At 47.3% G+C, this 140387-nt stretch overlaps 7 protein-coding genes across 12 annotated transcripts in view; 1 reads left to right on the top strand and 6 right to left on the bottom strand.

The window, feature by feature from the left end:
• The window catches only part of ENO2 (enolase 2), a 36183-nt gene extending 12426 nt beyond the window's left edge, over positions 1–23757 (bottom strand). Inside the window, exons 1-7 of one of the 2 annotated variants that reach the window (XM_035097063.2) lie at positions 23520–23757; positions 13944–14045; positions 9629–9724; positions 9346–9404; positions 5446–5515; positions 3872–4005; positions 2258–2480 (exon numbers count right to left, since the gene is read on the bottom strand). In XM_035097063.2, the coding sequence (XP_034952954.1) occupies positions 2258–2480; positions 3872–4005; positions 5446–5515; positions 9346–9404; positions 9629–9724; positions 13944–14028 (667 nt within the window). In that variant the 5' untranslated portion in view covers positions 14029–14045; positions 23520–23757. Of the gene's footprint in view, positions 1–2257; positions 2481–3871; positions 4006–5445; positions 5516–9345; positions 9405–9628; positions 9725–13943; positions 14046–23519 lie in introns of those variants that run through there. The other variant, XM_035097064.2, reaches the window with a different exon arrangement.
• A 99-nt stretch (positions 23758–23856) lies between these two features.
• Positions 23857–35416, bottom strand: LRRC23 (leucine rich repeat containing 23). 2 transcript variants are annotated; one of them, XM_035141132.2, is made up of 8 exons: positions 35298–35416; positions 33408–33542; positions 31650–31762; positions 31209–31462; positions 30971–31101; positions 29603–29739; positions 26645–26912; positions 23857–24176 (listed from the first exon to the last, which is right to left on the bottom strand). In XM_035141132.2, exons 2-8 carry the CDS (start codon positions 33531–33533, stop codon positions 24135–24137), a joined length of 1071 nt encoding a protein of 356 aa, XP_034997023.1. In that variant the 5' UTR covers positions 33534–33542; positions 35298–35416; the 3' UTR covers positions 23857–24134. The 2 variants fall into 2 exon arrangements, with proteins under 2 accessions (XP_034997023.1, XP_034997025.1); XM_035141134.2 differs by having other exon boundaries at positions 35309–35384.
• Positions 35417–42247: 6831 nt separating this feature from the next.
• TPI1 (triosephosphate isomerase 1) lies at positions 42248–53232 on the bottom strand. Its single transcript, XM_035097088.2, has 7 exons — positions 53024–53232; positions 47373–47496; positions 47154–47238; positions 46483–46615; positions 44984–45069; positions 44736–44823; positions 42248–42820 (listed from the first exon to the last, which is right to left on the bottom strand). The coding sequence occupies exons 1-7, from the start codon at positions 53130–53132 to the stop codon at positions 42702–42704; spliced, it is 744 nt and encodes a 247-aa protein (XP_034952979.1). The 5' UTR covers positions 53133–53232; the 3' UTR covers positions 42248–42701.
• Positions 53233–57363: 4131 nt separating this feature from the next.
• Positions 57364–88478, bottom strand: USP5 (ubiquitin specific peptidase 5). 2 transcript variants are annotated; one of them, XM_035141136.2, is made up of 20 exons: positions 88351–88478; positions 81826–81951; positions 81578–81644; positions 81214–81347; positions 80879–81024; positions 79207–79391; positions 75966–76060; positions 75374–75567; positions 74076–74147; positions 70842–70923; positions 69965–70090; positions 68951–69104; positions 67126–67300; positions 63079–63167; positions 62226–62417; positions 60238–60381; positions 59956–60101; positions 59664–59817; positions 58867–58951; positions 57364–57952 (listed from the first exon to the last, which is right to left on the bottom strand). In XM_035141136.2, exons 1-20 carry the CDS (start codon positions 88456–88458, stop codon positions 57859–57861), a joined length of 2568 nt encoding a protein of 855 aa, XP_034997027.1. In that variant the 5' UTR covers positions 88459–88478; the 3' UTR covers positions 57364–57858. The 2 variants fall into 2 exon arrangements, with proteins under 2 accessions (XP_034997027.1, XP_034997028.1); XM_035141137.2 differs by having other exon boundaries at positions 62295–62417.
• A 454-nt stretch (positions 88479–88932) lies between these two features.
• Positions 88933–95071, top strand: CDCA3 (cell division cycle associated 3). Of its 2 annotated transcripts, none has more exons than XM_035140864.2 (6): positions 88933–89104; positions 90192–90369; positions 90525–90663; positions 91524–91775; positions 93432–93553; positions 94638–95071. In XM_035140864.2, exons 2-6 carry the CDS (start codon positions 90250–90252, stop codon positions 94776–94778), a joined length of 774 nt encoding a protein of 257 aa, XP_034996755.1. In that variant the 5' UTR covers positions 88933–89104; positions 90192–90249; the 3' UTR covers positions 94779–95071. The 2 variants fall into 2 exon arrangements, with proteins under 2 accessions (XP_034996755.1, XP_034996756.1); XM_035140865.2 differs by lacking the exon at positions 88933–89104 and adding an exon at positions 89111–89370.
• Positions 95072–96035: 964 nt separating this feature from the next.
• Positions 96036–105078, bottom strand: GNB3 (G protein subunit beta 3). 2 transcript variants are annotated; one of them, XM_035140862.1, is made up of 9 exons: positions 105022–105078; positions 104063–104101; positions 103006–103112; positions 101871–101934; positions 100577–100739; positions 99845–99911; positions 98566–98767; positions 98182–98398; positions 96036–96142 (listed from the first exon to the last, which is right to left on the bottom strand). In XM_035140862.1, exons 1-9 carry the CDS (start codon positions 105076–105078, stop codon positions 96036–96038), a joined length of 1023 nt encoding a protein of 340 aa, XP_034996753.1. The 2 variants fall into 2 exon arrangements, with proteins under 2 accessions (XP_034996753.1, XP_034996754.1); XM_035140863.1 differs by lacking the exon at positions 104063–104101.
• A 21353-nt stretch (positions 105079–126431) lies between these two features.
• The window catches only part of P3H3 (prolyl 3-hydroxylase 3), a gene marked incomplete in the record, with an annotated part of 29144 nt that continues 15188 nt past the window's right edge, over positions 126432–140387 (bottom strand). The window contains 7 exon segments of the mRNA XM_060268713.1: positions 126432–127005; positions 128051–128191; positions 128601–128676; positions 131124–131241; positions 133041–133191; positions 136369–136464; positions 136569–136693. Of these exon segments, the coding sequence (XP_060124696.1) occupies positions 126787–127005; positions 128051–128191; positions 128601–128676; positions 131124–131241; positions 133041–133191; positions 136369–136464; positions 136569–136693 (926 nt within the window).

Here is a 140387-nt window from a genome sequence, read left to right as displayed (position 1 = left end):
CTCTCTGTCTTATACACCTCAGGAGCGTTATTGTGACTGTTGAGGTCAATCTGTAACCGCTGGGAGTCACTTTGTTACAGATTGCAATAAGCTTTCCTCCTCTAGGTGTCCTGATGTTGTAATTCACGTCACTTCTGGTTTCTTTGTAGCCTTGTCTGCTTAGTCATGTTTCAATTTAGAAAGCCGTCGCCATTTTATTTAAGATTTTATTCATGAAAAAAAGGATGAATAGGCTTGAATAAGTCTTTAAGAAACCTCCCCCACGTATATAAAAAGAATCGCGGGGGTGATATGTACAGAGAAGAGGGATCAGTTTAAGTCCGTCGCTCCCCTCCTCCACACAGGGCTGTTTAAAAACATACAGATACTTTTTGGTTCAGTTCTAGATGAATGTAGCTTTATTCTTCAAAGCTCGGATCAGCTCCGTTTTGTTTCTTGCGTTAAAAAAAAGTCCCCAGCTTTACGCTCTTTTTGGTCTCCCCCTGACAGCGCTTCTTGCTTCTCTCCCGCTCTCTCTCACACCCCACTTTATATTGTTAATTCTTCCGATTTTCCCTTCCGTCTCAGTGGGGGTGGGTGGGTATTTAAACATTAAATGTTCTCAGTGTTGTGCACAATTCTCTCTCGCCCGGGGGGGTTATTTAGAAGGGTTTGTAAAAAGGAATTTTACCGTGCACGATCGCGTCGGGTTTCGGCTTTGCTGGTCTCCGTGCTCTTTCTCCGTCGCAGTGCCTGGTTTCTCCCCCTCCTTCCGATGTTTCTGAAGGTCTCCGGGAGAACCTTTAGGGCACCGCCGACTCCTCAGGCAAGAATCACCTTCTTGTCCCTTCGTGGGGGGTCGCTAGCCTTGCAAACCCCCCGCTTTTGCCAGCTTTAAGTTCGGGGGCTACAGAGCTCCCGTTTTTAGCCTGATCGCGACCCGCAGTCAAAACCGGAAGTCTTATTATTATTATTATTATTATTAGCGTCCCTATTTTCATTGCCAACCTAGCAGTTCGAAAGCATGCCAAAGTGCAAGTAGATAAATAGGTACTGCTCCAGCGGGAAGGTAAACGGCGTTTCCGTGCGCTGCTCTGGTTCGCCAGAAGCGGCTTTGTCATGCTGGCCACATGACCCGGAAAAACTGTCTGTGGACAAACGCCGGCTCCCTCGGCCAGTAAAGCAAGATGAGTGCCGCAACCCCAAAGTCATTCGCAACTGGACTTAACTGTCAGGGGTCCTTTACCTTTATTTTCATTGGAGAAATGTTGGAGGCTATGCAGTGCCTATGCCAAACCTCTGTTGTCAATAAAATTGTGGTCTTTTGATCCTCAAGGACCACCTCTCCATATCAACCTACCCAAAACCTGAGATCATCTTCTGAGGCCCTCCTTTGTGTGCCTCCTCCTCGAGAGGTCCGGAGGGTGGCAACATGAGAACGGGCCTTCTCTGCAGTGGCTCCCCGTCTGTGGAATGCTCTCCCCAGGGAAGTTCGCTGGGCGCCTTCATTATACACCTTTAGGCACCAGGCGAAAACGTTCCTTTATAACCAGGCCTTTGGTTGATCCGATTTACATCCTATGCCCTTTTAAAAATTGGGTTGCTGTTTTTATTTTTATTATATATTTTGTGATTTTATATCTTGATTTTATTCTGCGAACTGTCCTGAGACCCCCCTGGGTATAGGGCAGTATATAAATTCTAATCATCATCACCACCATCCCATTCAAGCTGTGTTGTGTCATTCATTACTACTCAATGGGAGAGGTGCAGGGAGTGCAGAGCCCATAGCTGCCAAGTACCCCGTTTTCCCCGGGAAACCCCCGTTTTTACTTACCTTTTCCCGATGGTCCCCCGTATCACTTCGTCTCCTGTTTTTCTCCGTTATTTTCTCCTGCCGGCGGCCATTTTTTTCTTTCCAATTTGCCTTTCTATGGGCACCAAAAATGGCCGCCGCCGGCTTCAAAAGTTGCATCTACGCATGTCCAGTGCATAGATGCGACTTCCGGTGCCGGCGGCGGCCATTTTTGGTGCCCACAGGTGGGCGGAACGACACCGGAAGTTGCGTGACGCACTTCCCGACATGCGTACAAGCGACTTTCGAAGCCGGCGGCGGCCATTTTTGGTGCCCATAGAAGGGCGAAGCGACACCGGAAGTTACGTCGACGCAACTTCCGGTGTCACACGGCTGCCGGTCCCGGATTCTGCAGTCCAGGACTTGGAAGGTAAGGCAGAGCCTGGGCATGCAAGTAATTCTACACCGTGTTCTTGTTCTCACCTTCACTGTTCTCCAGGATGTTAGGGGCAAAGCCTCCTTCATCACCCACATTGGTGGCATCTTTGCCATACTTGTCCTTGATCACACCCTTGAGATTGTGATAGACCTCGGCACCGATGCGCATGGCATCCCGGAAGCTCTCAGCCCCGACAGGCAAGATCATGAACTCCTGCATGGCCAGCTTGTTCCCAGCGTGGGAGCCCCCGTTGATCACGTTGAAGGCCTGGGAGAGTTTGGGAAGAAGAAAGACGTGGAAACTCACTTAGAGGACACCTACATGGTCAATTTACGTGGTTCGTGTGGGCCTTAACACTCATGGCTTCCCACAAAATGCCCTGGAAGCTGAGGTTCCGTGAGGATCCTGAGAAGGTCTTGTTAGCAACCCAAAGATTTAACATGGAACCAATCCCAAGGCTGCATTCCCGTGTGAGGTTTATTGCATTCGTTTTACTGGCTATTATGCTAGCACTTCTAACTTGATTTCCAACATTCCTTTTACCCTGCACTACCTGTTGTGTTATGGGACTGTGGCTTTTTGAGGGATATTACATCATGTTGTGCTATTTCAAAAGGCGGAAAAGAACCGCATGCTGGGATAGCGCCCCAAGTTTCATCCTATAAGTGGCAGCGGTACGATCAAGAAAAGTCCAAGCAAAATTTGCACAGTTTCCAAGTTAGTGGGGTTGCAGATTTATCTCCCCCCCCCCTTCGGAAACAACTGAAATGGAAATTAGTACTAAGCTTTCGCCCGATTTCCAGAAGTAGATAGAGAAAATGAAATTTTTCTTGTTTTTTTTATTATATACTCTGAGCTACTTAATGGGTTAACGATTATCTAACTGATTGTTGTTCTCTGTTAGCTAACATGTGAATGTTGTAACCTTAGATCATGTGAGAGGTATTGGGTTGCAAATCTCCCTTTTTGAAAGGGAGTTGCCTTTAGACTTTGCCTCCCAAATGCCATGGAGTGAGTATGTATATTTAGCTCTCCTGAAGGGAGAGTACACAGCCAACGACCAATGGAGACAGGAATGCAGGCTGTGGAAAGAGAGAAAGAGACCTTTGCTTAAAGGTCTGTTTGGATTATTTCATATTTTGCAAGATGCTGAGCCCGTGCAAGACATTGTATGGATATTTTGCTCGTATCTTTGATGCTTATGTTTTGTTCTAAAGATTTCTGCCAGTAAAAATTTTAATTTTTTATGGGCCTGGACAATGATTCATTTCCAAAAGGGGTTAGTTCTTATGCTTCCAGTCACTTCAAACTGCACAAAAATAATATATACAACAATGCAGGGCTGAAGCAAGGTTACACTTGCAGTGTGGCGATAAAGGGTATGCAGAGAACTGAAGTAGGTGTGACCTCTCTTCTCCTAGTAAGGGATTTCCATTTCCTTGCGTATATGGTTACTCTACAGCAGGCATCCCCCAACTGCGACCCTCCAGATGTTTTGGCCTACAACTCCCATGATCCCTAGCCAACAGGACCAGTGGTTAGGGATGGGAATTGTAGTCCAAAACATCTGGAGGGCCGAAGTTTGGGGATGCCTGCTCTACAGCCTCCGACATCCCCTTGGGTTCTCCTTGTGTAATCGGGAGTGATTAAATGCTTACCGGTACTGGCAGAATGAGATCTGAATTTCCAGCCAGGTCAGCGATGTGTCGGTACAGGGGGATGTCCTTCTCCGCAGCCGCCGCTTTGCACACAGCCAGGGAGACACCCAGGATGGCATTCGCTCCAAACTTGGCTGCAAACATCGACAAAATTACAAATCAATGGCCCTTTGCTCGACTTACGGATTTTTAGATGGGGTTGCTTCGACTTACGAATTTTTCGACCTACGAAGGTGCCTTCGGAACGGATTAAATTCATAAGTCGAGGCACCACTGTACAATCAACTTTCCAGCCCCACAGCACCTGCTACTAGTCTAGCCCTGGATTCCTTGTGTTATAGATTTGGGGCTGTTTGTGGCTAAACCCTATAAAATAGTAAAGGGAAAGGGAACCCTGACCGTTAGGTCGAGTCGCGGATGACTCTGGGGTTGCGGCGCTCATCTCGTTCTATTGGCGGAGGGAGCCAGCGTACAGCTTCTGGGTCATGTGGCTAGCATGACTAAGCGGCTTCTGGTGAACCAGAGCAGCACATGGAAACGCCGTTTACCTTCCTGCCAGAGCGGTACCTATTTATCTACCTGCACTTTGACGTACTTTCGAACTGCTAGGTGGGCAGGAGCAGGAACTGAGCAATGGGAGTTCACCCCTGTTGCGGGGATTCGAACCGCCGACCTTCTGATCGGCAAGCCCTAGGCTCTGTGGTTTAGACCAGTGGTCCTCAACCTTGGGCCTCCAGATGTTTTGAGACTACAATTCCCATCATCCCTGACCACTGGTCCTGCTAGCTAGGGATCATGGGAGTTGTAGGCCAAAAACATCTGGAGGCCCAAGGTTGAGGACCACTGGTTTAGACCACAGCGCCACCAGTGTCCCATACAGCATCCCATAAAATAGTAGTCCCATAAAATAGTAGGATTTCGATTAATTGAGATATGGATGAAAGTAGAAGCTGCAGAATTGTGGCAGACAAGGAATCCCTGGGCTGGCTTATGCAATTGGCAAATCTGTTAACATGACAAAAGGGGTTGGATGGGCCATCCGAGAGGAATCCTTTGGCCTGGGGAGACAGATGGTGCCAAGGTGATGGTGGGGTGTGTGTGTTTGCAGTGACAGAAAAGAGAGTTTTTGAGCAAGGGGGGGGGGGCTGGGAAGAAGAAGGAAGAAGAAAGACTGGGATCCATCTTGGGCAGGCTGGCTGAAGGCTGGCTGGGAACGATGTCTTGGACTCCATTGGCTGCACTGCTGTGGGGGAGAACTCTCTCTCTAAATAAACATGCTGTAAGATTTGGACCCCACCCCCATGCACACTAACATTGTAAATAGGTGAATAAACTACATTTCTTAAAACTATAACAGTATCTGCCATGTCTCCATTCTCTAAAAGGAACACAGGTGAGTGCCTGGAACCTCATGGGATGTTGCAGAGAGTGGGGGTGGCACATGACTTTTTTTTAACACTTCCATACCTCAGCTAGTGCCTTTTAATCTTGCTGTAAAGCTCCTGGCTGCTCTCCCAACTTGCCCCTCTGAGCCCCTCCCACAAGACTTTTTGTTATGAATAGAGAGGCATTACATTTATTCTCTGTCCCGTCCATCTCCAGCATGAGGCTGTCAATCTTCTCTTGCTCCACAACTGAAAGGCCCTGCAGAAAGAAAACATCTCTCAAATTGGAAGTCTGGATAAAAGGCTGCCTGGGGGTCTTCCAGACAGAGGACACTTAGGGCAGGTCCACACAATACATTTAAAGCACATCCGACACACATTTAAAGCACATGACTTCCTCCCAAAGCGTACTGGGAATTGTAGTTTGTTAAGACTGCTGGGAATCGCCTGCTCTGTGAGGGGGAACTACAGCACCAAGGATTCTTTGCATACCCTCCAACTCTCGGATTGAAAAATCTGGGATCAGTGGCGGCGCGGCACCAGAAGTCGCTTCTATGTGGCGGCGCGGCACCAGAAGTCACTTCTACGCATGTCCAGACATGCGTAGAAGCGACTTCCGGTGCCGGCGGCGCCTGATTTCCGGTGCCCAGGCATGGACAGAGCGGCACCGGAAGTCGCTTCTACGCATGTCCAGACATGCATAGAAGTGACTTCCGGTGCAGGGCTGCCCGTGTCTGCATGTCTGGGCACCAGAAATCGCTTCTGCGCATGTCCAGACATGCGCATACAGCTGGGAGCCGAGACATGGCCGCCGGCAGGAGCTTTACGGGATATTTATGGGATATAATCAATTCGGGATAACAGCGGGAAATGGTAACAAAATACGGGGGTTTCCCCGCGTTAAAACGGGAGACTTGGCAGCTATGATTCTTTGGGGGAAGAGATGTGCTTTAAATGTATGGTGAAGGTGTGATCCTAGCGCTACAAATCATTGCTCTTCGGCTGCAAGCTATAGACAGAATTGTAGCTGATCATCTACCCTTCAGTTCTGTCCAGTTCTCACTGGTGAACTCTTCTCCTGTCATTTAGAAGTGAGGGCGTCTCAACACCATTTTGGCACCCATTTTTTATTTATGCTTGTGTTGTTGGTTGGGTTTTAAAAAATAATTCATGAAGTAGCACATTTACAAAAATGAAAAAGGGGTCTTAAAGCACAGGGCAAGAGGATTGCAGCTAATCTGACTTCTGAGTAAACGTGGTTACCAACTGGGCTGTAAGTCCCATATACCCTCTGACATTTCTCTGATGAAAATAGGAAAATCTGCTTTGATTTGAGTTTTCTAAGATGGCGCTGCTTCGTGTTGAAAGATCGGCGCAACAGGGACGCTCCAGACCAAGAAGATTTATGGGGAGGCTGGACTGATTAACTCACACAGGAGAAAGAACATATGTGATCTTGTTTGATATTTATCTCAGCAGCTGGGAAAAAATCGGATGACAGAGGAAAACATCTATGTGATTGTAAAGGAAAGATCGGGACTATTATAGACTTTGAGTGATGATTTGGACTTTAGAAAAAAGACGGCAGTGAGCAGTTGCGAGGAATCCCCAATTTCTTGAAGCATGGGAACCCCGAAAATTTTAGATGATTTGGCATAACATTCGGTTTGATTGATATGTATTTGCATAATTTGAAATAATGGATGTGATATAAATGTTTTTAATTGGAAAATTAATAAAAATATATTATTTTTAAAAAAAGAAAATAGGAAAATCTGCTTTTCTTTAGGACGTCCCTATTTTCTTCAGAGAAATGTTGGAGGATAGGGAGTTATGTGATTTCCCCAAGCCAAAGAGAACCTTTAGAAGACATCTGAAGTTAGTCCTGTACAGGGGAGTTTTTAAATGCTTTATTATGTTCTCATATATTTTGGAAGCCTCAATGGCTGGGGCAGCCTAGTCAAATAGGCAGGGTATAAATAATAAAATAAAATAAAATAAAAATAATGATAATAATAATAATTTCCCACTTTCCCTTAGGACATCCTCTTTTCAGTGGAGGGTATGGTGTTATGTGACCCCAAAGCCAAGGAGATAAGTAACTAGGCAGCCCTGTACAGGAGAGTTTTTAAAAAATGTTTTATTATGTTTTCATATGTGTTGGAAGCTGCCCAGAGTGGCTGGGGGAACCCAGTAAGACATGTGATGTATAAATGATGATGATGATGATGATGATGATGATAACAACAACAACAACAACAACAACAATTATTATTATTATTATTATTATTATTATTATTATTATTATTATTATTATTACATATTACTACATGTTACTACATGTTACTACATGTTACTACTACTACTGTTATGGAATAGGAAGTCCCTACTTTCACTGGAGAAATGTTGGAGGGTATACTAGTCATATTTGCAACCTGCCTAGAAAACTTGATTTTCCCTGCTTGTTTGTAGCGCTATTCTATAGTACAACTGTGAGGCGGGTTTGGAGGGGAGAGTGTTGGCAACGGAAGGTTGTAGTCCTACAGGATTGCAGCAGGAATCTACACAAATTTGCTCAGATGTAAGCAGTCGAAGGTTGGAGGATGGCAACCGTACAGGATTACAGCCAGAACCTACACTGCTGTTTTCGATGTAATCTACTAATTAAATAGCTAACTGAAGTTTGCGGTTTGAGAGAACCTAATTCCAGGAAGCAAGCAATTAATTAAAGCAGAGAGCCAGTGAATCAGGGGAACGGACTTGCGGTGCCGGGCACAAAATGGCTCTGAAACTGGAAATACACAGCAGGCAACAGGGCATCCTTCTCAGATTTTAGGTAAAGGTAAAGGGGCCCCTGACCATCAGGTCCAGTCGTGTCCGACTCTGGGGTTGCGGCACTCATCTAGCTCTATAGGCTGAGGGAGCCAGCGTTTGTCCGCAAACAGCTCCTGGGTCGTGTGGCCAGCATGACAAAGCTGCTTCTGGTGAACCAGAGCAGTGCACGGAAACGCCATTTACCTTCCCACCGGAGCGGTCCCTATTTATCTACTTGCACTTTGATGTGCTTTCGAACTGCTAGGTGGGCAGGAGCTGGGACCGAGCAACAGGAGCTCACCCCGTTGCAGGGATTCGAACCGCCGACCTTCTGATCAGCAAGCCCTAGACTCTGTGGTTTAACCCACAGCGCCACCTGGGTCCCTCAGATTTTATTGGACTCAATTTCGCATCAGCCTTAGGAAGTCACAACTCCTCCCATTGCACCAAAGAGATTGTACTGCTATTGGGCTTTTCTCTCCCTTAACGGATTTTTCACAGTGAAAAAAAAATGGGGAAAGGGATGGCAAAACACAGGAGGGTTGCAACATTGTCTGGACTGGCCATAAAATGCATGAAGGAGGCACTGCGACTGCAGATTAAAAGCCCCCTCAATGTTCTTGATCCACAATGTTCTTGATCAGCGTTACCCAAACTTAGGTCTCCAGCTGTTTTTGGACTACAGTTCCCATCATCCCTGACCACTGGTCTTGCTAGCCAGGGATGATTAGAGCTGTAGTCCAAAAACAGCTGGAGACCCAAGTTTGGCCATTTCTGGTTATTGCATCTATGCTCTATCAGGACTCAGCTGAAAATAAAACGTTTTAAGTGTGTTTTAAGTGCAATATACAATGTGACACTAAATGACAATGGTGAGTCTTATGGAAAATTCAACGTATTTTTTTTAAAAAAAATGTGTTGTTGTTTTTTAAATAAAGCATTTTCATAATGGTTTTTATATGTGTGTTTTTATACATGCTTCTTTCAGGTTTCAGGAAAGCTGTTGTCCGTACACAAGATTGGTCCTGTCACTGCTCTCTACAGAGGCCTCCGGAGGAAAAGATATTCCTCCATCCTTTGACAATGCACACAAACACACACACACGCACACACATACACACACACATGCACACAGAGAGATAGTATGTTGAGCATCCAGAAAACAAAGCAGGTAGAAATGAAGGGACAGATAGAGATTGAGAGGAGAGAGAGAGAGAGAGAGGATGAAAGACAGTTGAGCCGATGAGAAAATGAAGAGCAAAGGGGGATCCTTACACAGCTCACGAGAGCAGGGGCAATGGTGCTGTTGATGTGATCCACCGCCTGCAGGACCCCTACAGAAGGAAAAAGACACAGAGAGTGTCAGACAGAGGCAGAAGGAAATAGAGACAGAGAAAGGAAGGCACACAAAGGCACACACTCTTCACCGTGGAATTTCACTGGCTGACACCTGCTGTTTTGGTCAGCCCAAAAGCAGAAAACACACACAGAGAAAGAGAGTGAGGACTCTGGAATTACTGCTTGTCATTCTACGGGCAGAAGCTTGGAATACCCTTACCTTTCCCAAGGAATCTGGATTTATCGTTGTCACGCAGCTCTAGAGCTTCGTAGATGCCGGTGGAAGCGCCACTGGGAACAGCTGCCCGAAACATCCCTAGGGAGGAGTAAAAACCAAGGTGGAAAGCATTAAGGGGAGGAGCCATCGACATCACCTAAGCCAGGCATCCCCAAACTGCGGCCCTCCAGATGTTTTGGCCTACAACTCCCATGATCCCTAGCTAACAGGACCAGTGGTCGGGGAAGATGGGAATTGTAGTCCAAAACATCTGGAGGGCCAAAGTTTGGGGATGCTTGACCTAAGCCCACAACTCTTCTCTGATGAAACATCTGCCTTGTCATTTTAAGGAAGTCACCAGCTCTTTTCTTTAAAAATAATGAAAAACCTGCAGCTGGTGCTTTCTAAGCAAACGCTCCGTAAGAAGTCCACTTACTTCCACTTTCAATTGTTTATGACCAATGAATCCAAAGACTAATTAACTTTAATTAACACTGTTAGGTTTGTTGTTGTTGTTGTTGTTGTTTAATCATGTCTGACTCTTCGTGACCCCATGGATCAGAGCATGCCAGGCACTCCTGTCTTTAAATCACTTTAAACCTATCAAAGTATCTGTTTTCAATTTTTTGCTTAAAACCCTAAGTTAAGATTACCCTTCAGAATGCACATATATAGGTAGGGCTGCCAGACATCTGGGATTTCCTGGACATATCCGGGATTCCTCCGTCGAAAACAGCGTCTGGGAGGAATTTTTGGAAACCGGTAAAAATGCCTGGGGAAACCCGGGCTTATTTTTTTCCATTTGGCTGATTGGCGGTTGCCATCTGGTTTTTTGCCTACTGCTTAGCAATAGTCACAACTTGTTAGGTTGGCAGGTTAGGCTTTGGTTGATGAGTTTGGGAGGGGCATCGCATGGAGGTGCATGCCCCTCAGTGTTGCTCTTATAGAAGTATTCCGTTAAAGGAATCCTGGGGCTCCGGGGCTCTAGTCCTTACACCCCCGCAATGGTGCGGGGCTGGGGCCAATACAGAGCACGAGCCTTGGGGAACATTTCTGGTGGGGAGTTGGCCTGGTCTCAGCTATTTCCTCCACCATGGGGTGTTTACTTGACTTTCCTACCGTAGGAAGTCAGAGCTGGTCCTGTTCCACCGTGGGGCAGAAGGTTAACCAAAGCCTAAGGCCAACACTCAAATTAATTTGTAATTTTGAATAAAGTTGTGGCCAAAATTATGCCAAAAAACAAAACCTAAAATAATGTGTCTATCTGAGTTATTGTGGGGAATTTTCTGGGGGTCTTGGCACGCAACCCACATTGGAAGTGTTCAAAAACCTCTCTCTCTCTCTCTCTTGGAGATTTTGCTCAACAAATTTCATGCCCGGATTTTCACTTTCTGTAATATGGAAACCCTAATTTAGGCCCACTAACTAACTAAAAGGTTTCTGGCTTTGGCCTGGCCTAAACCTCTCCGCATAATTGTTGAAATCCTTGTCGGCTGTGTATGTGTGATGAGATCTGTTGCCAGCTGTGAGGCCGTTCCAGCAATGGTCTCTATCCACCTTGTGCGCAGGTAAGTCGAAGATCAGAGCGGGATGATGCAAGATCCTATCAGAATCTGTGTACATGCAATACTTTTGAAGCACTTTCACAGCACATCCTTTCCTGCAAAGGGTTCTGGTCCCTGTAGTTTATCCCTCACAGTTACAGTTCCCAGCAAGCCATAGCAAACCCATAATTATTAGAGAGAAAGTATGTGCTTTGAATGTGCTTTAAAGGAATGGTGCATAACACAGCTTTAGCGAGCCTCTTGATCAGGCATAGGCAAACTCGGCCCTCCAGATATTTTTAGGACTACAACTCCCATCATCATCCTTGACCACCGGTCCTGTTAGCTAGGTATGATGGGAGTTGTAGTCCCAAAACATCTGGAGGGCTGAGTTTGCCTATGCCTGCTCTTGATGCTATAAAGCAGGATATAATATCCACAGAATCATAGAATTTGAAGGGACCACTCTGCAATGCAGGAATATTTTCCCCAATGTGGGGCTCAACCCAACCAACCTGAGATTAAAAATCTCGTGCTGTAGCAGCTGAGCTATATTCCAAATTAAAACAGAGATTTTGCACCTGGAGAAATGCAATTCTCCTCCCTGAGAGCACACACATTGCTATTGCGTCTAGTGATTGCAATAGTGTCTAAGGCATCTAATGGATGCCTTGACTAAGTAACATGAAACACAGGCCCTCCAAGTGTCTCTGTTTTCCAGGGACAGTTCCAGATTTACAGAAGCCATCCCAGTTTCTGATTTGATCCCAGAATGTCCTGCTTTCCCATAGGATGTCCCTATTTTCAGTGGAGGGTATGGAGTTCTTCAACCCCCCAAGCCAAGGAGACTATACAACCTTTAGAAGACATCTGAAGGCAGCCCTGTATAGAGAAACTTTTTTTAATGTTTAATGTTTTATTATGTTTTTATATATGTTGGAAGCTATCCAAAGTGGACGGGGAAAGAAGAAGAAGAAGAAGAAGAAGAAGAAGAAGAAGAAGAAGAAGAAGAAGAAGAAGAAGAAGAAGAAGAAGAAGAAGAAGAAGAAGACGGCGTCCCTATTTTCATCAGAGAAATATTGAAGAGTATGGTACCCACCATTTCATTATTTTCACAGTTAGCTGCAAACAGCTATTTCACTGTAGCAAGGCTATCCCCCTTGCAGGAAACTAGACCCAGCAATAATTATAGGTGAAACTCGGAAAATTAGAATATTGTCAATAAAGGCATTTATTTCAGTAATGCAACTTAAAAGGTGAAACCAATCTATGAGATAGATGTGTGACATGCAAAGCAAGATATGTCAAGCCTTTATTTGTTGTCATTGTAATTATTGGTCGTTAGGCGGGTCAATTATAAATGGAATGTAATTCATGAGATGTCATAGCGATGTTTATTTTTGTATTATTGTAACTATTTGTTTTATTACTGTGGAATTTCAAAAAGAAAGCATTTGTAAAAATTAAAAGGAAAATTAAAAATAATAACTTGCATTACTGAAATCAATGCACTTTTCGGCAATATTCTAATTTTCCGAGTTTCAGCTATATATGAACACCAAGAGTGTGTTAGTTTTTTGTTACGTAAATTGAAAACTTGGGGAAGGCAAAGGGACTGTGTGGGTGGGGTGGCAACATTTAACCATTTCTCTCCGAGGCTGCTGTTTGCATTACAGTGGAAGCCTACACTGGCACCAACGGACGCTTCCCTGAAATGCAAGTAGCAGCTTCAGGGCAGCAATTTCTGCTAGACCTCATGCATGGGCAGGGGAACAGCTTGGCTTCTACCACCTCACCCCTCTGGGTCAAGCCTGATGGATAAGGGTGGTGGAGTGAATAGCAAAAGCTGTCCTCAGACCAATGAGGAAATTGCCTGCCCCCTTGATTCTGCCTTCCCAGGCACAGATTTTACTCCCGAGAATCTGAGCTGACATCTCAGATGGAATTTGCTGCCAAGGAGTGTGGTGGAGTCTCCTTCTTTGGAGGTCTTTAAGCAGAGGCTTGACAGCCATCTGTCAGGAACGCTTTGATGGTGTTTCCTGCTTGGCAGGGGGTTGGACTGGATGGCCCTTGTGGTCTCTTCCAACTCTATGATTCTATGATCTGGTGTGCCTCACTCAGGGCAGTCTCGAGCAGGTCGCGCGCCCTGGTGCTAAGGGGCGGAGATCGCTCCGGCGCCCCTGCCCTCGCAGGGCGCAGCATGGTTTCCGCACCGCGCCACTGGGGGTCTACCTACAGCCGGCCCTGGCCTCACTGTTTGCAGTTAAGTACCGGTACGTATTTATGCCAATTAAAGCGTTTTTATTTGATGGTCTCTCTGACACGGCAAGTGCTGCAGCAATGGAAACAGGGCTGGTAGCTGTTCTTCATGGGCTAAATACTCAACACCTCTACCCTGAGGCCTGTGTGTGCGTGTGAGACTGGGGGACAAAACCCATGCACTGCAGTTCCCTTAAAAGAAAGCCAGAGCAGCGGGAATCTGACTATGTCTCATTTCTCTGCCTTTCCCAACCATCTCCTGCTCTAAAAGTGGGAATGCATCACAGAGCATGGCTAAAATTAGATGCTTTTGCTCGGTGGTGACTTTGCTAGGGAGAGGGACGGAGGGAGAGGCACAACTCCAGCCTCAGGCCATCTCCGCTTGGCGCCTCCTGCCCTTTCCGGCTCACTGCCTTGGGACTGAGCTAATCCGTTAGCAGCACGATGCCCTGGACTGCGGCTGAGATGCCAGCTGCTGCCTCCTGCAGTTTTGCTGCCCCTCCACCAATACATACCTTTAGCTGTGTACAAATCCACCTCCACGGTTGGATTCCCACGAGAGTCCAGGATCTCCCGAGCGTGAATCTTCTCAATAGACATGGTGGAGCTGGTCTTTCCTGGAGGAGAAAAAACAGAGAGAAAAATGGGACCTGGATTTTGGTTCCAATGCCCTTGCTGTTCCATGATCTCTTACACCACCTCCAGTTGCGTCAAAGGGCCACATGGCCTCAGTATGGAATGAACGGCATGATAAGCTTCAAGAGGGTTTAGAGAGAGAACAGCATGCTTAATAATGATAATGATAAATTAATTTTCAAATTTTACAATACATATCAAATCTTCTTTATACATTTAATATTGTTATCAACTTCCTTTCCCCCCTTTCTGCAGTTATTTCAGTTATCTCTTCTTTTTTCTGCCTCTCCAGCATTAAAGCCTAATTATTATTAATCTCTTATACTCAAAAGTTTAACTTTACCATCTGCGCGTGTTTAAGTCAGTCCTTACAATAGTTCTTTAAATATTCAATAAATGATCCCCACTTGTTTAAAAATCCTCTCTTCTTGATTTCTTAATCTTCCAATATGGTTCGGTTCGCCATTTCTGCATACTCCAGTACCTTTTGTTGCCAGTCTTTTTCATTTGGGGCCAATTTCCACTTTTGGGCAAACACCGTTCGAGTTGCCATGGTTGCATACATAAATAACTGTCAGAGGTTCTTGCGGCTGCTCTTGAGTAACGACGCTCCACACCTGCTTGTCTTTAAGGTGTTTTTTATTGTGCATTTTATTTACAGTGCAAAGTCTCTGGAAAACATGTCTGCTTAGTCTGAGTCAGAACCTCGCAACGGCTTCTTTCTGTTTCGCGCCCAACATAACAGCTTGGGAACTCCAAAGCGCCTCCCCCTTGTCCTACGGGGTGCCGTGCGCCTCAATTCAGGCGTCAGGGGGAAGGGCCATCCTTCTGACTGCTCTCCCGTCCTTTCCTCCCCAGCTGCCTCCCTCTCTACTCAGTGTTGAGGCTCTTTGACGCTGCTAGAGCCTTGTCTCATTTCTCTGCTTCCTGACTCCTGTAACTGGACCTACTGCTCTGAGAGGAACTCGACCTGATGGGGGGCTGTTCCCTATAAGCCTCCCCCCTTACAATTACGTTTTCTGATCTTTAGGTATTTCAGGTTAAATTATTCCTAAAAGAAAGGCTTCTGGTTTCTTAACAAAGGTCACTTTAAACATTTAATTATTTGTACCCAGCCCATCAGACTGGGTTGCCCCAGCCACTCTGGGTGGCTTCCTGTATATAAAAATATAATAAAACATTAAATATTAAAAAGCTTCCCTATACAGGACTGCCTTCAGATGTCTTCTAAGGGTTATACAGTGGTACCTCTACTTACGAATTTAATGCGTTCCGAACACACATTTGTAAGTCGAAAAATTTGTAAGTCAAATCCCATAGGAATGCATTGGGAGAAAAAAATCGTAAGTCGAAGCAACCCTATCTAAAAACTCGTAAGTAGAAAAAATCCTATCTAAACCGCATCCAAGATGGCGGACTGAGCTCCATTCGTAAGTAAAAAAATTCGTACGTAGAGTTATTTGTAAGTAGAGGTACCACTGTATAGTTTTGGGACATAGATAGCGCTATGGTCCAAACCACTGAGCCTCTTGGGCTTGCCAACCGGAAGGCTGGTGGTTCGAATCTGCACAACAGGCTGAGCTCCCATTGCTCTGTCGTGGCGCCTGCCAACCTAGCAGTTCAAAAGCATCCTAGTGCAAGTAGGTAAATAGGTACCACTGTGGCGGGAAGGTAAACTGCATTTCCGTGTGCTCTGACTTCAGTTGCTCTGACTTCCTGTTGCGCCAGAAGTGGTTTAGTCCTGCTGGCCACGTGACCCAGAAAGCTGTCTATGTACAAACGCCAACTCCCTCGGCCTGAAAGCGAGCTGAGCACCACAACCCCATAGTCACCCTTGACTTAACCATCCAGGGGTCCTTTTCCTTTTTACCATATAGTTTAGGGTTACTCATCTCCTTGACATCTGATGGAAGGGCGTTCCACAGGGAGGGCGCCACTGCCAAGAAGTCCCTCTTCCTGGTTCCCTGTAGCTTCACTTCTCGCTGTGAGGAAGCTGGTCTGCCCCCTCTTCTCCCTCCGACTGCTTTTCGTTGTCCCACCACCAACCCCCTGGCTGTGAGCCTTCTTCCCCTGAGGGTTCCCTCAGGGGTTTCCCGGCTGGTTCCTCTCACCACTCCTCTGCATCCAACCTATCCATGACAAATAGGAACTCAGCTCACAGCTTGTTTCTTCCAGACAAGCCATGAGAGGTAAACCAAGAACAAATCTTGGATACACTTGATGGTTTATCTCAGGCATGTCCAACTCCCCAGAGACTGTGATCTATTCCCAGTATATATAAAAAAAAACTGGCAGTGATCTACCCATTGTCCTTGGAATGAGGAGGAGCATGCATGGGGTGGGTGGATTGCCAAGAGTTGTTGAACTTTTTTTTAGGAGTGAAGTGCCCAGAGTTGTTGAGCTTTTTTGGAGGGAGGATTGCATAAAGGTTTTTTTTAGCTTTTTGTACACGATAAGGATCACGTGATCTACCAGGATCAGCCAGGGATCTACCAGTAGATTGCGATCTGCTGGTTGGACATCCCTGGTTTATCTGAAGTCTGAACTCAAATGTAACACTAAACCAAACCATGGCTTGGCTCCAGGCAGTGTAGCAACAGGAAGCGCGGAGGAGTGAAGCGATTTATGAATTTTCCTCTGAGTATCCACACACTCATGTACCATCATCATCATCATTATCAATATCACTATCATTATTATTTATTTGATTTATATACCACCCTTCATCGTAAGATCTCAGTGTGGTTCACAGAATAAAACACAGGATAAAAACAATTAAAATGAAGGCAAAGACAATAATCTCCCCTTCCCACAGACACATTTAAAGGGCTGTAGAATATTAATCTGCCAAAGGCCTGGTTTAGCATTTCATGTGAACCGAGCCATTCTGAATGCAGATATTTGCATACAATTCTGCTTCACGCAGCTCTGTCCTGAACAAAAGGATGCTGGAGGTACGGTAGGTGGTGCAATTCTGCACGGTGTCTTTGGTGAGACGTGTTGGTCTTGCAGCCGACATACAAATGAGTCATCCGAGTCAAGCAGATAAACCAGCACCCTCTGTTCTGGAAGACCTGCCTCCAATTTGTGATGTTTGTGGATTCTCTCTATATTGGTTCAGTACTGGGAGGAAATGCATTCTGCGCTTCCTTAGAACCTTGAGTTCGTATGTTCCAGGGCTGAGTCTCGGGCACTAAAAGGAGATGCTAAGTCCCTGCGAACCAGGGCACAAATGAAGGCCTAGCTCCTTCTGACAGAGCACGGCGCACGAGACTCTGCAGCACAGCTAACAGAAAAGGAGCATGTCTTTCTCAAAGAAAAGCCTCTTGATGGAAAAGGAACTCACTGCACCACATGCCCAGGGAAGGCCAAGGAGTCCAAATGGGCTTGTGAACAAAAAGGGGCAACTCAAGAGACACACAACTTGCCCCATACTCTCAGTGTCCCAATTTTACAGGGACAGTCCTGGAATTACAGATTTGATCCAGGAATGTCCTGGTTTTCCTTTTCCCTCCCCTCCGCATCTCAGAGAACAATTAGAAGTGGTGGGTGGGTGGGTGCAAAAACAGAGTCCTGTTTATACTGGCATACGAAGCCCTTCCTATGATTTTGAAGGAAAAGGTTACCAGTCCACCTCAAATTCCTTAATTGCAGTGCTTCAGCAGCACTCCAAATGCAATGGAGTGTTTATTCCTTCATTGTAAATGGAGCCTTACACTTTCTACTCAGAAGTAAGTCCCACTGTATTCAATGGAACCGACTCCCAGGTAACTGGTTAAAGATGGTGCAGCCTTACACTGCAATCCTAAGTGTTTTTACTCAGAAGTAAGTCTCACTGAGTTCAATAGGATTTACTCTTTGGTATGTTCTTGATCATTCTCACACTTTCTATTATTATCATTATTCCCAGACACAAGGACTCAAGGCAGCAAACCACTAACATTTTATTTCATTCAATTTATCTGTCAAAGATGTTGTACATGATCCCTTCCCTCTCTCAGTTTGTTTTTTTTACAACAATCCTGTGAGGTAAGTTCAGCAGAGAGGTTGCAATTGGCTCAAGGTGACAGATGTACATGATGTCTCTGTGTGTGGAAATATCAAAATATGGGAGAAGCTTACTGATGTAGAATAGGATGTCCCTATTTTCATCTGAGAAATTTTTTTTGGGGGGGGGGTGCACAAGCCCTGGCCTATGCTGTAGGGTTCGGCCCCACAGCGGTTAAACCCAGAGGCCTGAGCTCTGAGCTCTGCTCTAGATCCGAGTGCCTTTCATGGAGGCAACGTGCTCCCACAAAAGCAGGCCACATGGACAAACTCAACATTCTCCTTCCTCATCTCTGCTGTCCAGTTTCCTCTGACCAGAAGCTTACAATGGAATTACATTTCCCCCACAGTGAAATATCATTGCCAGAGAGCTGACATAGGTTCTGCAAACATTTATACCTTTTAAAGTACATTCGAAGCACATTCTTTCTCTCAAAGAATTCTGGGCCCTGTAGTTTACCTCTCACAGAGCTCCAGTTCCCAACTACCCAGAAAAAAACTACAGGGCCCAGAATCCTTTGAGGGCTGTGTGTCCTTTGAATGTGCTTTCAATGTATAGCGTGCATACAAAATAGTTGCAAAGTTTTTGAGCTGCGAGGCTGGAAATCTTCAGCTCAGATCTCACCTCAGGTACAAACTGATGCGCAAGTCACTTATCCCCCTCTGGCTGCAACGTGGGGGGAAATAATCCTGACCTTCCCTTTTGGGTTATTGTCTGATTACTGAGGTAACATATGTCAGCCTTTGCTGCAGATGTTTTTGAGGTGAGTCGTCATAAAAACACCACATGACTTTTGAGGAGTGCCAAAAGCGCTTAGGCGAGACTAGAGAAGTTCCCACACATCCTCTCCTGATTGTTGCCTGTTCACATTTTTGCCTTCGTGCCGATTTCCCCGGGGATCTGTGTTTGTCTGAAGTGTATTCTCTCCATGAACAACAGCATAGGATTCAGGTCCTCCCATGCTAGGAGAGGCAAGCTGAGTAATCTGACCTTGAGCCTATGAAATCACTGATACCCAATGGATCTGTGCTATTCCGGAAGGCTTGGGAAGAAGACCGCAGGTTCCATCCACCCAAGATGGAAGGTAAATGAAATTCAAGAAGCTGGTCTTGGGCCTGAAAGCAACAAGATCATAGCGGAAGCAGAGCAGAGCCGGTGAATTTGCCTTTGCTCTGCACTATTAGGGGTGATACAAGGCATCAGGGGGAAAAAACCAAACTTGCAGTTGTGCTTTCAAGGCAGCACATCCTTCAACACTGATTTATGTCGTGCACACCCATTTATTACCTTTATACCCTGCTTTGCAGCAAAGATTGGTTTCCAAAGCGGCTCATAAAAATAATGAATACCCACAGCACAATCCCTTATTACATGGGTAGGCAAACTAAGGCCCGGGGGCCAGATCCGGCCCAATCGCCTTCTAAATCCGGCCCGCGGATGGTCTGGGAATCAAGTGTGTTTTTACATGAGTAGAATGTGTGCTTTTATTTAAAATGCATCTCTGGGTTATTTGTGGGGCATAGGAATTTGTTCATCCCCGCCCCCAAATATAGTCCCCCACAAGGTCTGAGGGACAGTGAACCGGCCCCCTGCTGAGAGAGTTTGCTGACCCCTCTCTTATTATAACCACTCTTTGGAATTAGGATGGCCTCTAGTTGAAGGCATCCTCTGTTTGAAGGGCTGCCTTGTCCAAGCCCAGTTTAAAAATAAAGAACCTATTCCCACATTGCAGCGGGTTGGACTAGATGACCCTTGGCAGTTTCTTCCATCTCTATGATTCTCTGATAACCATAAGAAGGAAGAACAGGGGGCCTGAAGCTGCCCATCAGTAGTTAGTACCTGAATGGACACAGGGCACTTTATCAGTTTCCTCCACAGGGTAGAGGTACATTTTACCGTATTTTTATTTAAATTATAGTAAATTATTTCTAAATTTTCCTTTATACACATTAGCATATGCACATGTTTGTCCTTGGTAATGCATTCCCTCCTTTTGGGGATTTGCAAGTGGTCGCCCTATCTGAAATCGACTGCATGTACAATAGGCTGTGAGTACAGATTTGCTGGAGCAAGTTGCGAGAGATCCTCTTTGGTTGCAAAGGTGTGATACAGATGTCGTCCCGGATTGTGCCTGTGTTGTGAGGAATCCAGCATTCAGACGGCAATGGAGGTTGCTGGTGAAAGACCAGCACCTCCATCACCACTAAGAATTCATCTGAAATGCTTGTGCATCTGCCATGGGAATGACTGAAGAGCATGTATGTATTCTGTGCTAAAATAATCTTAGAATTATGCAGCCAGATAATCCAAATTCAGTGCAAATAAAAAAACTGGATTCTGTGAATTGCATAAATTCTGCAGATGGAGCAAACTGCAGCATTTCTTATTTGGCAAAAATACACTATTCTGCAATGTTTATTATTTGGTACATATTGTCCTGGTTTTGCTAATCACTAGAAAGGGCGAGGAGCTAAGGCACTGAAGCCTTGGCCCCTGACAAATAGACATCTTATTTCGCAACAATCTTGGCTCCTGAAATTCACCAAAGCTTTCCCCACTATACTGTACTTTCAAACAGCCCTTCATAAGGGCTAGAAAGTTGCTATCTTAAAAGCGGTGGAAGCTGGATTCTGTGTCCACTCCCACATCCTGCCTTTTGCTGCATTCATGGAATAAGTAGGATGCGTAACATCACAGGTGACAAAAGACACTCTCTGTCCCGTCCTGGCTTGTGTAATTTTAATAGGAGGAGGGGACATTGGATAGTGTTATTAAGCTACATCCAATTTGTGGACTTCTCCACTATACAGCATAATTCCCCTATGGGTTAGCCACTTAAGGCTGCAATTTTATACACACTTACCTAGGCTTTTGGCCCTGTTTATTAAAAATAAAATAAAAAGATGATGCACATCCCGCAAGCATAATTTAAAACAAAATAAGATTGGGTCATGTGAAGGCATTTTCCTGTGGGAGGTTTATTTGTTATTGTTTACTTACCACTTTTACATCTCACTCTCCCTGCCAGAGAACTCCGGCAGCAAACATTTGCCATGTGTACAGTACAGTGCAGCACTATACAGAGAAGGCCAATTCATTTCAATGTGACTTACTCCCAGGTAAGTCCTCCCATGTACTGAGGTTCTTACCACCTCCATGTCATCTGTTGTGATTGGTGTGCTTAGGTACAGGATTGGTGCTTGAGCAACGGCACAGGTGAACTCAGGGAGGTGCCCTTTTTGCTGCCCAAAATTATTGTGCTTGCTTAATATACCCACTTGGGCTCTTCCTCGAAGGATCTCATCGAGTGCTGTGTAATTCTGAGGCAGACCCCCTTCCAGACTTGCTTAGCATCAGCAATACCACTGTGACGACAGGGGTCTTCAGACCATTTTTGCATCTGTCATCTTCTTTAGGCTATTGGCCCCAAGGGAAGAGACGAAGTCCTCAGGAGAGCAAGCGGTTTGCCCACTGGTTTTGGAATATTTTAGCATTTGAGTTGTGTCTACTTGTTAGCTTGCAGAGATGCCACTGTGCATGGTTTAATGCACAAATGCCTTGAGAACATGTGATAGAGGAGGTGCAGAAGAATCCTGCCACCCTTAACCCCCCCTGCGCACGCACACACACCAAGCAAGGACTCCTTTCTAGGATCAGTTGACTTGTTTCCTTACTCGCTTCCTGCCTTATTCGTTGTTGCTAAGCTCTTTTGCCAGCAACAGCTACAACCTGGAAAGAAGAATCTTTAGAAGAATGGCAACAGCACGTTGACCTGATGTTGTGCCAGGAGGAGGAGATTTATGAACACCCCTCCACCTGCATTGTGTGTGACGCAAAGGGCAAGCTATGAATTGGGGGGGGGGCAGAATGGAGAAGGCCGCAAACACCACAGTAGGTGGCGGGGGAGAGAAGAGATGGAGCCTGATACAGCGCAAGAAAGAGAAGAAGGGAAAAGGTGCAAGGCATAGCACTGCTAAGGGTTTAGTGTCCTCTGCACTGCCCAAAGCTGCAAAAAATGCAGATAACCATGCCAGGAAAAGCCTCTGGTGCCTGGGAATTTAAGCCAACAAGGCAGGGATTCTCCGGCACCTACGCAGGTCTCTATTCCCCTCCCACCATATTCTGCAGCACCTTCTGGGTCGGTATTTCCCGCCGTCAGCTGCTCCAACAGCTGCTCTGCACTCCAAGACGGCTTGCCCAGTCTGTTCAGATGCCACAAGCACTCTCAGTGGGGTGCAAAGACCCAGGACCATGGAAACGTACTTGCCCCCCCCCTGGTGTCAAGAGGAACTTCTCCCCACTCGGGCATGTGTTTGTGTGCACAGATGTACTGAGGACTCTCTGTGCATCAATATTTCTGCAGCAGAGCCCAAACTGTCAGCAATCCAGCCCAAATAAATTCCCGGTGGCTCATCTGTGCTTTTGCTGGCTTTGCCTTTTGATTCATTCCGGTTCGGACAGAGATTAGACAAAGCCATTGGCTGTGTGCCTGATCTGTTTCCCCCCCAGTCCTTTCCGAAGGGTCCTTGGGTTCAGAATAGGAATGACTTTTGCAGGCTGTCCGCCCCCCTCCACTTTCATCCCTACTCATCCTTCCGTGTGTGTGTGTGTGTGTGTGTGTGTGTGTGTGTGTGTCTCTCTCTTTCCTGCCCCCCTCCTTCCATAACTATTTTCCAAGCTAGAAGTGGGGGGGGGGACAGAGAGACAAGAGCACTCTCCTCTAAGGAGGTCAGGGCCAGATAAGCAGGGATAAGGGTTGGGGCGGGAGAGGCAGAACTGGGAACCCAGAGGCAGCAATTGGTACCAAGAATATGCAAGCTGCCGTGAGATGGTGCAGTGAGGGCTTCGCTTCTCTGGTTCCCATCGCTTCCCCTTCCGTATTAACTGGAGCCCAGAAATCCACCTTATGACGACTTTTGGCTCTGGTTGGCATGGCTGCAACCTTGCCACACAACTATAGAATTATTGGGTGATGGTGATGGAGGGAGGGGGGGAGAAAGAAGCACAGCTTGATCCCTGGGGTGGCAAAGTCCTGTGCTTGCCAGACTCCCTTGCCATCCCAGCAGAGGCAGGCTTAATAGTAGCACTCTCCCCCTCCGATGCCTCCAGCACAGCAACCCACCAAGAGGGCACTGGCAGGGGCAAGAAGAGTCTCAAAAGCCCATGAGCGAAGGCTGGAGGATGGGGTGGTGGTGGGATAGAGAGCAGACCCTCCAACATTTTTCTGATGAAAATAGGGACGTCCTAAGGAAAGGCAGGGTCAAATCAGAAAGCGGGACAGCTTCTGTAAATCCAGAACTGTCCCTGAAAAATAGGGACACTTGGAGGGTCTGAGAAAGTATTTTGAGATGTGGAGGGATAGGGGTTTCGCCTTGCAGGAGGAGGAGGAGAGGGAGAAGCCACTTACCTTCCTAAGGCAGAAGCAGGAAGGCTGGCCAAGGCAGCAGCACACGAAGCAGAGATGGGTGGCGAGAGGAAAAGATACAGGATGCGAAGGGGAGCAGCTCTGTCCTCTGAGCCAGTGGCAGGAAGAACAGCAGCAAAAGCAGCAACAGTGGGATGGAGCCGCCCCTGATAGGGCCTGGGCGGGAGCATGTGACCCAGAGCTGGGATGAGTCAGGATTTCAAGGGAGCTTTGCAAACAGCACGTAGGGGATGGAGAGAGGGGGGGAGGGAGGAGGAGGGAGGGGGCGGCGGTGCTGCAGGGATGGGATGCCAAAAACAACACACTCAGCCCGGCTCCATCAGACTTCTTTTCCTGCCCTCCTTTTTTAATCCACAGTCACATGCATCAAATCACATCCCATTCAAAGCACAGAGACGCTCCTCAGTCTAGTCTCGGCACCTTTCTGTTACTACGCGCCAGGGAAGCAGCACTCCTTGGGTCGGCGCTGCACAGCGCACGAAGGAGGCTTTGCAAGGCACGCAGCAGCTCCTGTTCCACTCCGCGAACCAGCCGGCAGCTGAGCTCCGAAAAAGCAGCTCTGGGCAAACGCCCTGTCTGGGGCCTGGCACTCTTGTGTCATTCCGGCACATCCTCCTCCTGAACGAGGTCATCCGTTTCCTGGAAGAAAAAGGGGAGGGGGCGGAGTGGATAGGAAGAAGAGAGGGAAATTAGCTTGTTTCCGGATGGAGGGTCTTTCAGGTGGCAGGCGGGCTGATTTGGCATACAGGACACCCGCAAGACACACAAGGAGAGGGCTAGTCCCACCCGCTTCTTGAGAGCCCAGATACTAAGATCAGAAGAAGTGCATAACCCACAGAGAGGGTCTTCTGTGCTGACTCTGTTGAAATGGATGGGAATGCGCAGCGGCCAGCAATTCTGATGCGGCTCGTGTAAAACTCACTGGATGATTATGCACTACTAGAGCATCAAGTCTAAACTTTAGCGCAAAATTTCTCCTTTCCCTCCAACTGCCTTTTGCTTAAATCTCTTTTGTTAGCAGTCAGCTGTTCATAGAATTGTAGAGTTGGAAAGGACGGGGGGGGGGTTTCATCAAAACCAGCCCCCTGCAATGCAGAAATCTTTTGGCCAGTGTGGGACTCAAACCCACAATCCTGACATTAAGAGTCTTATGCTCTACCAACTGTGCTAGCCTTGTGCTTCTTTCTGTCTGTCTGTCTGTCTTTATAGCATCTAGTGCATATTAGAAGCTTTATAACTAATAAATGGTGGTGATCAGTTTTATACACACACGCACACACACACACACACACACACACACACAACTTCTGCAGGTATGGCTTTATTCGTTTTTGGATTAGCCATAAAATCACACAACTAAAAGCACATGCTGACATTTACAGCTTGCTTCCAGACTAGAGCTCAGTATTGCAAAGAGTAGGGGTGAAAGTAGGCTTTATTTCACCCAGGTCAAAGACACCCCCCTGTGTGCATTTGCCCACACAGACACACACACACACAGGCTGGGAGCCTCAATGGCTCCCCTTTGGGGGTTTCACCTGGGGTGAAAAACCTGGCTGCCCCACCTCCCCCATAGCTACAATACTACAAAGGGGTTGGAAATGGGCAATTGGCAGGAGTTATTTTTAATTTATTGGATTTTCTCCAGAAAGGGCGGATCCAGATCAAATTGGGGGAGGGGGGGAAACGGGCTGGTATTTCAACGCTAATTATGTTGTGTGGATTCTGCAAACACTTGAATGCACGAGGAGTACCAGTCCTACAATAAAGCACCCATCTGGAAGCATTCCTTAGAAAGAAGGAAACCGGCTTCTTGAGTTCCTGCTTCAAGTCTTCCCCACCCATGCCCGCCAACAGACACTGTTGCTCCCAGTCTATGCTGGTTCAGTGTCCTGTTCTGGCAGGCAGCCTGTTATTTTGTCTGCGACAGGCACCATGGTCACATGCTGTGAAATTATTGAAAGCAATGTTTCTCAACCTTAAACACACCCGATAACTGCCTTTTAGCTAACGTAAAAACCCCATGCCCTCCTTTGAACATGGCTTCCCTAATTATTTTATTTGAATTTTCAAATGGATTGAGATTTCATGACTTTGAATGTGTTGCACTTATATTGCACATATTTTTGGGAACCACTCATGCACCCCTAACTGAGATCTTCATAGGTCTTTGGGGGGTGCCCCCCATTGAGAAATACTGATGTGAAAAAAATTGCTTCATTCATTCTCTCATTCACTCGAAATTCTGACAGCTGGAGAGTTAAGAACAGCTGCCCAACGAGGTTAGCATGCTAACGGTGGGCACCCAGGCCTATGAGAGGCTAAACACATAATCACAGCATCTTTACTTTCCATGTTAAGCTTTCATCCTCCTAATAATGTTCACTTGCCACCGGAAACATCTCAAGATATTTTGCCCAGAAGATCGGCTTATGGCATTCTGATTCCAACAGTGGCCAGCTAGATGCCCCTGGGAGCTCAAAAACCAGGGCAGGAAGGCTATGACTTGCGGTTTGCACCAAGCACTTTGAATGGTATGGGTGTCAACGGCTGCCGTTTTGTGCACCTTTCCCAGCTCTGAGATATCCATTTGGAGATGTGAGGACCACAACAGTGTGCAGTAGTCTAACGGTGGCCACAGCCACACCATAGATTTGAAAAATGCCATTAAGACTTCTTGTTTCATTTCCAACCCCTTTCCCCAATATAACGGGTTTTTTTGTTGCGCAAGACCTCCAGGTCAGCTTTTAACAGAGCAACTAGCATGCTTGCGATTGGATCCCACTCAGAGATAGCGACAACGCGGGGAGTGATCAAAGGCTGAAAGGGACCAGATTCCTGATTTCAGGCTTTTCCCTTCTTAAGCGGGAATCCACAATATCCGTACCACTCCTGCCCCCGTGCTCAAATTATGGGGAGAAACAAATAAATGAAATCCACACACTCCTTTCCACCCCCTCCATTATACATAGCTAAATTTTATCGCTTTAAAAAAACAGCAGGGGAGAGGCTGTGTCACAAAAAAGGGAGGAGAGTATGGTTCTCTGTGGCTCCCGACACAATTTGAGCATTAGTTGCCCCTCCTGCCACCCCCCTTTGAGTCTCACTTCCAGCTCCAGCTCCTTCTCTCTCTCTTTCTCTCTCTCTAATTCCAGCTCTTCTTCCCGGCGCCTCTGTCGTAGCTCCTCGGCATCCGTCTTTTCATCCTCATCAAAGAAATCCTTATCGAGGCGCTCAAGGCGTGGAAGCATCACCAACACTTCCACTCGGTAGTCCCCCTCCTCCGAGCAAGGATTGTCTAGCAAGACCAGGGCTCGTAACATGGGCAGCACCAGCAGCTTCGACACTTCTTGGAGCTGCACAATCCCATTCCCCCTGCAGGAGAAGGAAGAGGTTAGCAGGTGTGGGAACTTCCAGGTCCCTCCTGTTTAAAATGCTCCCTCTGCACGCCGGTTTGGCTCTCAGGTGCCAGAGTTTCCCCTTAACAGCCAGTGCCATAGTTAAGTCCCGGTACCTTCTATGCACAAGGCAGTCTTCCTGTGCTGTACATACATAGACATACATAGAAATGGCACCAGAGCGAGCCGAGAATGGCAGGAGCCTTTGAAGCATGGATAGGCAGGCCACTATATGACAACTGGGACCATGTAACACTGCTCCTAAAAGATCTACAGTCCAAAAATGGAAATTACAAGAGACACCGACGATTGAGGAGTGGCAGACGAAAATGATTGACTATGCAGAGTTAGCAAAGTTGACCTGCGGGATCCAAAACCAGGGAGAGACAAAGTTCCAAAAGGATTGGAGTAAATTCATTGACTATATGGAGAAGAACTGTAGAAGTTTAAAGACACTTGCAGGACTGAAATAAATCCTACGAATTGGTTTTAACTAGATGGGCAAAAAGGAATTGCGAGAAAAGTGTGGGGAACAAAACCGAAATATGGGAGGGAGGGAAGTCACAGCTCGGCAGAGCAAAATGAACTGAGATGGGCGAATATAAGATGAAATGTAATTTTTTTTAAAAAATGTGGTTTTTTGGGGGGTTTGTTTATTTGGAAAATTTAATGAAAATGATCTTAAAAATATATATATCTATACTGGCTTCCAGTATGTCTCTGAGCACAATTCAAAGTGTTGGTGTTGATATTTAAAGCCCTAAATGGCCCCAGCCCCCTATACCTGAAGGAGCATCTCCACCCCCATTGTTCAGCCCAGACACTGAGGTCCAGCTCTGAGGGTCTTCTGGCAGTTCCTTCACTGCCAGTGGTGTAGTGGGGGGGGGCATGGGGGCCATGGCCCTGGGCACACAACCTGTGGGGCATGAGCCAAACGCCCCTTCCAGAGACCCCCCCTTGCGCCCTGCTTGTGGCAGGGGCTGGAGAGCATGGAGGGTGAATATCACCTTCTGTGTGTCCTGCGCCTGCCTGGCACGCCCCAGCCACAGCTCCCCCTTCTCAAGGTCAATCTTCTGTTTCCTCGCAGCCAGCTGGTAGCTCTGGTGGAAAGAGGAGTGTGGCCGGCACTGCTGCCCCCCACTCCCCTGAACTGGGGCACACAAGTGCGCCCCTGTGCCGGAGCCACAGCGGGCTCCTTTTGTGCCCTGCCCCTTCAAGGGCGTGCCCTGCGTACCCGACCTGGGCACTATTTAGATACGCTCTGCTCCTGCTCACTGCAAGAAGTGAGGTTACAGGAAACCAGGCAGAGGGCCTTCTCGGTAGTGGCACCCTCCCTGTGGAACGCCCTCCCATCAGAGAAGAAAAACTACACAACTTTTGGAAGACACCTGAAGGCAGACCTGTATCCAGAAGCTTTTAATGTTTGAGGTCTTATCATGTTTTTATATGTGTTGGAAGCTGCCCAGAGTGGCAAAGGGGAATAAATAGAATGATAATGATAATGCCCAGCCTACGGGCCCAATTTGGCACATGAGGCAATTTCCTCCACACCTAACATTATTTGTCCTTGTGCATTGATGCTGCCAGTGCATAGCTGAGAGCCTTGAAGTGCACTCTCAGTTGAGCATTGGAAAGGGAGGCTTGCTGTCACTGTCAGTCAGCTGATTGGCAGCATAGCTGCCAAGTCTCCTGTTTTCCCCGGGAAATCCCCGTTTTTCCAGCTGTTCCTAGCTGAAAAAACAGATTTTTTTGTTTTTCCCCAGTTTATTCTGGCGTGGCGGCCATTTTGGAACTGGGCGGAGCATGCTCAGAAGCGACTTTTGATGCTGCTCTGCCCAGTTTCAAAATGGCTGCAGTGCGACCTCTGGCGCGGCGGCCATTTTGGAACCGGGCAAAGCAGCATCAAAAGTCACTTCTGAGCATGCTCCGCCCAGTTCCAAAATGGCGGCAGCGCTACTTCTGGTCTGCTATTTCCGGCCCGGTCCCTTATTTCTCTGACAGCAACTTGGCAGGTATGATTGGCAGTGAGAGCAAGACAGGTGGTGAGCAGCCAGCCAATCCAGGGGTTTGCAAAAAGCACTGCTCAGCACTTTGAAGTGCTTCCAATCAGCTGATTGGCGCTGCTTCAAAGCACCACACAATGCTCTGCACAAGCCCTACTTCAAAGTCCTGAGATTGTTGGGACTTCAAAGCACCCCATCAGTGGCCCACCAGCAAGATCCAGATTCCTACCTATGCTTTAAGGATGCTGATGTTGAAATTCCAAGTTCTCACTGTTCAGATAGACTGCTCGTGCCCAGGATTGCTAGCTACAGCTATCTACTTTCACAAAATTCTTATTTTCTCATTTCAACCACTCCTGCTCAGATTTGGTGGTCAAATATGGTTCAACACCTCACTAACAACACTGTACAGCAGGGGTGACCCTTCCCAGAAGTTGTTTGGCTCCAATTCCCATCAGTCTCATTGGCATGGCCAATGGTCAGAGATGGTGGCAGTTATAGGCCACAGGTTAACCACCCCTGATTTACAACAAATACTTCAAGGAGCTAAGAACCAGTATAAATCGTAGACTTGGCTCAGGTACTACTCCCTACCTCCTGTGCCATTTCCCCTCTACTTTTAAGAGGCCCTGGTGGAAATTCTGTACTACGGGAAACAACTCACCGTAGGTTGAGATATTGGAGAGACCTCAAGCATGCTGAAAAGCCATCCAGTGTTTCAATCTGATTGTCGCGCAGATGCAAGGTTGTGAGCTGCCCCAGGTCCTCCAGGTCCTCTATTACAGTAATGGCATTCTGGGCCTAGGGGGGAAGATGTTGCAGTGTAAGAGAAATAAGACATAGCAAAAGGTAAAAGTAAGGTAAAGGAGCTCTGGACAGTTAGGTCCAGGCAAAGGCGACTCTGAGGTTGCGGTACTCATCTCGCTTTCAGGCCGAGGGAGCCGGCATTTGGCCACTGACAGCTTTCCAGGTCATGTGTGGCTAGCATGACTAAACTGCTTCTAGTGCAGGCATCCCCAAACTGTGACCCTCCAGGTGTTTTGGCCTACAACTCCCATGATCCCTAGCTAACAGGACCAGTGGTCAGGGAAGATGGGAATTGTAGTCCAAAACATCTGGAGGGCCGAAGTTTGGGGATTCCTGTTCTAGTGCAATGGAACACCATGACGGAAACCAGAGAGCATGGAAACCCTGTTTACTTTCCCGCCACAGCGGTACCTATTTATCTGCTTATCTACTGGCACTGGCGTGCTTTTGAACTGCTAAGTTGGCAGGAGCTGGGACAGAGCAACGGGAGCTCACCCCGTCGTGGGGATTCGAACCACCAACCTTCTGATAGGCAAGCCCAAGAGGCTCAGTGGTTTCCAGGCATAGGCAAACTCGGCCCTCCAGATGTTTTGAGACTACAGTTCCCATCATACCTGACCACTGGTCCTGTTAGCTAGGGATGATGGGAGTTGTAGTCCCAAAACATCTGGAGGGCCGAGTTTGCCTATGCCTGGTTTAGACCACAGTGCCACCCACGTCCTTAGACATAGTATTGATCCAGAATACATCCATATGCCCAGTAAGGGTAAGCGGACCTTATAACTAAGTAACCTGTCAAAATCCAATAGTTTTGAGGGCATATCTATACTACAAAACTCTGTTGCTCTGTTGCAGCGTGAATCACAGCATAACTACGCATGACATTAACTGTATGCATACAATTAACAGGCCACATGAAGCCTGAGTAGCCCTGAGGTTGGTGATACTGAAAACACGTGTGTTGCTCAGGCATTTGGGGTTTGTAGCAGGGCCGTCTTGAGCAGATCGCACGCCCTGGTGCTGAGGGGTGGAGATCGCTCCGTCGCCCGCCCCGCCCTTGCAGGGCGCAATTGGCTTCCGCGCGGCAAAGCCGTGTGGCGCCCTCCTTCCCGGGCCGGTGCCCAGCTTACCAGCCCCGCGCCATGGTGCACTGCGCCACCGGGGGGCTACGACGAGCCGGGCCTGGTTTGTAGTTAATGAAGCCATCACCAGTAAGTTCTCTTACCAGGTACAGAGTTTTGAGCTTGGGTAGGCAGAATCCAGCTGTAGACTTTAGGCCGTTCCCCCGTAATTCGATTGTCTGCAGATTTGACACCTTGTCTGGATCCAGTCCTGTTACTGCCTCGATCTCATTACCTGCGTGATGGAAGAATTAGACTGTGACGAAAGGGATCCAGGAGATTACAGAGTATGAGTTTTGTCGTCTAGGGCTAGAGGGACTCTCTTGAGTGTTGCACACCTACTTTTCAGGTTGAGGCTGACCAGCCGTGGGTGGCCAATACCATTGGTGTCCTTGATGTGATTGCTGGCAAAGCTGGCATGCTGCAGGTAGATCAGCTCATCCAGGCCGGCGCTAGTTAGCCGATTGCCATCCACTTTCAGCCACAGCAGATGCGTGAGTCCTGACAATGGGGACAGGTCTTTGAGCAGGTTTTCGGACAGGTCTACATAACGTAAGTGGATGAAGCCTTGAATGAGGATGATGTCTGTCAGTTCCCTACCAGAGGATGAGGGCAGAAAGCAATGTTATTTACCAGTGCTAGCTTTCCAGTGTGCTTGTCCCAAACTGCTCAATTTTTCCAGGAAGCTTGGATAAGGAAATTATCCCGTTTCCGGGCAGCTGCACCCATTGGAAGGGAGGAGAAATGGAGGGGGGGCAGGTTAGTCATGCCCTGTGCACTCACTTTTCTTTGACCTCTAATTTCACAAATGCATGAGCCAGGCCATTGCCAATTTTACATAACATCGAAAGGCCTTCCTTCATGTGTTCCTCGGTGAGAGGGTTTGAGACTGGGTGCTGGGGGGGAAAGCACAGCAAGAAAAAAAGACATCAGATAAAATTAAAGTTGTCAGGTGGCAAAGTCTTCTGCTGAATCTTTAAATTTGCCTCTGAACCAGGAGATCAGGCAATGGCAACTTATCCCTCAACCCCACAAATTTTACACACACTATTATGCCTTCTCACCTGTGTTACACCTGGAATTCTGTTCACTACGGAAGGCAGGTTAGGGGGCCACACCAAAGACTGGAATGGGGTCAGAGGTGATCAAAGACATTGCTGCTCTGCCCCCCAGTTTAGTGGCAAATTTAAATGGCAGTTGCAATCCAAGTTGCAGTCTGGCAACCTTAGATAAAATCAGGGTCCATGATCCTTTACAGAGATGGCCAGGGGGCATCCAGAAAATATGAAACAATGCAGCTACGCTACATAAGAACATGAACCGTTCCTGAAATATAATAACCAATGAGGCTCTTGCATATGCATTTTAACTATGCATACAAACTCAATGAGAGGTGTGAGCTTGCTTTTGGCGGGTAATCTCATTTATACGAGGTCTAATTTGAGGCAAACAGACTCGCATCTCATCATCAGCATTTGCTCTTGATCTCATTTTGAAAGGGAAGAAACATTCTGCAAACAAAAAAAATTACTATTTTGATGCTATAGTATGCTACACTATGCTGAAATGTTTCTTTGATTGTTCAGTCATACCTCGGTTTAAGTACGTTTCGGTTTGAGTACTTTCGGTTTAAGTACTCCACGGACCCATCTGGAACAGATTAATCCACTTTCCATTACTTTCAATGGGAAAGTTCGCTTCAGGTTAAGTACACTTCAGGTAAAGTACGGACTTCCGGAACCAATTACACCCATGCTTCAGGTTAAGTACACTTCAGGTTGAGTACTCCGCGGACCCGTCTGGAATGGATTAATCCACTTTCCATTACTTTCAATGGGAAAGTTCGCTTCAGGTTAAGTATGCTTCAGGTTAAGTACAGTGGTACCTCTACTTACAAATTACTTACAAATTTTTCTACTTACAAATGGAGCTCCGTCCGCCATCTTGGATGCGGTTTAGATAGGATTTTTTCTACTTACGAATTTTTAGATAGGGTTGCTTCGACTTATGAATTTTTTCTCCCAATGCATTCCTATGGGATTCAACTTACAATTTTTTTCGACTTACAAATGTGTGTTCGGAACACATTAAATTCGTAAGTAGAGGTACCACTGTACAGACTTATGGAACCAATTGTGTACTTAAACCGAGGTACCACTGTACTTGAATCTTCCAGCCACAGCAGCAGACAAGATACAGACCCATCTTGGAGTATTTGCCTTTCTCAACAGGGAAGAAATTTCTTCTGCCAAATCTAGGGCCGGTGGAACGCTGTACCATGTATGGGGGTAAATGTGCTGCTCCTGTCTGCCACTCAGATGTCACCCAGGACTCCATCCCGTTCTGCTGGCAATACCTTATTTTAACACCCACGGACCAAGCAAGGCTCCCTCCAAATCCTATCACTCCTCAGCCATCAGCTCACATACAGGATTTCACCCTTCATCTTTTCCACTGACATGAAAGAGCCTAACTTTGGTTGAATTGTGTCCTGCATTTCTGAACATAAAAACAAAACAAAAGAAACCACCAATCTGTTACCTCTTCCTCTTCCTCCTCCGCCGCTTCCTTATCCTCCTCCCCTTCCCCCTCGTCTCCACCTTTCTCTTCAGCATCGTCCTGCTCATCTTCGACATCATCTTCATCGTCCGGCTCCTCATCAGACATTTTCAAGGGCTGGTAAAATGAAACAGACTAAATGTGGTTTTCCAGCCACTGGCTAGAGAGAGAGAGAGTCCTCTTATTCCCATGGAACACGAGCCTAGCCTGTGTGCTACCAGTGGAAGAAATATCCATTCATCTCAGCCCAGATCCATCCATACCACCAACATCTCGTCACATCCTTCGTAGTGGTAGGAAGCATATTTTAGGAAAAGCAGGGGTTTTCAACGTTTGGGGGGTCCATGGTCCCATTTGCAAACCACTTGTGGGCTTCACACACAAACACCACAGCCAAGCACTATCAGCTATGGCAGAAAGTGTGTTTCAAGTCTCATTTCAGTAGCATAGGTGAGGCCTCAACAGGCACATATTTGTCCATGAGTTTGTTGCTGGCATCCATCTGTCTTGGGAGACAGTGGAGTGAGCTTCTGGGGGTGCAACTAAAGTGACCTCCTTGGGGCACAAGCCTTGGCAGTGGGGATGGAGGTCCTGGGCTGCCCAGACTCCAAGACCCCCTTCTCGACCTCGCTGATGGGGTCCAAAAGAAAGCAGAGCAATACATCTGGCACCGGCTTGGCTCCAGGAGTTGCCAGAAAAAGGCATGCAAGGCGCTATTCAAGTGTCTTAGGGACTCTAGATTTGTGTAGGGTTTACTCCTTAGCCTCCCCCCCCCCCTTTTCTCCTGAAGATGTACCACAAGGCAGTGGAGTTGTAGGAATGGAGTTTCCCTTCTCCTAGATGGGCTACCATCCCTGGTGGACAAGCCCCATCTACCCCTCACTTTCCTCTACAGTACATATCGAGACCACATTCTTGACCGTACTTGAACCCACTATTGGTCTCGTCCACTCAGTTCACCGGATCCTGTCTTCACATGCAGGGGGTGTCCCCAACTCACCGAGGGTTTGAGACCCATCGGCTACCCTCACCTAGTTTAGCTGACCAGTCAATGCCGTTCCCGGGGTGTGACCAATGTCACACGCTGGCAAGCATCTAGCAGCCACAGGTGAGAACTGAGTGCAGGGTGGGGACCAAAGGTGGCCAAAGGACCCCAGAAGGAGCACAACGTGTCCTCCACCAGAGGTACTACCCCCCAAACACCCCAAACACCCCTGGGTACCACACAGGTAACCCCTGCTGTATTTCAATTGGTCCTTGATTTAAGTCCTGTCCACCTGAGGTCTTTTTCTTCTTTTACCCTTGCTGTCTAGCTAATCCCATCCGGCCCGGATCCCCTAACTGGCCTGGTCACAATGACAAGACACCTCAGAAATGTAGCCTATCTATCAGAGTAAGGTTGCCCAACAATTTTGGGGGAAACTAAAAAAATATATATGTGGCAATCTATATATCAGAGGGCAACAGGGATTGCAAAAATGATGGAACCCGTCCCCCTGGTTGCGGAGCCAGGTGCAAAAGTCTAAAATGCAGGGCAAAAAAAGCAGCAATGATACGATCCTGCCATGTTTTAAACAGCGCTAAGGCAAACAGTTGTGGGCTGAGGAGGTCAGCCACCTGCTCACCCTTAAAAGGGGGAGAAATTTCACAGATGTAACTGCTAAACTTCCCCCCTTCGCTATTGCCCTCCTGAGCAAATGATGACCCTCGGACCCTGCGACCCCCCCCCCTCCCCAAACCAGCCAAGCCACAGACCCCTCAGCCCAAAGTAACTCTCCCCATCAATGCAAAGATCCTTCCCTGCTAAGCCTTCTTCTCCCTTTGTGTGAGGAGGACCCAGGATGGAGAAGAAAGAAGAGCAACGACAGCTACCTAGTACCCACGCTCAAGTTCCGAGCTGCTGCTGCTGTTGGAGTTTTGGCCGAGGCGAGAAGGCAGGCGAGCTGTTTCCGTTGCTACGCGCCCTGGACGCCGTTGCCAGAAGCCTCTGCTCCCCGGGCAACCGCCACCTGTTTGACGGGTGGTGGTTGTAGCCCCGTGCGGAGGGGTCGGGGCTGGAACGAGGCAGGCGCGGGCGCTGATTGGCTGAGGGAGCGGCATGATTTGCATGAAGAGGCGCGGGGGAGGGAGGGGCCGGCGGGAAACCTCACCTCTTTGTTGTTGTTGTTTAGTCGATTAGTCATGTCCGACTCTTCGTGACCCCATGGACCAGAGCACGCCAGGCACTCCTGTCTTCCACTGCCTCCCGCAGTTTGGTCAGACTCATGTTGGTGGCTTCGAGGAGAACACTGTCCAACCATCTCGTCCTCTGTCGTCCCCTTCTCCTAGTGCCCTCAATCTTTCCCAACATCAGGGTCTTTTCCAGGGAGTCTTCTCTTCTCATGAGGTGGCCAAAGTATTGGAGCCTCAGCTTCACAATCTGTCCTTCCAGGGAGCACTCAGGGCTGATTTCCTTAAGAATGGATAGGTTTGATCTTCTTGCAGTCCATGGGACTCTCAAGAATCTCCTCCAGCACCATAATTCAAAAGCATCAATTCATCGGTGATCAGCCTCCTTTATGGTCCAGCTCTCACTTCCATACATCACTGCTGGACCTCACCTCTAGGTTGCATTAAAGCAACAGGCGGTGACTTAGGGACCTCTGAGTGATAAACGGATGTGTATGTGTGCAAATGCGGGGCCGCCAGATGCAAAGGAAATTAATAGCCATCGCGTTTCTTGTGCATACCTTTCCAGCTGCAGCAGAATTGTCCCAGTCTGAGTTTTCTGTGTTTCCTTTCCTTCTCTTACAACCTCAAGGGGAACTTTCCCCTCCCTGGCCCATGCACACAACAACATGCATATTTACTGCAGGATATTCCTGTATTCATTTTATGAAGTGGGCACGGAACCTTAAGCTGCAATACATTAAAAAAAACAACAACCCTGCTACAAGACTTCGCTGCAGAAAAATGAAAGGGCTTTTCCTCTTGCAAGCTGTGTGCGTTTCGTAATATAACTCCATCTTCTAGGAACCACACTTTGTAAGTGACCTGCTAGCAGTTCGAAAGCACATCAAAGTGCAAGTAGATAAATAGGTACCGCTCTGGCAGGAAGGTAAAGGGCGTTTCCCTGCGCTGCTCTGGTTCGCCAGAAGCGGCTTTGTCATGCTGGCCACATGACCCGGAAGCTGTCTGTGGGCAATCGCCGGCTCCCTTGGCATATAGAGCAAAATGAGCACGCAATCCCAGAGTCATCTACAACTGGACCATAAGGTCAGGGGTACCTTTACCTTTACCTTTTATAATGATATAGTATACCTTTTCTCTTTTCCCTTTTCCGTTTGTTCAATTAAACTGTTCTTTAAAAATAACAATTACAATAAATATCCCATTGGGATACGCTCAACTCAGACTCTCGTCCTCTGTGAACTCTGCCCTAGCTTCAGCTGAGTGTGTGTGCTGGCTGCCAACATGGTGCTAGCTGGACTTAAGTCCAAGGCCTCATGTCCCTTATCTGTGTAGCAATGTAATCTGTCAATCTGTGGCTGTCAATATATTTTATTTTTTTAAAGCATAGCTTTAGCTTTCTGGGAGGAATTCAACGTTGCGTCATTCTGACTATGCTGGTCAATGCAAGCATTTCTGCTTCCCCTTGTGTGCTGTTCTGGGGGTTATATTGACTCCCCCCTCCAAGAGCCAATTGGGGGGGGGGTTGCACAGGGGGGGAGGGGAGGAAGCCCCATTGTGCAGGCAGGGCTTGTTGCACTGGGTCCTGCTGGCACAACTGTTTAGATGAATTTAGTTTAGTTGCTCTCTATTTCGAGGGCAGGATTGATCGAATTAAACTATTCCCCATCTTACTACATTACTGGTGGGCTGGATAAAAAGAGATACATGGGCTCTGCTGGCTTGGTGATCCCCAACAACATTGCTAAGGAGTTTTCCTATCCCTGTGCTACCACTGGAAAGCTTCTGAATTATTTGAACTAGACCTTGCCTTACATTTGTGATTTAATGGTGCAGATAGAGCAACAGGTTGAATGAACCCAACCATTCATTTTGGATGAATATTAGTGCTATGAAGCTATGCACTAATAATTTATCTGTAACGTTCCTGAGATTTACAGGCGTGTAGTTTATTACCTTGGTGCAAGCAGAGTTGTGCTTTTGTCATCCCAAAGTTGATCCCATTTTAATGAATTACTTGCAATAATTTGCAACAGTGTATACATGTGTGTTTTATAATTTATTTGAGCATTTGATGTAATGAGATGTGAATAAATCTTTGCATTCTTTTCTTTTTTTCTTTTGTGTTCAGGGTAAACTTTGTTTAAAACGTTTTGATTTACTGTTTCTTGCTATTACCCATTTCATTCTTTTACCTTTGTTAGCTGACTTGATTTTCTTTCGGGATGAACAATTCTAATTCAATACGTCGAAAGAATGCCAGGTGGCAAAAAAAGTGCTGGTGGAATTGACAGATTATTTTATGTCCCTAGAATTGACCACACGAGGGAGCTCCAAGACAGGATATCAACAAATTTTGGGTTGCCAAAATGACAAAGCACTTCCTCCCCCACCAAATTTTCTCTGCATTCGCTGTTGCTTTAACACAAGAGACTGCAATCTACTCACAGTTAAAGACTGGCAGTGATCTACCCGTTTTGGGGTTCAGGTCAAAGTTGTTGAGCTCTTTTTTAAAGGAAGTAAAGTCCTGTTATGTGGGGTTCAGGTCAAATTGTTGAACTTCTTTTAGGGAGGAGGGAAGACTCATTTTGGGGGGGCAAAGAGCCAAAATGTTGAGCTTCTTTTTAGGGGAGCCAGAGTTGTTCAGCTTCTTTGGGGGGAGCCACTGATCTACCAGTGATCTACCACAGATGTCCAGTGATCTACCAGTAGATCATGATCTACCTGTTGGACATTTTCTGCTTTAACAGACCCAGCAGCAACGGCATTATATTACAGTGGTACCTCGGTTTAAGTACACAATTGGTTCTGAAAGTCTGTACTTAACCTGAAGCGAACTTTCCCATTGAAAGTAATGGAAAGTGGATTAATCCGTTCCAGACGGGTCCGCAGAGCACTTAAACTGAAAGTACTCAAACCGAGGCGTACTTAAACCGAGGTATGACTGTATTTGCCTTTTTATATAAAGCAAAAAAGCAAAGAAACTGCTGGTCGAGGAGACATGGTCTATGGGTTAACTTTGCACTGCAGGGAGAATCGCATCCTGTGTTCAGAGCGACTTGGGTTACCACTTCTGTGGTCATGTCCACAGAATGGAAGACAGGATCCCCATAGATGTGCTTTACAGGGAGCTGGCTTCAGGTAGCAGGCACGATCGCAAGCCAACTATGTGCTACCGAGATGTCTGCAAATGTGCCATGAAGGCTGGCAACCCCAACCCCGCTGTGTGGGAATCTCTTTCAGATGCCTGCAGACAGGCAGCCAAGTTGTGCAGCCATAGCAGTGACCAGAGGAGGAATGACAGCTGGGAGGAGCACAGAAGAGAAGGGACGCCCCGGTGCATCTGCAGCAGCACAACTGCACACCATCTACCCCACCTGCAACAAAACATGTCTCTCCCATATCGGTCTCTACAGCTGCAGCAGGTGCCATCACTCTCCGCTGGATTTGACTGTACCCCCAATGGCACTTGTCCATTGTCTCTTGAGAAAAGATGCCAACAGGTTTTCCTTTGTCGGGGAAGGATGAGCTATGGAGGTACACAGAGGACTCTGGCAGGCAGGACAGAGCCTCATGGGTCTCTGTAAGGCTGCTTTCTTCAACATGGCACTTTCCAAAGGTTGCTGGACTCCAGTTCCCATCAACCTCAGCCAATGGTCAGAGATGATGGGAGTTGTAGTCCAAAATCATCTGGTGGCCACCAGCTTAGGAAATTCCGCTGAAGAGGTGCACGGTCAGCAGCAAAAAGCACAATAACCCTGAAGTGCACCAGTTTGTCAGGCTCCAGTACCAGTTACCTACCTTAATCTAGTTTTACAGTGGGCTGCTGAAATGATGGAGCCAATTGCAACCTTATGAGAAAAGGGTAGAGCAGGAAACCCTTTCCCAAGGTAGTCTGCTGAGCGGTCACACTAGGAAACTTAAGTGAAAGGTCTCAGCCAGCCAACCCACATCTTGAAAGGTTTGGAGTTTTTTTTAAACACCAAGCATACAATTTAAGACTGCAAGCTCCTCGGGGGCAAAGGTATGCCTTTTTTGCTTAAGAAATTCTGCATCATTATCTGTTGGCATCCATCTGCCTCAAGTGACAATGGAGTGCGCCTCTGGGGGTGAGATCAAACTGCCAAAGAATCACGGCGCCTGCTGTGGCTGCAGAGACTGGCAACTCCTAACTGCTGCCTTCCACGTTGTTTTTGCTGTTAGCAGCACTGAAGTGGCCTCCCGGGAACACAAGCCTGGGCAGTGTGAATTGAGGTCCTGGGCTGCCCAGACTTCAAGACTTAGGGACCTCTGAGTGATAACGGATGTGTATGTGTGCAAATGCGGGGCCGCCAGATGCAAAGGAAATTAATAGCCATTGCGTTTCTTGTGCATACCTTTCCAACTGCAGCAGAATTGTCCCAGTCTGAGTTTTCTGTGTTTCCCTTCCTTCTCTTCCAACCTCAAGGGGAACTTTCCCCTCCCTGGCCCATGCACACACAACCACATGCATATTTACTGCAGGATATTCCTGTATTCATTTTATGAAGTGGGCACGAAACCTTAAGCTGCAATACATTTTAAAAAAACAACCCTGCTACAAGACTTCGCTGCAGAAAAATGAAAGGGCTTTTCCTCTTGCAAGCTGTGTGCGTTTCGTAACATAACTCCTTCATCTTCTCCTTCAAGATACTCCCCCCCCCCTCAGCCTCCCTGGTGGGGTCCAAAGGAAAGCAGAGCAATAAGTCTGACACCAGCTTGGCTCCAGGAATTGCTGGAAGGAGGCATACAAGGCACCACCCAGCCGTCTTAGGGACTCCACTACAGATTTGCGTGGGGTTTACTCCCGAGCTTTTTCTTCTCTGTAAAATGTCCTGCAAGACAGTAGTGGGCATGGACTTTTCCTCTGGCTTTGCACTGGAAGCCTGACCACAAGGCAGTGGAAGCTTAGGATCAGAGTTTCCTTCAATAGTGCTGCAAAGATTATCTTGGTAAGGTCTAAGGGAGACAGTGTATAGAAGTGATGGCGCCCTCCCCATCTGTAGGTTTATATAGCAAATGTAAATTAAATGGTGTAGTATGTGAACAGCAGCTCAGTAACCATATTTTTATCTACCTGCTTCAGACAAAGGAAACGACCCTGCAATTTAGTGGTGAATTATAGCTTCAGCATCCAGCAAACATTTTTGCATGATCAATGTTATATTTTCCACTGCGAAAAGCTCAGTTTTTTGATAACTGCGTTTACCAAGAGTAAATGATTCTTCCCAATGATAACAATCATTCCTCAGTGCTGCATAAAATCCAGCCCCCTCCCCCTCTTTTTGCAAGTGATGCCCCCCAAACCACCTGCCAGGAAAGGTGTGGAATTTAATATGGCCTGCTTCTAACCAGAAAGCACTCCCATTCCACGTGGGAGTTTTAATGAAAAATTAACTTCTAAAATGTAGTTTATATGGCTTCAGGCATGGCAAGGATACCGATTCATTAAAACCAGTGTTATCAATCTTGCTTTAACACACACACACACACACACACACACACACACACACACACGGTCCGCCCTGCCGCTCATTCATTTCAGCTAAAATGTGATTGCCTTCATTTTTCTATGCTGCATTCTCTGGCTTATACGTCAGCCAGCTCTGCTCACCTCTGAAAGGTATGGACTTAGGGATAGACTTGACCCAAGCTGCACATGGCAGCTTGCTCTCAAATTATGAAAGCCAAAGTTTTCCTCCCCTCTATTTGTGGGGGGAGTGGAGCTGCTGGCAAAAGCTCTCCAGCCAAGCAGCCAATAAACAGCACTCTTTAATTCTTGCCCCCTGCCATACATTTTCACTCCTTCCTCTGGACACTGTGAAAATGAGACTAATCCCTCCCAAAACATTATGTGAAAATCTTGAGGCCCGGACAAATTCCCCACCACATTCTTCTCCAGATGGCTCAAGGTGAACCTGCCTGGCAAAGGATCAGAAGCAGCTCATGGCCCACCACCAAATCATGAAAATCAGTGCTAAAGGAAAACGCAGGAGAACAGTGAAGCAAAATGGTCCCTGGCCCAGTAGAACTGAAGGAGGGTCTCCACCCCCCTCATTCAGCCCGGACACTGAGGTCTAGCTCCGAGGGCCTTCTGGCGGTTCCCTCACTGTGAGGTTACAGGGAAGCAGGCAGAGGGCCTTCTCAGTAGTGGCACCTGCCCTGTGGGACGCCCTCCCTTCAGATGTCAAGGAAATAAACAACTACCGGTATAGTCATACATCGGGCTGTGTTTTTTCAGGATACGAACGCGGAGGACCCGCAAGTGTTTACTTCTGGGTTCTGCCCCGCGCGCCTGCGCAGAAGAGTTCTGTGCGCTTCGCCCATGTGCAGAAGCACTCTATCGCCACTCGGGTTGCGGACTTTTCAGGGTGCGAACGGCACCCCGGAGCGGATCAAGTCCACAACCAGAGGTACCACTGTATCTGACTTTCAGAAGACATCTGAAGGCAGCCCTGTTTAGGAGGAAAGTTTTTTATGTCTGTTTTATTGTATTTTTAATATTTTGTTGGAAGCCGCCCAGAGTGGCTGGGGAAACCCAGCCAGATGGGTGGGGTGTAAATGATAATAATAAAAATAATAATTTATGTTGCAGGCTGCACTGTAGTTGTGGCAACAGATTTCAGAGCCTTACGTTCGTTTTCCCTTTCTTTATTTCTGTTCATTGTTGGCTTAGGGGGTGGGACACAGTACGGACGCACATCTTACATACAACACAAGCCACTGGGTAAAGACTCAGACTCGGCTGAAGCGAGAGGCAAGAGACTCCGTCCTCAGCAAGGCAGCAAAACTAGACACTGATCAGAAAAAAAAACAGGCCTCTGTCTAGCTGGGAAGCCCTGTCCCTCCAGCACAGAGGGAAGGGAACAAAGGCCTGCCTGCACAAAGGATCCAGCTAACCGAGAAAGGCCTTGGCAACCGTTGTGTTTAGCAGCAGTGTGGGACAATTAACAGCAAAGTATGGGAGCAGGGACTTGAAGGGGAGTTGGTGTAGCCCAAGTGCAGAGGGCGGGCGCAGGTTTCTACAGTGCCGTATCTTCCGCCTGCGATGAACCGCACCCCCTCACTTTGAATGCCGAGCAGCAGCTTTCAGTGTTTCGCGTTGATGATGTCCACGAATTCGGGTTTGAGGGAAGCCCCCCCAACGAGGAAGCCGTCCACGTCGTGCTGAGAGGCCAGTTCTTTGCAGGTGGGGCCAGTGACGGAACCTGCAAAGGATACAATCCCCGTTTTTTATTTATGTATTTAGGAAAGGCCCAAGGAGGGAGGAGAGAGCACGCACACAGCAGATGAGGACCAAAAACACAATGCCTTTGGCTACATGGCATTTCCAAGGCTAATTCTGCGACGCTGCAAAACTACTCTGGGAAAGATAACGTGGAGAGGTGGCTGGAGTCCTTAATCCTGCCCTGCTATCTGCTATAATAAAATTGTGCGCGCACAAACACGTATACCCAAGAAGGGCACCTTGGAGCAATGTAGGCAGGTGAAGGGTTAAGCCCCACCTCTTCTCTGTGCTTCTCTGCTCTGAACTGTCTCCTCTCAGAGCAGCCATGCTTTCAAAATTAAGTGGCACGTTTACATGTACTAGCTAAGCTGACCATTGTCTCGAACCACTGCAAACTGTTTATGGAGGCTTGACCACAAGCAAAGAGCATATAAATGCTACCCCACCTTGCCTTTTAAGAAAACCCTTCTTCCATAGCTGCCAAGTCTCCCGTATTCCCCGGGAAATCCCAGTTTTTCCAGCTGTTCCTAGCTGAAAAAAGATTTTTTTGTTTCCCCCCGGTTTATTCTGGCGCGGTGCCCATTTTGGTACTGGGTGGAGCATGCTCAGAAGCGACTTTTGATGCTGCTCTGCCCAGTTCCAAAATGGCTGCAGTGCGACTTCTGGCGCGGCGGCCATTTTGGAACTGGGCAAAGCAGTATCAAAAGTCACTTCTGAGCATGCTCCACCCAGTTCCAAAATGGCGGCAGCGCCACTTCCGGCCTGCTACTTCCGGCCTGGTCCCTTATTTCTCTGACAGCAACTTGGCAGGTATGCCTTCTTCTAACCCACATTCGCAGCTCCTCACAACACTCTTATCCACAACTAAATTATGTCTTTCCAGATGAACTCTCTTCACATTTTCTTTTAAGTTTCTATGCCTACCTTAATTATTAGTGTTGGCAGGCAGGGTCAATCCGGTCATGAAAAAAACCCAGTTTAAAAACCACACAGAAAGCTTGCTGTTCGCCAACAGCTACATAGGGATGGCAATTTGAGGAGGCGATTCCATAGGCCTGACCATCCCTCCCAAATTAAAACTGCCACTCTCCATGGCAAGCTGCGAGAAGATGGACGCAGCTTCTGCGCTTGAATTGCGGTTCCTTTAATTTTAATTGCCACTGTTTCATTATTCAATTCAATTCATTACCCAAACCCTACAAAGGAGCTCAGCCCGCTTAGACCTCCAGGTGAAACTCGGAAAATTAGAATATTGTCGAAAAGCGCATTTATTTCAGTAATGCAACTTAAAAGGTGAAACTAATATATGAGATAGATGCATGACATGCAAAGCAACATATGTCAAGCCTTGATTTGTTGCAAGTGTAATTATTTGTCGTTAGGTGGGTCAATTATAAATGGAATGTCATTAATGAAATGTCATAGCGATGTTTATTTTTGTATTTTTGTAACTATTTGCTTTATTACTGTGGAATTTCCAAAAGAAAGCATTTGTAAAAATTAAAAGAAAAATAAAAAATAAAAAGTTGCATTAGCGAAATCAATGCACTTTTCGACGATAGTCTAATTTTCCGAGTTTCACCTGTATTTTCCATTTTCCAGTACAAACCATCTCTTAGAAAAGGGAAGTGAATTTGGGCAAGACTTTCCTCCCTACCCAAATTCATACCTGCTGAGGAGCTGAGTTTTTTTAGTTCTTGTGGCCTGAACTGGCCCTACTACAGCCTGTACAGCTAAGGAACTACAATGAACACGCAAATTAACTTTGTGCCCCTTTGAGATTCAGTTCGACAGGCGCACATCTGAAACAGGATGTTTGCTGTGCGATCAATAAGGGGAAAGGGCAAACTCTTGCCACACTTGCTTTGCGAACTGGGGGGGGGGGCTCCGTTTACCTCCGTAGATTATCCGAGTCGACTGTGAAACAGCATCAGACACATTACTCTTCAGCCAGCCCCTCAACTTCTCGTGAACCTCCTGAGCCTAAAAAAAAGGCAAGAATCGTGTTACTAACAGCAAGCTAAAGGCCACCGGGTGCAGAGTCTCCGAGAGTGGGGCTCAGAGACATTCTCCATCCTTCGATGCCAAAACCACCTCAAAAGGGAAACCAAGATTTGGGAGCACATTCTCCCTACACCCGTACCTGCTGAGGAGTTGCAGTTTTACCAGTTCCAATGGCCCAAACTGGCTCATAGGCAAGAACCACTTTGCTCCAGTCCTTCACGTTATCTGGGGACAAGAGAGGGGGACAGTGAGCATTGGTTTGATTTTGGGGGGGGGGTCAGGCACAATTCGACCTATTGGGAAGACCAAGTATAGTTCGATGGCAGTTGCGGGGTGGGGTGGGAGCTCAAAGATTAGACATCTCTAAGATCTAAATTCCCCTTCTAGTTATGAGGGTAGAACTCCAGAATTGTAGAGTTGGAAGGGGTCCCAAGGGTCATCTAGTCGAAGCCCCCTGCAATGCACCAATATTTTGCACAGCGTGGGACTTGAACCCACGACCCTGAGGTTAAAAAGTATCGTGCTCTACTGACAAGAGGGATTCGAAATAAAGCTGGAAGCCTCCATGAGCAAAGCAGATTCCCAGCTGGAGACATTCAGCTTCAGTGCAATACCCATGATACGGAGCACATGAGGAGAAATGTCTGCATAGGGCTCAAGTTTTAGAGTACAGTCATACCTCAGGTTGCGATTCGGCGCTTCTGCACAGGACATCATTTTGTGTTTCTGCACATGCGCCAAAACACAGAAGTAACCCGTTCTGGTACTTCTGGGTTCAGCGCGGAGCGCAACCCAAAAACACGTAACCCACAGCGTTCGCAACCCGGGGTATGACTGTAATGTATCCAGAAGCCAAAGTAATGAGAGAAAACCTGGGTCACTTAAAAGTTACCGTAGTGCTACCCAGAGCTTTAAGGACCTCTGAGCATGCACACACAGTAAGCAAGTTGTGCTTCATTTTTCTGGTTATTTGGCTATAACTTTTGAAAGAATACAGGTAACTGAACAAACTTTGTTGCCTTGCATTCTTCATTAAATTGTCTTTCCATTGATATAACAATTATATGGTATTAGGTGGCGCTGTGGTTAAACCACTGAGCCTAGGGCTTGCTGATCAAAAGGTCGGCGGTTCGAATCCCTGTGACGGGGTGAGCTCCTGTTGTTTGGTCCCAGCTCCTGCCAACCTAGCAGTTTGAAAGCACGTCAAAATGCAAGTAGATAAATAGGAATCGCTACAGCGGGAAGGTAAACGGTGTTTCCATGTGCTGCTCTGGTTCGCCAGAAGCGGCTTTGTCATGCTGGCCACATGACCTGGAAGCTATACGCCGGCTCCCTCGGCCAATAATGCGAGATGAGCGTGCAACCCCAGAGTCAGTCACGACTGGACCTAATGGTCAGGGGTCCCTTTACCTTTACCTTTTACTAAAAAAATAATAATGGTATTATGAGCCATCAAACCTCAAAAACACACTTTTGCCAAAAGGTTTCCACAATTTTGGCCACTAGTGTACATGGCATTTCCTGCCTACTGAGTGATCTATTACCAAACATTTTGCCCCATTATTTCAAACCAAAGCATTTCCCTTTCCTCACTCGGAACCCAAGGAAACTTCAGCACATTCCCCAGTACCCTCTTACCAGCAATAGCCTTGGTCTGCTGAAATACCACTTTCTCGGTGATGCCAGCCTCTCGCTCATCCAGTTTTTCCCCAATGCAGGCGATGACGCCCAGACCCTCAGCCAAGGCGTGAGCCACCTTCTGTCCAATGAGCTGGAAAAGTGGGAGGGGAGGACAGCTTCAGAGTCCCATAAAAACTATACCATCTCCACACACCTCCTTGCTGCAGACGATTCCCAGCCTAGCGATAGCGGAGGGAAAGAAACCTGCAGCAAGGCAAATCTACTAGATATAATAATAATAATTTATTATTTATACCCCGCCCATCTGGCTGGGTTTGCCCAGCTACTCTGGGCAGCTTCCAACAGAAATATTAAAATACACTAATTTCTGAACAATTAAAAGCTTCCCTAAACAGGGCTGCCTTCAGATGTCCTCTAAAAGTCTGGTAGTTATTTTTCTTTTTGACATCTGGTGGGAGGGTGTTCCACAGGGCGGGAGCCACTACCGAGAAAGCCCTCTGCTGCCTGGTTCCTTGTAACTTGGCTTCTCGCAGCGAGAGAACCACCAGAAGGCCCTCGGCACTGGACCTCAGTGTCCGGGCAGAGCGATGGAGGTGGAGACGCTCCTTCAGGTATACTGGGCCGAGGCCGTTTAGGGCTTTAAAGGTCAGCACCAACACTTCACCTACCTCATCCGACTCGCCAAAGACATGCCTCCTCTCAGAGTGTCCCAAAATCACCCAGTTGACGCCAACATCCTTTATCATGGCTGGGCTGAAACAGAAGGAAAGAAATGACACCACCTGTTCTGCCATGAGGTGCAAACCAAATCCTTATTTACTTTTTAAAATTACCCCTCGCTAAAGTAACCCCAGACCTTTGTGTCCCCCGGTCCCCAGCAGACTAACCTGATCTCTCCTGTGAAAGCTCCCTTAGGCACCTTGTAACAATTCTGGGCAGCCAAACCGATCTTGGCATCGAGCTTCTGGCGGGCAAAGTCGAGGTAGATGGAGGGGGCACCACAAACGACCTCTGGGGACGAGAGAGAGAATAGCATCTAGGATGAAGCAGGCACGCCACAGAGTCTCTCTGCTGCAGATTGTTCCCACCCCAATGAAATGAAAAAGGTGTTGAAAAACACCTTTATTAAGAAACCAGAAGCGTTTTTACTTGGAATAGTCAGAGAGGAATTACCGAAAGAAAAAAAAGAGATATTATGTTTTTTCTGTATGCCACAACAGCAGCGAGGATTTTATTGGCTAAGAATTGGAAGAGTGAAGACCTACCTACAGTGGATGAATGGCAGATGAAGATGATTAAATTTATGGAGCTGGCTGAATTGACTGGGAGACTTCGTGACCAGAGGAGAGTCGGTGGAAGAAGATTGGAAGAAATTCAAAGTTTGTTTAAGAAATAATTACAATATTGGAAATGTTTAATATAAGATTTGGAAGTACTGGGAGGTTGTAGAGGAGGATTTGTAGAGGTACTGCAGTATATTAAGATTTCGATATAAGTATTAAATAATAATTGAAATGTTGTGAAGGAATTAACAAGAGGTGAAATTTGCTAGTTAAGGTAAAAATAAGATGACTGAAGAATGATATAGAAATTATTAAGGATGTAATACAATGAAACGCAGCAAGGAGGGACATGAGGAAGTCAACAATGTCAGGACACATGAGTGATAAATATGGTTGCTGTTTTTCCCCTTTTTCTTTTTGTATTTTGTATTTTTGTGTTTTATGTGATTTTTTTGTATTGTTGTGTTTTCGTGTTTTATATGTTTTTTTCAGTTTTATAAAATCAAATAAATATATTTGAAAAACAGATTGTTCCCACCCCAAGGCCAACTCACTCTTTGGGTGCTGGACACAAGACACTTGTGGGTCAACTCTGCTAGTCGTGCCATGAGGTTCAGAGGGTAACCGTGAGTAAATAAACCTTCCCTTCCACCACCAATCTCCCCTTCTCCAGTGTTAGAAACTCAGATATAAGCTAGGCACCAAATAGTTCCTTAAAACCAAGATCGCAGTTGCCAAAACGGAATGTCTACTCTAATTGATATTTTTGGGGCAAGTCTTATTTTTCAAAGGACGGACTGACTGCGATTGGTTCTCTGTTGAACGTCTGGCTAGTTCCGATGACAATTGTGAGCTAGGGTTAAGAACTTAAAAGAAGAGGAGTCACTTGATCGAGGACAGCCCACATGTAAATTGGCCTATTCCAACCTCTTTTTCTTAATCGTGACTGCTGCTGCTCAGGCTGCACAGAAAAAGCAAATTGGCTCGAGAAATTCATTCTATGCAGATAAAATATAACTGATAATACCACTACAGGATGGGGTACTAGTGTGTGGAAACAGTCCCGATCCAAGGATCCCCAGGCACACGCCTCCAGGTGGTGGAGGTGTCAGGCATCATCCTGGCACCCAGGCATCTTCACTTGGTCGCAAGTGGTTGAAAGTCAGATGCAAAATGTGCCTGGCTGATTTCAAACCAGGGTGAAAAATCAGTGATTTAAAAATAAAAATTGTATTTTTTTAAAAAAAATAAATCGGATTTTTAAGTTACATTATAGTCCAGAAGCAGTTAGAAAGCACATCAAAGTGCAAGTAGATAAATAGGGACTGCTCCGGCGGGAAGGTAAAGGACGTTTCCGTGTGCTGCTCTGGTTCCCCAGAAGCAGCTTTGTCATGCTGGCCACATGACCCGGAAGCCATCTGCAGACAAACACCGGCTCCCTCGGCCTATAGAGCAAGATGAGTGCCACAACCCCAGAGTCGGACACGACTGGACCTGATGGTCAGGGGCCCCTTTACCTTTATCCTTTGGCATAGGGTTTGGCCTGTTTGTCCAATATAGAGAGCTGAAGGGCACTGTTGGCATTTGATGGCATACACAATGTTAGAGGATGAGCAATTAAATAGTCCTGAGATGGTATGTTGGATGTTGTTGGGGCCAGTAATGGTATTGTCCGGGTGTATGTGGCAGCAAAGGATATATTTGTAACCCAACCTGGAGAAGCCCAAGCAATAAAGAGCTGCTTTGGTAAGTTTTTCAGTGAGGTTAAATGCATCAATTCCCTTCAAATGGTTTTCATTGAGAAAATGGAAATCTACACTAAACCGTATGTCTCAGTCTAAAAAGTTACCTTCAGCAAGGTTAACCAGCAAACAGATTGGCTGTCATTTTCCTTTATAGATTTTTTTAAAAAGCTCACCCTATCCTATTGGCCAGGGATGAGTCCTGTGAATGTTGAGCTTTAAATCCCAATGTTCCTGACCAGCGATCGTGATCCCAATTTTCGGAGGGTCACAGGGAAGCAGATGTGCTAGCCACATCTGGGTTCAAGGCAGTACAAATAGCATCCTTCTTGGGTGCGGCAAATCCCTTCTTCCTCTGCACTGCCAGCTCTAATCCTGAAACAATATCTGCCTGAGGGTCAAGAGAGCATGGGTAGGCAAACTAAGGCACGGGGGCTGGATCAGGCCCAATTGCCTTCTAAATCCGGCCTGCAGACGGTCCGGGAATCAGCGTGTTTTTAAATGAGTAGAATGTGTCCTTTTATTTAAAATGCATCTCTGGGTTATTTGTGGGGCATAGGAATTCATTCATTCCCCCCCTTTCAAAATATAGTCTGGCCCCCCACAAGGTCTGAGGGACAGTGGACCGGCCCCCTGCTGAAAAAGTTTGCTGACCCCTGGGTCAAGAGGAACTTGAGCCTTATAATTTGTTTTTGCAAAGCTCAGGGGTAGAATACTTGCAAGTTAAAAAGATCTTACTGGGGTGGGAAAAGCCTTTTTTTTCTGCACATGATCCTGGGTAGCCACTGCTGGTCAAAATAGGACTAGACAGACAAGTGGCCTGACTCAGGACAAAGCAGTCTCATATGTTCATAGATATATAAGAGGTTATAAAAATGGAGGGAAACCTAATAAGTGTGAGGGGTGGGTGGAGCTGTGGGCACTGTAAAGGTCAGAAACTTGAAACCTGACTCCATGGGGTAAAGGGCAAACCTACCATATTCCCTATAACCAATAATCTTAAGAACTGCTACAGTATTTCTTGAGAGAAGGGGCTTTTGGGGTGCAGGCAGCCTAGTGTTTACCTAGCAACATAATCCTGGATGTTTTAATAAATAATAATAATTTATTTGTACCCCACCCATCTGGCTGGGTTTCCCCAGCCACTCTGGGCGGCTTCCAACATAGATTTAAAATACATTAAAATGTCACACATTAAAAACTTCCCTGAACAGGGCTGCCTTCAGATGTCTTCTAAATGTCATCTCTTTGACATCTGATGGGAGGGCGTTCCACATGTTCTATGGCTAGAAGCCTTGCTTAGCCAGTTGGCAAATAACAGGCAAGAGAAAGCAACAACTGGATAGCTCAGTTTGTTGGAGCACAGTGCTGATAACACCAGAGTCCCCTTATGGGGCAGTTGCATATTCCTGCATTGCAAGGGGTTGGACTAGATGATCCTCAGGGTCCCATCCCAACTCTACAATTCCACGATGCAGTCTGCATGTGGGACACTGCAGTGGCATCTCCTCCAACAGGGGGAGGTAACTCAGATCTGCTCAAATCCTGAGGCGGCAGTATAATATAGAGGAGGCAGACTATCTGGGGCAATTGAGTAGATCAAGCTCCCCCCATGTAGTTTATCTGAAGGCCCATTTCCTGACCTTTAGCAAGCTACAGGGATAAAGTTTCCCACCTCCAAGTACAGTAGCCGGTATTTTTAGGCAGCTGCGCTGCCACCTATATTTAGGAACCCTCTCCTCCAGACCCTTTGACATTTCTTCAGGATACCGCCGCCTTGCCCTTTTCTAACCCGAGGGGGACAGCGAAAAGGATCTGCAGGCCAAATTTTGGTCCAGGCATACCCTTTGCCCCCATCGCTGGCAAGCAAGGAATCCATGCTGTGGGCAGTCTCCCGCTGGCACAACCATGCCAACCAAAACCAAGAGAGGCAGACGGGCTAGCTAGCCTCACTGCCTGGGAACTGGGCATCGTGCCAGCCCCATTCAGACAAAGAATTCTGCAGCCAAGCAGGCCTCAACTGCATCCCCTTTCTTTCCCTCTCCCTACACGGCCCATTTCTCGCCTTCTCATCCACTGCTAGCCACCGGTTAAATGTAGGGTGGGTGGCCACGAACACAGCACCCAAAACACAATCTGCCATGTGACTAGCAGGCAGGATCTCTCCGAACACAGGGACTTCCGTTGACTGGGCTGAACTGTGACTAATAGTGGGCCTAGTTGCCCTAGTACAGTAGACCGTAGGGAGAGAGAAAGCTCATTCAAGGGTATTCTAAGGTTTTTAACCTTTCATTTTTCTCAAAAGGAGGCGATTAAGAGAAGGCAAAAAATGTGCAGGCAGTGCTTTACACAACTGCTCTGCAAGGAGTAAAGCTGCTCCTCTCACAACTATCAGTACAAAATCACCAGCACTTGAGACGTTTACTAGTAATATAAAATCTACTTTTATTTTAATCCTCTTTGCATTAAAACAATTAACTTCACTCTAAGCTCGTGCTTATGACTTTTCTATGCTGGCCTCCCTGGAAAACCCACCCATGACTATGATGACTCCATTAATTTCAACAGCTCTACTCTGAATAGACTTAAGTTGAACAGCACCCTCGGAACTCCCCACCACAGTATTTCGTCGGCCTTTTGAGCCTGCCGACACCTTCCGCCGGAGGATTTTCTTTCTTTCTTTTATAGTACAGCAAGGCAGTACATGTACAGTATTTCCTAGCGAGGAAATAATGTAGCAAGAAAAGCCTATTTTCTCTGACCGGCCGGAAAACTGTTAAACAGAAAAGCAGTTAAAAAAAAAAGTATGTAGCAAGTTTCCTTTCCGGGGCCCAGAGGAGTCTTCGGCTCCCTTCCTCCTGGCAAGGCTTTATAAACGCCAACAGAAGGAGAGAGAGAGAAAAGGAAGCCAGCTTGCCTGCCGGGAGAGGCAGCCCTGGAGTACGTGCGGGCGAGCACGCGGTGGGGGTGAGGGAGGGACCCAGGCATCCGGGCACCTCCCCCGCCCTTTTTCGAGACCCTATGAAAGGCACCGCTGCAGCCAGCTGCCCCCACAACCAGGAAGGGGATGGATGGAGCGGGCCAGGAAAACAGGTCGACCTCCTTAACCGGGTCCCCGTTCTCATGTCCAATCCCATTAGAGGCCGCTGCGGATAAGCCTTAAGCGCGTTAATCACAGACTCCTAGAGCTGGAAGGGACCCCCAGGGCCATCTAGCCCAACCCGCTTGCAACTGCAGGCATCTCGACATTGTTTCTCCCCTGTGCGAGTTCAATCGGTGTGTATTATCCTTCGCGCTCCCCTATGACCGAAGCGCTTCATGGCGAAGGGGGCGCAAGAGAGGAAACGGGCAGGGCTCGGCGGGGCGTGCGCCCCCGGCCGGTTCCCGAGCCTAAACGTGGCAACCGGTGGCCCCGCTTGCCTCCTCCCAGCACCTCCGGGGAGCCTGCAGACGTGCGCGCGGGGGCTTCCCCTCCCCTACGGCCTTATGGGCTCCCCCCCCCCGCAGGCTCACCGGTGTCTGCAGGGACCTTGGCGCCATTGAGAGTCTGGATGAGTTCCCCAAGGCTCTTCTTGTCGCCATTCATCTTCCAGTTCCCGCCGACGAAGAATTTCCTGGGCATGATGACGGTGGTGGTTAGTGTTGGTGCCCCGGGGCCGCCCGCCTAGATGGATGGAAAGGAGAACTTAGAAGGTCAGAGAGCGCAGCGGCGGCGCAGCCGTTTCCGCGGCCTCTTTATAGGGGAGCGAGGGGGACACGCCCACTGGGCCCGGTGACGTCACTCAGGCCACGCCTCCCGCGCCGCCTTCCTTTGATGTTCCGAAAGAACGCGCGAGTGAGCGCGGAACGGAAAGCGAGAGGGGGTGCGTGCGTGCTGGTTGGTTGGCTGGCAGGCAGGAGAGACTTTTCAAATGTATTCCACGTTTCTAAAAGTGCATCTATGTCTTCTGTAATCAGGGGTGCCAACTTGAATAAAATATAAAGGGTGTATGCAGGATGTGCCAAACACGCCAGCATTTTAATGACAATGCCCATTAACTTGGGAGGGGAGGGCAATAGGTGTAGCCAGACTCAGACCAACACGGCTACCCACCTGTAACTAGGTGTAGCCAGAGTTTTTGTTAGGGGGGGTAGGCTTTATGTTGCAGTGGAAGAACTGCAGTTAAATATTTTTTATTGATGGGGGGCAGCTGCCCTTCCCTGCCCCCCTTGGCTACACCCATGGAGGGCAGCCCCCTCGAATATTTTATTGGGGAGGAGGGAGAGAAGAGACCTCAGTCCCTAGGAATTGGTTCCTATGTCTCTAATATTTACAATGAAACCACATCTCCTTGCATGATTGGAAATTGCAGTAGGCACCCATCAGTCTCAAGAAACAATGGAGTGTGCCTCCGATGGTGAAGTCAAACCGCTGGAGAATCACAATGCCTGCAGTGGCTGCAAAGATCCATAACTCGTGACTGCTGCCTTCCGCTTTTGCTGTGTTAACGGCACCAAAGGGACCTCCCTGAGGCACAAGCCTAGGCAGTGTGTATGGAGGTCCTGGGCTGCCCAGAGGACAAGACCCCCCCCCCTCTCGGCCTCACTGATGGGGTCCAAAGGGAAGTCGAGCAATACGTTTGGCATCATCTCTGGATTTGTTTGGGGGTTACTCCTTGGCCATTTCTCCTCCCAAATATATCTCACAAGGCCACAGATGTTTAGGGATAGGAGCTACAGGTGAGAGCTGGGGGCAGGGAAGCGCTGGGTTAAAAATAAATTAGCTGAAGCTGATCTGGTTAAGGGGTGATATGATAGCCATGTTCAAATATATAAAAGGATGTCATATAGAGGAGGGAGAAAGGTTGTTTTCTGCTGCTCCAGAGAAGCGGACACGGAGCAATGGATTCAAGCTACAAGAAAGAAGATTCCACCTAAACATTAGGAAGAACCTCCTGACAGTAAGAGCTGTTTGACAGTGGAATTTGCTGCCAAGGAGTGTGGTGGAGTCTCCTTCTTTGGAGGTCTTTAAGCGGAGACTTGACATCCATCTGTTTTGATGGTATTTCCTGTTTGGCAGGGGGTTGGACTGGATGGCCCTTGTGGTCTCTTCCAACTCTATGATTCTATGAATTATGTTTGAAATGGTGGCATAGTTCAGTGGTAAAAAAATACATGCTTTGCTTGCTTTAATGTAATGTCCCAGGTCCAAATTCCAGGTAGGCCTAGGAAATCTCTCCCCCCCCCCCAGCAGAGCTGTTATCAGTCAGTGGGCATTACTCAACCAGGAGTACCAACAGTATGACTTCACAGGTAAGGTGTGGTCCTATGGAAAGGAGGCCAAGGATGGACTAGGAGTTGCGTAATTCTGCAGAATAGCTATCTCCCCCTGCTTCTCTCTTCGTTTAGCAAAACATATTTTTTTTTCTAAGCAACTCCACAAGCAACCTGTGTAATTGAAATGCGCAGAGTTCTGTCACTTGTTAAAAACCTGCAGTTACAGCAGCCTACGAAAGCCTGACCTGCATTGATTTCAGTGCTTTGTTAAGTTAGTAAGGGTTTATTTGAACCTGCTCACCTTTGGCAACTACGGTAGCAGCCAACAGCCCTTTCCCTCAACCCCAGCTTTCTGTAATTTGCCCCTTCTTCTATACTGCTAAGATAATGCACAGCAGCACAATGTTTTGTTTTAATGTCTTACATAAAACAGTGGCTTCTAGAAGACTCTCCGCACATCAACCATTTCATATTTTGATCTCAGCCTGGGAAAGAAAAACCTGGAATAAAAAGAGCAGCTTTCACCCACCTGCTCAACATGTGGAGCACAATAAAGACCCACAATTTATTTTCACAAGGAAAACCTTTCCAGATCAGATCACCAAACTACTTCAACTGTGAAACCTGAATCCCTTTCTAAATGTCAAGGTATCTGCTAACTCATTGGTAGCACTCTCCCCAAATATCCCCCAAATATTGGCAGCACTCTCCCCAAATATCCCCATCTCCAACATAAACATGGGGAAATGCCTGGTGTTGCATAATAGAGCCCGTTCTACCAATGAGTTAGCAGATACCTTGACATTTAGAAAGGGATTCAGGTTTCACAGTTGAAGTAGTTTGGTGATCAGCCCACACTATTTCTCTGCAAGTCTGAGTAGGTTTAGAAGCACAGTGAAGCAGGTCTGTTGCAAGAGAGCACATTTCTAGAGCTTATGTCTGTGAACATCTGACTGAATGCATCTGCTGAAACCTCAGAAGGGAATCTGACTGCATGAATTTCCAGTGATTGGAAAGTGTTCCCACTCCTGCATAGCTCACCACCCCTGGGTTTTGCAGGGCCTAGGCAGAACAGATGATGCATAGAAGTTGGGGAAACTAAAAAGAATGGAAGAAATGTGCTGTTTGCATAATTGCAGCTTTTTCTGGAATTGAGTTTATATTGCATTGGTGCAGAATTTCATTTAACAGAGTACAAACATTTAGAAAATTCAGGTGGCATTAGCTCCTGCATTTATCTGCTCTATAGGGAGAAATCTATTTTGTTTTATATAAGTAAATAGAGGGAAAGCCCCCCCCCCCTGACTGCAACCCCCGTTTTGCTAGTCAGACACCTAAATTTACTATTTAAAGCTATTTTAGAGTGGCTGTCATAATATGCCTGCTGAACTAAAAAAAGCAGACAATGGGATGGCACAGGAAATACTGTAGACGAGGGCCTCTGTATACCACAACAGAGACATTACCCCCACCCTGCAGGGCAGTCTCAGCTCTGCAGTTGTTTTGATCCACGAGCTCATACAACTCTATAGGGAACAAGGCCCTGGAAACAAGTGATGAGCACTTTAGATACAAGGCCCGCATGACAGCAATAGTTAGCAGAACCTTCACTTTGTCCCCTGTTGAGATTCATTTTGTTACTCACTACACTGTAAGTTCTACTCAATACAGCGGGCATCTTTCTAACTTGTGACTGTGCCTAAAAGTAAAATTCAGTTTTGTAACACAAGCCCAAAATGAACAAGTTTGACCATGCAGAAGTCTCTCTCGTATAATACTCCTTTAGCATAGCAGGCAGAGCCGGCCCACCTAAGAGGCAAGGCGAGACAACCGCCTCAGGTGGCAAGATCCAGTAGAGCAGCAGATTTCAATGCCAATCTCGGCCCCCCCCCGCCCCACCTTGTTCCTGATGTAGATCTTCCCTCACTCCCTTCTTCATTGACAGGGAGGGGGCCACCATTTGGGGGGCTGCCTCAGGTGCCAAAATGTTTTGGGTAGGGTGGGCGAGAGATCCAATATATTGCCCAAAACCGGTTTGAAATGTGTGCTATGCAAAAATCACAATGCAGGAAAAACCGTGAAGCCAGCCGATGTCTCTATGTAGCTCCATCCTTATTTCAGACATTGTGATATATCAATATATCACTATGTTTTGCTGGTGATATATTGCAATGTTGAAAACCAGATATTTCCCAGTCCTAGTAGCAGAAGGGAAAATGAAGCGCACCTTACCAATTCTCCCATGAGGGAGGCAGAGGCCTGGCGTACCAAATGCAGAAGGCACAGAAAGCCGTGTGAGCAGGAAACCAACCCCGTGGCCAAATTTGACTCCAAATTTGGAGGACACCAGGCCTGCTTATGAATTAACTGAATGACCCAGGGAGTTTTTCCTAGAAGACATGCTCATCTCCATTAATACCCCCTCCAAAAAAGAGAGATGTCTTTTGTTACATCAGATACAGGGCATAAGGCCTGTTCATGGACCAAAACACCATTTGCTGTGACCAACCAACACAGATCAGCCTTATTATAATATACAATGAAGACTATGAACAAGGCCAGTTGCTGGAAGGGGGTACAAGGTTTTTTATTTGATCCTTTGTGTTTTGGCATATAGGGGGGCACATGAAGAACTGGTGCTAACTTTACGGCCCAGGTTTTCCCCAGCACAATTCCCAGGGTGGGGGTGAGGGGGGGGGAAAGCCGCCCTATATGGTACAGAAAGCCACACGTAACCCAAGTCCTCCCTCTTGTCCCCACCCCTTTCTAAACAGTCCAAGCGTGTTATAGTTACATCAAGAGGAAACATGTTGTGCACAGGTGTGCCCTGGGTGCCTGGGTTCAGTGAGATATTCCCCCCCCCACTTCTTGCTCTTACACAGAGGTTCAAACCCACCCCCACCCCCGCCCACCAGTGTCCAGAGGGGCAGCAAACTCCAGCTTCCTCGAGGAGGGATACTGCTCCTGGGGCTGCAGCAGTGGCACACAGACACATAGGGGTTGAGAGTTGGCCCTCTTCGTTGCATTCATCGCTGCCATTTCCCCTCCTCCTGCCATCGCCTGGCTCCTACTCCACATCTGGCAGGAGGGTCCTAGCTGGAGATTCGCCGGTAGAAGTAGATGTAGCCAAGATCCTTGGGAGGCTTTTCAGAGGCGCAGACTTTCTGGTCGTTGTAGATCACCCATCTGGGGGGCGGGGTGGGGTGGGGAAGAAGAAGGGTTTATTGAATTTATTTCTTTTCCCTTTATGAAAGGAAACCAAGTTTCTAGTCCTTAGTAGTAGTAGTAGTAGTAATAATAATAATAATAATAATAATAATAATAATAATTTATTTATACCCCGCCCATCTGGCCGGGTTCCCCCAGCCACTCTGGGTGGCTTCCAACAAAACAGAAATTCTAAAATACAGAAATCCATCAAACATTAAAATACAGAAATCCATCAAACATTAAAAGCTTCCCTAAACAGGGCTGCCTTGAGATGCCTTCTAAAGGTCTGGTAATTGTGGCAAAGAATGCTTAAAAGTGAAAAGATCAAATGCCTTGCTTAAATCTCAGCAGCCAGAGAGGTGAGATAATAAGATATTCAATATAGCTACTACCCCCCCACTCCCAAATATAAGTGAAACAATGTATCAATAGGGCACAATTATTATTTTCCCCCCCCTCCAAAATGCTGCTCAGTGTAATGGGCATTACAGGCTTGGGATTGCTTTGGGGCAGAATTTCTCCTCCAGGGGCCAAGCTGCCCTTCCGCAATGGCCGATCAAGGCAGTTACAGGGTTTCTTCACTGCCTACAAAATCCAAAGATGTATTTCACTGCAGACCAAGGAATTGTGCTTGTGTCTTAGTGGTTTCCCTCTGCGGTGCTTGACCGATTAAAACAAGATGCCTACAGGGTAGCTTTTATATGCACCGGGAGCAAAAAACTTCAAACGTGCTGAAAATTCATGTTTCTAACTTCTGCTTAGACTGCCTTGTTTAATTTTGAGGGCTAGATTGTAAGTAATACAAATCTAGTTGGCTTCCTTCCTTCAGGATCCTTCCTTGTTTCCCCACCACCACCACCCTCTCTCCAGGTGCTTTGTTTATCCCTTACCTGCTATCCTTCTTGATATGACAGACATAATGGCCACACATAGTGGATGTGCCCATGTGGCTGATGAAGGCAAAAAGCTGGTATTCTGAAAGAGCAAAAGGGAAGAGTCAAGCAGGCTCGTTACCCTCTCTGCAAACCCTCCCTCAAACCGACAGAGGATCGTAGAATTGTAGAACTGAAGAGATGGAGGGCCCCCGAGGGTCATCTAGTCCAACCCTCTGCAATGCAGGAATCCATGCAGGATCTGGTACATTATGAGATCGGATGAACTGTCCTGAAGAACAGCCTCATTGAGATGTACAGATGAGAAGCAGGCCATGGTGTCTTCAAACACTCCCGTCCCCTTAAAGGTGGCGCCAGAGGACACAAGACTGGTTCAGATAAAGAGCCTTTCTGGACCTGCCCAGTACCCATCTAGTTGCCATTCATAACTGCCCAGTTATTTTCAGGAAACGGCAATAACCCTTCCTGCATTGTTTGCTGGCTGGCATAAGGAATTCACAGGTACCCTCTCCAATATGGCTATGAGCCTTTTATAGCCCCAGCCGCCATGACTTGTCCAATCCCAGTTTTACAGCCACCTAAGACAGCAGCTATCACCGTATCTTATGGGAGCAAATTCTCCAGGTCAATTTGGAGGGGAGAAATAAATAAGGGCTTCAGGGCTTGGGATTAAGACTGAAGGGTAAGGCACAGACCTAGACAACTACAGTGTGGACCACGATGTTCTAAAGCGCCAGGGTACCAAAACTATTCAACCTTCGAAAGCCAAAAGTCCCCCAGGGTTGCAGACTCACTTCCAGATCCATCACGCACTTTTGGCCCTACAGGGACAGATTCAGATATGGATTCAGCCGCCGAACGCCCCTCCGAAATGTCCATGGCAGCTTCTGCGTCCAGGTCGTCAATATGGCTGAAGATCCAGTCCACAGCCCGCTCGAGGCTGTTATTCTGCGGAGGAGAGGATTGTAAACAGTCAAGCTAGGAGCCCACCCAATTCTTCCCTCCTGCCCCCCAAAGGGTACAGTTCCAGGCACAATGATGCAGAAGAGGAGGAAACGTTCTGCTCATCTTTCACCCTCGACCCACCGTAGCTCTTAGCGCTTTCATGGCCTGATCCCGGGAAAAGCCCATGGAGACGATGGTGGCCACGCTGTCTTCTGATGGAGGGTCTGGACAAGCGATGGTGGAACCTGGTCCACTGGATCCAGGAAGAACCAGAGGGTTTGCAAAATCTAGAGAAAAGAGGAACGAGGGAAAAGGTGGGAGCCATGGAGATTTCCCGCCTCAAGAGGCTGCCCAACCTGGCCTAATCCCAGCAGGAGGAAAAGTTTAATGCCCTGAGAATAGGGACCTACGTTGCTGACGTACCTGGATCGTCCATGTGGGACATGACCCAGTTCATCGCCGCCTCAGCCCCACTGTTCCCAGTGTAATACACAGCTTTGCGGCAGGCGTCTGCCGGAAAGCCCATCTCCACCAGTTGCGTAATCACAGACTCGTCCAACATGGGAGCTGCAATGGGAGGGGAAAGGGTTAGAGGTCTCCAGAAAGCACCACTTCTGGACAAGCCATTCGCGAGACCAGGCCCCAGCCTTCCGCTCTGGGGCACGATGCACCTTTGCTAAGGCCATGCCTGTATCCAGCGGTCCGTGGAAATGGCCACCCCTGCACTGGCAACAAGCAGTTGCTAGGAGAGGCATAACCACCTCCCCAGCTCTGCGCACATTTCTTAAAGAGGAGTCAAAGACGGACCAAGCCTGGGATGAGATGGCAAACAATGACCATGATTTACAACACCATGCTTCGTAATGAATACGATACTATTGTTGAACAATATGGGTTCATAATAACTAGGGAATTCTATATGCATTGTGACGCCTGTATTTTCTTCCGTCTTCTTCCTTTTTGGTTGATGTGTGGTATGTTCCCCCCCGCCCCCCAAAATCATTATTATTTTTTTAAAGATAGAACAAGCCCTATTCCCATTCACACCTTCCTCACAGGGCTGTGCAACCGGTGGCTCACCAAACCCACATAGTGGTACCTCGGGTTAAGAACTTAATTCGTTCCGGAGGTCCATTCTTAACCTGAAACTGTTCTTAACCTGAGGTACCACTTTAGCTAATGGGGCCTGCCACTGCGCCGCCACTGCGCAATTTCTGTTCTCATCCTGGGGCAAAGTTCTTAACCCGAGGTACTACTTCCGGTTTAGCAGAGTCTGTAACCTGAAGCGTCTGTAACCTGAAGTGTCTGTAACCCGAGGGACCACTGTTCTGCCCTGAGTGGCTGGGGCGACCCAGTCAGATGGGTGGCATATAAATAAGAATATTATTATTATTATTATTATTATTATTATTATTATTATTATATGGTAGCCTGCTAGCAAACAGCTCCATCAGTCTCCTGTTCTCGCCGTTGCCAAAAACAACACCATCTCGACAAAAGTATTTAAGGAACAGGAGATTGTGAACATCCTGCTAGGTGGGTTTCGCCCTTGACATACTGTGGTTTCTTTTGAGATTTCACGAACCTGATCCTGAGAGACTTTGGTAGCTGCCCTACCTTCAGGTGGGAGATTCAGGCAGACAATAGTGGAGCTTTTCGTCTGAAAGACCCAGAGGAATAATGATGACTGGGAGGGTTGTAAAACTGTTGGCAGGCTACACTTTATAGCTGGTGGGCAGCGTTCAGTTTGGTGGGCCACAGTTGCACAGGTCTTCTCTAAAGGAAATGTACACGCCGCATGTGATGATGACTACGAGCAGAGGATGGGCAAGTGCCCTTGGACAAGAAACGGACTTTGCAAAGATATTGTCGAGGGTTGTTTCTCTGGAATACCTCTTCTGAACGAGGCCTGAAGGTTCACTATGCCCCATCCACTGCCATAACATTTCACTCTGCTAATTTCCTGGTGGTATTCAAGGTCTCAGCTTGAGGAAGGGTTTGGCAACCTCCAGGTCTCATTAGAGGGGGGGGGAGAGATGTGACAGGAAAACACAGCTCTGAAACAGACATGCCTCAGACAAAGATTTGAGTAACTGCTTCTGGCTAGAAAAAGAAAAGAAAGGAGGGTGTGTGTGTGATTCTCTAGAAACACACCCTATAAGATTCCGCATTTACAGTTTCATCCCTGAAGCCCCCATGATTCAATAGTGGATCCTGAGATGTAGTGTAAGGTGGTGCAGAGTCAGGCAGCCAGCAATTCGACAGAAGAGCTGGCAGGAAGACAGACTGAGCAAGGAGAAGGAAAGGCACCGACACAGGTGACAGGACACAAGGAGAGAGAGGGAGGGGGGAGCGAGTGAGCGAGTGAGTGAGAGGCTCAAGGAAGAGAGGAAAGGAGAAGAGTCACTAACATGTCGGAGAGGAGAAGTGAGGGGAGCAGAAGGAGTCGTCGTCCTCGTTGCCATAGAAACCCAGGCTACCTTTGGGCTCATCTGGCGTCACCAGCGGAGGCGCGATGTCGGGCATCTCCTCCTCCTCCGGCTGCAGTCCCGTCCCCTGGAGTGCAGAGATGTCCAGCTCATCTGGCATTTCGATGGAGACATCTGCCAACGCAAGTACAACAGGGATCGTGTCAGGGATTGCGTCGAAGGGGAAAGTAAATTGGCGAAACAGAGAAGGCTAGTGTAAAAAATGAAAAGGAAATGCCACCATCTATGCCACCGATAAGGAGATGCTCCTAAGAACAGATGTTGCATAATGGCAGAAACCATGAACCAGGAAGTCCACAGCCACAAACCTGTGTGAGTGTCTAGAGGCAGTTGGAGGGTGGATGGCAGCTATTATTATAATATTATTATTATTATACCTGCCTTTAAGCAACCTAACATCCTGTGGTGACCCCCCCTTCACTCCCCCGTATCTACAATTGCAGATAATAGTGGCCTACCTCACAAGGGTATTTTAAGGATTACCGGAGAGCTGAAGCACTTTGAACAGTCAGAAAAACCATATATCTTGGCTAAATGTTGTCATTACGCTTGTCAACTAGGACGGAGTATCTAGTGCAGTGACAAGAGTTGCCATGCTGGAATTATGGGGTGTCACTCCCAACCCTGGACAACCCGTGATTTCTCAACATTTTATTTATTACATTTTTTTACTGCCTTTCATCATCCGTAGATCTCAAGGCGATTCACAGCATAAAAATAAAAGACAAAAACACAAAATGTACAAGCCCCCCCCCCCCAAGAATAGCCCTCTTACCGAGTTTTTTGGGCACCCAGTCCAGGCCAAAAGTGAACTTCTTGATCTGGATCACTAGATAATCTGGGAAGGATGCAAACCGGGTTGTCCTAAAAAATGAGAGGAAGAGCTAGTGAAGAAGAAGAAGAGTTTGGATTTGATATCCCGCTGTATCACTACCCGAAGGAGTCTCAAAGTGGCTAACAATCTCCTTTCCCCTCCTCCCCCACAACAAACACTCTGTGAGGTGAGGGGGGGCTGAGAGACTTCAGAGAAGTGGGACTAGCCCAAGGTCACCCAGCAGCTGCATGTGGAGGAGCGGAGACATGAACTCGGTTCCCCAGATTACAAGTCTACCGCTCTTAACCACTACACCATACTGGCTCTCCATACTGACCATACTGAAGCATCCTATTTCAAAAGTTAACACCCAACAAAGAGAGAAGGGGACAGCTCAATATAGATTCTTACATGGAGCAGCAGTTGCAAGCTTACAGTTTCTTAGATTCTCGCAAGCTTCCCACTTTCTGCAGGGACCGTGCACACACTTCCTTAACTTGCTTCTACTGGGGTGTGCACTGTTTCATACCAAACGAAAATGGAAAATGGAAGCCACCAGTAACGAGGCTCACAGAACAAACAAATGAATTCCGAAGGGGCAACTGTACACTTTAGAGCTGAAGATGTCCAACAATGTGATAGGTCTTCCTTCCACAGGTGGCAGGACAAAAAAGGACGGAACGATACCCTTTGCCTATGCTGGTACTTTCTGAATTGGAAAAAGGTTTGTAGGCTTCTGTGCAAAGTACAGCTGTAGCTTCCTTATCAGTTCCTTTAAAACTTTCAGTGCTATTCCATACACTTCGTTGGACTGGTCATGTTGTGCGGATGTCTGATGATCGTCTTCCAAAGCAACTACTCTATTCTGAACTTAAAAATGGAAAGTGTAATGCTGGTGGTCAACAAGAGAGGTTTAAAGACCGTCTCAAGGCAAATCTAAAAAAATGTAGTACAGTGGTACCTCTACTTACGAATTTAATGCATTCCAAATGCACATTTGTAAGTCGAAAAAAATTGTAAGTCAAATCCCATAGGAATGCATTGGGAGAAAAAATTTGTAAGTAGAAGCAACCCTATCTAAAAATTCGTAAGTAGAAAAAATCCTATCTAAACCGCATCCAAGATGGCGGACGGAGCTCCATTCATAAGTAGAAACATTCGTAAGTAGAGGTATCACTGTATAAACACTGACAACTGGGAAGCACTGGCCTGCGAGCGCTCCAGTTGGAGAACAGCCTTTACCAAAGGTGTCATGGGCTTTGAAGACACTCTATCTCAGGACACAAGGGAGAAACGTGCTAAGAGGAAGGCACGCTTGGCAAATCCACACCGTGATCAACTCCCGCCCGGAAACCAATGTCCCCACTGTGGAAGGACGTGATGATCCAGAATTGGCCTCCACAGTCACTTACGGACTCATGGTTAAAAAAACCATGTTTGTGGAAGACAATCTTACTCGGCTATGAGTGATCGCCAAAGAAGAAGAAGTTGCCCCACCCAGATCCCATTCCTCTGTGATATGGATTTGCAGATTGTAGCTAATCAGTCTCCTCCCTGTGCCTGGCATGTGTTTCTCTTATCTTTACTCATTCAAAGCTTGCTCGGAATCCAAGTGTGTTTTAGTGAGTGAGCAATTATGCACAGTGTGTGTGTGTGTGTGTGTGTGTGAGAGAGAGAGAGAGAGAGAGAGAGAGAGAGAGAGAGAGATGGGGGGTTCTCTCTCTCTCATATACTGACTGAATCAGTCCATTAATTGTCACAAATTACAATGAATAGCAGACGGGCAGTTTCTGGTTGTAGACAAGGGAGACATGCTGGCAGAACATCAGGCCATGGCACTTGGCAGCCTCCCAAATGGAAGAACCCAGTAGTTTTACCCATCCACTAGCTAGCAAAACAAGGAGGAAATGGACTGAGGAGAAGCAGAATGAAGCAGATCCTCTTTGCAGGCCAGCTGCACCTGTGTGATTGCAGCCATTTCTCTGGCTAAGGAGGGTGTTGTTGCTCAGTCTTCCCCTCCTCCCCAAATTATTCCTAGGTAGGGAATTTGCCAAGGGGCTGGAGTTAACTTTGGATATGAGGTATAGCCAAATATGATTTGAGCTATTCCCTCCCAGTCAGGAAGCTGTGCAGGGCGTACTGTTCTGGGTAATTACTTGACTAAGACAAGGCAATAAATAAATAAATAAATAAATAATAATAATAGTAATAGTAATAATTTATTATTTATACCCCGCCCATCTGCCTGGGTTTCCCCAGCCACTCTGGCTGGCTTCCAACAGAACACTAAAACACAGTGGCACCTCTGTTTAAGTACACAATTGGTTCTGGAAGTCTGTACTTAACCTGAAGTGAACTTTCCCATTGAAAGTAATGGAAAGTGGATTAATCCGTTCCAGACGGGTCCGCGGAGTACTCAACCTGAAGCGTACTTAACCCGAAGTATGAGTGTACACTAATCTATTAAACATTAAAAGCCTCCCTAAACAGGGCTGCCTTCAGGTGTCTTCTAAAAGTCTGGTAGTTGTTTTTCTCTTTGACATCTGATGGGAGGGTGTTCCACAGGGCAGGTGCCACTACCAAAAAGGCCCCAAGTTCCCTGTAACTTGGCCTCTCGCAGCGAGGGAACCGCCAGAAGGCCCTCGGCCCTGGACCTCAGTGTCCGGGCAGAATGATGGAGGTGGAGACGCTCCTTCAGGTATACTGAACCGAGGCCGTTTAGGGCTTTAAAGGTCAGCACCAACACTTTGAATTGTGCTCGGAAACGTACTGGGAGCCAATGCAGATCTCTCAGGACTGGTGTTATGTGATCCCGGCGGCCACACCCAGTCACCAGTCTAGCTGCCGCATTCTGGATTAATTGCAGTTTCCAGGTCACCTTCAAAGGTAGCCCCACGTAGAGAGCCCCTCTCACTTTCCCAGATGCCATAACATCAGCCACCTGGGGCAGAAGGAACAATCTGTGCACAAATTAAGAAGGAGCAACAGCCCGGGTTTCCGTTTCCCCACAAATCCTGTGGGCAGTGGGAGGACGGCAGACCCGACCCAACCTTTTGAGGTGTGGAAGAAGCACCAACAGCTCATGGAAGATCTGCAGGTGAGGGGAATATCTCCTATGCAAGATCTAGGTTTCTAGCACCTAGGTCTCCCAGTTCAGCTCAAGGTCCCACTCCCTGGGCCAGGCTTCCTCAAACTTGGCCCTCCAGATGTTTCTGACCTACAACTCTCATGATCCCTAGCTAGCAGGGTTGATGGGAATTGTAGTCTCAAAACATCTGGAGGGCCGAGTTTGAGGAAGCCTGCTCTGGGTCTCATCAGCTCTGGTTCAGTGGTGCAATTTTGTTTCTCAGATCTTATAATATGCATTGTTTTTCAAAGCCACTAATGTCTCCAGCCATTCCTTCAAACTGTGCCCAACATCTGCCAACCAGGCTTGTCTGTGCAAGAGCCTGGTGCCTGCCCAGCTGGTGCTCCTCTGCCACACTTAGCGGTTTCCTACATGGGGAAAAGGGGTCCTGTTTTAGGGAGCCTGTTTTAGGGTCCAGTTCCTTGGGAAGTTCACTGGAACGACACAAAAGCTTCACAGCAACAGGAAACAACTCCACAATGGCACTAATACAGCCACACCTTGGTTTTCAAACAGCTTAGTTCTCAAACGTTTTGCATACCGAAAGCCGCAAAAACCCGGACGTGAGTGTTCCGGTTTGCAAACTATTTTTGGAAGCCGAACGTCCGACGTCGCAGTTTCCGATTGGCTGCAGGAGCTTCCTGCAGCCAATCAGAAGCCGTGCTTTGGTTTCCGAATGTTTGGGAAGTCAAACGGACTTCCGGAACGGATTCTGTTCGACTTTCAAGATGTGACTGTACTAAGATGACACAAATGCGATCCTCAGCAAGGTTTCTGTTGTTGTTGTTGTTTTAAAAAACCAGAGTAACAGAATACTTTATTTCCTTGCACACACCCAATATCAAAGTAGCTAGCACTGCCTCCCTGCTCCCCCAACTCACTTAAGTGCCACAGACTTGGCCTGCAAGGCTGTGCTCCAGAAGTCATCTACTTGCTCTGGGGCCCCATAGGCCTCTAGGCAGGAGCTGAAAGGCACCTTGGCACGGACCAGTTCGGGCAGCGGCTGCTTCTCCTCCTCTGCCTGCCGCTTTCTTTCTTCATATTCTAGCAACTCATCTGCAGGAAAAAGCAAAAAGAAGCATGATCTAGCACACAAGGGATTTATCATTAGGTTTGGCTATAGGTCATGGAAATGGGACTGGCCAGCTGCAGTTTCCATTACATAATTCCCTGTGTTTGCTGCTATGCCAGGGGCAACATCTTCTTTCTTCTTCCTTATTAAAATTCCTATACCGCCTTTCATCCGTAGATGACACGGTAGTTTACAATATAAAAACCCCAAAAAGTACCCCTCCCAACCAGTTTAAAAGGACAGAGATTGCTTAATTAGGATTAGAACAGCTACCAACCAGTCACAAATGTCTCTTCCTTGTGCAAGGTGTTAAATTGTGCTGTTGCTGACGAACTCCAGATGAAACTCATGATCTATATTTGTTGCAGTTTGAATTCTGGTTCATATTGGGAACTAAATATCCCTTGGTTGCCCTAACACTTACTTTTAGGATCCTATGCCCCTTTAAAATGTGTTTTTTGGGGTGGGGGTTATTGGGTTGTTGTTGTTGGTTGGTTGTTGGTTGTTGCCCTGAGACCTCCGGGTATAGGGCGGTATATAAATTCAATAAATAATAATAAATGATAATAGATGACCTCTACCCAGAAAAGTTGGGTGATTGCAACGGAGCTGATTTTATTTGATTTCTTGGTGGTATTTAATTCTATTGCCCAAACAACATCTGTTTGGCTGGGCAAGGTAACAGGGGAGTTATTGGTTTGTTTTTGCTTTTATTAAGTATTTTGTGTTCTTATTTTGTGTTTTTGTGCTGCGAAGTGTCCTGTGATATTCGGGTGAAGGGCGCTATACAAATTTTATTAACAACAACAACAACAACAGAAAAAGCTCTGGAGTATCCTCTCACTTAAATCCATGCTTATGTGTATGCTGTGCAGAGGTGGAGAGACACAGAGGCAGCTGCTATGAACGGGGTTTTAGTGTTACCAGAATCTCATAGCGAGGCTCCACCAGTTTCAGAGTGGAGCGCGATAAAGGGAATTGGCTGGCCGTTATCCTCATGAAAATCACAGGGAAATGATGGAGCAGGGGTTCTCAAACTTGGGTCTCCAGCTGTTATTGGACTACAGTTCCCATCATCCCTGACCACTGGTCCTGCTAGCTAGGGAAGATGGGAATTGTAGTCCAACAACCCAAGTTCAGGAAACATTGTGGTAGAGTAAGCTTTGCTCGAAGGGACGCGGGTGGCGCTGTGATCTAAACCACAGAGCCTAGGGCTTGCTGATCAGAAGGTCGGCGGTTCGAATCCCTGTGACGGGGTGAGCGCCTGTTGCTTGGTCCCAGCTCCTGCCAGCCTAGCAGTTCGAAAGCACGTCAAAGTGTAAGTAGATAAATAGGTAACGCTCCAACCGGGAAGGTAAACGGTGTTTCCGTGTGCTGCTCTGGTTCGCCAGAAGCGGCTTTGTCATGCTGGCCACATGACCTGGAAGCTGTATGCCGGCTCCCTCGGCCAATAAAGCGAGATGAGCGCTGCAATCCCAGAGTCGGTCACGACTGGACCTAATGGTCAGGGGTCCCTTTACCTTTGTTTAGGGTGGAAAGGGGACCAATGCTCTTGCACATACCACTTTGAGCACAGAAAGAAAGATCTGCAAAGGACGGAGGGGGGAGGCACCAGTGACATCACAGCTCCCCACCTTTGTTCAGTGCCGCCTCCATGGGCACCGGCAGCTGCATGATGTAATCAACACGCTGGGTGTATTTCACCTTCTCCGTGGCCAAGCACTTGAGCTTCTCCTCCACCAAGAAGCGGAAGACCTCGTTGGGGTTCTCGGAGCTACGGCAGTTCCTCTGAGGAAGGAAAATATGGGAACAGGAAGGAGAGGCGTTAGGGCCAGCGACAGCATACATACTGGAGGAGAAGATCCAGGAGCAAGGATCAAAACAAGCAAAATCTACTCTGTCCGCCTCTCCTTTAAAAGCCTATGCTAAAATAAAAATCGCTGTTGTCTAAACCACAGAGCCTAGGGCTTGCCGATCAGAAGGTCAGTGGTTCGAATCTCCGCAACGGTGTGAGCTCCCGTTGCTCGGTCCCAGCTCCTGCCAACCTAGCAGTTCGAAAGCACGTCAAGTGCAAGTAGATAAATAGGTACCACTCTGGTGGGAAGGTAAACGGTGTTTCCGTGTGCTGCTCTGGTTCGCCAGAAGCAGCTTAGTCATGCTGGCCACATGAGCCGGAAGCTGTCTCAAGGACAAACGCTGGCTCCCTCGGCCTATAGAGCGAGAGCCGCAACCCCAGAGTCGTCCGCAACTGGACCTAATGGTCAGGGGTCCCTTTACCTTTACCTATTATTTATACCCTGCCCATCTGGCTGGGTTTCCCCAGCCACTCTGGGCGGCTTCCAACAAAATATTAAATACAATAGTCTGTCGAACATCAAAAGCTTCCCTAAACAGGGCTGCCTTCAGATGTCTTGTAAAAGTCTGGTTACTTGTTTTTCTCTTTGACATCTGTTGGGGTACCCCAGGATTCTGTCCTCTCCCCCAGGCTTTTTAACATCTACATGCAGCCACTGGGAGAGATCATCAGGGGGTTTGGGCTGGGTGTTTGTCAGTTGCCAAACAACTCCTAGTCACCAGCCCAAGTACCCTCCTACCATTTCTAGCCAGTAGTAGAAGAAAGCCATTTCCTAAAGCCCGGGAATTGTTACCTCCACCATGTTGATGAAGTGCAGGAAGAATTCCTGAGCGTCTTGTTGCCGATTGGTAGAGAATTCTGGATGACCTTTGCCAACAAGTGATTTAAACATTCGCGGTGCGATGCCATCTTGAATGCCCTGCAAGGAGAGGAGACATTTGCTTCAACCAGGAGACTGTAACCAGGGTGGATTGGATTAAAATCAAATCGATTTAAATCATGATTTAAATCACTAGTCAGTAAGACTTGATTTAAATCATTTTTTTTACAGAGGGACTCATTCCTGCTGGTATAATCTTAATATTTACAACCAGATGAAGGTTTCGTTTTTGGAATAATAAATTTTCAGAGTAGTTTTTACAGCTATATCAAAAATTACTGATTTGGTTATACTATTAGAGATATGTAGACAGATAATTATGAAATTATTGTGAGGTTTAATAAGTAAACTGTTCATATTTGGACAACTTTTCTGCTGTACTTTATTGGAAGGAGAAAAACAATCATTTCCTTAATAACAATTTAAATTTATTTAACTAAAACTAAAACAATAACATTATACCACTTGCATCCATGTTTGTTAACTGATGTGGTTAAACAATTTTTTTTATTTAAAAAAACAGACTGAGTTTTAGCACACATGAAAAACTTAAAACAAATTCGGACTATAATGTAATTTAAATAGAAAACTATCTTTGGAAGTATTTTTTCTCCAAAAGCATTTTATTTTAAAAATCCGATTTAACTCCAAAAAATCCAATTTAAATTTTAAAAATCTGATTTTTTAAAAAATTAAAATAATACGTAATTATTTTTATCCACACCGCCTGTAACTGATTTTTATGAAGCCTCCTTCCAAGCTCAGGGACAAATGGGCTTCAAAACCTTACCTTCTGGTCCAGTTGCTGCTCTCCATCTGAAGCAGCTGGCTTTGAATATTCCCCAGAGAGTAACCCATGGCCCAGCTTGGCTCTGGAAAAGCAGAAAAATTTAATCAGCCCCAGCACAGATGACAGAAGTATGACCTTGCAAGTTTACACCTTGTAGCCTGCTGAAATCTTGAAGGGCATCTCCCACTTCACACAAAAGATCAGTGTTTGGGCTCCAATAGTTGGGAGTGATTTGGGAGCCCTCCAAGGTCAATTGTGTCCAAGGAATTCTGCAAACAGCACAATATGTCTTTTCCAAGGAATAGGGATCTCAGGATTAGTGGCATCCAGCTTTTCCTTAGGTTATAGAATAACTAGTGTATTTCAGCCCGTTTAATAACGGGCGCTAGAACATCCTGGGGTTCGGAGAAGCGCTTGTGCAGCGCTTCTCCGAACCCTGGGATCTGTCCTTGCTGTCGGCGGCAGGGGGACAGGAACGGAGGAGGAGAAAGCGCTGCGTTCTCCTCCTCCGTTCCTGTCCCGCAGCCGCCGACAGGAAGAAGACATCCCAGGGTTCGGAGAAGCGCTTGTGCAGCGCTTCTCCGAACCCTGGGACCTGTCCTTGCTGTCGGCGGCAGGGGGACAGGAACGGAGGAGAAAGCGCTGCGTTCTCCTCCTCCGTTCCTCTCCCCCAGCCGCCGACAGGAAGGACGCGCGCACTCTCCCCCCCCCCCGCCTCCTCCAACCGCCGCTCCTCACGGCCAGGGAGGGTTGTGAGGAGGCTTTCGCCGGCCTCCACCCTCGCTTCCCTGACGTGCCCTGCAGTGAGGTGGTGTCCGGCGGGAGCGGCGGTTGGAGGAGGCGGAGGGGGGAGAGAGTGCGCGCGCGCAGTCTCTGCTGTCCAATCCCTGTATCCCTGGGGCACATGCGCAGTGACCCAGGGACACACGGGACAGCTTGGACGCAGGGACAACTTGGACATTATTATATAGGATAAGAGCTGGAAGGGACTCTGAGGTGCAGGAATCTCAGCTAAAGCCATCCAACCTCTGCTTCAAAACCTCCAAGGAAGGAAAATCCACAACCTCCCGAGGGAGACCGTTCCACGGTTGAACAGCTCTTAATGGTCAGATTGTTTTTCCTGATGTTTAGTTGCAATCTCCTTTCTTGTAACTTGAAGCCAACTTAAGATAGCTTTTTCTTTTCAAGAAGAGGTGTGATGTACCTTTGGCCCACCGGGTGTTGCTGGACTACAAATCCCATCATCCCTGGCTATTGGCCATGTTTGCTGGGGCAGATGTAATTCATTGCTCAGCAACATCTGGAGGGACAAAGATTCCCCACACCTGAAACAAAAACTAATTCACACAATCCAGGTTGTTTTTTTAAAAAAAATCCCAAAAACTTGGATTTCATTTTAACAGGCTGCATCTAGACCAGGCATAGGCAAACGCCAGATGTTTTGAGACTACAATTCCCACCATCTCTGACCACTAGTCCTGTTAGCTAGGGATGATGGGAGTTGTACAGTGGTACCTCAACTTACGAACAACTCGACAACCGAATTTTTTGACTTATGAGTGGGACAAATGGCCACATGCTTACGAATTTCTCGACATCCGAACAGAAACCGCGGCGGTTTTAGATAGGGTTTTTTTGACCTACGAATTTTTAGATGGCGTTGCTTCAACTTACGAATTTTTCCATTTCCAATGCATGCATTCCTATGGGAAATAGCGTTTCCAGTGGCGCTTTTCGACTTACTAATTTTTCGACCTATAAAGGTGCCTTCGGAACGGATTAAATTTGTAAGTCGAGGCACCACTGTAGTCCCAAAACATCTGGAGGGCCGAGTTTGCCTATGCCTGATCTAGACACATCAAAGAAGTGTTTCAGGCAAACGTGTTTTAAACTTTGTATGAGAAATCGGGTTGGCAAAAATGGAACTCTCAAGTCCGGTGCCACAGTGTTATAATGCATACACAACGCATATAAAACGCCTTTTCTTTACCAATCTAGCTGTGTCCTTAGATTTCTAAACCCTCACAATTCTACAAAATGTGGCAGCACCCCAATCGCTGCAGAATGTTTCTCAAATTGTCGCTGCTTTTGCTTAGTGAGCACACTCTGTTCACTGCCGAACTGTGACAAACAGTGAAGGGCCTGAACTCCAAAGGGCAGCCCCAGTAATCTAGCCCAGACACGTACAGCTCCTAAGAGACTGCAATCTACTCCCAGTATTAAAAAATTGGCAGTGATCTACCCATCTACCCGAAAAGCGGGGGGAGAGATTTTCGTTATTCCTTTTTAAAAATCCAACGATCGATAAGGAGCCCGTGATCGACTGCGATCACCAGGGGATCTACCTGACGATCACGGTCGACCGGTTGGACATCGCTGATCTAACCTATTGGAACTAGCAACAAGAAAAGGATAAAGGAGAGAAGGGTTAGAGCAGGCATCCCCAAACTGTGGCCCTCCAGATGTTTTGGCCTACAACTCCCATGATCCCTAGCTAACAGGACCAGTGGTCAGGGATGATGGGAATTGTAGTCCAAAACATCTGGAGGGCCGAAGTTTGGGGGATGCCTGGGTTAGAGAAACAGCAGCGAAGGAAACATGGAGAATTGGGCTGACAGAGGCATGGCCAATTGCTATTTACAAGTGAACTTGCATTACCTGAACAAAGCAGTAAGCAACAACGACACTACATTCGTTTTAAACTTGGATTTATTTATTTTTGAAATTAACAAGTGCTGCTTAGCAGTAATCAGCTTTCCAAGAGCACTCCAGCAGATTCAAATCTCTGGGCCAAATAAACAAAACTTGTCTGCAGAAACTGTGCCAGGGCAGCCTTGTCTAGAGAGGAGCATCAGCAGCCACTCAAGGTGCAACAGGAGGGGCAGTAGCAAGAGAGGGAGGAGACCCCTCACTCCAGTCCCCAACCCTGTCCATTTGGGGCAGAGACGGGCACCCAGGGGTCTAGCAGCCTATTTTCATAGGCGACGCGGGAGGGAAAGCTGAAATGGATGTAGGGCATGAGGCAGAAGGCCTTCTGCCACCCATCAGCTCAGACCTCTGGCAAGAGAGATCTACCTGGCGGTCCACTGGCTGGGGAGAGGGGGGGAAGGGTGTGACAGAAAGAGAAAGAAGGGGTGGCTGTACCCCGCTAGGAGCACGCAGCAGCCACTGACACAGACTACCCCCAAGGGAATGCGGTCCATGACAGAAAGAGCCCTTTCGAGCATTACATACACTTGGGTGTTGAAGTCCTGGGTCGGATCAGCAGGAGCATTTTGGAATATTTTCTCTAGCTTGTCTACATACCTAGAATGCAAGCAAGCAAACAAAAAAGAACAGCTCAGTGAACCACATATGCATAATTCAGAACAGAAGAGCTGGCAAGATTCAGGGTTTTGGGGGCCCAAATAACCTCAACCTCATTTTGTTAAAATAAAATAATAATAATAATAATAATAATAATCCACATGACTAGGCCTTGGAGCAGTAAAGAAATATCTCTTGCTTTTGGGTCTCTCTTGCATGTTTGGAGTTGCAATGTCCCCTTAATATGCTTAGGCACCAACTGAAGGATGCTGAGAGAGATAGCTGCCCCTCAGCTCTGAAATCTCCTTCCTCTGGAGACTCCTGTTTGGCATGGCTTCCGGAAACGGCATGTTTTCATTCCAATTGGCTTCTGATGGCCAGAAGCAGGGAAGATGGTAATCAAAGCACTGTGGCAAGCAGTTTTGTGACTGATGAACTAGTGCCCATTCCCAGCGCCCGAGATGTGGCAGGGTACACACTGAACAACAGCAACAAAACTCACTGAAAATCATTATCCGAATTTTGTAGGTCTGCTAGATTTACAAAGCTTTAGACAAGGCCCACAAATGGTTTATTTTAACTTAATTGGAAGCAGAGAGAATGAACTTGGGCTATGCGATCAGGACACATCGATTTTTTTTTCAACTTCCAAATTCCAAAAACGAAGGTAGCTAAAAAGCTGTAACATACCTTGTGAATTCAAAAGATATTTTGGTTAAATCAATATAATTTAGTTTTGCTGGGTAAGTAAAATGTGTGTACAATTTCAAAGAAATCATTAAAAATGATTGCCAAGTATTTGCAGTTAGATTATACATTGGTATTATTTTTATTGCTTATAATTGCTTCATATTGTTGCTTATTATTATTATTATTGTTTAGCATTGCCTGACATTTTCAGAAGGCAAAATTAAAATTCTTTGGTTTTCCAAAAGCCATTTGTGCCTCTTAATCAAAGGCAGACTTACCAAGCTAAATGTTGTCTAATCACAAAAATAGCAGATTTGAATTCCTTACACCCAAAAACATATTTATGAGACCCTTCAACTGAAGAAACTTGCAAAAATTATGTTTCACCTTCTAAAATGACACACCACACTATGCTATGCTTTCATTTCTGAAGGTGTTGCTATATTACAGGCGATACCTGTTTGCACTCTCAGAAGTGATTCAATACAATTTGCTGCAGCTACAGACACAATAGAGGCCTCCTCCAGGTCACTTACTTCCGCTGGAAATCTGGTATGCTGAACAACACCTGCACTACTGAGTTGAGATAGCAGCTGTTTCCCAGGTTACGGATGCCTGTGTAGCCAGGGCCATAGAGTGGCTTGAGCTGAACCCCGGACTCTTGGATCAGCTCCCACTCACCAATCCGCTGGTTCATGTCAATCTCTAGCTCTGTCATCGTCTTGTCAGTCTGGGAAGAAAGAACCACAGAAAATGCTCAGAAAATGCCCCTCTCCCCCAAGAGTTGTTGATCCAAGGAAAATTAATGGAGCAAGTCACAACAAAGGCTGCATGTAACAAAGCTTACAAAGAACTCAAGAGCCCTCTCCCCTCTCTCCATCTGGGCTGCTTGGAATTTATCTTCCTAAAACATTGAATCATAGACAGAAGAATTATTCTGGCCGCAGTCCGGCATTAGGAGTTGGTAACAGGCAGTCTCTCTCCCTCTCTCCCAATTTGTTCGAAAGCCTTTGAGCTACTCCAATGGCAAATCCATATCCCATCCCAGTGTCACATGTGAAAATCTCAAGCCCTAGTGGCCATGAAAATCTCAGGGCAGGAAGCAACACTCCCATCGCCCCTTCTCACCTTCTGCATTTTGAGCATGTCAATCCCAAAATGAGCCAGGTGCTCAGCCAGGTTGGGGTCCAAAACCATGTCGTCTTCATCGTATGAATAGACATCTACGGAGAATGGAAACATTGGGAGGGGAGGTGAAAACCAACAACTTTTTACCAAGTGGATCTCGGTGCTGTTCCACCTACAGAAATCCTCAGAAGCAGGGATGACCATCTGGAGCACCCCGGCAGGCTGAATGCTGCTTGAGCCAGCAAGGTAAATTCTATCTGGTCCCCAGCAGTTCTATCATTTTTTAAAAATACAGGAGAGAAGATGAACTATCTTTGACTGCACTTTGAGTAATGCAGGGCGGGGGTGTCGTTTTGGAAAGCTGCATGCAAAGGTAAAGCTAAAGGGACCCCTGACCATTAGGTCCAGTCATGGATGACTCTGGGGTTGCGGCGCTCATCTCACTTTACTGGCCGAGGAAGCCGGCATACAGCTTCCAGGTCATGTGGCCAGCATGACTAAGCTGCTTCTGGCAAACCAGAGCAGCGCACAAAAATGCTGTTTACCTTCCCGCTAGACCAGTACCTATTTATCTACTTGCACTTTGATGTGCTTTCAAACTGCTAGGTGGGCAGGAGCAGGGACCAAGCAATGGGAGCTCACCCCGTCGAGGGGATTCGAACCGCCGACCTTCTGATCGGCAAGCCCTAGGCTCTGTGGTTTAGACCACAGCACTACCTGCGTCCTGCTGCATGCAAAAAATGATATTTAAAATTTCAATCTTACATCTTTTACACGCCTATTTTGCAGGATTAGTGTACAATACTATTGGCCTATAATTACTCAAGCTGTTTATGGAAGGGATGGGTTGCATGTCAAAATATGCTCCCAGCTCATGGTCGAGAAGGTCTGCCAACTGGCAGCTGATGGGACAGACTCAGTTGTTTAAGTACGCTGATCTGGCTCTTGAAGGCCTTGCAAAACCAAGGTACAGTTGTACCTTGGTTGTCGAATGCCTTGGTACTCATCCGTTTTGGCTCCCAAACCCCACCAACCTGGAAGTGAGTGTTCTGGTTTGTGAACCTTTTTTGGTAGCCGAACGTCTGACGTGGCTTCCAATTGAGTGCAGAAAGCTCCTGCAGCCAATCGGAACCTGCACCTTGGTTGTCAAACGTTTTTGGAAGTCGAACGGACTTCTGGAACGGATTCTGTTCGACAACCAAGGTACGACTGTATGTCCAAAACCTCTCCTTCCTACAAAATGTGGGCAAAGAGACAGGCTTTCCAGATGAGCAAAATATATGTCTCTCATCAACTGTGAAGCACCTATGTTCGGTAACAGCAGAGATCCTGCAAGGCAGTGGAGGTTTAGGTTCAGAGTTTTCCTTCTTCTAGAGGGGCTACCTTCCTAGGCTGATGATCCCGATCTGCCCCTCACTTCCCTCTGTCTACAGCATGTGCAGAAACTGCCTTCTTGACCACTGGACCGACTATTAGTCTCATCCGCTCCGTCTGCCAGAGCCTGTCTTTGCACGCAAGGGTGTGTAGCAAAACTAATTTCTGACTACCCTGCCCCAAGAACATTTGGTCATTCCTGGTGGAGCAAGGCAGGCTTCTAGGATATGCAGCAAGCCAACTGCCCTAGCAAGCCTCCCAATCCTGGAAGAATGTTGACATGTGCAAGAATAGCAATGCTCCCTTCAAGTTGGTGGGGAAGAGAGGAGTCAGCACCAACCCAACCTGTCCTTGGGCCCAGGCCAGCAAAGGTTTCTTGCAGACCCCTATGACTGCTTCATAGCCTGAGCACAAACAAGCGAATTTGTCCGTGGCCCAGACTCCAAAGTAGGAGGCAAAAACCATTCCAGCACCTGTCTTGTCTGTGGGATGTAATCCATTAGTACAGTCAAATGCAACATTCCTTATTTTCCTACTGCTGGGTCCCTGGACTGCTGGGTCCCTGGGCTTGACGCGGTGCGGCGCGGCTGGGGCTGCTGCCGGCTGCTGCGGCTTCGCACGCCGCCCGCTGAGCCCACTGCTGGGTCCCTGGGCTTGACGCGGTGCTGCGGTGCGGCGCGGCTGGGGCTCCTGCCGGCTGCTGCGGCTTCGCGTGCCGCCCGCTGAGCCCACTGCTGGGTCCCTGGGCTTGACGCGGTGCGGCGCGGCTGGGGCTGCTGCCGGCCGCCCACTGCTGGGTCCCTGAGCTTGACGCGGTGTAGCGCGGCGCGGCTGGGGCTGCTGCCGGCTGCTGCGGTTTCGCGCACCGCCCGCTGAGCCCACCGCTGGGTCCCTGGGCTTGACGCGGTGCGGCGCGGCGCGGCGCGGCTGGGGCTGCTGCCAGCTCCTGCCGGCTGCTGCGGCTTCGCGCGCCGCCCGCTGAGCCCACTGCTGGCTCCCTGGGCTTGACGCGGTGCGGCGCGGCTGCTGCCGGCCGCCCGCTGAGCCCACTGCTGGGTCCCTGGGCTTGACGCAGTGCGGTGCGGCTGCTGCCGGCTGCTGCGGCTTCGCGCGCCGCCCGCTGAGCCCACTGCTGGGTCACTGGGCTTGACACGGTGCGGCGCGGCGCGGCGTGGCTGGGGCTGCTGCCGGCTGCTGCGGCTTCGCGCGCCGCCCGCTGCCAGGTCCTGGGGCCCATTCAGTCGGAGCTCGGCGCGTCGCTGTGCTGGGGCTCCCACTGGGCTGGGGCTCGGCGCGGCACGCGCTGCTGCGTTTGCCGGCTCCCGCTGGGTCGGGTAGGTACCGGTACCCCCAACATGTCTTATTTTTGGGGGATGTCTTATATTTTTTTGCGTTTAAAAGATCGTGCCATGGCTTATTTTAGAGGCACGTCTTATTTTAGGAGAAACACGGTAAAGCCTGCCTTTCAGGGACCAAATTGTGAACTGAAATGTGAGTAAACGTTTTGTTACTTTACTCAGAAAAACTCTTGTGTCTTATGTTTTTATGCATATTGTATTATTTATATGATGTTAGCCGCTCTGAGCCCGGCTCCGGCCGGGGTACAAATAAAAATTTGTTGTTGTTGTTGTGCCGGGGTACAAATAAAAATTTGTTGTTGTTGTTGTTTTAAGAGGGGTCAAATGGGACACCAGGAAATAATTTGGCTTCCAGCTATATTGAGGGGAATTTGCTCTGCTACATCACTTCACTAGCGTGAGTGAGGGAAGGAGAATACTTATTCAATACATCCTTTCCTACTATCCTAAACATTCCCACATTGTCAGGACAGAGACTGGCTGCAGCCTCAGCTAGACACTTCGCTCACCAGCTCCATCAGGAGTGATTGTTCCCAGCTTCACGGCCAAGGGGTAGCCCGTTTCCCGGTAATGTTCCACTGCGTGGTTGTTGCCCCCGCTGCCGTCAAAGTAGCGTCGCCCACACAAGATGGAGCCATCGGTCATGTTGAGCCACAGGTTCTCGCGCATGTCACACTTGCTGCACTTCCAGCCACTGGCAATGGAAACAAGTGGGGGATAAGCGACTTCTCTCAGCCACTGCGACTTTCAGCCCACCAGGAAGCAGGCAGGCAGGCAGGCAGGCAGGCAGGCAGGCATGTACATGCAAGCCCGGGCATAGGCACACACACAAGCTTGTCTCCTTCCTGGAGAACTTGCGGGCTTGCATCCTAAACATGAGTGACCGCAGAGAAGGGGCGAAGGGCCTCAGGTGAGAGCAGGCGGGAAGACTTGGCAAGCGTCAAAGGAGCTCCACTCTTCCTCCCACTATGGTACTCAGCAGAGGGACGGAGAAATATGAGCAGCCTGGGAGTCATTCTGGACTCACAGCTGTCCATGGAGGCGCAGGTCAATTCTGTGTCCAGGGCAGCTGTCAACCAGCTCCATCTGGTACACAGACTGAGACCCTACCTGCACGCAGACTGTCTCGCCAGAGTGGTGCATGCTCTAGTTATCTCCCGCTTGGACTACTGCAATGCGCTCCACGCAGGGCTACCTTTGAAGGTAAGCTGGAAACTACAATTAATCTAGAATGTGGCAGCTAGACTGGTGACTGGGAGTAGCTGCTGAGACCAAATAACACTGGTCCTGAAAGACCTACACTGGCTCCCAGTACGTTTCCGAGCACAATTCAAAGTGTTGGTGCTGACCTTTAAAGCCCTAAATCAGGGGTCCCCAAACTACGGCCCCCGGGCCGGATGCGGCCCAATCGGCCTTCCAATCCGGCCCGCGACGACCCCCGCCGCCCGCTGCCGCCGCCCGCTCTCACGGCGCGCGGCGCAGCGACGCTCTAAAAAATCGGCAAAAAATCGCCGAAAATCCTTTGTGCGCATGCGTACGGGCCTCTCCCGACCCGGAAGAGGTCATTTCTGGTGCACTTCCGGGTCAGGGGAGGCCCATACGCATGCGCACAAGCGATTTTCGGCGATTTTTTTTCCGCCCGTGTGCGTGTGCGCATGCGCACGGGCGCGCACTCCCCCGCCCTCCGGCCCGCTGCGCGCGCACTCCCCTGCCATCCGGCCCACCGCGCACTCGGCGCGGCGGGCACCGGCCCGCCGCTCGGTAAGTCTGGGGACCCCTGCCCTAAATGGCCTTAGCCCAGTATACCTGAAGGAGCGTCTCCATCCCCATCATTCAGCCCGGACACTGAGGTCCAGCTCCGAGGGCCTTCTGGCGGCTCCCTCACTGCAAGAAGTGAGGCTACAGGGAACCAGGCAGAAGGCCTTCTTGGTAGTGGCACCCGCCCTGTGGAATGCCGTTCAATCAGATGTCAAGGAAATAAACAATTATCTGACTTTTAGAAGACATCTGAAGGCAACCCTGTTTAGGGAAGTTTTTAATGTTTGATGTTTTAACGTGTTCTTAATATTCTGTTGGGAACCACCCAGAGTAGCTGGGGAAACCCAGCCAGATGGGTGGGGTATAAATAAATAAAAATATTCTTATTGTATTATGATGATGAGACTTTGCAATCAAACTCACCAAGGAGGAATACGCACAGCATTCTGGAGCTGCTGCAGCGAGAAGGCATGCCTTGACACACGCCGAACTTCCCCATCCCAGGCCTGCACCTCCTGCTTCCGCGAGGCAGAGTCTGCTGTCAGAATCGCTTCAATTGCACTGGAAATCTGAACGGCCAAGAGGAGAGGGTCAGCCTTCCACAGTCTCCTAACCCACCCAGCTGCATTGCATCTGCAGACAGAGTTCTGCCAAGGCACCTCAATACTTCCCCACCCCCCAAGCCCCAGTACTTGGCCTTTCTTCTGCCCCAACAAACAATCCAGGACCGCCCCCCCCTGATGAAACAGAGAGCCTACCCTGTCCTTGACCATATCTGGCAGACCCTCCAGTCCATCTCGAGGAATATCCAAGTGCTCTGGTAAAATGACTATCTTGACATATTCATCATATTCGTATTTCTCCTCCGGGATGTCAAACCCACCTTCCACACCTGCCAAAAGAGAAGCACAACAGCAGCAAATGAGAGGGGGAAGAGACAACATGATAAGATCAGGAAGCAGAAGTCTCAGCCAAACACCAAATTCCACATCATGTATGATCTAAAAGGGAATGGGGAATATCAGCTTTCCTGCAGTCTTTACTACTAGGAAAACTGTAGCCCAGATATATGCAAGGACTTCATCCTCCGGGTACCAGAGAGGAGCAGGGATGTTTGCTTACCAATAGCTAGACGCGTTGGTTTCTTCCTAGGAGGATCTCCAGAGCTAGAGTTGGTATCTTCTTCTTTCTGGAGCAGAGTCAAGAGGGAGGTAGTTAGGAAGCCATCCCAAAAACTGGGCCATAGCCCACAAGGCAGTAGCCATTGGGACCTGGAATTTCTCCCCCTGCTCAGAAAGTTAAACATGTGAAGCTCACTTTCTCAGCTCAAGCAGTTCAAGCGCATAAGGTAGAAAGCCAGCTATTCTTACCAACTTGCGTGTCTTCTTAAGATGTAGATAAACTCGCTGGCCTGTTTTCTCATAATGTTTCTCCACATATTGCTTTCCAAAGCCCAGGAACGTGTTCATGCAAATATACAAGCCTCCATCAGACTCCTGTAGAACAGAAATACGAGGACATTCAACAGGTATGGGGGTTGAGGCGGGTTGATGAGTCTGCAGCGCCGTGAGTAATCCAACTTTTTTTTTTGGAAACAACAATAGCACAAAGATTCTATGCCCCCAAAAGCTTAAAGGCTGCAGGCTAAGTTATCCAAATGTATTCCATCCACAAATCTCTCGTTTTTTAACAATTTCTTAAACATTCCAGGCCACACAACTTCCAAGCAAATCTGTACAATCTTCAGGAAGCTGAGTTCTACACCCAACACTACATTCTGTGTTGTTGTTTTTCTGCACTCTTCAGAATTGGGGCCGAAAGGCTGCCCAGTTTACAAACTGGATTTGAAAACCAAATTCAGTCTACAAACCAAGCTGCACAGTCTGCACCTCCTGTGTGATATCTATTGCTGGAGCGGAGCAGATTCTGCAAGCGGGGAAGTCAAATGTTTGCATGCCCCCCCTCCTCCCAGGTTCAAATTAAAAGCCTGCACAGTTCAGTGTGCCAGTGAGAAGGCTAGACTGGAACCATTGTGCCAACATACTAGCTTGATTTGTGCATGGGAGATTTGAAGTGGAGCATCATTCAAGCCATTCAAACTGAAGTGGTTCAAATGAGAGGTCTACGTCACGTTTTGTCCCTTGTCTTTAATATGGAGGATTTCCAGGTTTGAGGCCTTTTTGCTTGTCATGGGGTGTGAGGCTGCTTCCTCCCTGATCTATCTTTCAGTTATCATTTTCCGTAGCCAATGATGTTTTGGAGACAGAGGAACCAGAGCCACACACACGGTATTCTAAGGTCAAGTTCATATAAAACAAATCATATCAAAGCGTGAACACACAAATGTATTTAGAGGAGAAATCGCAGCCGCTTTTGTTCTGCCGCTGGTCCTCCTGCTGCTGAACTACCCCGTTACCAGTAGCTAAGTCATGGTTTGGCTTAGTGTTATGTTTGAACCAGGGCTTGTGGTTTGTATCCCTCAGACAAACCACCAGCAGTTAGTCAAGAACATACCTAGGCTGCAGCTCGTGGTTTGTGTGGAGCGAGACAAACCACGAGCCCAGCTTAACAATGAAAACTAAGCCAAACCATGGCTTCGATCTGGGTAGCTCAGCAGCAGCAGAACGGAGGGAGAAGCAAAGCAGCTGTGTCTTTGGCTGTGAGTCCCCACACGCTTGTAAGTTCATGCTTAGCTATGGTCTGGTTTAGTGCCTAAATGTGAGTGAGAGCATGCTATAGATTCATGTAGTGATTTGATACTTGCTATTTATTTCCCTGGAAAAGACCCTGATGTTGGGAAAGATGGAGGGCACAAGGAGAAGGGGACGACAGAGGACAAGATGGTTGGACAGTGTTCTCGAAGCTACAAACATGAGATTGACCAAACTGCGGGAGGCAGTGGAAGACAGGAGTGCCTGGCGTGCTATGGTCCATGGGGTCACGAAGAGTCGGACACGACTAAACAACAATTTATTTATATTTTTAAACACTTCCTGAGACATCAAAGACCCAAGGAAAAAGCTTAAAGTTTTGAGTAAAGGGTAACTATGAAGATCGAGAAAGACATAGGTCACTTGATATGTTCTTCTGCATTGCCTTTTACCTTTGTGTAACTCGATAATGCTCTAGGCTAACTTAAAATTGTCAGTCTTGTTTAGATGCATATTTGGACACATGAACTGCATATATCAATCTATTCATTTATGTTACGAATGATGGAATATTTTTGTTGTTATTGTCAGCCTATGATTTTTCTATTCTCCCCCTCCCCCTGGTTATATTTGCAATTTTTTTGATTTATTTCATGGACCGGCTTTCTGCAGAGAGCTTATGGATGCTATTCAAGGCAGATCAGTTGTTGATCCATTTTTCTTCCAATTCCACAAATCCCAGCATGGACAGACACTCGCTCAAGATGAACCAGCCTCCTGGGCATCTTTGCTCCCAGGAATGTGGCAGGCAGATAAAGAGCAGCAGGGAAGGAAGAAGAGATGAAGCTGATCTTTGGAAAAGATAGCACAGGCCAAGCAGTCTTCCCTGTGCTATCACATTCATTCTACGTAGGAGAGAAAACTGCCAGTCTATATTCCTGGTTTCTGCTTGCTGAGTAATAGTTGCTGTCTGGCTCCTTACGCAGCTATGCTCCACCCTCAAACATCTGACCTGCTGCCAGGAATCACCCTCCTTAGGCAGACACTGGACTGCAAGCCTCCCTCCCTCCAGGCTGCTTTTACTGTCCAGGAAGCAGTACAATATTAATCTCAGTTAACAACCAGTGCTCTCCCCGCTGACTGAGCATGTATCCAGTGTTAAAAATTCAGATATATAAGCTGAGCGTCAAATGGATCCTTAAACCAAGGTTGCAGTCGCCAAAACAGAATGTCTAGTTGCTATTTGGGGGCAAGACAGCGCTTAAATCTTCTCTTTTAAATGACGGACTGAATGCAATTATCATTTAAACATCTGGCTAGTTCAGATGGCAACCTTGAGCTAGGTTAAGAACTTTTGAGAGCTTAAAGAAGAGAAGTCCCTTGATTCAGGGACAGCCCACATACATAGTCCTATTCCTACCTCTTTTTTTTCTTAATAGTGACTGCTCCTGCTCAGGCTGCACAGAAAAAGTATTTTAGTTCCAGAAATTCATTCTGATTGTGCAGAAAATAAAATGTAAACTAAAGGCTGGGGTATTAGTGTGTGAAAACAGGCAAGACCCAAGGATCCCCAGGCATGCACCTCCAGCTGGTAGAGACATCAGGTGCCATCCTGGTGCCCAGGCATCTTCACTTGGTCGCAAATGGTCAAAAGCCAGCTGCAAAATGTGCCTGGCAGTGAGAGATTTTACTTTCTTGGGTTTCATGATCACTACAGATGGTGACAGCAGTCACAAAATTAAAAGACGCCTGCTTCTTGGGAGAAAAGCAATGACAAACCTAGACAGCATCTCAAAAAGCAGAGACATCACCTTACCGACAAAGGTCCGTACAGTATAGTTAAAGCTATGGTTTTCCCAGTAGTGATGTAGGGAAGTGAGAGCTGGACCATAAAGAAGGCTGATTGCCGAAGAATTGATGCTTTTGAATTATGGTGCTGGAGGAGACTCTTGAGAGTCCCATGGACTGCAAGAAGATCAAACCTATCCATTCTTAGTGAAATCAGCCCTGAGTGCTCACTGGAAGGACAGATCGTGAAGCTGAGGCTCCAATACTTTGGCCACCTCATGAGAAGAGAAGACTCCCTGGGAAAGACCCTGATGTTGGGAAAGATGGAGGGCACAAGGAGAAGGGGACGACAGAGGACGAGATGGTGTTCTCGAAGCCACCAACAGGAGTCTGACCAAACTGCGGGAGGCAGTAGAAGACAGGAGTGCCTGGCTGGCATGCTCTGGTCCATGAGGTCATTAAGAGTCGGACACGACTAAACAACAACAACAAATTTCGAACACCGGGTGTGTCCTCATTAAAAATAGCTACAGCATATACTTTTGAGGAAATCCGGTTATCGCAATAAATCCTAGTCAATTGGTGAAGATGAACCTGGGGAAGAACTTCTGTTGCTTAGAAGTATATGCAGGATTTTTCACAACTTGTAAAAGTTGGTTTTAAATTAATTGGATAATTCTGACAGTTATAACATTGAACCGAGTAACAGGCACAGCGCTAGATTTTCTGAATACATCCTCCAATAGCAATTTGTATTAGGCACCATGAAAACACCCAAAGCTGGATAAATCTCAGGTAGCTGCTATTTCTCAAAGTCTTCCCTGCAAGGTAGAACATGGTTTGAAGTGTGTGTGGCAAAGCATCCCTATTCTGAGATAGAACATTTTGTTTCCATTAATTCTTAAAAGCAGATCAGTCTTTTTATTAGAGGATGTTTGATTCCAAATCTACCTACGGACAGTACTGCTGCATATCATTTTCAGGAAATTTGCATCCATGTGCAAGATTGTAATGGGCAACAGTAGAAATATGTCCTTTCTGGGATTGAGATTTAAAGTAGTGTTAAACTCAAACATAGCAGACAACAGCAACTGTTTCTGAAAGAATACATATTTTTATTTAATATAATCCCATCAAGACGCATGGTGCTTTAAAATAGTATAGCATGTGGGTATTGACCATTGTCACCTAGATTCCAAATTACAGATAAGGAGGCCTTGAAACCAACTGCTCGAGATAGATTTTGTGAGATCTGAATGTTTATCTCTGTCTTGACAATATGTGTGGCATTAGTTCTTTACTGGTGAATGCGAATGTGCCAAATGATAGACATCACCCTGTCAGTGTCAAAAATCTCTATAGCCATCTCTTGATGACACAGGGCCTTTCCTAATGACTACCAGCTAGTCTCAAATGCACTTTTCCTGATCATGTTTGTTGTGAGGGATTTATTATGTCTCCCCATAATTTCTGTCGCAGGAGTGTCATATTTTCACAAGACTCAAACTGCAACACACTGCTGCTGGGAAATTATTATTTTCCCCAGCTAGTAGAAACAATCTATGTTTGGAGAGAGCCAGAATGTGATAATGCAACTGAGAACCTGTCAGGCAGGGTCCCCAAAGCTGCCACTTATTGCAACCAAACAGCCCCGGTCAAGTGCCTCAAACAATCCCTTCCTACCCATTTGTAGAGGTTTGTGGGGAGGTAAGAAAAAGGAGGCTACTCTCCTGTTGTTTAGAAGAGACTCATTCTTCTGGCCCATCTAGTCTAGCACACTGTCCTCACAGTGGCCAGCCCATATGTCCAAGCTGATCGTTCAAGGAGACGCTCCTGGTCACTCCATGACCAGTGGATTGCCAGTTGGTGCCAACATGAAAGCAAGCCATCTCTGTAACTCTTCCCACCCTCTGGAACGCCCACCTTTAGCCAATTTGTGAGATGGAGGCAGTAATGACCTCAGAGCACCAAACATACACGTTTACCGACACTCTCCATGACTCTTAATTTTTGTTTTGCACACTGCTCAGCTTTTTCTGTGATATACTGTTGTGTTCAGTTTATATCTATTTCTTAGGAAATTACATTGAATGCAGTGTTATTTTTAAAAATCATTTTTATATTAACTACTTAAGAGATTTTTTTCATTGTTGTAATTACACAGACTCATAGAAGGTTCGTCTGGTGCCTTCATTATACATCTTTAGACACCAGACGAAAATGTTCCTCTTCAACCAGATCTTTGACTGATCAACATTCTATGTCCTTTTAAACGTGTTTGGACAGGGAAGGTATTGGTTTGTTTCGTTCTTGTTTTTATTATTTATTTTGAGTTCTTAGTCTAATTTTTTTAGGCTGTGAACCACCCTGAGATCTTTATATGAAGGACAGTATACAAATTTAATAAAAAAATAAAAAAATAACAGAATCGTAGAGCTTCAAGACGCCATGAGGGTCACCTTCCAGTCTAGCCCCCTGTGATGCGGGAATCTTTTGCCCAACGTGGGGCTTGAACCTGCAACCCTGAGATTTAAGAACCTCGTGCTCTACCAACTGAACGATCCCAGCTTAGTATAAGTTGTGTGTGTGGTTGTTATATAATGGAAATCAATCAAACTATATTAATAAAAAACCTATGAAAAGAAAAACAAACCAAACAAATAAACAAGCCAGCCAACAGATGAAGACCTCTGATGTCTTGTGAGGTCTAACCAGAGGCTCAGGATCTTGTCGCATCAATCCCATGTAAAAGGTGTGGCTGCAGCGCCAGTGATGCAGCACACGTGCGATTCGAAATTGAGAGGCCTGACGTTGCCCTTTCTCCCCGCCCCAAAGGACTTCGGGATTTGCAGTTTTCTGGGCGGTGGTCGCCGCCGCCAAGCACACAGATAAGAGGGACTCCGCTTCCCAGCATGCCCCGCCCCGATAGTTCCAGAGACTTCAGTAGTCCGGCGAAGCGCAGCCGTACAGCCGGCAGCCGGGCGCGAGAACTACAGCTCCCAGCATGCCGCACGCCCCCTCTGCTTTGAAGCGGCCCGGCCTTGTATATCTTTAGAACGGCTGAGGCGGCCTGTCAGCGGGATAAGGGGAGCGGCCGCGGCCAGGAAGGCGGCGGGGTGGGGCGCCCGCAGGCAAGGCGCAGACCTAAGCCAAGAGGAACGCGGCGGCTCCCGCAGAACTACAATCCCCAGTAAGCCAAGCGTATTTCAAGAAACTGAAAAAAGAAAAAGGTGACTGGGCCGCAGAGCCTGCTGGGACCTGTAGTGCTCTTTCGGCTCCCTGGCAGCAGGTTGGAAATGGACGTCAGGCCCTGGGAAAAATACAAGTCCCATGGTACCTTGCGCCCGGCTACGCTAACCTCCTCCCCACACCCCACTCCCAGAGCCTGGGCGGTCGGAGTCTGCGGCGACAACGGGGGCTCCCTCCGGCGCCCGGCGCTTTCGTACGGGAGCTTACCGGAGTGTCGAATGAGAAGGCGCACTCATCCTTATGGACGCGATCTCCGGCCTTGGGCACCCGGATGGATGGCAGTACAGAGAGTAGCGCTTCACTCAGCTCCGCCATGACAGCTGCTTTTTCCGACTCCTCCCACAGCAAGGTCCTACCAATCAGAGAGCGACATACCCCAGGCTCCACTAGCCAATGAGGACAGGCACGCAGACGAACGCTAAGACGCGCGGTGCTTTGTTTGGTTCGTCCTCCTCATCTACTTTTCCCCGCCTATCAGCGGTTTAAGTTCTAAACGGACATCCTCCTGATCCAATAAAAACACCAGATGTCCCTTCCGACAAATGGAAACGTTCGGTTTCTTTTTAAAAAAACTCCACCCCAATAATATTAGACTTCGAGGTGTGCTATTGGGCGGTGGGTGTCTGTATTTGCCCGAATTAGCCAATAAAATAGCGTCGGCTCTGTGGCCCACCCTGTCTTATAATTAATTGACAAACACTCCACCAATAGAAGGCCACTATAGGAGGGGCACGGTTTCAACTTTCCAGTTCAAAAGAAAAGAGGGTGGGCAGAAGGAAGGGAGAAAACGGGATTGACGTCACCTCGAGCAGCTCCGAGGAGCGCTGCGAGTTGAGTGACGGGAGCTTGATCCATTCAGGGCTGCAGCGTGGCGACGCTGGTCGGCTGTAGGGGGGAAGGCGGGAGATTCGAATTGCAGCCACCCGAGTTGGCCCTCGGCGCGTCGGACGGGCGAAAGCAAGTGAGTCGCATATAGTGGGGACGTAACTCGGGTGGTGGGAAGAAGGGCAGCCACGATACCTGGCGAGGGGCGGGACCCCACGGGTTATGGACTTAGCGAGCTTAGCTAGGACTCGGGTCCGCAGAGGTCCCTGCACAGAGAGAACTAGCAGCTAAAGGAGAAGACTCACTTTCAACTGACAACTAGCCTTCTACGTGCAAGATTTATCATCATCATCATCATCATCACTATCTTTATTTATACCACGCCTTGACAAGGACTTTAAGGTGGACTTTAGCACATTAACATTATATGATGTCCTTTTAAATGTTGTTGCGGGAGTGGCGTTATATGTTTGTTTTTATTGTGTGTTATGCGTTCTCATATTGTTCAATTATGTTGTGAACTGCCCTGGGATTTTCCGATGAAGGGCAGCATACAAATTTAATAAATAATAATAGCAGGAACAGCTAAAACATATTGGAGGGGAATCATTTTTAAAAATTAATAGCATTAAATTTTATATATAATGTAGTGCTGGTTTTAATGTACAGTATGTGTTTTGGGCTTAAAATATTCTAAGCTGCTTCGAGTTGCTATGGCCAAAAAAAAGAGACTACTGGTTATAACATATAGTGATTTATATTAAGGAGTGTTCAGTCATGTGAGCCCCCTCCACCTGCAGTCTGAGGTGCTGCTATCCCTTCAGTAAGAGCTATATGGAATTTGAGAGATTTCCACTGGGTGTTATGAAATACTTCCTCAGTATTTCCCCCTTGATTTATGCTGGTGGCAGTGCTATTTTTCCAGAAAAAGAGGTACCGGAACCCACCACGAACGCTTCCCTTATTCTCTTATAATGGCAATGGCACCAACCTGAGATGTGCCGGAACTGAGTTCCAGTGAGTTCCAGATGAAGAAAAGCCCTTCTGGCTGGTAATCTAGAAACCCCTTAAGGGAGACGGTGCCAGGATTTCATTATGGCTTCTCCTATGCTTTCTTCAGGCCCTTTTAAACTGAGGGTAGCCTTTGATTTAGAATATTATGCTGTTGGTGACCCTTTTCCTGGATTGTAACTCAACATGTTGAGTGACTCTTCTTTCTACAGAAGTCTTGGTCAGCAGAAGAATTGCTCTGAGGAGTTGCTGTGTTCGCTGCCTGCTGTCATGGGGGCTTCCGAGAGCTCTCTAACAACACCCACCTGCAAGCCTCTGCTGAATAAGCACCTGCAACACGTTAGCGATCCACGATCACCTACAGCTGGGATCCTGAGAACTCCCATAGAGGTACAGGGAGACCCTGATGGCCATCTTTCAACGCCTCTCTAAAGCGGCATGGCTTAGCATGTTGTCCCTTCCTCTTTCCCCACCCCCTTCCTGTTATTTGTTGTTCCAACTTAGTTCACACAGGCTGAGGCATGCTCATATTCATTGTTCCTTAGGTGGAAAGCTCCCCGCAAGTAAGTCCCCTGTCTGATCCAAAGGACGCTGGCTTGGTACCCAACAACCAGAATCTTAGGTGCGACCCTCGTTCCCCAACACCTGGTGTCTCGCGTACTCCCATGAAACCTGTGGAGCCAGGTAAGTGGGGATGTGATACCCAATAACCCTAATGAGCACAGCGCAGAGAAATGGGACCTTTGATTTTCCTGGCTTGAGAACTACTGCTCGGCAGAATGATTCCCAAGAACCATGGTGAGAATGTTGGCTGCTCTTTCCTCTCTTTTGAGGAAAGAGCTGAGTGGACTCAAAGCCATCATCTGTTTAGGGAAATTTTTAATGTTTGATGTTTTATTGTGTTTTTAAATTCTGTTGGGAGCTGTCCAGAGTGGCTGGGGAAACCCAGCCAGATGGGTGGGGTATTAACAACAACAACAACAAATTATTATTATTATTATTATTATTATTATTATTATTATTATTATTATTATCTTGCCAAAGATTGCTCTGCTCTTGTGTTGCGTCAAAATCAGAGGTGAAAACATGTGGTTCCTGCTGGAGGTTTATCAAAGATGTTTCTCCTGGCATAAGATTTCACATTTATTTACAGTAGTGCCTCGACTTACGAATTCAATCCATTCCGAAGGCACCTTTGTAAGTCAAAAAATTCGTAAGTCGAAAAACACAATTGGAAACGCGATTTCCCATAGAAATGCATCGAAGCAACCCTGTCTAAAAATTTGTAAGTCAAAAAATCCCTATCTAAAACCGCCGCGGTTTCCCCCCGGATGTCGAGACATTCGTAAGCGCGCGGCCATTACCCCCATTCGTAAGTCGAAAAATTCTGTTGCCGAGTCGTTCGTAAGTCGAGGTACCACTGTATTTGGTTTATGAATCACATAAAAAAAGTATTCTCTAGGCAAGATGCACAGCAAAATAGGTGAAATTAAAACAAACCATACAACTCATATTCTCAGTTCTGTGATTTTCCTCCTTTCCAGACACCATAAACTGTCTAGTGAAGCAACTCAGCAGAGTCTTTGTAGAAGAGGACTTGGAGGGAGATATCTTTCTGGAGGAGTCTTGCCGTGAAAGCCAGAAGCCTGAAGCTGCCCTTGTGACAGAGGAGGCTTCCAGGGGAAAAGATTCCCAGGCGAGTCCCTTGTGGGCAGAGGAGAGAAATGAGCCACTGCCCTTAAACGTTCCTGCTGCAGCTGCAACAAGAACAGCCACCCCTGTTCTTCATCCAACGGGTAAGGCTTTGATCGCTCCAGGCAGTGCCTCTAGTCAATTGCTCTCATGGACAGGCTGGATGCAGAGGAATGGGGGGGAGGCACCAGCTGGGGAAACCCCCAAGCGAAGAAGGATCAGAGCCCAGGAAGTGGTGGTGGGACAACAGTGGGTGGGAGGGAGAAGACTGGGAAGAGTGTCAGAAGCTGAAGAGGTAACATGGCTTAGTCCAGTGTTTCTCAACCTTTTTTGGGCCAAAGCACACTTGTTCCATGAAAAAAATCACGAGGCACACCACCATTAAAAAAGTTAAAAAATTTAACTCTGTGCCGCCCTATATTGACTATATAATTATGACTGTAAGAAACACTTGCCAATTGCTGTGTTGGTTGCAATCTCCTGTAATAAGGCTTCACAAGCCGCTGATTTCTCTGCCAGCACAATCCTTTGCTCAGCAAGTTTCAGGTTGAGCTCATCCAGCCAGCTTCTTTAAGTTTGTCTAAAACCACCCTCCCGTGGTGGTGGCTGTTGAGAGCTGCGCTCGCCCCGCGTCGTGACCCGGCCGGCTTCCTTTACGGCGAGTTACTGCTGTTCATTGGCGGCCGCCAGGCATGTGACAATGCAAATCGCCCTTCTCGTCGCCGCACGTCCCGGCACACCAGCCAGCGTCTCGCAGCACACTAGTGTGCCGCGGAACAGCGGTTGAGAAACGCTGGCTTAGTGAGCTGTGAGAGTTTGTGGCCGAGAGAAGTCCAGAATCGGAGGCAGATGCTGAACAGGAGAGTGGAATGAGAGAGGCCAAGAGGCAGAAATGAGTCCAGCTGGTGAAGAGGCACAGGTGTCTCCCCCTCCTGCTGCAACATACTCCCCTCCCCCCTTGTCTCCCAGAACCAGAAGAGGCATGCAGGGGGTGGAGGTGAGATTGGTTGCATGCAGGCGCAGTATCTGATCGCTTGGCGGCGGGGGGGGGGGACAAACCCTGGCGAGGAGGGGACTTAGGCAGCTGTGGGGAGGCAGGGACCCCCCAGTCTCAGCAACTGCTTAATGGGGGTGAGAGCCACTGGAGATGAGTTGCTGTACTCATGAGACCTGACACTCCTTTGCAAACTGTGGCTAGCAAAAGTTAATTCCAACTTGCATGGTGTGATTTATTGCTGGCTCGCTCATGGCAGTTCCTGTTCAGAGGGGAGTGAGGGAACAGGAATTTATGGGGGCAGTTGGGGGGTGGACAAGGATGTTTGTGTGTAAACGCATATTTTTTGTGTGTGCAGTTGTAGGAGTGTAAGCTGGATGGGGGGGGGGAACTAGTGCTGGCCCCCACTCCTCAAACAGTGTCTCCCATGCATGCAATTTGCAAATCAGGCTTGGTTTAAAACTAAATGCTGGATATGAGGCAAGTGTTCCATCTCTGCCGGCTTCCTCTTGGGAGACCCCTGCCCCAAAGGGAAAACAGAGGAACAGTGCAAGCTGCTGGTTGGCTGGCGCAGCAAAATGTGCTCTACTTCTCCAGTCGTGTGTCCCAGACCGCGTGGAGGTGGAACAGCGGTGTGTCAAAGCTCTGCACTTCCATTTTGAGAAATTGTAGGGTTGCCGAGGGTCATCTAGGCCAACTCCCTGCAATCCATGAATGCTGCATGCTAAGTTTTCGTTGATTTGTTCTCTGCCCTTTTCTTTTCAAGGGAGCAAAACGACAAGGCACAGAGCCAGCAGCAAGATACTGGCAATGTCAACAGGTGCTGGACGTTCTCCCCTAAGTGTCTTGCAGGACGACAATTCCCCGAGTTCCCTTGCTTCTCATCAGGTGATGTATGGGGAAGGAAGTCTTGTATACATTTCCACCGATCATAAAAGCTAGGAGCTCTAGCACGCCTCTGCTGTATTTCTGGGGCTTGGATTCTCAGTTTCAGCAGCTGGAGCAGAGCTGATTGCTTGGTGCCCCCCCCCCCATCCTATTAGTTTTGTTATAGTCCCTCCATCTTCAAGTGAGATTACATATATTTGAACACCATTGGAAAAGCCTGCAAACACTCCCTAAGCCTCTGGAAACCTATAAAAAAAACCAGCAGCACTTATCGGATGCTATTTTGGGGCCGTTTTTGCTATTTTAAAATTCACTTCTGTGTTTGGCATGATGAGGATGATGATGATAAATAATTTATTATTTATACCCCGCCCATCTGGATGGGTTTCCCCAGCCAGTCTGGGAGGCTCCCAATAGAATATTAAAAACACGATAAAACAACAAACATTAAAAACTTCCCTAAACAGGGCTGCCTTTGGATGTTTTCTAAAAGTCATGCATTGCAGTCATGCATCGATTGGATCAGACATCCCCAAACTGCGGCCCTCCAGATGTTTTGGCCTACAACTCCCATGATCCCTAGCTAACAGGACCAGTGGTCAGGGAAGATGGGGATTGTAGTCCAAAACATCTGGAGGGCCGAAGTTTGGGGGTGCCTGGATTGGATGAATGTAAATTGGGTTGCTGCCTGTACTTTTCTTCCTAAAACTGAAATGAGGCACAAAATAAGAGGCCGCGCCACTGGGGGGGGGGGTAAAATCTCCCCACCTTTACTATCTACCTGGTCTAGCTATACCCTGGCAGCTTGTCCTCCTCTGACAGGGGAAGCACAGCAGGAGAAATGAGTCTGGTGTGTGTTTTGTGTCTGCCTGTCAGATCCACAGAGACACACTCAGTTCTTGACCTTTTCTCTCTCGCTGGATATCTTTTGGAGGGAAGAATCTTTATTAAAACTTGTAAACGCCCTCTCTCCCAACTTGCCACTGGTTGTTCCTATCTGGGGGTGGGAGCAGTTAGAGCAGTTGTGTCTCTCCCACCCACCCCCATCTCAACACGGCAACATCTCGTTTTTCCTTCTCTTCAGAGTAAGAGGCGACTGCCAGCGGCAGATAACCAAGGAGAGCGCAAGGAAGGCGTGTTAAATTCTGGACGGGGCCTCAAAGCAGGCTTCTACAGCTGGGATTCCTTGAACAAAGAGAATCAGCACCATTTGGTTGAAAACTAGTCTCCTTCAGATGCTCCAGGAATTCCTGGAACCCTGGAAGCTGCAGGAAGGAAACTTTGAAGACTCGAGGACTGTGGCCGTATCACGGGAAATACATCCTTTGCCTCCCTGGTCACTGCTTCCGTCCTCTGTAGAGGAGTTACCCTTTGTATATTTCTCTCATATCTAGCTTCGTATTTGTTTTTATCTTGTACAGATTCTAGTAGGTAGCTTACCTTCTGAGATGTCTTTGCTGCTATCAACTTTCTGTGTTTTCTGTCTTGCGTGGAAAATAAACTTTCGCTTTTGATTGAGACGGCAGCACTTTGGTATTTTGCAACCTGCCGGGAGGGAGGCTAGTGAACCACGGTGGTTTTTCGTTGGAAGAGTTGACTTCCCACCATCCTTGGCATTCTGGGAGCTGCAACCCTTTACAGGAGGGTAATACTGGACTCGGAAGTCCAACGGGAGGAAAGGTTTCTCAAATGATGCCGCTCGAGCCAGTTTGTCTGATGTGTCACTTTTATTTTGCCTGGGCTATAAAACTCCTGTATGGTACAGTTACATTTCAAAGCAGTGGCTAAGGAATCTAGCAGATGCTGGAGAGGGGGAAAGTGTACACAGCAGGTAAGAAAGTGCAGGGTGGAAGCATAGACTACAGGACTACATTACTCCGGCGCCCAAAATGGAGGCAGCAAACTCCCCCCCCCCCCGCCGCCCTGAAAATGCATAGATTATAGCAGTGAGCTAACTTACTCTTCGTTCCTTACTTGAGATAAAAGTGAATAAAGATCAATGCAGAATCCTTGGTCTGAAGAACCTCTTCTTTTCACAGAAATGCATGCGGTCGGTTAACAAAGGGTCAAAACGGGTTGAGGTATGTCTGTGGGTGAACTAATGGGATAGAAATGGAAAAGAAATCTTAAAAATTGAAGGTACTGGGGAATACATTTGACTTCAGGTTGAGGAGGGCCAGGAACCTGATAGGAGCCTAAGGGTTTTCTGTAGCTTCAAGTAAAGGAAGCCGGCAGAGTTTATACGTGGCCTGCCTCTCACTGAAGTGTGTCCCTGAAGCAGCCACACTAAGGGGATCCCTGAGCTTGGGTTGTGGGGGAGGGCAAGAAAAAGTGTTGGGAAAACTGGCCTGTGGACCCTTTCCCTGACCACCTCCTTTAGGTAGGGAAGTGTCTTATGGATCAGTTAAGTCTGCATAGAACAAGCAACCAGTAGTACGCAATAAATGATGTCTGGGGAGATCTCCCTTCTCCCATTTCCTCGTCAGTTCCAGATTTTCAGGAAGCTGTCCCAGGAGCCGGTAGACACAGCCATGCCATCTGCGGTTACGCCCAAACAGCTCACTCGGTTGTCATGTCCAGACAGGATTCCTGACGGGAATGGATGGAAACCCATTATGAACACTTTAAAAATACTTGGCATCCCATCTTTCTGCCATGCAGACCCAGGCACCTAACCTAATAATGCAGAAAACGGTGTAAACGAACAGATACAAGCTGAGAATAACGGCCATAACAAAATGGAAACGGGACTCGGCTATACAGCTGCAAATAAAACATTTTAAATGTGTCGTGAAGTGCAATATACAAATGCAGCACTAGGTGGTGATGGTGATCTATGGCACATTCAATATATTTTTCAAAACTTCTTAAAAGCATTTTCACAGCGTTTTTTTTAAAAAAAATGTGTGTAGATTCCACCCAAGTTAAAATATTCTCTCTAAGCTGCTGTGAACAAATAACTGGAAGCATAAAAGGAAGGAAACACCCAGGTCCCTTTAAGGAAGGAATTCCAAAGTCTGGGTGCCACCAAATTTGTCTCTGGTTGCCATTTACCTGCTGCGTCATAGCTACTTGGAGCATGGCCTCCATTTCAGCAGCTTGATATGGGACAAAGTAGCTCTTTGTTTATAACTCAACCTACATTTGTTGTGGAGAGACCAGATAGAAAAGGACTAGAAAAGGACTGGGCACCTGAACTTTTCATAACTCTAAAAGAGAGAACTTCAACAGATGTAGCTTATCAGACAACTATTAAAGGTGCAGGAGCCTGGCCTGGCAGCTGACAGTCCCAGATGCGGGAATGTGGCCTTCACACACCATGGTCCTGCAATACATTAAAGTCCACATCTCAACTCCATTCCCAAGCCCCTGAACCACTTTATTCAAATGGTAAAGCCGTTGTACTACTTCAGACTGATGGGCCTGGAGTTGCACGATTAGAGAGCCCTCATGGGGGGTGGGGATGCAGCAAAGTAACATTTTGGAGAAAGAGTGAGTGGCATTAGTAGCCTGAGCTCTGACATATCTAGGGACACGGGTGGCGCTGTGGTCAAAACTACTGAGCCTCTTGGACTTGCCGATCAGAAGGTCGGTGGTTCGAATCTCCGCACCGGGGTGAGCTCCCATTGCTCTGTCCCAGCTCCTGCCTGCCTAGCAGTTCAAAAGCACGGCAGTGCAAGTAGATAAACAGGTACTGCTGCGCCGAGAAAGTAAACGGCGTTTCCATGCGCTCTGGTTTCTGTCATGGTGTCCTGTTGTGCCAGAAGCAGTTTAGTCATGCTGGCCACATGACCCGGAAAGCTGTCTGTGGACAAACGCCGGCTCCCTCAGCCTGAAAGCGAGACGAGTGCTGCAACCCCATAGTCGCCTTTGACTGGGCTAAACCGTCCAGGGGTCCTTTACCTTTTTACCTTACCTCTAGGTATGGAGGACTTTTTTATATGAGATAATATTCAATCAAGAGCACACTCATCTGCTCTGGTCTGCCTCTCAGTGGCACAGTCCAGGAACAATTTAAACATGTGAAATACTAATTGATTAGACAAGCTCCAGATGACAGTCTGCCCTCCTTTGAAAGGGGACCCCATGCCCTCTACATTTGGAGAGCAAAACCTCCCACTTTCTGAACCTGATTTCAACTTGCTATTGTGAGTTGGAAATTCATGGAATGTTATTGCGCTTATTATTTTTATTTGGGTAGGGAGAAGGGTTTTAACTGTGCATGCTGCTATTAATTAGATTTATTAGTCACCTGTTACTAAGGTTTCAAAAAGAAGATAGAAGCCTGACGATTCATATAGCACCCCTTTGTGTTGGTTTGATTTCTATTCCGCCTACTGTCCTTCACATTTATTAGTATTACTAATAACAACTTATTGATCACCTTCTACCCAAGCGTTCCAAGGCAACGTACAATGAAAGTAGCAAAAGTCCCCAGCAGGTGTTATTTTAAATACTTGCATATGCAATCTATTGTTGTGACCCACGCTGGAATCAGTGTGACGATATATAAATACTTTAAAATAAAATAAACCGGCATGCTTTCCTGAGGGAGAAGACGGTCTTTGTCCCCGGAAGGGAAGTAGCCTGCATAGAAAGAAGCCAGCTGCAAGGCTCGGCCTACTCACCCACACGTTCTGCTTTTAGGGAGTCCCAGATATTGCAGTTAAAATCATCGTATCCAGCCAGCAGGAGCCGCCCGCTGCGGGAGAACGCAATGGAGGTAATTCCGCAGATGATGGTCTCGTGTGAGTAGACAATGAGCTCCTGGTCTGCCCGGAGGTCAAAGAGGCGACAGGTGGCGTCATCGGAACCAGTGCAAATGGCCTCGCCATTGGGGAAGAACTGGGCAGAGACAGATGCAAACAAGGATCTCACTCCCTTCCATCCTATTCTGCAGCCCCTGCCCATTTTTTCAACTCTAGCTGCCTTTCCCTGCACCAGTTGGTGTCCTTTATTCCAGCCCTGCCACCACCCCTCAGCTCTGGGCCTGGCCACTTAGGGGAACATACAGAGATGGCGTTGATATCCGACTCGTGCCCTGTGAAAGTCTGGCGGCAGCTGCCCTCCCGGACATCCCACAGCTTGGCCGAGGCGTCGCAGGCTCCAGAGATGAAAAGGTTGAAGTCTGGGGAGACGGCCAGGCTCATGCAGTCTCCAGTGTGGCCGACGAATGTTGTCTTCGGCTGTCCGGTTTCAATGTCCCAGAGCATACTGCAGTGAGGGGGCATTGAGGAGGAGAGAGGAACACAGAGTGATGTGGCTGTTCTGCTCATGGGCTCACCCACGCGCACACACTTTTATTTATTTAATGTACTTCTGTCCCACCTTTCCACAAAACAGACCTCAAGGTAGCTAAGAGCAGCAGCGACATTATTACTAAAATTGCCACCTGCTCTGCTCTTGTATCTGACCTGGTTGTGGCTTTAAGAATCTTAAATAATGTTTTACTTGTGCATATGAAACAGCATGTGGTTTATGTTGGAGATGTAAGATGCCTATTGCTGACATTTTAGTGTTTTAAACGTTTAATACCAATACTTAGGAAATCAAAATTATCACTGGATGAAGCTTACTTTTGGATATATCAAAAGGTGACAGGGAGAGGTTCCTTTATTTATTTTGTGCAGTTTGTATAATTATTTTTTACAGCTGGAATAAAATCTCCTGGCTGGCCAAAGTTTGGGATATAGCCTGCACAGTTAAACTGACTAGTATGACTCAGGTCAGAGAGGGTGAGCGGAATTATGGTTGCTTTTGTTTAAAAATTGACTTTTTCCCATCATGTACTGGTGTACTAAGGTACAATGAAATCTAAATCCAGATGCTTGGTTGGAAATAGTTTTGAGATTTTTATATGCTACATGAAATGTAATAAATGTTATTAACAGTTTCTTCCTATACTGTTTTGTTCTGTTTGTATATTGTGAAACTACACCCACCCACCCTTTATAATAAGTAATTTAGTCACTTTGTTTCATATTTACTGTACAGTATTACGAGATTATGAAACATAATACTATCCCAGTGCTATCTCCTCTCTCTCTCTCTCTCTCTCTCTCTCTCTCTCTCTCTCTCTCTCTCTCTCTGTGTGTGTGTGTGTGTGTGTGTGTGTGCGGTTGTTTTTTTAAAAATATTTACAATGTTCCTGAGGAGAATTATTCTGAAACATTCTGGGGCTGAAATAATTTTTTCCCTTCAAGCACTTCTCATTCCTTCATCAATCTCTCTCCTGCTCTCTCTCTCTCTCCCCCCCCCCCGTTCCTACATGGCTAGATAAGATACACTCACCATGTGGTGTCCCCAGAGCTGGTCACAATGTTGTTGTCATCTAGGAATCGACAGCAGGAGAGATAACCTGCAGGGAAGAGATGACAGACTCTGAATATCATATGTTTGTGGGTGGTAGAGGTTACTACAAGCACTGCCCGTACTCTCTGCTAAAAAAAATATATTGAGTTTTTTGAAATCAAAGTTTTGGACCATGAAAAGCTGAATTGGGCAACCTACATAAATAAGGCCGATAAGGAAAATATTGTGCATTGTTATGCAATTTGTACCATAATAACGATCATTTATCCCATTTTGTAGAGAGGAACAAAGAGCTACACAGGGCACCACTGGGAGTCGTATTCAGCAACCCCTTGGGCTTCTGAGGTTTTGCCTCATGTTACCCACACACCTGAAAGCATATCTTCACAATCACAGGGCTAGAAACTTGCCTTTTTTGTTTTAAAGGAAAGCTGTAGCTCAGGGGTAGAGCACATGGATGGCATGCAAGAAGTGCTCAGTTCAATACCCAGTCTCTCCATCACCCCAGGAATCTTGCCTGAAACCCAGGAGTGCAGGTGCCAGAGAGTGTAGAGAGCGGATTCAGCCAATGCTATAACTTGGAACAAGGCAGCGTCTTGTGTCAAACTGAGAGTGCCAGGAAGTTGAATATGGCACTTGGTGCCGCTTCCTGTGTGTTTCCTGTGATTCTGTGTGAGGAAAGAATGTGCAAAGTCCTGGCAGAAAGATCACCTGTATGGGCTGAGAGCTCCCGGCTCACTTTCACATTCCCTTCGCGGCTCTTGAGGTTGTAGATGGAGCACATGTTGTCGAGACCTCCGCAGGCCACAAAGTTCCCTGATGGGGCGTAGGCACAGGTCATGACCCAGGAGGAGCGTAGAGGGATGGCATGAACCTGGGATCAGAGGACAGGGTAGAAATCCAAAGTAAGGTTGGATGGCCAATTTAGGGCTGGGCAATACCTGGTTTTGCGATATATCACCAGCTAAACATTGCGCTATATTGATTTATCATGATGTCTGAAACAAGGATAGAGCTATGCAGAGGCCTTGGCTGGATTCGTGGTTTTGCCCACGTTTTGATTTTTGCATCACACACACACAAACACACAAACACACGGCATGATTCGTGACATATTGGCCAGGTCAAAAATTATGAAACCAATATGGACGTCAAACTGGTTGGTCTATATCAGTGTTTCTCAACCTTTTTTGGGCCAAGGCACACTTGTTCCATGAAAAAAATCACGAGGCACACCACCATTAAAAAAGTTAAAAAAATTAACTCTGCGCCGCCCTATATTGACTATATAATTATGACTGTAAGAAACACTTGCCAATTGCTGTGTTGGTTGCAATCTCCTGTAATAAGGCTTCACAAGCCGCTGATTTCTCTGCCAGCACAATCCTTTGCTCAGCAAGTTTCAGGTTGAGCTCATCCAGCCAGCTTCTTTAAGTTTGTCTAAATTTTAGTTTAGTTTGTCTAAATTTTGCCGCGACGTGCAAAATAGGCAGCGCTGACCCGCCGGAAAGGAAGCCGGCCGGGTGACGACGCGGGGCGAGCGCCCGCATCGTGACCCGGCCGGCTTCCTTTCCGGTGGGTCAGTGTTGTATATTGGCAGCCGCCAGGCACGTGACAATGCAAATCGCCCTTCTCGTCGCCGCACGTCGCGGCACACCAGCCAGCGTCTCGCGGCACACTAGTGTGCCGGGGAACAGCGGTTGAGAAATGCTGGTCTATATGGCCCTAATGGTCTTCTGTCATTGATGCTTTAGTTGAGATTCCTGCATTGCAGGGGATTGGGCTGAATGACTCCCCACCCCCACCCCAAGTCCCTTCCAACTCTATGTTTCTATTATTCAAGCAGATGTAGCTAGGAACATTGAAAGAAACACGGGCTGTAACTCAGATGCAGCGAAACAAACTCAGGAACAAGATGTTTCTGGCTCTGGGGGGAATTGGCTTCTTCTCATTTCTGACCTTGCTGATTGCTAGATGGTTTGTACCTGCTGATAACATCCCTTACCTTGTTGGTTGTGTATGTGTCCCAGACAATGAGTTTCCCGTCTTGTGAGGCACTGACCATGAGCCTAAGGGAGAGAACCAGGTGTGCGTCAGATTGGTTGCTTTGACCAGGAAGGTGCTGAAGGCTCCTCGCTCCAGAGTACACCTCCTTGCTTTATCTCATGCCATTGCCTTTCTCCCCAGGGCTACCAAACCTTCAAGGTTCAGTCCACATTCTCAAGGGAAATTCTGTGCTTTCTAGTACTACATTGGGCGGAACGCAGGTGGCGCTGTGGGTTAAACCACAGAGCCTAGGGCTTGCCAATCAGAAGGTCAGCAGTTTGAATCCCCGCGACGGGGTGAGCTCCCGTTGTTCGGTCCCAGCTCCTCCCAACCTAGCAGTTCAAAAGCATGTCAAAGTGCAAGTAGATAAATAGGTACCGCTCCGGCGGGAAGGTAAATGGCGTTTCCGTGTGCTGCTCTGGTTAGCCAGAAGCGGCTCAGTCATGCTGGCCACATGACCTGGAAGCTGTACGCCGGCTCCCTCGGCCAATAACGTGAGATGAGCGCCACAGCCCCAGAGTCGGTCACAACTGGACCTAATGGTCAGGGGTCCCTTTACCTTTTACTACATTGGGCTCTTCCAGAAAAGGGCTTAATTTTCATGGGTTATTGAGATATTGCTAACAGGTGGCTGGCAACAGGTGCTGTTCTTTTACTTATTGTGTTCCCCCCAGGAATGTTATACCTGGATTAAATAGGACGGGAGGTGGGGAGGAGATATATAGGCTGGCATTTTGATGTCAACGCAATTACTACACTTGAGTAATTAAGGGGTAGTGGAAGGGTGGGCTTATCTTTCTCTGCCTACAGGGCACTCTTATAGCTTGTTCACACAATAGATAGCATCACAATGATTATACAACCAACAATTTACATGATGGCCGTTGATTCCCACTTAAACCGTTGTAAGGTTGATTTGATTCTGCCACCTGTTCCCAGCGTAGATCTTCCCTCACCCCTTCTTCACCAGCTGGGGGTAGGGGCGCCATTTTGTGGTTCACCTCAGGTGGCAAAATAGCTTGAGCCTGAGGGAAGGAGCTTCTGGCACAGGGCGCAACAAGGGGAAGCAGGCGCAATCCTTTTGCGTCACTTACTTGGAATCTGTGGACCAGTGACAAGCATAGATCTTAGCCAGGTGTCCACGCAGGGTCCTCCGTGTACGCATCTGAATGCGCCCAACCACTTCCAGCCCGGACACAAGCTGCAGAGAAAGGAGGAAGTTTCAGCCCCTACCATCAAAGGTGCATGGCGGAAGGAGGGACAATGTGCGTATGAACACACACTGTCATGGCTGCATGGTATTAGTTCGTCTCTCCTTCCATGTACAGAAACCACCTTAAACAGGGGACTTCTGGGGGAAGAAATGGCGGGGTTGACAGCCCTCTGATGACAGGAGATAGCGTAATTACACGGCGATTGATGGCAATCAGACGGAATGTCTGACAATCAGGCTCTCTGAGATAAAGAGGGATCGAGGGAATAACCTCAAATGCTCTGATCAAAGCCGTTTTCTGCCGTCTGCGCCCGGGGGCTCAGATGGGGGCTAAAATGAGCTGGTGAGCTGAGGAACCTACATCTCACTCAAAGTACCATTTGTGGTCAGAAGATCTGCACCCTCTCTTTCTTAAAACATTTTTGGCACAAGAAAAATAGTAACTTAGATAGTCCTCTGTCTGCTGGTGAAAATTTATGACCGGGAAGCTTGCAAGAATCTCTAAGAAGAAGAAGAGAGGGGGAACTGGCTCAGGCAGAGTGAAAACCCTGATTTCTGGTTGACAATAAAGATTCAACAGAGGAAGGAAATCCTTGTGTGAAAAATCTTTATACCTTTTTCTTCTTCTTGCTGCTGAGTAACTGAAAGTTAATCAGCATTCCTCACTGCATTTGAGGACTGTAGGCTACCTTTGGTTGTACAGTACAGGCTGTGTGAATCTATACTCCAATGCCTAGTCACTGCAACTCCTTATAACACCCCCCCAATCATCTGCTGCCTGAGGCGACTGCTTCCTCTCTTCTTTAGCCTAATGGCTGGGCCGGCCCTGGCCACAGGTGATTACAGGAAACTCCACTCCTCTCTTCTGAGCCCTGATGGATTCTTCCCTTTAGACAAATTCTGCCCAGACACAGTGATTTAGTATCAGCCCTTCCTACCTGTGTAAGCGTAGTGTCCGCACAAGCTTTTCGGGCATCCTGCAACAAAGGAGAGATGGAGTGAAATTGCAGGCAAAAAGAGGCAGTAGGCCTAGAGATCTTCTGTATCTTTGTGGAAGATGGCTATCAGAATATCTGGCCTTGGATGATGATGATGATGATGATGATGATAGAAGAATTTCATTTATAAATGAAAAATTGAGGGGGGAAAGGAGAAAAAAGTGAGTATAAAAGAATATTTAAAAAATACCGTTACATGACCATACATTAATAGACAGACGTGTTTATTCTTATTATCCTAATACTCATATCATTATCAATAACCTAACATATTATGTGTAAACTCATACCAAATATCATTGCATTTATCCAAAGAAGGTCTGCGTCTATAACAGGGCTGCCATCCATCTGGATTTTCCCAGACATTACTGGGATTTCAAAGGCGGAATTGATGTTCGGGGGTGGGGGGTGGGGGTTTCCAGAAGGCAGCACTTTGTCCTGGATCTTAGGCAAGTCAATCAAAAAACTGGGAGTTTTTTTGGCGTTTATGTGAAAGATTCTCTCATCTGATCTATTTCTTATTTCTTATTGTAAATAGCGTCCTTATGGCAAGGAAGATTGGGACCAGAGTCTTCCTGATTCATAGTTTGGCCCTCACACCATAGATGGAGAACCTCTGACCTCCTGGATCAGTGTTTCCCAACCGTCGTGTGCCAGCTGTTTTCGGACTACAGTTCCCGTCCTCCCTGCCCACTGGTCTTCTTACTAGCTAGGGATGATGGGAGTTGTAGTCCCAAAAACAGATGGAGACCCAAGTTTGGAAAAGACTGCTTTAGATGTTTTTGGACTACGATTCCTTCCTACCATCCCTGACCATTGACCATGGAGGCCAAGAATGTCTGGAGAGGGCTAGGTTCTCATCCTGGCTTACGCCCCCCCCCCTCCCTGCCCCGCATTACCTCAATCTGCTTCTTCAGCTGCTCAGCTTCTTGCTTCATCTGCTCTATTTCACCCATCTTGACAGGCTAGCTTGGGGCCTCCCACTCGGGGTCACCTGGGTCCTGCGGAAATGAAAAGAGAGGGTGAGGGGGGCCACACCCCAACTCGTTCATGTCTACAGCATCTCCTGTTCATCCAGACCTCAAGAGTCGCTTGAATGCTGTTTGCCAGAGTGTTGCCCTGCAATTTTCCCTACACAGCAAAATGTTCTGCAAATTTCGGGCCAGCTCAAACCAATGCAGTGACTTTTACCACATCACTCTGTTGCCACAGATCAATGGGGAACGCTCACTAGGAAAAACCCATGAGCAAGGGAGGGGTGTGTGTGTGTGTGTGTGTGTGTGTGCACATATAAAATAAATGTGCTATTCAACCATGTGTTTTTGCAGTCTATCTTGTTCTGTTTGCCATTTGTAAAAGTTATAGCCCCTAAAATAGAACGCACAGTTAAATAAATCCACTTTAATAAAATCCACTTTAAGTACTGTCCACCAACAGTACTCAGATTCCAAACAGGCTACGAAATGTGTGGCCCATCCTGTGGACTCCAAAAACCACAAGTCCACAACTTCGCCCAGTGCCTTCAGCCTTTGAGCTGATCCACACTATACATTAAAAGCACACGACTTCCCCCCCCCCCAAAGAATCCTGGGAGCAGTAGTTTCTAAAGGGTGCTAGGAATTGGGAGCTGTGTGAAGGGGAAACTGCAGTTCCCAGGATCCTTTGGGGGGGAGGGAAAGTCGTGTGCTTTAAATGTGTGCTCAATGTGCTTTAAAAGCATGGGGTGGAGATGTCATCCACTTCTGCTTTTCCCCCTACCAGAATTTCCCCTGCTGTGGTCCATTGTTGGGCAAGTTTGACAGCTTGCTACTGCCTGGTGCTTCTATATCTTCAACAACAGCAGTAGTGGGAGGCGGCAATAATCATAGCTGCCAAGTTTTCGCTTTTCTCGCGAGGAAGCCTATTCAGCATAAGGGAAAATCCCTGTAAAAAAGGGATAACTTGGCAGCTATGGCAATAATGCCCATGCTGCAACAAAACAAAACAAAACAAAACAAAACAAAACAAAACAAAACAAAACAAAACAAAACAAAACAAAACAAAACACTAAACTAAACTAAACTAAACTTCACCTGATGACATTTGCAGATCAAATTTTGGCAACCCTAACGTTTAGTCCCTGCAGGTCTGGCCCAAGATGTTTTGGCCCTAAGGCAGAGTACCAGATAGCACCCTCCCCTCCCCACCAGGGAAAAAGGGTTGAGTGAAGATCTACATCAGGAACAAGGAGGGGGAAGAAAGATCTACATTGGGCTCTGCTGCCCTGCCCTGGTGTATTCTGCAGCCTGAGGCAGATGCATCACCTTGTCTCATGGGTGAGGCAAGACCCATGCCCCTTTCCCTTCCACTTCCTATTCTCTCCTGTGCGTGTGCCCTTGCATGTGTTGCAGGAATGAATTGTGCTGGAGAGGAATCCTTGGAAACGGTTTGCAAGTGTGCGGCCTTGGAGTTCAGTGTCCAGTGTGGCTGATTTCTGTATTAAAAACCCATTTTCTTTTTTCCTTCCTTTAAATTAGCCAAGCCCAGAAGGCTGGGGCACTCCAGATAGAACATGAAAAAATTATCCTGTTAATAATAATAATAATAATAATAATAATAATAATAATAATAATACCCTGCCCATCTGCCTGGGCTCCCAGCAGAATAGTAAAAACACGAAAAAACATCAAATACAGGGCTGCCTTCATTTCAATAAGCTCCTCTCCTCACCCACCCCACTAACCTCCTTTTCGGTATTAGTGATGCATCTAATTCCCTTCCACCCTTTTCAGCCAATTCTGGTCGTGGTCTTTGACAGACATTATTTAATGGATTTCTAGCCAGCTCTTTAGGGGATATCATACCCTCCTGAGGTGGGCTACAGCAAATGAATAAAACGCAACGTTACGATTCCAAGATTTAAAATAGCGTTAGGAAAACAATTAACAAGAGTAAATGAGTAGCTGCAGATGAAAAATGACCTTCTCCCCACTGTCTTGGGGGCTCCAGACACACTCACATTGAAAAGCACACGACTCCCCCCCCCCAAACAACCCTGGGAAGCATAGCTTGTTAAGGGTGCTGGGGATTGTGCCCCTCTGAGGGGTAAACTACAGTTCCCAGTAGGGTTGCCACCCATCCTATACCCTACGGGATTATCCCTTACAGTGGTACCTCTACTTACGAATTTAATGCGTTCCGAACGCACATTTGTAAGTAAAAAAAAATTGTAAGTCGAATCCCATAGGAATGCATTGGGAGAAAAAAATCGGAAGTAGAAGCAACCCTATCTCAAAATTCGTAAGTAGAAAAAATCCTATCTAAACCGCATCCAAGATGGCGGACGGAGCTCCATTCGTAAGTAGAAACATGCTGCTGGACTCTCTCTCTCTCTCTCTCTCTCTCCCTCTCCCTCTCCCTCTCCCTTCCTTCCCCCCCCCTCACTCCCTCTCCTCATCCCACCCCAAGGAGGAGCAAACCAGGGCAAGGCTTTCATGTTGTCCCTTGCACTTCCCTGCAGCTTGTTTTGGGTTATGGCTGCAGCCTGGGAGCACCAGGCCCCATCCCTCAGAGAGCAACAGGCTCTGAATCTCTAGAAACAAGCGGTTTTCGGTCAGTGTAGCCCAGAGACCCCAGTTTTGAACATAATATTTGAGAGGAGGGAGGGAGCAGCTCCCCACAAGACCTGCCCTCCCTCCATCCTTAATATTTTTTTTATCTCCTTCTGAAATTGAACATGTGGAACAGAGCTCATCCCCTCATCAGAATATGCCCCCCCCTATTTATTTATTTTCGCCCTGGCCTGCATTTATTGCTGTACAGTACTTGCCAGTGTGTGAAAGTGTCATGTATTTCAGCTCCGGGTAGCAAAACACAGACAGATTTACAAATTTGTGTGTGTGTGTGTGTATTTGTGTGTGACAAATTTCAGAGGGGCCAGCCGGTTAGGCTGCAATAGATTGTAATGGATTGCTTTGAAGTCATTTCAGCACCAGGTGGTGGCGAGTGGGGTGGGTGGGGTGGATCACGCACCCCCCACCTACCCACCGCCATCCTGTCCTGTATTTTGCCAGAACAAAGGTGGCAACTTTTGAGTCGTGTGCTTCAAATGCACAGTGCGTACGCAGCATTGGTCTCTCTTTGATCACATCAAGCCAGCCATTCTAATTTCTGCTCTGCTGCTACTTACTAAGCAGGAGCAACAGGGGGCAGTGCTGAGAGGGGAAATTCGGTGCCGCCCTAGGTAGCTGCTAACACTTGCAGACGCTGCCTCATTCAGGGTGCTTCTCCCACCACCAACTCAGATCCTGCCTGTTGACTTGGCAAACATCCCTCCGCTAGGCTGCCCAGCCAGGGACGTCACCCAGTTAGAAAGAAATGTTAACTGATTCATCGGATGCGTTTTGAAGGATGAATTAATTGGTCCAACCTGTTGTTTTGGTTCGTTTTATCCTGGCCCGTCTTGTGGGTTTTATGCTCTTTCTACATATCATTGGATTTGTACTGTTTGTTTAATGTGTACAGTACCATCGTTGCAAGCTGTCCTTTTTAGGCTGAAAGGTGGAAATGAAGAGTTTTGAATGCACATGATCGGATAGTTGTTTTTATGAAAAAGGCAGCTTTTCCTGTTTTTTAGATGGCACATGCATATGTCACAGAGGACCCACATCTTAGAAGAGGGGTTCCCTCCTCAGTGAAAGGGGCAAGCCCTCTTCCAAGATGGCACTGGCCACCTGCAATTATTGTTAGAATTTCTAGTAAAAATCACTGGCATTTTAAAACAGGGCTGTCCGATTCGTTAGGTATGTATTTCCTGATTATTTTGAATGTTGTTAAATGAATGAATCCAATGGGGTTCATTACTGGAGGCTGAAACTGCATGCACAGGATTTAAAACAACGGCAACTATGGGAGTGAGGTAAGGGGCTGGAACAGCTTAACGTGAAACTTTTCAAACTGATGCCAAAGTTTTGTGTTCATTTTGTGTTGCAAATTCCACATATTGTGCTGAGTGATTGATACTCAAACCAGAGGCCCTAAGTATCCCCCCAAACCATTGTCCAATTCACTCCAAACCAGTGCCAATTTCTTTTGCAATGATTTTGTGCTGTTTTGTACCTTGAACCGCTTGTTTTTTGCCACCCCCAAAACTGAGTAATTCATACAGCAAACCAGGCTTCCAAGTTAACACCTTCCCCAATCCAACATTGTCCGATCCCTCTAAATTGATATCGATGCCAAAACTTTGTGCTTGTGTTGTGCTATGAACCCCGCATTTTGTGCTGCCCTCCCAAACTGAGCTATTCATACTCAAACTGGGGGCCATAGGTACCCCCCCCAAAAAAAACCTCCAACATTTTCCGATTCACTCCAAACCCAGGGCCAAAACTTTGGTGTCACTTTGGAGGGGATCCAAAATTTTGGGGTTACACATTAATGAAGCTGGTTGGAATGAAAACATGGGATAACAGGGTGGCTAAAGATCAAAAGACCCTGCATGCCCTTAAGAGGCCAGGAGACTGTCATGTGAAAATTGTCTGAATGTATGGCAACAAAGGTTTAGAGGAGGGTCATCCATCACTCTTTGTTGCCAACTGACTCCTCTCTCCCCACCAGCATCCCTCCATCTTCAGACTCCACTCACACCTGTTCTGTGATGGGCCACGGTGAAAGTTTCAGGTTTCAGGATATTCTTTGGATGTTTTGCATCTCACCTGATGATCACAGGTAAGGTTGTTTGGTGGTAGGAATATATTATTTGAGTGTTTCAGGGAGCGGCTGGTTCAGGGAGGAAACAGTGCACAGACCTTTGCCAGTTCAGAAATGTCAACATATTCCCCAAGCATTTGTTTCCTTCTTCCCTGCTTCGGAGAACTGCTAGTCCCATCTGTGTTCCCCACTTTCCCCAAGCAAGCAGGGAGGGGTTTCAAGGGCAGAGCTACCTACGGTGGCTTCATTTTCTTTGGATGAGAGATGGCACTGGAGCTTTCAGAGTGTTGTCGCAATGTTGACTTTCTTTGCAAATATACAACCACGGCAGTGGCAAATAAGCAGCAGATGCCTGCTTCATGGAGATGCCCAGACTTTTCTCTATCCCCATCTTTGTTGAAGTGGCAAACTGCTGTTCATCACATACAACACCTCGCAGAGCCCTTGTCTCAAACCTCAAACTTGCAGATCAGGAAACCACCTGCATAGCCATTAGAGAAATATTACAGTTCTTTAGCCAAAGGTCTGGCCACCACACATTCTGAGGATGGGTGGTGGCGAGATTTCAGTTTAAAGAAACACATTGCGAAAAGGGTTAATACCCCCACGGCCTTGGTCCTTATCCCCCACCTAACTCCCCAAGCACCTTTCCATTTTAAAAACCCCATAGGAGATCCTAGTCACAGATTGCATGTTGATTAGCCCAAAACGATCAAACCAGAATAAACCTGCATGTTGCATGGCAGAACCATGATTGGATCTCTTGCCATTAAGATAATAACTATTAAAAAAAACATTAAAAAGCAGCTACAGGGTTTTCATACTAGGTCAGGGCAGGGGAGGGGAGGGATGTTTTAACTTGTCCTGTTGGCGCTGTGGGTTAAACCGCAGAGTCTAGGGCTTGCTGATCAGAAGGTTGGCAGTTCGAATCCCTGCAATGGGGTGAGTCTCCGCGACAGGGTGAGCTCCCATTGCTCGGTCCCAGCTCCTGCCCACCTAGCAGTTCGAAAGCACATCAAAGTGCAAGTAGATAATTAGGGACCGCTCCGGCGGGAAGGTAAACAGCGTTTCCGTGCGCTGCTCTGGTTCGCCAGAAGCAGCTTTGTCATGCTGGCCACATGACCCGGAAGCTGTCTGCGGACAAACGCTGGCTCCCTCGGCCTATAGAGCGAGATGAGTGCTGCAACCCCAGAGTCGGACACGACTGGACCTGATGGTCAGGGGCCCCTTTACCTTTTACCCGTGTTGTTTACTTGATTGAAATCTTCTCCCAAAAATGCTAATAACCCCACTGTGGGGTGAAGGCAAAATAGAGGTATCCATATTGTGCCTGACTTTTTTCTTCAGCGGCTACAGGATGGAGGAATTAAATGGTGCTACAGTGAAGAATTAAACACCCTCAGGTACTGCTGTCCACATCCAATTTGGCCTCCCATTGGGTGATTCTATTGGTTTTAATAGAGTGTAACTCTGCACTCAGGGCAATGTTGTAGCCACACACCACACTCTTAAAGCACATGGCTTTCCTCCAACGAATTCGGGAAACTGTAGTTTACCACTCACAGAGCTACAGTTCCCAGCACCCTTAACAAACTGCCACTCCCAGGATTCTTTGGAGAAAATGTGCTTTAAATGTATGGTGTGTAGCTTTTGCTCTTGGTCTTCAAACAGCACCAGAAATTCCTCAGGCTTTACCTTCTGCAGGTAACCTCACTACCCACCTCTCCACTCTCTTCCCTGAATTTTTTTCCATGTCAGGCAGATGGAGGTTTCCTGCTTCTTGCATCAAAGGTATACAATGGAGGTGCAAGGGAGTTGTTTACACTTCCTTGATTGCTACCAACTCCACATCACCCCTAAACTTTGCATATTATTCTGGAGTTATCAGTCTGGAATAAACTATCTCTTGGTTTCGTGCTTGGAATTGAAGAGCACAGACCAGAAATTTCTATACTTAAAATATGCTTTGGGTAAATATGATTGATTGCCCTGTCCGTACTGCAAGTATAAAAGTCTTGTTGAACCATATTAACTAATCTGCATTGAAGGGACATTGAAAATAAAAATTTTCAGTAGTGACAAGGGAATATGCACCAGAGAAGTAACTATTGTACAAGAGCAAAACTCCCTCTAGACCCCTTTTGTTCGGACTCTGGACGTCTCTCAGTTCTGTTCACCTTCCACAATTCTCCTTCATGTGCTTTCTTTCTCGATCTTCAAACAAAATCAGCCTTTCTGGGTTGGAAGAAGATCTGGACTGTTTCACACATGAGGTGTCATAAAAAGACAAGCTCCCCCAGTTTAAAAACTAGGCAGTTTTCTCTCCTGCAAATAGGAACCATGGCTGCTATTTTTCATGAGATACCACAGGCTTTTTAAAATGTTTAATTTCTGGCCCACAGCTGCGACAACCACACTGGATCCTTATTGTGGTTTCTGTAAGGGTCAGAATCTCACATGGTCCTCAAGTTACTAGTCAAGCTGAGAAAATCAAGGCCCTTGAACAAACGAACTGAACACAGCCAGAATCCCCAGTCGAAAACTAGCGTCGTCTGCAGCTCTGGGCAGGTCCTTCGCATCTTCATTGTGGTTCACCGTTTCCCACAGTTCAGTGGGTATGATGTAATCTGCTCACTTCCTGTCCCAAGAAGGGAGTCGAACTTTGTGATGCCAGGATACTTTAATAGCCGTCTGTCTTCAAAGGTGCCTCCCTTTTGCAAAGGGCTGCCATCTGATGTAAGGAAAGTGGCTACCAAGGACAGGGCCTTTTAAGTGGTGGTACGGTACCTTAGTTAAGGAATGCTTTCCTCAGAGAGGTCTTGGTGCCTACTTTGTCGTACTTTTCAAGAATCAAGGAAAGGCCTTTTAGACTTAACTTTCTAGCCTTGCTTATTGTTTTTATCTGGCTTTTAATATCTTTCTTTCTGTACTAATGGTACTTTTATTTATTTTTAAAATTATTTTATGTAAAACACCCTGGGAATTTCAATTGAAGACTGGTATAGAAATTTTGATGGGTGATAATCTTCTAGGACAAATTTCCCTCCCTCTCTCTTCATGCAATACTCCATCCTCTTATTTATGGCTTCTCTGTGAGTTTTTCCATTTATAATATTTCACTTGCCTTAACCTTCCTCTAACTATAGCCATGATGGAAAGACCAGCAGGTCTACCTGTGCATCTCTGTTGTTTCCACATTTGATGTTCGGGGAGTTTAAAATTGGTCCTGGTTTGAGGCATCCGATCAATGCATCGGCCGAGTCTTCCTCAAGTCTCTTCTGCAGCAATATTAACCACGTGCTTTAGTCTGAATCTTGTCTGAGTTGTACCAAGAGACCCAGTCATATTTATAGTGTTCTTTAACGACACAGCCCTTGGTCTTGTTATTCTTGGAGGTGAATGTGTGGTTTATTAGAGTGGGCAATAGGCCTACAAGCAAAGGAAGACATCCAGCTGTCATGTTATCCTCTGCAAAACAGTTCTTTGAGTATGACAGCCTTTTCCAACTTGTGCCCTCCACACAACAACTCTGATCAGCTCCGTCCAGCACAGCTGTGCTACATGGGGGTTGATGGGATTTGTAGTCTTAACCAGCGCTTTTTTTTTTCTGGGACTACTCAAGGGTATGCCATACCAGCACCTTCTCCCCTTCCTCACATGTTAAAAGAAGTTACTGTAACAACTTCATGGCGAGTACCGGCACCTTTTTTTTTCTATAAAAAAAGAACTGGTCTTAACAATCAGGAGGGTACCAGGTTGGCAAAAAGCTGAAATTGGCCTCTGACTTTTCTGTTCCCTCTCTTTTTCTTTGTCTTGTCTAAGGCCGGAACTGAATCCTGGCCCAATTTGGCCCAAGCTCTCTGCTCTGCTCCAAGGAGAAGCACCCACTTTCCTCTGCATCCCTAAAGCCTGCCTTTTCTTGAATCTGTTTGGCAATTCACAGTGCCAGACCCTCCAAGTGTCCCTATTTTCCAGGGGTGTCCCTGTTTCTGATTTGATCCCAGAATGTCCCACTTTTCCTTAGGATGTCCCTATTTTCATTGGAAACATGTTGGAGTGTATGGAGTTATCCAACCCCTGAGGCAATCCCCGTATAGGGAAGTTTATGTTTTTTTTAAAAAAAATGTTTAATTATATTTTTATATATGTTGGAAGCTGCCCAGAGTGGCTGTAGCAACCCAGTAAGATGTGTGGGGTATAAATAGTAACATTATCATTATGGAATGGTATCTGAAGAAGTGTGCATGCACACGAAAGCTCATACCAATGACAAACTTAGTTGGTCTCTAAGGTGCTACTGGAAGGAATTTTGTTATTTTGTTATTTTGTTTCGACTGCGGCAGACCTGTAACTAGCATTATGGAATGGGACGTCCCTATTTTCTTCGGAGAAATATTGGAGGCTATGTTGCAGTGCCAGAGTATAGCAAAAGCATCAGACAAGCATGTCCTGTCTCCCTGCAACCCTGGAGTTAATGGAAGGTGAACGCAGTACAATATTATACTGGAGGAGGAGGAGGAGGAGGAGGAGGAGGAGGAGGAGGAGGATGCGAAGGGAGGGCTTTGAGTGTAACAGTGACTAAAAGTGGAAGTTATGAGCTGGAAAGCACCTGGTCCAGATTTCACTGTGGACCCTCCCTCTTCTCAACCCAACCATCCAAGTACGACGACAGCAGGATACCGGTACTTTCCCATTTCTATTTATTTTGCTAGTTATAGGAATGATGTTAGGGTTAAAGCAAAAACAGCAGAGGAAGGTTGCACCTTTAAGATTAAGGCTAACAGCTGCAAGCACACACTTACTTGGGAGTAAGCCCCATGGTGTTTAATGCAGAATTACTTCAAAGTAAACATGCAGTATGAGATGGCCACATCATGAGAAGAGAAGACTCCCTGGAAAAGACCCTGATGTTGGGAAAGATTGAGGGCACTAGGAGAAGGGGACGAAAGAGGACGAGATGGTTGGACAGTGTTCTCGAAGCTACCAACATGAGTCTGAACAAACTGCGGGAGGCAGTGCAAGACAGGAGTGCCTGGCGTTATCTGGTCCATGGGGTCACGAAGAGTCGGACACGACTAAACGACCAAACAACAACAACAAACATGCATAGAGTTGGTCTGTACCAGATTTATGGTGGCATATGCTTTTATGGGCTAGTGCCTCCTTCGTCAGATTAATCATCCTTGGCAGACCATCTCTGCCTCCCTCCTTTCAAGGGTCCAGCCAGGAGTGGCGAGGGAAGGCCTTTGAGCGAGATCAAAAGGCCATGGAATGCAAGAGGTTCCGAGAAGATCCGTGACATTTCTGTCCCAAGCCCAAGTATAATAAAATATCAAATGAGTTTTTAAAAATATGGCAGTGGGACTAGAGCCATTGTTCCTTCCTTTACAGTGCCGCCCTGCCATTCCTCTCTGGAACTCAGGCAGAAGGGCCATTTAGGCAACTGCCAAGAAAAGAGGGGAAGGCTTCACCACAAAGAAGAGAACACATAGATTTGCGTAACATTTGCATTGGCTAATTTGTATGTATAGGCGCACGTTTAAAAATAATGGCTGGAATTTTAAACAGAAACACAATACATCCCTGCATGGCGGGGAAGATTGCGGCCAGGTGACCTGCACATTGCCTGCTTGGCCGGCTGCCCAGGTATTAACACTCAATGGGCCACTGCGACTCCCCTTATACCTTATAGCATATAAGGGTTCAGAGAGCCCTTCAAAGAGAGGCTGCCTCTAAACAGACTCTGTAAATACGCTGTAATGTGGAGAGAGTGGCCACCCTATGGGGAAATGTACACTGTGTCCTCACAACAACTTGGTGAGGTGAGGTTAGTGTGAGAGGTTAAGAAGAAGAAGAGTTTGGACTTGATATCCTGCTTTATCACTACCCGAAGGAGTCTCAACGCGGCTAACATTCTCCTTTCCCTTCCTCCCCCACAACAAACACTCTGTGAGGTGGGTGGGGCTGAGAGACTTCAGAGAAGTGTGACTAGCCCAAGGTCGCCCAGCAGCTGCATGTGGAGGAGCTGAGACGCGAACCCGGTTCCCCAGATTACGAGTCTACCGCTCTTAACCACTACACCACACTGGCTCTCTTGCCCACAGTTTGCCCACAGCTATCCAATGGGTATGGGCTTTGAACCCCCTTCTTTCCAAACTGAGGCTTTATCTATGACCCCAGATTGGCTCAATTCCAACCTCTGGCCACCCTACTGGCACAGTGTTTTGCACTTCAGCCCTGCCTGCCTGGCCACAAATGGCGCCAGTGACCATTCTTCTATGTCTAATGGGTGGCAGCTTTCCAACTCCCTGCTACTTCTCCCTGCTACCTCTCCCAGCTGATGCTAACCTCAGCCCTGTTTTGCACATTCAAGGCACAGCTCTGTTGCCTCCTGGGTTGCCTCTCCATCTCCTCGTATTATCCTTGTCCTATTTCCAAATCGAACCTCCCTTCCCAACTTCTCTTTTTGTCATTCACCACCCGCTTCGTCCCCTAACTTCTCGTTCTCCTTTAGCTATTTTTAAGCCCCCTGTGTTCAATTCGTGGAAGGAGGAGTGATGGGGTTGGTGCTTTACCGCGTGCAGCGAAGTTTGCACCGCTGCAAAGGTGAGGGGTTACTAAGCTGGCAGAAGAATCCTACGCTAGGGCAGAGGCTCACTTATTAGGAGGGATAGGAAGGGCTAAATATAGCAGGAGGGAGAGATGGAACAGCTTAGGCTCAGGTCTCCAGCGGAACCTTCCAACCTCGCAAAGGGAACAATCTAAATGAAGGCTGGGAATTGTTCGCAACCTCAGAAGAACAAGAAGCCGCACACAAGGATAAGAATAACTCGTAGCTCCCCCTGAAGCCTCAGGCCTGCTGTAGCCTACAGCAAACGGCAGAAAGCAAATGTTGGCCCAGAAATGCAGCAAATTATGCGGATTATTTCAGTGGACATACAGTTAAGAACCCTGCCCATCGAGCCAGGCCTGAAGCAGATCCGACATCAATTGTGTGAAGCTTGTTTTGAGGCTGGAGAAACCCAGGGACATGGAGACAGTCCCACTTTCATATACAGAAGGCAGAACCCGTGATGCTAATGCAATACAATCAGTACTGTTTTTCTAGAAAAAGAGGTGCCTGAACTCACCATGAACGCCTCCCTTGTTCTCTTACAATGGCAATGGCGCCCACCTGAGAGGTGCCGGAATTGAGTTCCAGCTGGAAAAAAAGCCCTGAATACAATCCATCTGGTGTGCTATGGTCCATGGGGTCACGAAGAGTCGGACACGACTAAACAACAACAACAACAACACAATCCATCTAAAAATTACAAAATGGTAAACTCACAGAAAGAAAAGAAAAGAAAACCACTTTGGGCTTTTCCCTACAATCAAGCAATATATAAACTTTATGAAATAAAATGAACAATAAATAAAATGGAGGTGGACGGTTGGAGAGTATAGGCCATAGTACATCTACAATATATTAGTTTTACAATGGTGATTCAGTAAGATGTCCTTCCAGTAACATATTTTTCCTTTACCCCTCCTTTAAAAATAAATGATCAAGCCTACATTGACTCTGTGATCTTTTGTTGGGTTATGACTGTGTTCAGTGGATTCCCCCCCCCCATGCACATCCTGGATTGGACCACCATGGCTGCCTGTAGTCCTTTGTATACAGCTGAATGTGACCCTGTATAGTAATGGATACAGATTACAGAATCATAGAATTGTACAGTTGGAAAGGATCCCAAGGGTCATCTAGTTCAACCACCTGCTATCTAGGAATCTCAACTAAAGCATCCATGACAGATGGCCATCCAACCTCTCCAAGGAAGGAAAGGTCACCGCCTTCCAAGGGAGTCCGTTCCACAGTTGAAGAGCTCTTACCACCAGAAAGCTCTTCCTGATGTTTAGTCGGAATCACACTTTCTTGTAACCTGAAGCCATTGGTTTGAATCCTACCCTCCAGAGCGGGGGGAAAGAAAGTTGCTCTACCTTCCATTGGTCAGCCCTTTAGATAGAAGTTGGCTATCATATCTCCTCTCAATCTCCTCTTATCCAGGCTAAACATACCCAACTCCCTCAACTCTTCTTCATAAGGCTTGGTTTCCAGATCCTTCATCATCTTGGTCGCCCTCCTCTGCACACGTTCCATCCAGTTTGACAATATCCTCGTTAAATTGTGGCACCCAGAACTGGACATGGTACTCCAGGTTTGGTCTAACCAAGGCAAAATAAAGCAGAACTATAACCTGAAGGAGCGCCTCCACCTCCATCGCTCTGCCCGGGCGGTTCCCTTGCTGCGAGAAGCCAAGTTACAGGGAACCAGGCAGAGGGCCTTCTTGTAGTGGCACCCACCCTGTGGAACGCCCTCCCACCAGATGTCAAAGACAAAAACAACTACCAGACTTTTAGAGGACATCTGAAGGCAGCCCTGTTTAGGGAAGCTTTTAATCTTTAAGAAATTAGTGTATTCTAATATTTCTGTTGGAAGCTGCCCAGAGTGGCTGGGGAAACCCAGCCAGATGGGCGGGGTATAAATAATTTATTATTATTATTATTATTATTATTATTATTATTATTATTATTATTATTACCTCCCTTCTTGTGGGCACTATACTTCTGTTGATATAGCCTAGACTGTTGCCTCATGTTAAGCTTTTCGTCCGCCAAGACCCCTACATCCTTTTCGAATGTACTGCTACCGGTAGTAAGCCAGGTGTCCCCCATCTTATATTTTTGCATCTGGTTCTTCCTGCCTAAGTGCAGAATCTGGCATTTCTCCTTACTGAAATTCATTTTGTTAGTTTTGGCCCAGCTCTCCAGTCTCTTAAGGTCATCTTGAACCCTGATTCTGTCTTCCGTGGCATTAGCTACCCCTCCCAGTTTGGGGTCATCTGTAAATTTGATTAGCAACCCCTCAATGCCTTCATCCAAGTACAGTAGCTGAATGACAATGGGCCCAGGACAGAACCCTGAGTCATCCCACTTGTCACTTTTTTCCAAGATAATGAGGAAGTATCGGTGAGCACTCATTGAGTTTGGTTAGTTAACCAGCTACAAACCCACCTAACAGTTACCTCGTCCAGCTGAAATGAACTTAAGTTTCACCCTGTTGATTATCTTGGGACATAAGCATTATTAACTTTTAAAAGATGTGACTCTGTAGGCATGTTTTGTTTCTCACGTGTTATACATAAATCCTGAACAGTTCTCAATAGATAGATAGATAGATAGATAGATAGATAGATAGATAGATAGATAGATGCTTGACTTACTTTACCTGTTACAGTGTAGGGTAAAATGGAAGCTTTAATTAGGTGGTCAACTAAAGCTTTTCTTGTTTAATAAAGGAGTCCGAGGGTTAAGAGCACACTTGTTTATTTTCTGATGCTATTTGAGTCATGTTTATCTGCTTTTAAGTTAACTTTAGAGACGTTCATTTATCACATTCGTATCCTGCTCTTTGTCCAAGCAGTTCCCAGGGGCGGGGCATGAATATGTTAATCCTATTTTATTCCCACAACCACCCTGTTTGAATGGGTTAGGCTGAATATTAATGACTCGTCCAAAGTCATTTGAGGACTTCATGGCTGAGTAGGGATTTGAGTGCAGGTCCCCCCCCCCCAAAAAAAATTCCAGGTCCAAAACACTATACATTATCCATAATTCTGCACAACACATTATGGCATTGAAAACAAATAAAACCCAATCCTTTGGCAATTTGCTCCACCACTAAAAAAAGAAAAGAAAAGGCAAAAATGGAGGAGATGCTTCTTCTGTTGCTACTTCTTCCGCTATAGTGAACAGTTATGACAGCCGTGAACATAACTACAAGCTCTTCTATCCTATAATAATATTTTAGTTGAAGCTGCCTAGGTGCCTCAGCCTTACAGCCTTTTTAAAACACCCTTTATTGCTATCTGAATCTTCCTTTTTGTTCTTAAAAAGTGCCCCGTGTCCTGTATATGGTGGCTTGCTAATGCCACCCGTGACGGCATTTATCTCCTTTGCAATATCTTAATATTACGTTATCATGTCTGGTTAGAGCTTTATATTCTTTCGGTCCTTCTCAGCAATGCAAAAGCACCTAGACAACTTCACCTATGTTGTAGTTATACAAGATAAGGCTTTCCCCTAAGGATTGTACAATAAAACGAGGCCTCTAGGTCAATCATCACTGACTGGGTGCCTTCTAGAAGTTTTGGACTACCACTGCCATCAGCCACAGCCAAGGCAGCCAGTGGTCAAGGACGATTCAAGCTGTAGTACAGCAAGTTCTAGAGAGCACCACGTCGGCTACTGCTGCTCTAGGATAAGGCACCACACATTAAGGCCAATAGCCTGGATAGCTCAGTTATTGGTTAGAGCATGGTGCTGGTAACACCAAGGTTGCAAGTTCGATCCCCACATGGGACAGCTGCATATTCATTCCTGCATTGCAGGGGGTTGGACTACGGTAAGATCAGGCACCCCCAAACCCGGCCCTCCAGATGTTTTGGGACTACAACTCCCACCATCGCTAAGAGGACCAGTGGTCAGGGATGATGGGAATTGTAGTCCCAAAACAACTGGAGGGCCGAGTTTGGGGATGCCTGGACTAGATGATCCTCAGGGTCCCCTTTCAACTCTATATGAAGAAAGCTCACACTAACCAGACACTGCTCATTAAGGGCAAGAACCAATGAAAGCTGGCCATATGTTCACCTGGTATGTGGGAAATAAATAAATAAACATGGTGTGAAACAAGTATGTGAACCAGCTCCAAACCAGAAGCATTTTTCCAAATATAAGAAACTGAAATCTTTTCTACATTTAAAAAAAACAAAAAACCCAAAGTATTTGGTGACTCTGTTTTGCTTTCCGTATACTTCATTGATATTATCAGGACAAGCAGTTGAGGGTAGGACCACTCAGTTTTCCTCTCATTGCTATGTGTATGTGTGTGCTTGTGGTTCGGTTAGCAAAAGGAAGCTCCGGCTGTGCTTGCGTCCAACGCCATCCAAGACATTTTGCCGCCTGAGGCGAAGAACAAGAGGGTGGGCGGAAACCAACTGGGCTGGCAGCTGAATCTTCACTTTGGCACTGGGGACGGCTCAGTATCTCTTGCCATACCTGAGGGCAGCCAGCTACAATGAGAGCTGCAGGGGCTTGAAGGAGCCAAACCCCTCACTGAACCTTCCGCCTCAGGTTGCCCAACGGTAGGGCTGGACCTGTAAGTTTTTGCACACTGGCAACTGACCATTACACAAGCAGTAGGGCGAAATAGCGACAACTCTGAGGGATGTACTCAGTATGGCCTGGCCCACCAATGCAGAGCACCTCCTGACATTGCTGTGTAGGTGCCACTTGCCTGTACAACAGAGTGGTGTGAACTTTTGTTTTTGAAATTTAAATCAGCTAATGTCGCAAATTGAAAGGAAATGGACCAGTAGGGAGGAGCAGGCTATGCAGATTCCTCTGCCTTGAATTTTCTATGGCACCCCAAGTTTTCCTCTTGAGGCAGGGAAGGCGGGTGAAGGCTATGGCAAAAAGCTGTAAATAGAAAAGGGAAAGGCACGGAAGGACGTGGGATTAATAGATGTCTTGGGACTCCATGTAATCCCTATGCAGGCAGGACTTGCTTGTCCTGTTGACCCTGAGCTCCTTCAGCACCGGATGGAGAGTTGATCCATAACCATTCTTACCCCCCTCCTCCTGACAGAAGAGATCAAAGGGCGGGATAAAATTACCCTGATCTCTCCTCCTCCTCTATTCCTTCAGCCCCCACCAAACGTTGTGGATTCTTTCTGCAAAGAGAACTCTAAAAGTACGGTGCAAGAGTGAGAATCTGAAGCGTGTGGCTGCCAGCTCATTACATTAGGGGGTCCTTCAGGGCATTCTGTGGAATATCCTTTTCCAGGAGAAGCGGGACTCTTGGTCCTCTCTCCTTTTCAGTGAGAAGAACAGAACTTGTGCCAGCCTGCCAACTATGAGGTCTCACTTCAGGCAGGATGCGTAAATCCTTCAGGACAGCAAAAAGTACAGGGGAAAGCTCGTTCACCATCACTCGTGAAGCCTAGTCGCTTTTTAGTTTGTAATGAGTTCGTCAGGTGGAAAGTTGATCGATGATAGATAGATAACACCCCTGTTGCACTTCACAAGGGGCAATGTGCACACTTCCGCTCCACAAACTACAGAGATAATGGGTTGGGGAGTGTAGTTTTCTGAAAGTAGCCCCGAGAAACCAAATCGCTTTTATGCAATTGCCTGTCCCACCACCTTCTTAAACCAGGTCTCTTCCAGCACCCTAGAAAACCCAGAATTTGCATTCCACCAAGTCAAAAAGAGTGAGGGATTCGGGTGCTAGAAAACAGGGAGAGAGGAGAAGAAGCAATAAGGGAGTCTACTCTTACCGTTCTCTATGGGCTGACCCCTCCTGTTCAGGACCCCCTGGCTCCCTGGGTGGGGGGGTTTGGCTCCTTCAAGCCACGAGATACCTGCTCCCACTGCTAGTTTACTTCAGCTGTTTGTGTTCCAGCACCAGCGACAGTCCACACGCTTGGTATCTCTCTCTCGCTGGCTCTCAACGTCTCATCCTCTCCCAGGATAGATCTCCCTGTGGGGAGCTGGGATACTGTGGAGGGAAGGGTGGGGGTTTGGGGGAGGGCCAATTCCAGGAGCAGCATCAGGCAAATTAAATCAGACACCAGAGAGTTGGGGAAATCGGATTGGGACTTAATGCAAAGCAAGCGGGTTGGGAGGGGAAAGAGAGAGAGAGAGAGAGAGTAATGTGCTTTCTCGAAAGAGGGGGGGGAGCACATCCAGAGAATGTTGGTGTGACTCATTTGTGTGTTGCATTAATGTAACTGAAATGATCCCAGGGAGAAAATATACATGCATTGTTTTATTTTTTTCATTTAATGGGAAACGGGTCTGGAGGGGTATCCAGAGGCAGGAAGGTTGTATTTTGGCGAAGCCCACTGCCCTCTTGTATTTTGGCGAACCCCACCTTGGATCCCTGGGTTGGGAAAGGGCAGCAATGGGGACACACACCTTAGGGCAACAATTGAGGCAACTGTATTCTAGAAAAAAAAGGTGTGCAGTGGGCTGGCAAATGCATTTGGTCGAAGGCCTTTTGGCAGCTGTGTGTTCTGGGATGCTGCTATAGAAGGATTATCTTGGCCTCAATCTCTTTTAATCTCTCCTGCAGCTTTGGCCCAAGCCCGAGATAAATACCTTTTAACGGATCGCATTCTGACGTCAGGAAGCCATCAATCTAATCAGCTGGGCCACTTCTGGGCCGGAGGTAGCCCACCATGCTGCGAGGGCCAGGGACCTCACATGTATCTGAGGCCGACTAGCCCCCCAAACGGGCTAGTAATGCGCTCTCCTCCTCCCGCAAAATGAGCATCATCTATGACAACTGGATTTGAAATGAGCTCTGGATGTACAGGAAAAAAGGGCAATTGGATAGGGAAGCAGATGTTGCAGAGAGAATGGAAAGGGGGAAATGCATTCAGTTCTCTCTTCTCCCCGGTTCCCTTTAGAGTAGGATAATAGTAATAACACTTAGCATTTATATTGTTCATTTCAAGCATTCTTGGTGCTTCAGTAATCCTTTGGACAGCCCCGTGTGGAAGCACAACATTATCCTCATAATGCAGATGAGTAGCTAAGGCTGAGATTGCTATTTGCCTGTGGCTACCTAATGAGTTTTGTGGGTGAGGCGAAACTTTTGATTTGATGCATCTTAGCTTCTACACAGCAGCAGCAGCAGCAGCAGCAGCAAACCACCTCTCAGTTTTTATCAGAATCGCATTGAAGCAAATGTTTAACACACACAAAAGCACCTGCTTGGCCATCCCATATCTTCCCAAGCTCACTGGGACCGGATTAGCCTCCGATCAAGTGGCCAGGTAGCCAGGAACCATAGACAATATATGAAACAGAGATCTACTCTATGTTCACCCAGGGCTGTTTTTATAGCACTGTGCTTAGCCCTCAATCCTGGAATGGCAAGGGTTAACCCCCCAGTGCTATAATCTGGATCCAATCCAGTAGGGTTTTGCTGCTTTCAGACAAAGGTTGCTTCCAGATGACCTGTTCATTGACCATCCTTCCTGATTTGATTGCAAAAAGTTTGCAGGTGGTATTATGATGTTTGCTGCTTATGCGCTCCGATCTGTTTTCAGTGAGGTTGTATGACGAAACAATTGCTATCTCACACTTTATAGCAGAATTTCCTGGCATTTGCCTTATCACTGTTTTTTTTTTTTTTTTGCGAAGGACTAGGTTTGTTGCACAAGAGCACCAAATCCACTTTTAACTGTGTAGCCTGAATTTGCCTGTAGTATTTGATCACAAAACAGTGTCTTGAAGCACCTAAAGATTTCAGGAGATCAAAAAATGGCTGCCCCATAGAATTGTGGAGCTCTCAAATTGAAAGGGACCACAAAGGTTGTGGTGACATATTGGGCAGCTGAGCCAATTCCCACCTACTTTTCAGAGCATGCTCACTATTTCCATACCTGGAGGTGCCATTTTATCAACATGTTTAATTTGAATTGTAGAGTTGGAAGAAAACCCTCCACCCCCAAAGCATCTGGTCCAACCCCCTGCAATGCAGGAATCTTTTGGCCAGCATGGGGCTCGAACCCACGAACCCGAGTTTAAGAGTCTCAACAAGGGGCACCCTTGAAGCTGCAAAGGTGTTCCATGTTTAAAGAACACACACAAACCATGCTGCCTTTTCTGGTCTTTACAGTCAACAACCTTTTCAGTGTGTTCCTCCCCCCCCCCTTTATAATTTGACTTAAAACATTCAAAAAAGTTGTTGAAGTAATTGCTCAGTAGCATTTGCACTTTCACACAATTTTTTCTTTATAAAAAGTTTTTAAAAATAATGCGCTCAGGTGAATTATCATTTTCTTCCTCATGTGGCTATGTCATATTCCATTGTGTGGATGGGACACAGATGAATGTGCATTAGGCAAAGTGGGAAGCCAGTTGTAATTCTGCGAGTCCCTTGTGGTGCAAGAGCAACGCTTGGGCCACCGATTCTTCGGCCCAAAGGCCCAGGCTCCTCCCAGGAATGGGGTCATTGCCATCTTTGATACTCTACCCTCTCAGCTTCTGTTTGACTACAATATAATCCCATCTCTGGATGCTAATCCCCCGTGCAGGAACAACAGTGGATTGTGTTTATCCCAGACTGGAAACCTGTAAACAATCCAGAAGTTCTCGTCCTGCCTGCTGTTTAGCTATGTGATCCAATATAGATACAGGAGACCATGTATGTCTAAATAACTGCAAGTCTGAATACTAAAAGCCAAAGCTAGTTATCAGTAACTCTTTTCCCAATCTTCCCCACATTTGTGTTTGCTGAGGGAAGGGCTATTCACCTGTTTTCCCTTTCTCCAGGCCTCCACCTCCCAGCATCATTTGTTAATTAAATCTTTGCTTCCAGTGGCAACTCAGATGCCCCACAGTTTTGACAAGCTCCCAGGAGCGATAATCATACTCATCCAAGTTGGACCTGTTGACTTTCATCCTCAAAAGCTGCTTTCTCACTGCCACGTTTAGTAGCAAGCCTGTAGTTTTCCCGCTTTCTGCTCAAGAGATGCAAAATGCCACCGGTGCAAAGGAGGTCATTCAGGCAGGGTTAGTGGTGAGGTTTGAGCCTGTGGCATATTGTCTGCACTGGTAGAATATTGTGCACATGGTGGGGTGCTTCTTCGGCGCAGTGTTATGTGGTGCCTAAACGTTGTGTCATTTTTGTCTCTGAAACAAGGACTCCTGTCCGATCTGTGTTGTCCTATTTGCGGGGAGGCCGGGGGTCAGTTTGAAAAGGAAGCTTTCTTCTGTGTGCTCTACTACACATACAATGTGTTGCACCACCAATGGGAAGAATTCGCCACGGAAGGGGAAATAAAGATCTGGTTGCTTGTTAAAGAGATCAAGCAACTTCTGGACCACTTATTCCATCAAGGTTTATCTCTAGATAAGATTTCATAAATATCTGAACTGCGCTGCACTCCTGCTATTGCAGGGCATTGGGCTGAATGACCCTTGGGGGCCCCTTCCAACTCTACAATTCTATGAACTGCTGGAGACTGTGATTGTTTTCCAAGAAGTTGGAAGATTTTCAAGAAGAAAGGATCCATATCGTCGTTTTACTTTTGCCTGGCTTTGAAGGGTTTCACAAACAGTGGGGCAAAACAAATTAGTATGTGCCCTGTAGGGAGAGAATTAAAGCTTCCCACCCACCTTTGAAGCATGCTATTAGCCCTTATAGCGAAAACCTACCTAGAAGGAGAGCACTGATCTACTGATGATCTGGCACAGATAGCACAAGCTGTTCCTAGGATATATCTCAGAAAATTAATTGGCGCAAGTACATTCTTAGCATTTCTTTCTCTCTGCTTTTTTACTCTTCATTTCCTCAGGACTAGGAAAGGTCTGCTCAGGTTTCCCCACTTGTTCATTTCTTAACTTGCCCACCACAGATTCCTGCTCTGGCCTGGCTGGTTCCAGAAGTGTGCGTTTCCATCACAACAAAATTTCTCAGACCCATCCATTTCTGATGGTGCCCTCCTCCTGTTTTTTTTAATTCCTTCAAATGACTATGTGAAAAACGGGGCTGGTAGAAGAATGATATTCAACATTTATATAGCACTTCAGAATGGTCAAAGCACTTCTCATGTTATCTCAGTCACCCTTACAACAGTCCTATTATAGATGAGAGGCTATAGCTGAGATGAGAGAGTTGTAGCATGGATTATTCCTGGTTCACAGGCATCCCAGTTGGGGCCAAACGATTCTCCGGCTAATTTGGGCGGGCATGATCCAAGGACCCCCAAGTCACCTTCTGATGTAATTTCTGGTGGTGCCACATGGAGAAGCAAAGCTGCCTTGCCACAATGCCTAGCACAGGGCAAAAACTCCCAAGTCATTCACTAGCCACGAGCTGCTACAAAATCTGAAAGGCTTGTGCATGTCCAACGTACTCAGAATTCATCTTTGGCTCGCAGCCTCGTGGACTGCATCCCAGAGTCTGAGTTTGACCTGGTCCTTTGGCTAGTGGACCTGGCTCTTCCTTTTGGAGTTGGGGGCTCTGGGGAGTCCCCGCCACTGGGTTCTGCACCTGCACGCTCCTCCTCCTCTGAATGCAACTGTTCCTGTTCTGCCTCCTTCTGCCTCATCAGCTCTTCTGCCTGGGCCCGTTCCTACAACAAGAGAGTGAGAAGATTGTATGTGCTGGAAACAGAGGCGCCAGGTCACCCCCCAAGATTGAGGGGGCCAGCCACATACCATGTGACATCACACACATCTCCCAACACCACACAGGCTGCTGCGGCCTTCCATTAGGCTGCGTCAGACCCCACGACATCTCTCAACACCGTGCACGCCGGTGTGACCTTATCCCAGGCTGCGCCAGTCCCTGTGGCATCTCCCGATGCCACGCTGTGCAGCCGCAGCCTTCTACAACATGCGCTGAGCCCCTTCAACACTGAGGGGGCTGGGCCCCTTTCACACAAATATCAAGGGGGCCGAAGATACCTCGGCCCCCTAGAGTTGGCGTGCCTAGTTAGAAAGGCAGAAGGAGTCTTGAAGAGCAGCACTTTGCTAGTTGATGGTCTCCTTGCTGAAGGCCTGAGCTGGCTTAATAACAAGCATTAAGTGTATTTTATATTTATTTGAATGAACCAAACAGAGTGAAAGATGATGAATTATGAGAGTGTCTATGAGCTTAACAGCGCTTAGCTTTTTTAAAAAGTTGCTATTCTGTTAAGTTGTCAATATTGTTTTATATATTATAAATGCCGTATTGATTTGTTAATCATTTGACTTTTGTTGTAATTGCGATGTTTATTTTATTTTTCAGTTGCTGTTTTATAGATTGTAATTGTTTTATTGATAGTTTGTTAATTGTTTTATATGATTTATGCTGTATTTGTGATGTTCTATTATGGCTTATCATGTTGTTATTTATTGTTTGTAAGTAGCTTTGGGATTCATTTGAATGAAAAGCTGCATAGAAATACAATACTGTAAATCAAATCAAATCTATAAGTGGTATTTCCTCCTCCAGGAATCCACACGGTGTGTATGTGTTAAATTCTACCACGTGCTGCTTGGATGCGCCGCACAGGCTATCCTCATCTCACCTCCAGCCCAGCCCCCATTTTACTTAAGTATATATGCCTTTGGACAATGCCCACTGGCTCCCTCATTCCTAAGTCCTCCAGCTCTTCCTTTGCTTTGTGTTACCTGCTCTGCATGCTCTGGAAAGAGGGTGTACCAGAGGGCAATGGCACAGCGCCTTCCACGGGTCACAGCCCACACGCCATGAGGGTTCTCCCCGCCAGAGCTGAACGCCACCAGCCTTCCACATTTCGGGCGCACCTCGGCCTGCCGCACAGAAAGAGAAAGAGGGAGACTGGTGTGAATCGGCGGCTTTCCCATACGCCCGCCCGTTTCCCCTTCCCCAGCTCATCTTCTCCTTGGGGCGCCAAGTTGGATGGCAACTTTGTGAGCTGTTGATGGGATGTTGGTCCCCCTGCTCTGGAGCGAATTGCACAATGAAGAGGGACAAAAAGGTGAAGGGAATGCTGCAATTAGCAGAGCCAGGCATGCCAGTCGACAAGGAGTTAATGCCTGTTCCAGGGTGAAATTTGCCTGAATTTGCCTTTGACTGCCCAATTTGAATCTGCTGTGTTGCCAAGGTCAGGTTCTGTTGGAAGGGAGGGGCAGAATCCTAGCTACAGCTGTTGTTCCTTCTCAGCCATTCCCCCACCCCCAATCCATGGCCCAGACTCACTGTAACAGTCACAGCATCCATCTCAGTGAAAAAAAGGTTCCCCCCCTGGAAGTCATCATTCAGGTAGAGGATTGCACTGCAGAGAAATGGGAGACAGGCAAAATTATGGATAGCTGGGATTTGCTCCAAGGTTCTTCCTTCGTCTTCAAGAGCCAGGTTGGACACGAACCGTTGTCACAGAGACTGGCACCCCTCGGGTGAGGATTTGTGTTGTTACACATGCATGCTTGACTGGCATTTGCAACGTCAACAAAACCCCAGAGCACGTTCTTTAACTCTTTCCGAAATGTTTGCAGGGCTGTGGTTTTAAACAGAAGCAAAGAACGGCAAACAAACACAAAATGTAAAAGGCAGCCAAGTTGGCCCATAAGAAACCTTTTGAAATTCATTATGAAGGCAATACTTTTTACTAGGCCATCTAAAATGTCAACCAACCAACCAACCAACTGTTGTTGTTGTTTAGTCGTTTAGTCGTGTCCGACACTTCGTGACCCCATGGACCACAGCACGCCAGGCACTCCTGTCCTGCACCGCCTCCCGCAGTCTGGTCAAACTCATGTTCGTAGCCTCGAAAATAATAATAATAATAATAATAATAATAATAATAATAATAATAATAATAATAATAATAATATATTATTTATACCCCGCCCATCTGGCCGGGTTCTCCCAGCCACTCTGGGCGGCTTCCAACAAAACATTAAAATACAGAAATCCATCAAACATTAAAAGTTTCCCTAAACAGGGCTGCCTTAAGATGCCCTGTCCAACCATCATGTCCTCTGTCGTCCCCTTCTCCTAGTGCCCTCAATCTTTCCCAACATCAGGGTCTTTTCCAAGGATTCTTCTCTTCTCATGAGGTGGCCAAAGTATTGGAGCCTCAGCTTCACGATCAGTCCTTCCAGTGAGCACTCAGGACTCATTTCCTTAAGAATGGATAGGTTTGATCTTCTTGCAGTCCATGGGACTCTCAAGAGTCTCCTCCAGCACCATAATTCAAAAGCATCAATTCTTCGGCAATCAGCCTTCTTTATGGTCCAGCTCTCACTTCCATACATCACTACTGGGAAAACCATAGCTTTAACTATACGGACCTTTGTAGGCAAGGTGATGTCTCTGCTTTTTAAGATGCTGTCTAGGTTTGTCATTGCTTTTCTCCCAAGAAGCAGGCATCTTTTAATTTTGTAAAAAAATTCCTTCAGTAGCACCTTAAAGACCAACTAAGTTTTTATTTTGGTATGAGCTTTCGTGTGCATGCACACTTCTTCAGATACACTTGAAACGGAAGTGTCAGGCCCTTATATATATATATACAGAGGGTGGTGGGGGTGGGTGGGGATGGGTGATGGGCTGATGGGAGTGGTAAACCTGTGGATGGCTGTTAACGGCTGCTGATGGCTGCAATTAGTCCTGGGGGGGAAAAAGGGCTGAGGTGCTAAAGAAAGCTTGATCATGCATAATGAGATAAGAATCCAATGTCTCTATTCATCCCAGGTGGCTCCATGGTTTTAAGCTTGGTAATTAGTTCCAATTCAGCAACTTCTCTTTCCAGTCTGTTCCTGAAATTTCTCTGTAATAAAACAGCTGCTTTGAGATCTTGTATAGAATGTCCTGGGAGATTGAAGGGTTCTCCTACTGGTTTCTCTATCTTATGGTTCCTGATGTCAGATTTATGTCCATTTATCCTTTGGCGTAGGGTTTGGCCTGTTTGTCCAATATAGAGAGCTGAAGGGCACTGTTGGCATTTGATGGCATACACAATGTTAGAAGATGAGCAATTGAATAGTCCTGAGATGGTATGTTGGATGTTGTTGGGGCCAGTAATGGTGTTGTCCGGGTGTATGTGGCAGCAAAGTTGTCATCTGGGTTTATTGCAGGCTCTGGTACCAGTGTCCATGTTAAGTCTGGTGGTTGTATTATTGTGGGTGAGGAGTTGTTTAAGATTGGGTGGCTGTCTGTAGGCAATGAAAGGTCTTCCTCCCAGAGCTTGAGAAAGGGAGCTGTCATTGTCCAGGAGACTGCTGTCACCATCTGCAGTGATCAAGGAGCCCAAGAAATGGCACAAAAAGGTGTGCAAGCTTTTGGGTTCTACAGGGCCCCATTTGAACACCTGGAAACTCCTCCCACATTCCACATTAACACTCTTACAAGATGCAGAGTCCCAACTTTACCATCACCCATCTTTTTTTTCCTACTTCCCTCTGCTTGCTTTGTTTACCATCTAGCCTGGGGTTTCCCAAACCTGGGTCTCCAACTGTTTCTGGACTACATTTCCCATCATCCCTGAGCGCTGGGTCCTGCTAGCTAGGGATGATGGGAGTTGCGGTCCAAAAACAGCTGGAGACCCAAGTTTAGGAAACCCCGATCTAGCCTGATGAACATGTCCTCAAAACCTTACGCACTATTTTGCAACATTTCGGATGGCCGAATAAATATATCGCCTTCATCTGGATTGTGTATAAATGAACGTACGTGTGGCTCTTTAAAATACATATATATCAGTCTCCCCCCTCCGTGCCTCACCTATAGTCTCTGTATATGTAGGCAGGAGGCTCCCTCCAACACGTGTTGCCCTCTGGGTCCAAGAGACAATTGTCAGCGTGGACTGGGTGGCTGAGGTCCATACGACTTTCCTGCTCTCCTAAACAACACCAATGAAAACCATAAAATGTTGAAGAATGCAAGGGGAAATGTTGGAGGAGTATACATCCTGTTGGGAAGGACAGGATGAAATAAATAAGTGAAATGAAATAAATCAATATAATGAAAAATAATAATAAAATATTTGATATCTGCCATTCCAGCATTTTTATTGTGTTGTTGTTGTTGTTGTTGTTATTGTTGTTGTTAATACCCCACCCATCTGGCTGGGTTTGCCCAGCCACTCTGGGCGGCTCACGACAGAACACAGGAAGCTGTGCAGGGCATACCGTTCTGGGTAATTACTTGACTAAGGCAAGGCAATTAATAATAATAATTTCTTATTTATACCCCACCCATCCGGCTGGGTTTCCCCAGCCACTCTGGGCGGCTTACAACAGAAGAATAAAATAATCGATTAAAGATTAAAAGCCTCTCTAAGCAGGGCTGCCTTCAGGTGCGACTTGGCTTCTCGCAACGAGGGAACCGCCAGAAGGCCCTCGGCACTGGACCTCAGTGTCTGGGCAAAACAATGGGGGTGGAGACGCTCCTTCAGGTATACTGGACCGAGGCCATTTAGGGCTTTAAAGGTCAGCACCAACACTTTGAATTGTGCTCGGAAATGTACTGGGAGCCAATGCAGATCTTTCAAGACCGGTGTTATGTGGTGTCGGCGGCTGCTCCCAGTCACCAGTCTAGCTGCCGCATTCTGGATTAGTTGTAGTTTCCGGGTCACCTTCAAAGGTAGCCCCACGTAACGTGCATTGCAGTAGTCCAAGCGAGAGATAACTAGAGCATGCACCACTCTGGTGAGACAGTCTGCAGGCAGGTAGGATTCTCAGCCTGCGTACCAGATGGAGCTGATAAACAGCTGCCTTGGATACAGAATTGACCTGCACCTCCTTGGACAGCTGTGAGTCCAAAATGACTCCCAGACTGCGCATCTGGTCCTTCAGGGGCACAGTTACCCCATTCAGGACTAGGGAGTCCTCCACACCTGCCCGCCTCCTGTCCCCCACAAACAGTACTTCTGTCTTGTCAGGATTCAGCCTCAATCTGTTAGCCGCCATCCATCCTCCAACCGCCTCTATGCACTCACACAGGACCTTCACCACCGTCACTGGTTCTGATTTGAAGGAGAGGTAGAGCTGGGTATCATCCGCATACTGATGAACACCCAGCCCAACCCCCCTGATGATCTCTCCCAGCGGCTGCATGTAGATGTTAAAAAACATGGGGGAGAGGACAGAACACTGAGGCACCCCACAAGTGAGAACCCAGGGGTCTGAACACTCATCCCCCCCCACCACTTTCTGAACACGGCCCAGGAGGAAGGAGCGAAACCACTGTATGACAGTGCCCCCAGAGTGTGGTGCTGATAAGGCCAAGGTTGCAGGTTCAATCCCCATATGGGACCGCTACATATTCCTGCATTGCAGGGGACTTGGACTACTAGATGGTCCTCAGATTCCCTTCCAACACTACAATTCTAGGAATTTTGGTGTAAATTTTGCAAACAGAAAAATTTGAAACTTTGGCATTTGTAGAATATTTACAGACATAAGATTCAGCTCTGATGTTCACTCCTTATTAGATGACAATAGCATAGCCAAGGCTTTTACTCTGCCTTTCAAATGAATTGTTTGCATCACTTCTATAAATTGTTTGTTTTGAAGCAGTATATTTATCAGCTGGGTCGTATTTCCAACTAACAATGTAGAATAGTAAATGCTCTTGTTCAGTGTGGAACATTGTGCTGCTGAGAAAAGACTCCCGATGAGAAGAGGCAAGGTTCCTTACCCTCTGCAGCCGTGCGACACACAAGATGCGTGAATGAAAAATAGAGGTCTTTGCCAGGGGTGAAATAGGATTCCACAATTTTTCGGGATTTCTCACTGGCTTGCAAGAGAAGCTTAGCATCCCTCCAGCTCACAGTGCTTTCCTCAGCCAGCTAGAAGACAAAAAGCCATTGCAGAAACCCTCACTTACTTGGGTGAAGCTCCAGGCACACATGTGAAAGAGAAAAAAGGATACAGACAACAATATGCAGCAGTTTCCTTAGCAAAATGCAGGAGAGGGGGCTTCTATAGAATCATAGAGTTGGAAGAGACCACAAGGGCCATCCAGTCCCACCCCCTGCCAATCAGGAAACACCATCAAAGCATTCCTGACAGATGGCTGTCAAGACCTCCGCTTAAAGGAGGAGACTCCACCACACTCCTTGGCAGCAAATTCCACTGTTGAACAGCTCTTACTGTCAGGAAGTTCTTCCTAATGTTTAGGTCAGGCATCCCCAAACTGCGGCCCTCCAGATGTTTTGGCCTACAACTCCCATGATCCCTAGTTAAGAGGACCAGTGGTCAGGGAAGATGGGAACTGTAGTCCAAAACATCTGGAGGGCCGAAGTTTGGGGATGCCTGGTTTAGGTGGAATCTTCTTTCTTGTAGCTTGAATCCATTGCTCCATGTCCGCTTCTCTGGAGCAGCAGAAAACAACCTTTCACCCTCTTCTATATGACATCCTTTTATATATTTGAACATGGCTATCATATCACCCCTTAACCTTCTCTTCTCCAGGCTAAAGATACCCAGCTCCCTGAGCCATTCCTCATAAGGCATCGTTTCCAGGCCTTTGACCATTTTGGTTGCTCTCTTCTAGACACGTTCCAGCTTGTCAGTATCCTTCTTGAACTGTGGTGCCCAGAACTGGACACAGTATTCCAGGTGAGGTCTGACCAGAGCGGAATACAGTGGTACAATTACTTCCCTTGATCTAGATGCTATACTCCTATTGGTGCAGCCCAGAATTGCATTGGCTTTTTTAGCTGCTGCATCACACTGTTGACTCATGCCAAGGTTGTGCTCTACTAAGACTCCTAGATCCTTTTCACATGTATTGCTCTCAAGCCAGGTGTCACCCATCCTGTATTTGTGCCTTTCATTTTTTTGCCCAAGTGTAGTCTCCCTGTTAAAATTCATCTTGTTTGCTTTGGCCCAGTTGTCTAATCTGTTAAGGTCATTTTGAAGTGTGATCCTGTCCTCTGGGGTATTAGCCACCCCACCCCACCCCCCCAATTTGGTGTCACCTGCAAACTTGCTCAGGGCTGTACATGTAACAATCAGGGAGAGGAGGGAATTGAAGTTGGTGCAACTTTTCTTGTTTGTTAGGGCTGCCAGGGTAATATCTGTTTACCTTTCAAAGCATCAATGAAGTGAGAGAAGGAAATGCTATGGCTGCTTCCTCCCTGGTTCCCTTGGCTGTCTTTCCTTGCCTGCCTCAGGGGCAGCAAGACTAATAATGAGATGGTTCTTGGGTGGCACGAAGGAGGAGATGTATAGGGGATATAGCTCAGCTGGTACAGCATGCGACTCTTAATCTCAGGGTTGTAGGTTTGAGCCCCACATTGGACAAAAGATTCCTGCATTGCATGGAGCTGGACTAGATTACCCTCGTGGTCCCTTCTGACTCTACAATTCTATGATTCTGGCCTGCAGCATGATGCTGTGTGCAATAATGTTTCTAAATTCATTGTTTTTTGAATAAACGAAAAACCAAAAAAAGTCGTTCTTGTGCTTCAAAATCCTGCAGAAACTCTTTGCCAGCGAACATGAATAAAGGCATACATCACAGGCTATGAAGGCTACATAAAGGCAAAACTATACATTACATGCAAATTTGTTTCAGAGAACCCAATGGCTTTTTTTTTTGGAAGGCAAAACAGCTTCAGGAAGAGATTGTTTGGATTGTGTGCTAAGCCCTTTCTGCGCCAACCACTTCTTTGCTAAAAATCACACCCCCAAGCTGTTTGTCTCACATGAGGCCTCACATACATATTTGTATGTACACATCTGAAACCCTGTAGGGGAAAATTATCCTTACTGGAGTGTTTTGGTCTAGAGTAGAAAAGCACTGGGCCAAGGAAAAGGTTAAACACTCCCTTGCCACTGCTCAGGTGAAAATTTCTCCCTCCTGAATTTTTTTTTTTACCCTAGAAGAAGCAACAGGAATGTTTTACAGTCATTTCCAACCACAGGAGGAAAGTGTGTTTGTACATGCATGAGTGTGTCTTTACGCATGCATTGTAGATAAACACACAGCAGGCAACATTGCCTCACATATAGTGTTCAACTCCAATTAAAAATGTACTTGTTTACAGCTTCTTTGTTATTTTACTTGACAGTGTACTCTGGCTTAAAGTTCTCACAGCTCTGGTTTCTCTCTAGCTTCAGAGAAGATGCAAAGAAACACCTAGAAACAGGAGCTTGTCCCTTCTAAAGCCACCTGGAGTGCCTTCCATCAGCTGCGGCTGGTGGTCCAGCTATGCCCCTATCTCAACAGGGATAGCCTAACTACTGTTGTCTATGCTCTGGTAACTTCAGGGTTAGATTACTGCAATACGTAGGGCTGCCTCTGAAGATGGTTCGGAAACTTCAGCTAGTGCAGAATTCAGTGGCCCGGTTGCTCACCAGAACAAGATGGTCTGAGCATATTACACCGATCCTGGTTCGACTGCACTGGCTACCGATTAGTTCCAGGGCCCAATTCAAAGTGCTGGTTTTGATCTAAAAAGCCTTAAAACGGCTCACAACCACAATACCTCAAGGACCACCTGAGATCATCTTCTGAGTCCCTTCTTCGTGTGCCTCCTCGAGAGGTCCGGAGGGTGGCAACATGAGAACGGGCCTTCTCTGCAGTGGCTCCCCGTCTGTGGAATGCTCTCCCCAGGGAAGTTCGCCTGGCACCTTCATTTTATACCTTTAGGTGCCAGGCAAAAACGTTCCTTTTTAACCAGGCCTTTGGTTGACCTGCTTGACATCCTATACCAGGCATCCCCAAACTTCGGCCCTCCAGATGTTTTGGACTACAATTCCCATCTTCCCCAACCACTGGTCCTGTTAGCTAGGGATCATGGGAGTTGTACGCCAAAGCATCTGGAGGGCCGCACTTTGGGGATGCCTGTCCTATACCCTTTTAAAATGTGGCTCTTTTTTGGAGGGGTGTTATTGGGCTCTTGTTTTTATTTTGATTTTATATATTGTGATCTTTTCGGTGAACCACCCTGAGAGAGACCTCCGGGTATAGGGCAGTATATAAATTCAATTAAAATAATAATAATAAAGACATTTACCTGCAGAGCCTTTAACACGGTTAATCCTTCAAATTTCTCATGGGGAGTGTGCGGCGAACGCCTGCCACGGTAGCCGCCTTCTGTTCCTCCAGCTGCCTGAAACGTATAGAAACAATGTTAGGGACCTAGGGCTGCTCTTGGCTCCCTTTCCTGCTGTTGGCGGGGGGTGATGCAGAACAGGTGCTGGCACTTCTCCTTACCTTGGCCAGGCGGAGGATGTCTTTGCATTCAGATTCAGTCAGGACTCTGTCCAAGACAACTCTTTGGGAGCCATTGAGCTGCTGGGAGTCCATGGTGATGGAGATGCCCTCGAAAGCAAGTGGCTCTGGGGAAATGAGATGAGCAAGACGGTATAGGAATGCACACATGAGGCAATGCTATCCTTCTGCTGTGCCCAAGGGGTGTAAATAAACAGGGAGGAAATTGATCTCCTTACAGTCCCTAGTCATTTATGTGTTGCTTCCCTAATGTGTAGGGAGAAGACCTGCAAGACCATATAACAGAGGTCGCTTCCAACAGCAGGGACAGAACATAGCCAGTGTGGCTGCAATGCGATCTACGTGGGGCTACCTTTGAAGGTGACCCGGAAACTGCAATTAATCCAGAATGCAGCAGCTAGAGTGGTGACAGGGAGTGGCCGCCGGAACCACATAACACCAGTCCTGAGAGATCTACATTGGCTCCCAGTACGTTTCTGAACACAGATCAAAGTGTTGGTGCTGACCTTTAAAGCCCTAAATGGCCTTGGCCCTGCATACCTGACGGAACGTCTCCACCCCCATCGTTCTGCCCGGACACTGAGGTCCAGCTCTGAGAACCTTCTGGTGGTTCCCTCACTGCAAGAAGCAAAGTTACATGGAACCAAGCAGAGGGCCTTCTCAGTAGTGGCACCCGCCATGTGGAACGCCCTCCCATCAGACGTCAAGGAAATAAACTGTTGGAGATTCATTCCCTGTGTGCAGCCATAGGTTTGTTGTCTGCCATATGACTGTATGTGTTTTCATTCCACAGAGTGGGATGTGACGTAGACAGGATGTTTGTCTTACTGTGTTCCTGAAGTGGGACTGTTCTTTCTATTTGCTGTGTGATGCTAGAGAGAGAGGGAGCCATGTTGAAGAGCTCTGTGTGTGTTTATATGTAAATAAAGTAGATTAGCCAAATGCTGCGCTACTGAGTTCTGTTGCACAACTGCGCAACCTCTGTGGATCCCTAAAGTGTGCTGGTGTCTTCTGGCACCAGTCACTGTGATGTTCGGGCTGGAGAATGCTTAAGAAGCTCCCGAATGATCGCCCAGGAGGGGGAGAACATGCCAGTCGGGCAGGGATACAATGAACTTCTAATGTGAAATGAACTTTGGTAACTGTCACAGTGGCCGGAGTAGGCTACTTCAGAGTAACGACGCTACGCAGCTCTGCATTTTATTCTTTTATTGGTGCTGCGTATTTACAGTGCTGAAGTCATTGCTATTTACACGGAGTGATGTGGTCAGTCGGTATCAGAACCTCCGAATGACTTTTGGCGCGTCTTTCCCCAACACAAAAGCCTTGGAAGCCCCATCCTCTTTCCCCTCCTCTTTCTGCGTAATTCCGGAGTTGGGGGGATGGGTCTCCCCCCCTTACTTGCCCCTTCCTGTCCCACCTGGGACCCTGGCTCCGCTACCTTGCCTGAGCCTCGGACCCGACTTCCTGCTTCCCCACTGGAATCGGAGCTCCCTCTGCTTTCCCCTGTGGTCGGTGATGGGCTTGAACTCAAGAGGGGAGGGACTTCGCGATATCCCCTGTCCCTCACATCCACCCCCCTCCCAAGCTCCCCTTCTCCCCTCCCCAGGTCCCCCCCAGGTGTCGGTGACGACTGGAAGCCTAAGAACTCAGTGCTTTCCGAGCCCGTTGGTGTGAACACCTCCGCCCAGTCCTGCGAGGCCCCCCCTTCCGCCTGGGAGGACTGGAATCCCAAAAAGTCCGTGGCGTCCGAGCTGGTGGGGGTAAAAATGTGCTGCCAATCTGCTTCTGCCTCTGACTGGGTGGATCTTGGTGACACCCATACCTCGTCTCCCGATTCCTCAAACTCCGCTTCCCAGCGCCATGGTGAGCTGCTCTCCCGTGCCTCCTCCTCCTCCCCCTCCCTTTCCATGTGCCAGGGCTTGGGTCTGTGGGGAAAGAGGGCGTGAAATTCTTCCACCAAGAATTCCTCCTGTATCTGAGTGGCTGGGACCCATTCATTCTGGGATGGTGGAGCGTCCTCCCATGCCATGAGGTACTCCAGGCCCCCCACCCCTCTCCGTGAATCAAGGATGGCCGTGGCTTCATTTAGTTGCTCCCTGCCTCCCCTCTCCCCCCCTCCCTCGGGGGTTTGTTCGCTGTCTCGGAGCCTGCTGCTTTCCCTGTACGGCGACAGCAGCGATCTATGAAACACTGGATGCACCCTCATGTCCTCTGGCAGTGCCAGCCTGTATGCCACCGGGTTGACCTGTTGCGTGACCGTGAAGGGGCCCAGCCGTCTGGGTGCCAGCTTTTTGCACCTCCCTCTGGTGGGAAGGCCCTCCGAGGACAACCAAACCTTGTCCCCCACCCTGATGACCTCCCCTTGTCGCCTGTGGCGATCTGCCCCCTTTTTGTACGCTTCCTTGGCCCTCTCCAAGTGTTCTCTGAGCTGCTGGTGCACCGTCTCCAGTTCCTCTGCCCAATCCTCAGCCTGTGGGCCCTCCTCCTCCTCCTCCCCCTCCCTCTCTGGGAAAGATCTGAGGTCGCGCCCGTAATTGGCCTTAAAGGGCGACACCCCTGTGGAGACGTGCACCGCATTGTTGTAGGCAAATTCTGCCAGTGGCAGGCGATCCACCCAGTCTGTTTGCCGCTGGCTGACGTAGCATCTCAGGTACTGCTGCAGAATGGCGTTGACCCTCTCCGCCTGTCCGTTGGTCTGCGGGTGTCTAGCCGTCGACAAGCTGACCTCCACCTGCAGGAGGTTCATGAGCCGCCGCCAGAACCTGGAAACAAATTGGCGGCCACGATCCGAAATAACCCTTAAAGGTAATCCATGCAGTCGGAATACGTGGTCAACAAACAGTTTGGCTGTCTCTTCTGCCGAGACCGCCCTGGCACACGGTATAAAGTGGCACATTTTGGACATGAGGTCCACCACCACCAACACTGCGGTCTTGCCCCTGGAAGAAGGCAGATCTGTGATGAAGTCCATGGACACCACTTCCCACGGCCTGTGTGGTGTGGCTAAGGGCTCCAGCAATCCTGGTGGCGCTGCTCTGACCACCTTTGCCCGCTGGCAGGTGTCACAGCCCCGTACATAGTCTCGAACATCTTCCCGCACCCCTGGCCACCAGAAGTGTCTCATGACTAGGTGAGCGGTTTTGTCCCTTCCAAAATGACCCGCCGTTGGGTTGTCGTGCATCTGCTTGAGGACCGTACGTCTAAGCTGGGTGGTGGGCAGGTACAGTGCACCCTTGTAGAAAAGCAGCCCCCTGCGTTCTGCAAAGTCTTTTGCCTGCTCCCTCCCCCCTCTCAGTTCTCTGAAGATGCGGTTGGCAAATTCATCCGCTGCCGTCAGTGCTGTGAGTTCTGCCTCGCTCACCACTGCTGCTCCGCAGGACCATGCTGACGGGGGGAAAATGTGCCTGGGTGCTGGTGGCGCCTCCTCCTCCATGTACTCTGGCTTGCGGGAGAGGGCATCCGCCCTGACATTCTGCTCTCCCGGGATGTAGTGGATGGAGAAGTTGAAGTTCGAGAAGAACTCTGCCCACCGTATCTGCCGCTGATTGAGCACCCTGGCAGTTCTCCAGAACTCCAGGTTCTTGTGGTCTGTGCACACCTGGATGGGGTGCTTGGCGCCCACCAGGAAGTGTCTCCAATGCTTGAACGCCGCGTGGATCGCAAGAAGTTCTTTATCAAACACCGTGTAGTTGCGCTCTGGCTGGGTCAACTTCCTGGAGAAGAAGGCACAGGGTCTCCACTCTCTGTTGGCGTCCAGTTGCAACAAAATGGCGCCCACAGCTTTATCAGAAGCATCTG

The sequence above is a fragment of the Zootoca vivipara genome, chromosome 16, assembly GCF_963506605.1.
Source record: "Zootoca vivipara chromosome 16, rZooViv1.1, whole genome shotgun sequence".
Taxonomy (NCBI): domain Eukaryota; kingdom Metazoa; phylum Chordata; class Lepidosauria; order Squamata; family Lacertidae; genus Zootoca; species Zootoca vivipara.
The sequence above is the reverse complement of the archived record's forward strand: the minus strand, read 5'-3'. Positions and strand labels throughout refer to the sequence as shown.

Coding starts and splice junctions, on each gene's coding strand:
- LRRC23 (XM_035141132.2), bottom strand. CDS start 33,533: ATGTCTGATGAGGAGCCGGACGATGAAGATGATGTCGAAGATGAGCAG. Junction 31,763..33,407: donor CGGAGGAGGAAGAGGAAGAG/GTAACAGATTGG, acceptor TTTCCCCCCCAG/CACCCAGTCTCAAACCCTCT. Junction 26,913..29,602: donor CTCCAATATCTCAACCTACG/GTGAGTTGTTTC, acceptor CTTCTCCTGCAG/GGGGAATGGGATTGTGCAGC.
- TPI1 (XM_035097088.2), bottom strand. CDS start 53,132: ATGCCCAGGAAATTCTTCGTCGGCGGGAACTGGAAGATGAATGGCGAC. Junction 47,239..47,372: donor GCTTTCACAGGAGAGATCAG/GTTAGTCTGCTG, acceptor CTTCTGTTTCAG/CCCAGCCATGATAAAGGATG. Junction 46,616..47,153: donor TCTTTGGCGAGTCGGATGAG/GTAGGTGAAGTG, acceptor CCACTTTTCCAG/CTCATTGGACAGAAGGTGGC.
- USP5 (XM_035141136.2), bottom strand. CDS start 88,458: ATGGCGGAGCTGAGTGAAGCGCTACTCTCTGTACTGCCATCCATCCGG. Junction 81,645..81,825: donor TTAAGAAGACACGCAAGTTG/GTAAGAATAGCT, acceptor ACTCTGCTCCAG/AAAGAAGAAGATACCAACTC. Junction 67,301..68,950: donor GGAGGCGGCACTGAACAAAG/GTGGGGAGCTGT, acceptor TTTTTCCTGCAG/ATGAGTTGCTAGAATATGAA.
- CDCA3 (XM_035140864.2), top strand. CDS start 90,250: ATGGGGGCTTCCGAGAGCTCTCTAACAACACCCACCTGCAAGCCTCTG. Junction 90,664..91,523: donor CATGAAACCTGTGGAGCCAG/GTAAGTGGGGAT, acceptor CCTCCTTTCCAG/ACACCATAAACTGTCTAGTG. Junction 91,776..93,431: donor CCCTGTTCTTCATCCAACGG/GTAAGGCTTTGA, acceptor TTTCTTTTCAAG/GGAGCAAAACGACAAGGCAC.
- GNB3 (XM_035140862.1), bottom strand. CDS start 105,078: ATGGGTGAAATAGAGCAGATGAAGCAAGAAGCTGAGCAGCTGAAGAAG. Junction 103,113..104,062: donor CGGACACTACGCTTACACAG/GTAGGAAGGGCT, acceptor CTTTCTCTGCAG/CTTGTGTCCGGGCTGGAAGT. Junction 100,740..101,870: donor ACACATACACAACCAACAAG/GTAAGGGATGTT, acceptor CTCTGATCCCAG/GTTCATGCCATCCCTCTACG.